The 144,179-nt window shown below is 47.5% G+C and overlaps 1 long non-coding RNA gene across 1 annotated transcript; it reads left to right on the plus strand.

Moving 5' to 3' along the window:
• The first annotated feature begins 25,002 nt into the window (after window positions 1–25,002).
• On the plus strand, window positions 25,003–101,167 carry LOC147113685 (uncharacterized). Its single transcript, XR_015079144.1, has 2 exons — window positions 25,003–25,303; window positions 100,585–101,167. It is a non-coding gene; the product is annotated as an uncharacterized LOC147113685 (long non-coding RNA).
• Window positions 101,168–144,179: the final 43,012 nt, after the last annotated feature.

The following is a 144,179-nucleotide window of genomic DNA, read 5'->3' on the forward strand; positions in this document are numbered from 1 at the left end:
ACAAAACAGGTCTTTACTATTCAGAGGTCTGGGCGATTTCTGCCCTAGTTAACGTATTCCAACCCTTATATACTGGTGTGGTCACTATCGGTATTACAGTATACATGAGCCAATAAATAGTGCCACCCTAAAGTAGTGCTCTTAAAGGCGAACGGTTACATTCTATAGTTCCCTTAAAGGTAAACGGTTACATACACAACAGAAACCATCCCGCTTACACTCTAAGAACTCTTCCTCAAGTCTACCTTTGCCAATTTGCTTTGTCCAATCAATATGAAGATTTAAACTCTCCCATGATTATTGCCATACCTTTCTTACAAGTTTCTTTTATTTCTTGATTTTTACACTGTTCTACAGTGTGGCTACTGTTTTGGGGCCTGTAGACCACTTCCACCAATGACTTCTTACCCTTATTATTTCTTATCTCCACGCAAACTGATTCTACATCTTGATCTTCTGAGCCAATATTATTTCTCACTACTGCACTGATCTGATCTCTTATTAACAGAGCTACCCCACCTCCTTTTCCTTTCTGCCTATCCTTACGAAGTGGCAAATACCCCTGAATATTCAGTTCCCAGCCTTGGATACCTTGCAACCATGTCTCTGTAATGGCTATCAGATCATATCCATTTATTTCTATTTGTGCTGTCAACAAATCTATCTTGTTACGAATGCTGCGTACGTTCAGATATAGAGATTTTAATCTTGTCTTTTTACTATTTTCCCCAGAACCAAAGAGGGTTTCAATCTCTTCCCTACTCACCACCACATCCTCTGGTGGCCAATCTGATCACATAAGCTTCCTGCCGGGAGGGTGAGGTTAAAATTACCTCCTCCTCCCGTATTAGATCACCTGCCGTTAAGAAGGTGCATCTCTTTAAATTTGAGCTGCAACCAACTTTCTCAGATTCTGCATCAACCCAGCTACTGTCACAAACACAGATTGATGTCAGAATCTTATGGTAATTATTGGAATGAGCTGACCATGCAGACTGTGGACAATCAGCTGAATGCCCTTTGTAAGACGTGCGGAATTACCCCTCGCCCCGTCCAACAGGTTATAGAGTTCGGACTTGAGACTTATGAGAAATTACACCAGACACACGGGTTCTGTCTTTAACCTTTTATTGTTCCTAAGACAGATACAAAACCCCAACCACTATTCGAGCAGTACACCGATAATGTTACAGGAAATCATACATACAGCCACCCGCCGATGATCCGTCCTGCTTTGATTGTAGGTCCTCGTAAGAGAAAAGACTGGCCAGGCCCCCCCTTCCAACTGCAGCCTGATCCTCATAGGCGAGATGACTGGCCATACCATCTTCTTCCGACTGCAGCGCCGATATTCTTTAGCCACTGTGCTTTATACAGTTTTCCTTGCCTTTTCAGTAAATCATTCAACAATGGTGAAATGTTCCTTTAATGTTCGGTCTGAGCTGTTTGAGCAGTCAAATGTTCATACTCACACATCCTGTGTGGCTATCCATTAGTTGTCTTTATCACAGCCCAAAACTGTTCATTCACTCCTAAAGTTTACAAAAGTGGCAGAAAACCACTTGGTTGCGGTTCATGGGTTACGCCGTATTCTGTGTTTCAAAATGTCAAAGGTTTGACTTCTCTCCTTTAATCTCTGAAAAGTCGTCAGAGACACGATGTCTGCAAAATCTAAGGAGGTTTGTTTCTCTCTGTTGTCTATGACTCCCCCCTGCAGTCACAACCATGTTTCCTGCCTTCTCAGTGAAAGACTGCTTGTTACATTCAGCAACTTTATTTCACCTTGAAAAACCTTTTTGCCTGGCAAAGCATTTCAAGAAATATTAAAATTAGGTCTGTATATACTTTCTACACTGTCTCGCTCACTGTCTCTCTCTCTCTGTATCTCTCTCTCACTGTCTCTCTCACTGTCTCTCTGTATATACTTTCCACAGTCCCTCCTCAAGTAACTGTCACCAGATTTTTTTTGGGTTACAATTACTTACTCGAAAACATCCTGCGTTTTCTGCAGTAACCTGGCTATTTCTTGTTGCTTGCGCCGTCTCTTGACATGACAGACACGTTAGCGTTAACAGGTACAACACAATTATCAACTGAATAATGACCAAAACGTGGGAAATAACCCTTATCCAAGGATGAACCTTGATATTCATGCCGATATCCCACCAGGACAAATCGTCCCTGACTTTAAGTATTTCCGTCCTTATCTCATGATTCTTCTGGGTCAAAACGTAATCATGTTTCTGAGACTGATTGATGCGCTTCATGAACCCTATCAGGTACTCGGGCAGGGGTGGTGTGTTGTATCCAAATCTAGCAACATATTGGTGCAAACACTCTTTTAACTCATCTTTTCTATTAATAGTCAGTTGGTCATGTGAATATACATATAATATATGTATACGCAGGTCGTACAGGTCGGACCGGAGTAAAACAAAATGTTCCCGTTGCAATAGGACAGATCAGTTTACTGTACTGGTATTCCCGGTGTATGATGCTTCAGTCAGTTGCAGGAATGTTTCAGCGGGTATACCGGCACCGATTATCTGACCTGACACATAGTCAAATTCAGTTGGTAGGTGGACATAGTCCTTAAATGTTGATCAATCACCCACGAGGGAAGCCTCACCTCAGCAATTCGCTGTCGGTTTTCCCTGGTTTGCTCCATCAACCAAGATTATTATAAACACGTCATTTTGCGTGACTTCGTCAAAAAATAAACTTAAATTTAATAATTTCCAATATCTTTACAATACACACAGCAGGTTAAAACATCAAACACCACTAGTAACACCACTACAAACACTATGCGAAATAACTCCACACACAATAATAGCATTCTCTTTCTTTCCCCTGGTCACACATAGTTGAAATTGGTCAGAAATCTTAAAAATACCATTGTTGATGTAATTGCCTCATGTCCGGAACTAGAGGCTTTCACACAATTTACACCAACCAGAATTTCACTGTGGCCACAATAAAAGTCCAGTTTTAATAGGTTAATTAAACTCAATAACTCCAATTTGATCCAGATCAATTTCTTAAACTAACCAGTACTACTTGAAAAAGAAAGGAAGAAGTTACAGCCACATTAACAAAGAAATATTTGCCCATGCCTTGTAAATGTTCAAATTCATTTTCTTCCAGGCACATTGGCAACTGTAACTTCAAGGCTGAAGCTTATCTTTTGTAAAACAATTAACAAACTTAAATTGAAATCAATTAACAAACTTAAAACAGCATACGCTTGTCCATCATTCAAGACAAGGCTACAAAGGGTTAAACAGCTTTTCGCTCTCTGTACAGAAAAGTGGGTGGAGCTAAAAACAAACACAACAGACACTTTCTTTCAAAGAGAGAAAACTTCCACACTTTTAACACATACTTTCACACAAACTGAGATTCCAGCATTCTTTCAAGGTTCCTTTCACTCAGCAAATCCTATGTTTTACTTGTTTTGGACAGAAACTGATAGCATCTGTGTCGATAAAACTAAGTTTCCCTCTATCATTAGCCATTTCGGTTTTTGTTACTAATAAAGTCTAAATCTTAGGGGTGTTATTCTCTTTCTTTTACTACGTTGTGAGGTAGTAAGAATTTGTAGGTCTCGTCTGTGAATAGAAGGTGGCTCCGGACCTAGGGCCGAGGAGGCTTCTACTGCTCCTGCGCCCTGTCCACCTTCACTTGGATCATACTATATCTGGTGAGATGCGCCATTGGGCATTTCCTCCGTATCATCCCAGCAGACCGGCTGCATCCCAATCATGCTCATAATTGTGGCCTGTTGTCTCCTTGACCTGCTTGTGGGCTGAATATGAAACCACTTAACTCTCTTAGGTAGCTGAACTGCATACACCATGGGGCTGGCCTTATCAACGATACTGTATGGTCCCTTGTGCAAGGGTCCGAACACACCCACCCTTGCCTAGTTTTGAACCATCACCTGGCTACCGACCTCCCATTCCTGTGGCTTACTCGGGACTAGAAGTAATCGGTTGCCTTGGTGAGCTCTTCCGATATTGTGGGCAACTCCCAGGTGTAACTCTCTCAGAGTTCCCCACAAGTCATTTAGGAACTTATCCCTGGTTACCTCTTTGATCTGCTTCTCTGTTAATGTAGGAATCAGCAAGTGTGTTGGGGTTCTCATGGGTCTCCTTGTAACCAATTCATGCGGAGAATATCCCGTTCCCTTCAACTCTGTACTGCGTATATTCATCAGGATTAGAGGCAGTACCTCGTCCCACTTGGTGGGGCTTTCATTCAGTTCTTTACGTAAAGCCAGTTTTAGGGTACGGTTCATTCTTTCCACAATTCCCGATGACTGCGGGTTGTGAGCTACATGCCATTTTCCTTCAATCCCCAACAGTTTAAGAGTAGCCTGCATCACCTGACCTGCAAAATAGCTCCCTTGGTCTGACTCCACTACACGAGGGAGTCCCCATCTAGAGAACACCTCTTTTACTAGTGTTTTTGCAGTCCACAATGCCGTGGCTGTTTTACAAGGGAATGCTTCCACCCATTTAATGAAATTGTTCACGAACACCAGACAATATTTATTGCCCTTCTTAGTAGTGGGTAATGGTACAATAAAATCAATCTGGACACGTTGCCATGGCCCTTCAGCCCTTTGCGTATGTCCCAAAGGTGCCTTTTTCCTGTGTGGGTTGGGATTATTGGCAGCACATATCAAGCAGTTTTTACAAAAATCCTCCATATCTCCCCTAAGGTGTGGCCACCATCTTACTTCTTCCACTCTCTTCCAGGTGGTTTCGGGTCCTGGATGTCCCGCCCTTGGACCTCCATATGTTAGTTGAATGAAATCCTCCCGGTATCCATCTGAGACTATCCACTTGTCACCTTTAAATAGCATCCCTTCTCTGATTTCTACATCCCTAGCTCCGTAGGGTCCCTCTATGTCTCTTCCCTCGCCCTTTTCCTTTATAATTGCCCTGATTGCCAATGGGAGGGGTACCATACTCTGAGCAGAGGTGACAGTGACCACCACTCCTGACTGGTAAGGGTCCCATGGGACTCCTCTCTCTGAACCCTGCTGTTTCCAGTGGGGTTCTGCAGGGCTCAGTACTAGGTCCCTTGCTTTTTGTAGTATATATCAATGATCTAGACTTCAATATAGGGGGTATGATAAAGAAGTTTGCAGATGATACTAAAATCGGCTGTGTGGTTGATACTGAAGAAGGAAGCTGTAGACTGCAGGAAGATATCAATAAATTGGTCAGGTGGGCAGAACACTGGCAAATGGAATTCAATCCGGAGAAGTGTGAGGTAATGCATTTGGGGAGGGCTAACAAGGAAAGGGAATACACATTGGCCCAGAAATTCGGGTCTCCATGGGTGAGTACGCACGGGGTACTCACCCGTAAGCCCAATGGAAGTGCCGGTTTCACGCATGCACTGCGCATGCGCGGGAAACCAGCACTTCTGTTCCCCTGAAAGAAGGGGTTCGGAAGTTGAACGCATGCGCAGGAGAGGCAGCGTGTGCGCATCGATCTTACGTTTTTTTTGCAGGTTTTCCCGAGAGGGTAAGTCTCCAGAAGTTAGACATTTAAAAAGCAGTCGCAAGGCCTGCTTTTTACAAGGTAAGTGGTGAATTAATTAAAATTAAAACATTTTTTCCACAGATTTATTATTTTTAAATACTTTAAAGAAAGGTAAGTTTATTTTTAGCCCCGTTAGAAAATGTAATTAATTTTTTCAAAAATTTAAATTATTGTTTAAAATAGTTATTTCATGTAATTTATAGTTTATTTTCAAAATGTGATGTTTTTTTAAAAATTTATTTGAAGATTTAGTGATTTTTGGGGCTTATAGTATTTATAGGTTTGACAGGTCCTGTCAAACTTATGAATGAAGCATTCCCTGCTACCATTGGCTCTCCATGGCCCACGTGATCCCAGGGGAGGCATCGAACTAACTGCACCCCTGGGATACGCAAGCACTGCACGCCGGCAGTTGGAGGAGGCCCAGGATCACAATTCCACGTGGGCCTGCAGCTCAACGGCCGGCGCGCAAGGTAAGTGCAGGTCAGGGGCTTGCACCCGCGGGAAGCCCCCGACCCAAATTTCTGGGCCAATAAATGATAGGACACTGAGTAGTGTAGAGGAACAAAGGGACCTTGGAGTGCATGTCCACAGATCCCTGAAGGTAGCAGGCCAGGTAGATAAGGTGGTTAAGAAGGCATACAGAATGCTTGCCTTTATTAGCCATGGCATAGAATACAAGAGCAGGGGGGTTATGCTTCAACTTATAAAACACTAGTTAGGCCGCAGCTAGAGTACTGCGTGCAGTTCTGGTCACCACATTACAGGAAAGATGTGATTGCACTAGAGAGGGTACAGAGGAGATTTACAATGATGTTGCTGGGAGTAGAGAATCTTAGCTATGAGGAAAGACTGGATAGGCTGGGTTTGTTTTCCTTGGAACAGAGGAGGCTGAGTGGAGATCTTATTGAGGTGTATAAATTTATGAGGGGCATAGATAAAGTGGATAGAAAGGACCTATTTCCCTTAGCAGAGGGGTCAAAAACCAGAATGTGATGTTTTTAAAAAATTTATTTGAAGATTTAGTGATTTTTGGGGCTTATAGTATTTATAGGTTTGACAGGTCCTGTCAAACTTATGAATGAAGCATTCCCTGCTACCATCGGCTCTCCATGGCCCACGTGATCCCAGGGGAGGCATCGAACTAACTGCGCCCCTGGGATACGCAAGCACTGCGCGCTGGCAGTTGGAGGAGGCCCAGGATCACAATTCCACGTGGGCCTGCAGCTCAACGGCCGGCGCGCAAGGTAAGTGCAGGTCAGGGGCTTGCACCCGCGGGAAGCCCCCGACCCGAATTTCTGGGCCAATAAATTGTAAGGGTCACAAGGATCCCAAGGACACAGCAGGGTCCCAGAAAGCTGCGGATTGCCCGAGCTAAGAAGGGGGCATTTCCCCAGAAACCTGTTTAAACTGTGTGATTTTGAATTGTGTGTGCGTGGTAATTTCTAGTTTAAGCTGAGGGGAAGGTGGGGGTCTCCCAGTTGGGGAGAGGCCATACGAGAACCTCTACCCAGAGTTGGAAGGGGTCCCCGGAAAGGAGGAATTTTTGGATCCCATGAAAAACATTTTCTTTAAAAAGGCAACACATCATTCTCAACCGACAGAACATTCCAGAAGGAATGGTGAACTGGGGGCCATTAGCGTCTGAAGGCCCTGGTCACCCCAACCCAAAACACCAGATGCAACACCTCTACAGGGCAAGAGCTCAACCCAAAACAAACCTCACAAAGAGGGAACAGACTGGTCAGAGCCAGGAGCTTCCAAAGCCAAACAAGACAAAGGAAAAGGATTAACGGACAATCTAGTCTACACTTCGCACCTACTCACACTTTGAGCACCGGACCGGACACAAAGGGACAGCCATCACCGGACCATTATTGGTATCTAAAGACAAAGGACTCTCAAGCCCAGATACAGTATAACTGGGGTGAGAATCTCACAGACAGCATGTGCGTGTGGAGGCAGAGTCGAAGGAACGCCCGACGAGAAGGAAGGAAGAAGAAGCCCGCGGACCACGGAGGCATCGGAACCAGAGACCGGAGAGCGAGGGGGGAGAAAAGCGCGCTGTTCCGGACCGAAAGCGTTTTCAAAACCGTACGGAAGGGGACTGTGAGTATGAGCTTTCCTCAATGAGGATCACCCCACTTAGTGATAGGAGGATGGGAGGCTTGTGGTAATAGGAATAGGGTTTAAGGTCATTTTAGTTCGGTTTCACCCTATGTTTTCCCTTCCCAGAACGATTGGTTAAGTTTAAAGTTCTATGTTTAAGGTGCTGTTTTAAGAACTTGTTCAGGTTTAAAGACATCAAGGAACTTTCAGTGGGAAGTGCTGTGTGGAGTTCGGTACTGAGATTATTGCCTTGCTTGTGTTTCACGTGTCCAAATAAAGTGAGTTGTATCTTTTATCCGGTGTCTGCTTCTGGTTACTGCAATTTGAATCTGTCACAAATGTCCAAGCTGTAATTCGCGTTGTAGAACAGTAGTGGGGGAAGTGGGATTCAAAACCTCACGCCAGTAATTTGGGGGATGAGCTGCAATTGGGAATGAGCAGTTAGATTAAGTGGGACAGGCTGAAACTCTGCCTGGGGTTGTATCTGGTATAAACAACCAAGAAGCACTTACTCAGAGAAATTCTCTGAGGACTGTGATTTGCTATAAACAGTCAAAAGCCCCAAACTCCTCAGGGACTGTACATCAGCCTGAGGTACCCAGGACTACCTGGGTGTAAGATAACCCCCCTTACAAAATGATAGGACACTGAGTAGTGTAGAAGAACAAAGGGACCTTGGAGTGCATGTCCACAGATCCCTGAAGGTAGCAGGCCAGGTAGATAAGGTGGTTAAGAAGGCATACGGAATGCTTGCCTTTATTAGCCATGGCATAGAATACAAGAGCAGGGGGGTTATGCTTCAACTTATAAAACACTAGTTAGGCCGCAGCTAGAGTACTGCGTGCAGTTCTGGTCACCACATTACAGGAAAGATGTGATTGCACTAGAGAGGGTACAGAGGAGATTTACAATGATGTTGCCGGGAGTAGAGAATCTTAGCTATGAGGAAAGACTGGATAGGCTGGGTTTGTTCTCCTTGGAACAGAGGAGGCTGAGTGGAGACCTTATTGAGGTGTATAAATTTATGAGGGGCATAGATAAAGTGGATAGAAAGGACCTATTTCCCTTAGCAGAGGGGTCAAAAACCAGGGGGCACAGATTTAAAGTAATTGGTGGAAGGTTTAGAGGGGATTTGAGGGGAAATTTCTTCACCCAGAGGGTTGTGGGGGTCTGGAACTCACTGCCTGAAGGGGTGGTAGAGGCAGGAACCCTAACCACATTTAAAAAGTACTTGGATGTGCACTTGGGATGCTGTAACCTGCAGGGCAACGGACCAAGAGCTGGGAAGTGGGATTAGGCTGGATAGCTCTTTGTTGGCCGGTGCGGACATGATGGGCCGAAATGGCCTCCTTCCGTGCTGTAACTTTCTATGATTCTATGATCTATGATTCTATTTGCAGGTCTCATTTTAACTGGACAAAGGCTTCCTCACATTCCCCGTCCCACTCCCATTCTACACCCTTCTTCAATAATCTCAGTAAGGGACCCACTGTAGCTGCGTAGTTCTCAATGAATTCCCTACAGTAACCTGTCAGACCCAAAAATGATCGGAGAGCAGTTACCGAGCCTGGTCGGGTAACTCCTGCACCGCCTTACGCTTAGCCTCACCTATCGCGCGTTCCCCTGGTCGAATAGTGAGTCCCAAAAACTGAACCTCCTCTGCCCCTATCTGTGCCTTCTTGGGATTAACCTTAAATCCGGCTGTTTTAAGCAATCCCAACAACTCCTCCAACAGTTTCTCATGTTCTCCTTCGCTTTTGGAAAACAACAGTAAATCATCTACATACTGCATCAGTCGATCTGGGTGACTGAATTCCTTTATGCATGCTTCCATGCACTGATGAAAAATAGAGCAGCTGTTATGGAATCCTTGTGGAAGGCAAGTCCATGTATACTGTTGTCCTTTAAAGGTGAAGGCAAATTTGTACTGATCCTTGGGGTGCAACGGGATGGACCAAAACCCATTTGATATGTCTAGGTCCGTAAATACCGTGATGTGCCTAGGGATGTTAGCAATCAGATCTACTACGGCTGCTACTGTAGGGGCACAAGCAGGGATGTTCTTGTTCAACACTCTATAATCGATGGGCATTCGCCAGGAGCCATCCGGCTTCTTAACTGGCCATACAGGAGAGTTCACGTGTGTAGCCAAGGGTCTCACGACTCCTTGTTCCACAAGGGATGTTACAGCCTTTTCCAAGTCCCTCTCTGCTTCTTTGGGGAAGGTATATTGTTTTTGTGGGTGGAGTATGGGCTCTCCTTCTACCCTGACTTCTACCCCTGTCACCCTCCCACAATCATGCTTATGCATGGCAAAAATCTCTTTGTTAGCTTTAACTACAGCTGTGTACCTTTCTGGCACTCTTGCTATTAAAGTTTGTAAATCATAGGGGCCTGTCGGAGTCACTACCCAAGCCTCTCCATGTCTTGGAGGTATTACTACCACTTCATCGCTACTCTCCATTCCTCCCCACAGGCAGTCATTGTGCATGCCTACTATCACATTGTGCTTAACATCCAATCCGAGCCTAGGACTCCCAATCCCGGTTGGTCCCACTTCATTAATATGCATGTCCACTTAGTTTGGAGGGGTCCTACTTTAACATTTAGGTGTTTAGACACCACCCCAGCCATTGAATTGCCCGTGAAACCACCTAACACATATGGTTCCCTACTCGACCAATGTGACGTCATCGGGGAGGAGGAATGTACCACCGTGCTAGATGCTCCAGTGTCAATCAAATAATCTCCCTTCTTCCCCTCAACAATGATGTCTACACAAGGTCTACCATATTTGTCATACCTGAGTGGACACAGGTACTCGGGCTGGGCGTGGCCCCTTCATGCCTGTGTCTCTCCACAGTCTTTACCGTGGGCAGCATGAATTTTCCCCTGAGATTGCCTTTTCTCCCACCCTTCCAAGCATTCCTGCACACATTTAGAAATGAGTCTAACTGTTTTCTCTTCCTCCTCCTCAAGGGGGGAGGGGGGTGGTGGTGGTGCGCGCCAGAACCATTCCTTGATTCAATTTTATTTTTACAGGGCTTCCAGCACTCCCGGATAAAATGGCCCTTCCCTCCACAGTTATAACACATCTTATCCTTCTTTTCAGTGAAACCCTCGTGTTGTCATTTTTTAGGGGTCGTTTCCTTCATTTCACACACCTTGCCCTTTGGTTTGTTAATTGTCCCTGTATTTCTTTTATCAAGCTGTCTTTTTTCAAACACCAAAGTTAGTTTCCTTAAAACCCTTTCCTGAGTGTTATTTGCATCTGTGGGATCAAAGTCCGACATGACAGACTGTAAATATATATGGCAGACTATGAGATATCAGAGCCAGTGATTTCTGGGTTGTCCCAGTAATTCAGCTCGCACTCCTACTCCCACACCCGTTGCTTCCATATATGTGGGCCATAGTCTGGGTGGTTCATTGGGCCCCTGTTCAATCTCTGCCATAGCCTTGAAGGGATCCCCTGTTCCTACCCCTATCGCCTGAGCAACCCTTAATTTTAAATTCTCATACGTCCCATTACCAATCTTCGTGTCAGGTGGGAGGCTGCTAAACACTTCAGGGCTAAGAGTGAATAATAATAATATCTTCTTTTCATCCTTGTTCATTTCACTTACAGCTGCTCTTTGTTCAACTGCAATAAAATGTCCTTGGGGTTCACCTCCCATTTCTAACTTTTTCATCATAATTAACAAAGAATTCCCTGTCCAAGTCACCACTCTCTCCCGGTCGGGCATCCGCTCCCGGGGCGAGATACCTCCGTTGACGTATGGGGTTCATTGGGGAAGGAGGTGGTTTAATCTTTTTCCCAGGTATAGGTCCTAACTACTGTCCTTCTTCAACTTCCTCCCATCTCACTGTCTGATGATGACCACTCAAATACAGGCTGTTCTCCTGGGGTTATAGCACACACAATTCCCCTTTGGACCCGTAGTTTTTTCTAACACTTTAACCTTCCTTTTGCATTCCGCATGGTCCTGCTGCCCACCTCGTTTCACAACCTCTTTCTGCGCCACCCTAATGGCAGCTTTCAAATCCTTATTATCCTTCTCCACTTTCTCTGTCTATTGTTGTTGGCTACAAGCTTCCTCTTTCCAAGCTTTACTCTCATTCCCTTGATTGTAAGATTCGCAAAATGTCTACATTTTCCCGAAGGTTATTAATAAACGGGACCCTGCGTGGACATTTTAAATCAAGAAAGGGTACCCAAAATGGCGTCCGCACCTCGTGGCAGCAAACCTGTGAGATTTTAAAATAGACTCTGTAACGCAGACAGCTTGTGGATTGAAACCAAGGCTGCAGTTTCTGTGAAGAGAGACTTTGTATTTTGAAACCAGACAGGACTTTGAATTATGTATTGGTCGAATTGGAGACAAATCTAAATTCAGTTAGGCCTATAGTTAAGGCCATCAAGCAGTTTACATATATAATCGGAAACAGATTAAGAGAGCCATCGAGGTTGGACAGGCCCATCAAGGAACATTCATGACAAAACAAGTCAATTATCGGGCTGGTAGATGCGATTACCAGCCATCTAAAAACAGTTAGTATGGATTGCTACCATTATTTAAAATAGCCCGCCAAGATTAAGGCAAAAAACTAACCTGATTTGGCGCGCAGATAAGGGTTTTCAAAAAGAGTATAATTGAAGGCCCCGGGTAGCAATCGCTCTCTTCTCTCTCTGCTCTACTCGGCTCTTCCGCCCCTCGCCCTCATGGCTGTTGCTCTTTCCCCGTCCCGCGCTTACCCCCGGCCTTTGCCCGTGCCTTTCCCCACTCCATCTGGAAATTACCCAGGCACTGCATCGGGCGGACACGGACAATTCAGGCCAGGCGAAGTGGGACGTGACGAGGGGAGGAGGGAAGACCGACCGAAGAAGACCAACTGAGGAAGACCAACCGAGGGTAGGCTTCGAATCATCGGGCCTTCAGCCTCAGCCAACCTGCGACTATCTTCACACAAACTCAAACTGTCGGCCGACGACGAAGAATCATCCCTGCAAGGGAAAGTACCCAAACAGAGACTTTAACTTTGGGGTAGTCGAACCTGGACAATGCCCTTACAACACTCGGAAGACCACGTGACGACGGCAGGCTCCAGAGAGCACCAAGAGCGAACCCCGAACCCAACCGCCGTTTTGAGTCCAGCAGACCCCTTTTGATTGGTGAGCACGAAGTTCTGACCCCTCATAGCTTGATCTAGTTAGGTATAGGGGGTGGGATAAGGATAAGGGGATTGTTAAGATAGTTGTTTTCCCTCGATGTGCCATGTGTTCCCCATTCCCTGTATAAGTATAGTCATTCTTTTGTATTTTGCCTGTAGAAGTGTACACTAGTAATTTTCCATAAGATTGTATCAATTTTTCCTCTTCAATAAAATCTTGGTTTTTGATTACATCCAACCACCTGTCTACCCGAGTCTTCTCTGTACCGCCGCCTTGTACCTAAGTCCGGTGTCTAGAACCCAGGGGCGTAGGAGCGATTCGAACCGCTCATAAACAGTCAGCGGCATAACTGACTGGGCGCACGCGCCAGACAACACCACCACACGCCACCCCCTACAGATTCACACACTGACTTTCCAAATATTGCTCTGTATTATACCATCTCGCTTTCTCCTTCTCAAACTCCTCTCTATCTTTCTTACGACCTTCTCGTTCTCCTCTAATTCCTTAATAAGCCGGTTTACCACCACTTCTCTATCACTAGCTTTTCCTGTCATATCCTCTATTCCCCTTCGTGACTTAATCTTTTCATGCTCATCGTTTTTAACCTGCCTTTGATAGGCTAACAACCAGACGGCTTTCATTATCCACTGCCGACGTGTGGACCCTTGTGTCTATTGTTCGGCCTCAGAAACCAGATCATCACTGTTAATAATAACCTGTACCCACCTCTCCCGGAGAGGTAACTTCCCCGCAACATACATTGCTACTAACTCATCCATTGTCTTGCCGGTTTTTCCACCTGTAATGTATACAACATTGAAGTAACTACTTGGTTTTGCGGATGTACATCCTTAGTTGTGAGCGTATATAACAGATGCGTATCGATTTGTATAGTCAGTGCCGAAGTTCCAGTTAACCAGTAAAGATCACTTGAAGTTACTCTCAGTCTCTGCTGCTTTATTATTTTATGTAGTTGTGTATAGCGGTACAAACACAACAAATTGGCGACGAGAATTATGAACCTACGTCTTCCTATTCTGGCATCGCATCCAGAGGACACCGAAATTTGGAAGAAAGGAGCAAGAAGGTAGAGAAAATGGAGTACGCTTGCTAAGCTAGGCAGGGGATACATAAGTCAAGTGAAAAGTGCACAGGACTTGCATGACGCTAGCTAACTAGTAAAGAAAGAAAAACGGGTTTGGAAAAAAAAATGGCGATGATTGGCACGATTGCAGCATTTGATAGCAGCATTGAAGGCTGGGCAACTTACATTGAAAGAGTGGAGTTGTACTGTGAGGCTAACGGAGTGGAGGTAGAAAAGAAAGCCACTGTTTTGCTGAGCGTTATGGGTGCAAAGACATACGGGCTGCTACATAGTTTATTAACCCCTGAAAAGCCAGCAAACAAAACATTCAAACAAATAGTGGACACACTCCAAGACCATTTAAGCCCCAGACCACTGCTCATAGCCGAAAGATTTAAATTCCATAAACGGAACCAGAGCAAAAATGAAAGCATTTCTGAATATTTGGCAAAGTTGCACAAATTATCAGAACATTGCCAATTTGGAGTGGGCTTATCAGACGCATTGAGGGACAGATTTGTGTGTGGCATGCAAAGTGAAAGCACACAAAAGAAGCTCCTGTCTGAAAAAGATCTCACATTGGAGAAGGCTCTAAGTATTGCAATATCAATGGAAGCAGCAGCATGTGGCGCTTTAGAAGTTCAACAAAAATCCCTGGAATATTCAACTAATAAAATGTCACTGAAACAAGAAAAGAAGTGCTATCGCTGTGGCAAAATGTCACATGACCACAATGACTGTTGGTTTAAAGATAAAGATTGCAGACAATGTGGCAGACGAGGGCACATTGAAAGGGTCTGCAAAGCAAATAAGAAGCCGAAAACTGATACAATACAGAGTAACAAAAAGGTACATCAAGTGACTGAAAACAAGAAACCTTTCAAAGATAGATACAAGAAGGTACACCACGTGACTGGAGACAGTTCAGATAAAGAAAAAAGTGACACAGATCAGAGGAAGAGGATCTGGCTTGTGTAAAACTACACAGTGTGAAAGAAACAGAGGATCACAGAATAATATGGATTACTCCAGAAGTGGCAGGAGTTAGGCTGAAAATGGAGTTGGACACAGGCTCAGCTTTAACAGTGATCTCTGTACATGACTACAAACGACTGTTTTCACACATACCGCTAAGGCCAACTAAAGTACTGTTAAAGACATACACAGGACAAAGAGTGTGCCCCAAAGGTAAAATAAAAGTGACCGTGACATACAAAGAAAAAAAAATGCCGCAATTGAACCTCTATGTAGTAGAAAATGGAGGACCACCATTACTGGGATGCGAATGGCTCAGGAAAATACAGTTGGATTGGCACACCATCCAAGCACTGTTTGTGTCAGCAAAGGAGGACAGCAACGCCACTCCTGTGAGACTGTCACAAATACTCTCTGACTCTCAGGAAGTGTTTAAGAAGGGAATAGGAACACTTAAGGGCATGAAAGCGAAAATTAAGGTTGAGGAGAATGCAAATCCAAAGTTCCATAAGGCCAGACCAGTGCCTTATGCAATTCGCCCTTCAGTAGAAGCAGAGCTGGAGAACTTGGAGTAATTAGGGGTCCTGTCCAAGGTGGATTGGAGTGAATGGGCCACACCTATAGTTCCAGTGATGAAGAAAACCTCCAGCAGAAAACCAGGAAAGCCAAGAAAAGTGCGCATCTGTGGAGACTTTAAAGTGACTGTTAACCCAGTCCTCCACACAGTACAGTACCCAGTGCCTCACATTGAGGACATCTTTGCTTCCCTGTCAAGAGGGGAACTCTTCACAAAGATTGACTTGGCCCAGGCCTATCTCCAAATGGAAATTGATGATGCATCAAAGAAGTACCTGACAATAAATACGCACAAAGGCCTTTACCAGTACAATCGGCTGGTATTCGGAATAGCATCAGCTCCTGCAATCTGGCAAAGGGCAATGGACCAAGTCCTGCAGGGGATCCCAGGTACTCAGTGTTATCTTGATGACATCATCATTACTGGCAAGAATGACAACAACCACCTTTCCAACCTCGAACAGGTGCTCATCAGGTTACGGGAGAATGGGCTCCGAGCGAACCGAGACAAGTGTGAGTTTTTCAAAAAGGAAATTCATACTGTGGACATGTGATTGACAAGGACGGTTTACACAAGTCTCCAGACAAGATTGAAGCTGTGATTAATGCACCAACACCTGAAAATGTGTCTCAGTTGAGATCATATCTTGGACTGGTGAACTACTATCACAAGTTCTTGCCCAACCTATCCACAGTGTTACATCCACTAAATGCACTGCTACAGACAGGGTCACAATGGAAGTGGAGTGACAGCTGTGAACAAGCTTTTCAAGAGAGTAAAAGACTCATTACTTCAGAAGAGGTGCTAGCTCACTTTGACCCATCCTTACCTCTTCGACTGGCATGTGATGCTTCACCCCATGGCATTGGTGCTGTGTTGTCACATAAGTTCCCAGACGGCTCAGAAAGACCAGTAGCCTTTGCCTCAAGACCATTGACTACAGCTGAACGCAATTATGCACAGATTGACCGAGAAGCCTTCAGCCTTGTGTGGGGAGTCAATAAATTCAACGACTACTTGTATGGTCAACAGTTTACACTGTTAACTGACCACCAGCCTTTCGTTTCAATCTTCAACCCAAGGAAGGGCGTTCCAGTGATGATGGCACAACGGCTACAGCGATGGTCACTCTTCCTAGGGGCTCACCTGTATGACATTGAATACAAGGGGACAAAGCAACATCGCAACGCCGATGGTTTGTCACGTTTACCACTGCCGACCTCAGAGAGAACTACAACAGTTGACTCAGCAGAGGTATTTCACACAACAATAGTTGAGCAGCTACCAGTGACAAATTCCCTCATTGAAAGGGAAACATGCAATGACCCTACATTGTCAAAAGTTTATGACATCACTGTGAAGGGATGGCCAGCGCATGGTGACTCATTGTTTCCAACATTCTCAGCTAGGAGGGAACAGTTATCAGTGTGTCGGGGAACACTGATGTGCGGCTCACGAGTTGTGATTCCTCCCAAGCTTCTTAACCGAGTGCTAGATGAACTGCATGAAGATCACTTAGGTACAGTAAAGATGAAAAGCCTTGCCCGTGGATATGTGTGGTGGCCGGGAATTGACAAACAGATCGAGGACCTGACAAAGAGCTGCTCAGGATGTCAAAAGGTCCAGAACGCACCACCACAAGCCCCTCTCCATCCATGGGAATGGCCCTCATCACCATGGCAACGTGTGCACATCGACTTTGCTGGACCGTTCATGGACTCCATGTTCTTGATTGCAGTCGATGCACATTCCAAATGGCCCGAGGTCATTAAAATGAAATTAACCACATCTGAAAAGACCATTTCAGTTCTGAGGACCATGTTCGCTAGAAATGGCCTACCAGAACAAATCTGCACAGACAATGGACGACAATTTGTCTCTGACGAATTCCAAGGTTTCATGAGGAAAAATGTAATTAAGCACTACACATCTGCCCCGTACCATCCAGCTACAAATGGCTTGGCAGAATGATTTGTACTGTGGCGTACCAATCACAGAAAGGACACAATCCGCTTTTCGGTCCGTAGACTATAAATCAGGCGTCATGCCTTTAAGAAGGATCACACCTTTAAGAAACTCGATCTGCAACATAGTTAAGCCCAGAGCGGGGGAGGAGCAGTCGAAGCTGTGGACTGATGAAAGGCAGTCGGACTTGGTGTAGGCTCTGACGCCATTTTGTGTTCAACATGCAGCCTCAACAATTAAACCTTTTCTGTTGAACCTCTCCGAGTTCAGTATTTTTTGCTAGGAGTACGTAGACTCCTACAGTACAGACTTTCGAGAAGGTCATCAAAGCAATGTACAGCGAGAATCTACCACTACAACACAAGATAGACAATTTCCTCTTTGCTTATCTAAACGCAGTACACACAGCCACTAATCAGACTCCAGCGATGATGTTTCTGAACAGGAACCTGGGATCTTGCATGGACCTTCTTAAACCGAATGTACGTCGTGATGTAGCGAACAAACAGTTCAAACATTTGAATGCTAAGCCAACAAGAAGCTTCAGTGTGCGACAGTCAGTTCTTGCTCGTGATTTCCGGACGGAAAAGTGGCAACCAGGTACAATATCCACAAGAGAGGGACCACTGATGTATACAGTGGATGTGGGAGAGAACGTTTTGAGACGTCATGTGGACCAAATTCTGGATGTTCAGGTGGAAAACACCCCTATACCTCGTCCAGACTCATCTGACATGGAAACAGACACTCCTGATTCATCAGCATCAGCACCAGCCTCATCCGCAGCTGAGAGCTCTACCTGTGCTGATAGCTCACCTGATGCACCTGTACCTGTACAGTCTCATTCCCCAAAGCAAAAGAGTCTGGAGAGACGTTACCCAGAGAGGCAGAGGAGGCCGCCCCAGAGACTTGACTTGTAAAAGGGCTGTTGACAAAATAAAATGTTATGTTGGAATTTGAATTTTGTTACTTTTAAGAAAACAAAAAGGTTACTGTAGAGACAAGCTCTGTATGTTAATTATAGAAATTTTGCATTAATATACTATTAAACTAAAGGGGGAGGAAGTGTAATGTATACAACATTTAAGGGACTACTTTGTTTTGCAGATGTACATCCTTAGTTGCGAGCGTATATAACAGACGCCTATCGATTTGTATAGTCAGTGCCGAAGTTTCAGTTAACCAGTAAAGATCACTTGAAGTTACTCTCAGTCTCTGCTGCGGTACAAACACAACACCACCCATAGTAATGGTCTGTAAATTTCTTGCTCAATGTCCCTCTGATCACCAAATCTGTAAGATGTGCTGAATTACCCCTCACCCCATCCAACAGGTTATAGAGTTCGGACTTGAGACTTATGAGAAATTACGCCAGACACACGGGTTCTGGTGAGACCACACCTTGAGTATTGTGTGCAGTTTTGGTCACCTTATCTGAGGAAGGATGTTCTTGCCATGGAGGGAGTGCAGCAAAGATTCACCAGACTGATACCTGGGATGGCAGGAATGACGTCTTTCTGCTATCAGCAGCGGTGTAGGATTTAGGTGTTCCTGTAGGATAGCAACAATTTCGTTAAAACTCTTCGCCTTCGGTTTGGCTGGAGTAATCAGGCCCCGCAATAGGCCGTACGTTCTTGCGCCCATTAAGTTTAGCAGTACCGATGCCTTTTTCTCATCGGCTACTTCGTTTGCCTCGCAATATACCTCGACTCTTTCCACATACATGGTCCAGTCTTCTATTGCATTATCGAAGGCAGTGATATTGCCAGTCTTCGGCATCTTGGAAATCTAAGATGGCGCCTCCCGCGCTTTGCCTTCTTCCCCGATTTAACAAAATGGCGCCTCCCGCGCTTTCTGTCTTCTCCGCTGTTGCAAGCGCTGTTGCTGGCGTTTTATGCCTTGATGGCGACGCCCTATGTTCTTCGCGCACTTCCCCCTGCGCTGCTGCTAATGCCGCTCTCCGCGGTTCCCGTGGCAAACTGCAGCTCCTCGCGGCTTTCTGCACGTTTAATTTTTATTATTTCCCCGTCGTCGGAACAACCCTGCGGGACACTTGCCTCCCTCTTCTCGGGTCAGTACGCTGCCCGGCTTCGTAGCACCGGCTGCGCCCTGTGTGCTCCACCCTCTCTCTCTCTCCTCTTCCCGACAACGCTGCTCGGTCCCTTTGCAAAGCCACCCGCTCGAGCTCTAGACCGCCGCAGCCCAGGAAGGATCAGTGTACTACCTGCCACCAGCCCGATTAGCTGAAGCACCATCGACAGGATAACCAAGGCCCGCTCTCGACAGCCTCTCCTGCAAATCTTCAACTCCGCTGACTCAGAGGCAGATGCCCACGGTCGACGGCCGTTTCTTCTGTTTCTTTCTTCCTTCTGGCCTCGACCTCTGATAACTTCGCTTCAGGGATGGATCCCCATGAGGTGGTGCAGACTGTAGGTAAGTTCGTATCTGCTCGTCGCCAGTATTATGTCCGTGTATAATTGAGACACGGACGGCAGGAGTTGGTTATAACAGGTCTTTACTGAATGGAGACAACCTGGAACTATTATGCAGATGTTACTACACAGGCTTATATACAGGGGTGGTCACTACTGGTACTGCAGTATACAGGGGCTGCAGAATATAGTTCCTTCTGCAATGTACATACACTACAGCCCCTTTAGCCAGCTTTGCGCTAACAGCTCACCATTCCCTCCTCCACTTCATCATAAGAACATTAAGATTATAATTGAGTAAACTAGGCCTGTATTCTCTTGAATTCAGACGAATGTGAGGGGATCACATTGAAGCACACAAAATTTTTACAGGGCTTGATAGGGTGGATGCTGGGAGAATGTTTCCCTTGGCTGGGGAGTCTCGAACCAGGGGCCACAGCCTCAGGATAAAGGGTAGACCATTCAGTATTGAGATGAGAAGAAATTTCTTCACACAGAGGGTGGTGAATCTTTGGAATTCTCTACCCCAGAGGGCTGTGGAGGCTCAGTCATTGGGTACATTCAAAACAGAAGTCGATAGATTTCAAAACTGAGTAAGGGCATCAAGGGATATGTCGATAAGGCCGGTGAATGGAATTGAGGCAGAAGATCAGCCATGATCTTATTGAATGGCGGAGCAGGCTCGAAGGGCCGAATGGCCTACTCCTGCTCCTATTTCTCATGTTCTTATGTTCTTATAAGAATTAGGAGCAGGAATAGACCACTTGACCCCTCGAGCCTGCTCCGCCATTCAATAAGATCATGGCTGATCTTGGGCTCAAAGCCACTTCCCTGCCCGCTCCCCATAACCCTTCACTCCCTTATCTTGTAAAAATCTATCTACCTCCACCTTAAATATATTTAATGACCCAGCCTCCACGGCTCTCTGGGGCAGAGAATTCCATAGATTTACGATCCTCTGAGAGAAGAAAGTCCTCCTCATCTCAGTTCTAAAAGGGCAACCCTTTATTCTGAAACTATGCCCCCGAGTTCTAGATTTCCCCACGAGGGAAACATCTTCTCTGCATCTACCTTGTCGAGCCCCCTCAGTATCTTATGTTTCAATAAGATCACCTCTCATTCTTCTAAATTCCAATGAGTATAGGCCCAACCTGCTCAAACTTTCTTCATAAGTCAACCCCCTCATCTCAGGAATCAACCCAGTGAATCATCTCTGAACTGCCTCCAATGGAAGTATATCCTTCCTTAAATAAGGAGACCAAAACTGTATGTAGTGCTCAAGGTGTGGTCTCACCAATACCCTCTACAGTTGTAGCAGGACTTCCCTGCTTTTATACTCCAACCCCCTTGCAATAAAGGCCAACATTCCATTTGCCTCTTTGAGTACCTGCATGCTAACTTTTTGTGTTTCGTGCACAAGGACCCCCAGGTCCCTCTGAACTGTAGCATTTTGCAATCTCTCTCCATTTAAATAATAATTTGCTTTTTTATTTTTCCTGCCAATGTGGATGACCTCGTACTTTCCCACATTATACTCCATCTGCCAAATATTTGCCCACTCACTTTGCAGATTTTTTGAGTCCTCTGCACAACTTGCTTTCCCACCCATCTTTGTATCATCCGCAAACTTGGCTACATTACACTCAGTCCCTTCATCCAAATCATTAATGTAGATTGTAAATAGTTGAGGCCCCAGCACTGGTCCCTGTGGCACCCCACTAGTTACCATTTGCCAACCGGAAAATGACCCATTTATCCTGACTCTCTGCTTTCTGTTAGTTAGCCAATTCTCTATCCATGCTAATATATTACCCCCAACTCTGTGAGCTTCTTATCTTATGCAGTAACCTTTTATGTGGCACCTTATCGAATGCCTTCTGGAAATCAAATAAACCACATCCACTGGCTCACCCTTGTCCACCCTGCTCGTTACATCCTCAAAGAACTCCAGCAAATTTGTTAAATATTATTTCCCTTTCATAAAACCATGCTGACTCTGCTTGACTGCATTATGATTTGCCAAAATGCCTTGCTACTGCTTCCTTAATGAAGGACTCCAGCATTTTCCCAACATACTTTTTCCTTAGTGATAGTGATTGTCTTTAGTTTCCCCCCTCCCTGTGGCCCCTTGATTGTCCATTATTGGGATGTTGTTAGTGTCTTCTACCATGAAGACGGATGCAAAATATTTGTTCAGAGTCTCTGCCATTTCCCCATTCCCCATTATTAATTCCTCATTCTCATCCTCTAAGGGACCAACGTTTACTTTAGCTACTCTCTTGCTTTTTATATACCCGTAGAAGCTCTTACTTTCTGTTTTAATATTTCTTGCCAGTTTACTCTCATAATTCATCTTCTCTTCCTTTATTTTTTTTTAGTCATCCTTTGCTGCTTTTTAAAAATTGCCCAATTCTCTGGCCTCCCACCAATCTTGGCAACATTGTATGCCTTTGTTTTCAATTTGATACCATCCTTTACTTCCTTAGTTAGCCACAGATAATGCTTCCTTCTCTTAAAATCTTTCCTTCTCACTGGAATATATTTTTGTTGAGAGATATGAAATATCTCTTTAAATGTCCGCCACTGCATTTCAACTGTCTTACCTTTTAATTTATTTTTCCAGTCCACTTTAGCCAGTTCTGCCCTCATGCCATTGTAATTGCCTTTGTTTAAGATCAGGACACTGGTGAGATACAACTTTTTCACCCTCCAACTGAATTTGAAATTCAACCATGTTATGATCACTCTTTCCTAGAGGATCGCTAAGAGGGCGCTAATGGGGTGCTAACGGGCTGCAAATCAACTAGCAGCTGGGCACAGTGCCGCTAATAACTCCCGCAAAATTCAGCAGAAGGTCAGTGGTGGCGCTAACCATTAGCGCTTTGCAGCGCTGCGCCACCGGCGATGATGTCATCGCCATGCTCAGCGCCCCGCTCACAACCCGGCTGTAACATTGGGTGGCACCCCCTGACTTACTGCCGGATGCTATGTCTGCTGGCGTCACGGTGGCCTGCCTGCAGCTGGGGCGGCGCTCGTTCAAGGGGAGGTGGCGGGCGGCCATTTTTGTTGCTGGCTGCCTGCCAGCACCTGCCCCCGTTGCTGCCCCCGGCCCTTGTGAAGCCCCCCCCCCGCGGGGTGCCGGCTGCTCTCCGTGAGCATGGCACTCCTCTTGAGTGCTGGGCCCATTTGCCAGCACTCCCGATCCCTGGTGGCCCAGCTGGGCACCGGGGCGCACTGCACCAGGTCCCTCCCCTTTAATAAGGAGAGGAAAGCCTGCAGTACCATGGCACATAGCACAGCGATATTGGCTCGCAGCACCCCAAGAGGGATGCGGGCGCTTTCAGTAGTGCCCCTCGTCCCTCTCGGGGCGCTACCTGGGAAAATCGGCCATGTGGGTGCTAACTTTTTTGGGGTGCTAAAATTAGCACCCCGGTGAAGGTAGCACCCTGGGTGCTACCCAATTTTTACTCCTCTGTCCCTTCCTGTCACACTCTGGTTGTTATTTCCCCCATCTCTATCCTGCTCTATTGTTTTCTCATTTCTCATTGACTTTTTAAATTCCCGCTCACCTGGACCCTCCCACCCCACTATTTAGTTTACAGCTCTAGTTATTCGATTTGCCAGGACTCTAGCCCCAGCATGGTTCAAGTGAAGCCCATCCAAACGGAACAGCTCCCTCTTATCCCTGTACTGGTGCCAGTGCCCCACAAACCCATTTCTCTCACACCAGTCTTTGAGCCACTTGTTCATTTCTCGGATCTTATTTACCCTATGCAATTTTTGCTCGTGGCTCAGGTAGTAATCCAGAGATTATTACCTTTGTGGTTCTGCTTTTTAATTTAGCCCCTAGGTGCTCATACTCACTCAGCAGATCCGCTTTCTTTGTCCTACCTATGTCATTGGTGCCTACGTGGACCATGACAACTGGATCTACCCCCTCCCATTCCAAATTCCTCTCCAGCCCAGAGGAGATGTCCTTAACCCTGGCACTGGACAGGCAACACAGCCTTTGGGACTCACACTCTCGGCTGCAGAGAACAGTATCTATCCCCCTAACTATACTGTCCCCTACCACTACTACATTCTTTTTTACTCCCCCAGCTTGAATGGCTCCCTGTACCACGGTGCTGTGGTCAGATTGCTCATCCTCTCTGCAGTCCCTGCCCTCATCCACACAGGGAGCAAGAATCTCGTACCTGTTAGACAAGGCCAAGGGTTGAGGCTCCTCCATCACTACCTCCTGGATCCCAATACCTGCCTCGCTTGTAGCCACACCCTCCTGTCCCTGACCATGGGCCAAATTAGAAGTAATTACTCTAGTGGGTGTGACTGTCTCCTGGACCGTAGTGTCCAGGTAACACTCCCCCTCCCTAATGTGTTGCAGTGTTCGAAGCTCGGACTCCAGCTCATCAACTTTGAGCCGAAGTTCCTCGAGCAGCCAACATTAGCTGCAGATGTGGTCGCCGTGGACCTCAATGGTGTCCACCAGCTCCCACACGCAACAACAACAACATATTGCCTGGTCTCCCATCTCAATTAATTCATTAATTAGTTTTTAAAATTTGGAACATGTATCTCTTTTAAACTAAACCAAGGCACTTAAATTTAGATGCCCAAGTTTGGAAAAAAGCGAGAAATAGAAAATACTCACCAACCAATCACTACCTGTGTTCTGGTAACGTCACACTTCGATTACTTTTTACTTCTTTACACTCACCAGTTTCAGAAAATGGCCCTCTCCAGAGTCCAGGATATTGGGAAATGAATCAACATTTACATCGAATGAAGTAGAATATACTGCACAGAAACAGGCCATTCGGCCCATCAGTGTTTATGCTCCACAGGATGACTTCAATGGAAAGTGAGATCGGGTGGGGTGTGAAACCAGCATTACACCAGATCCTGTCAGTTTCCCGATGGTCGGCTTAGACTAAAATTGTCCCCAATGTATCTCAGGTCTGTGCTTAACCCCAGCCAGTCTCAAACAGCTTGCAGTCCATATATGGGCTCTCAACCTCAGGCCTGTATCACCCTCCACATTGTGACTGAGGAGGTTATGTCACATGACATCACACTGAAAACCATGGCAACCCAGAGGGAAGTGGGTTTCACCAGTGGCTGAAGTGCAGATGCTGAAAAGCTCTCGACAAGGGGCAAGTTTGTTTAAAGCTCACCAAATTCTTCAGAATCTGTGGAGGTCAAAATTGTTTTTCAACTCAACTCAGTTTTGAAACTCATCAGGACCTATGGAGATCAAAACCATTTCTTTCCAGAATTCAGTTTGTAAATTGATCCAAATCTGTGGAGTTCGAAAACTGTTCATTTACAGAATTCAGTTCTTAAATTCATCAAATTATAACGAAGAGATAATTCTTCATCACAACATCAGGGAATAGTCATCGAGTGGACAAAAAGCGAGTTCAGGCTGTGAGTAAACAAATGATGGAATCCTTACTTGAGAATTGAAATAGTTCAACAGTGAGATTTCCCTTCAGATTGAAGAGGAATAGTTACAGCAAATAAAACAAGGCCAGTGAAATTGGGCTAAAGAGCAAGCAATTCCTCCCTGCTGCCTCATTCCCATGGGAATGCTAGGAGGTTGAGGACCAGGCCCAGGTTCACCTCTTTGGGAAAGACCCAGGTAATCCTGGAGTGATGTAAGTGGGTCATTGACCAAGTGTTATTCGTCTCCCCACTTACTTCCTATCATTCGCAGCCGGGGAGAATCAACCCCATAATCTCCATGTGTCAAAAGGCTTTTATAAGCCTTGGTTTAAAGGAGCCAGAGAGGAGGTGTACAGGGCAGCGGGTACAGTAATGGAGGCTTCGTATAAAATGAACACTTATTAAAGGCTGAAAGAGGGAAGGAATTGGATTAAAGACTAGGGGGGAAAAATTCGGTATCGGCCCATTTGGGGCGCCATTATCGGCCGTGCGCAAAGTTTAGCGCCTGGCGCTAATTATCGCCTCAGACAGCAAACTTGGCTTTTATCGCCCCTGGAGGTGATTGGAGTGCTAAATCAGGTGCTTCACTTCTGTCTTAAGGCGCAAAGGCCGAGAAGCGAGGTGCTACCTCAGAGCGCTGGCGAAGCAAGGAAGGGCAAATCAAAATAAACCTGCAAAGTGCTGCTCAGTGCTCAAAACTCCTTCACACAGCGTTAAATCTCTCCAGAAGTCTCTCTCTCTCTCTCTCTCAGAATGCGTGGTGCAAAAATGTCACCGACAAAAATAGGCAGGAAGCGGTCGCCTTTAAATAGGGCTCCCCTAGTCCCTTTCTGACAGCATAACGCTCCCCTCAACCTGTCGTTGCTAGCGGCAGGCGGTAAGGCAGGGGGCGCCACTCAATATCCGGTCCGGGGCGCTAACGGGGCGTTGCGCACTCAACTGACGTCACTGTTATGTCCGTGTATCTTGATGTTGTGTCCTTCAAGAATTAGACAGCAAGACTGCAGGGAACGATTCAACAGGTGTTTACTGAATGAGGGTTACTCTAGAACTAACTATACAGATCACTACTCAGGGTTTATATACAGGTGTGGTCACTGCCGGTACTACAGTATACAGGAGCTGTAAAAGTAGTTCTCTCCCTTAAAGGTACATACATTACAATTCCTCCCCTTTTAGATTAACAGTACCATAACACTCATTTAACAATTAAATATCAAACTAATTACAATTAACACTTTTAACATGCAACATTAGCTGAAAATAGTCTATTTATAAGTTCAGTCTTTGGGGAGGCTTCCTGATTCTTTCTGGATAATGCCTTTCCCGAGTGTCTTGCTCTTGGTGCGGAGGCGATTCTAGCACCCTGTCGTCAGTTGATTCATCAGCTTCCAATGCTATTGTTTCTGAGGTGGATGCGACCTGTACGTCGGGTTCCTCACCAGGTACGTATGGCCGAGACATGGGGTTGACTCGTTCCTGTGACTCTAGGATCTGGTCAGCATGGCATCTCACAATGTTCTCCCCAACATCCACTGTGTACATTAGTGGCCCCTGCCGTGTGCATATCGTTCCTGGTTGCCATTTCTCTGTTCGGTAGTCGCGGGCCAAGACTGGTTGCCCTACATTGAAGCTCCTTGTCGGCTTCTCATTGATGTGCTGGAATTGCTTACTCTCAACATCTCTTCATACATTTGGTCTGAGCAAATCCAGACGAGATCTCAACCTTCGGTTAAAGAACATCATGGCCGGGGCCTGGTTGGTGACTGCATGTGTCGCATTTCTGTAGGCTAACAGGAAATTGTCCACCTTATGCTGCAGTGGAACGTCGTCATCGCACATGGCCTTTACTGATTTTTTAAAGGTTTGTACGAACCTCTCAGCCAATCCATTTGTGGCTGGATGATACGGGGCGGATGTGTAATGCCTTACCCCATTCCTTTTCATAAATCTTCGAAACTCTTCGGACACAAACTGTGGTCCGTTATCAGAGTAAATCTGCTCTGGCAAGCCGTTCCTGGCAAAAATGGTCCGTAGGACTGCAATAGTTTTCTCCGTGGTGGTGGAGGACATTTTGATCACCTCAGGCCATTTCGAGTGCGCATCCACGGCTATTAAAAACATTGAGTCCATGAATGGACCAGCAAAATCAATATGCACCCGTTGCCATGGAGATGAGGGCCATGTGGTGGTGCATTTTGGACCTTCTGGCATCCTGAGCAGCTCTTTGTCAGGTCCTCAATTTGCTGATCAATCCCTGGCCACCACACATAAGCCCTAGCAAGGCTTTTCATTTTCACCCCTCCCAGATGGCCTTCGTGAAGCTTATTGAGCACTCTCTCCCTTAACTTGGGTGGAATTACCACTCGGGATCCACACGTCAAGGTCCCCTGGCATACTGACAGCTGTTCTCTTCTGGATGAGAATGCTGGCAACAGTGAGTCGCCATGTGCTGGCCATCCCTTCACCGTCAAATCATATACCCGAGACAGTGTCGGGTCATTTCGGGTCTCCTTCTCTATACCAGCGTTAGTTACTGGCAAGCATTCAATTATAGTCGAATGAAATATTTTGACAGGATCCACTGCTGGTGCTTCCTCCGCAGTAGGCAGTGGCAGGCGTAATAGCCCATCAGCGTTTCAATGCTGTTTCGTGCCCTTATACTCGATTTCATATTGGTGCGCCCCTAGAAAAAGGGACCATCTTTGTAGCCGTTGCGCAGTCATCACCGGAACGCCCTTCTTTGGATTAAAGATGGAGACAAGTGGTTGGTGGTCAGTCAGCAAGGTGAACTTCTGCCCATGCAGATAGTGATTGAACTTTTTCACTCCCCACACTAGGCTGAGGGCCTCCCTGTCAATCTGGGCGTAGTTACGCTCGGCTGAGGTTAGTAACCGAGACGCAAAGGCTACTGGCCTCTCCGAGCCGTCCGGGAATTTGTGCGACAGCACCGCTCCAATGCCATAGGGTGATGCATCACACGCCAACCGAATTGGTAGTGCTGGGTTGAAATGAGCCAACACCTCTTTTGATGTGATCAATGCTTTGCTCTTCTGGAAAGCTCGTTTACATTCGTCACTCCACTTCTATGGTACCCCCATTTGCAGTAGGGTGTTCAGTGGGTGTAGTACTGTCGACAAATTCGGCAAGAACTTATGGTAGTAGTTCACCAGCCCGAGGAACGACCTCAGTTGTGACACATTTTCCAGTACTGGAGCCTTGACTACTGCCTCAATCTTTTCAGGGCACTTATGTAAACCCTCTTTATCAATTACGTGGCCACAATACGAGATCTGCTTCTGGAAAAACTCGCATTTGGGACGATTAGCTCGGAGCCCGTATTCCTTCAATCTAGTGAGCACCTGCTCCAGGTTGGCAAGGTGATCACTGTCATTTTCGCCCGTGACCAAGATGTCGTCCAAATAACACTGGGTCCCTGGAACCCCTTGCAGGACTTGTTCCATTGCCCTTTGCCAAATAGCCGAAGCTGATGCTACCCCGAACACCAACCGGTTGTATTGGTAGAGACCTTTATGAGTGTTGATCGTGGGGTACTGTATCGAGGCTTCTTCTACCTCCATTTGCAGGTACGCCTGGGCCAGATCAATCTTAGTGAAGCGTTTCCCTCCAGCTAGCGAGGCAAAAATATCTTCAATCCGCGGAAGTGGATATTGTACAGTGTGAAGGACTGGGTTCACTGTCACCTTAAAGTCCCCACAGATGCGAACCTTCTTTGGTTCCCCAGGCATATTACTCAACGACCTCTTCATTACAGGAATGATGGTTGTAGCCCACTCGCTCCAGTCCACTTTGGACAGTACTCCTGAATGTTCCAAACCTTCCAGCTCTGCTTCGACGGCTGGGCAGATCCCATAAGGTCTGGCCTTAAAAAACTTTGGGCTTGCATTTTCCTCTATTTTGATCATCGCTGTTATGCCTTTTAGTGTTCCGAGTCCCTGCTGGAACACTTCTTGTGCGTCAGTTAGCATTTTTGACAGTCGCCCAGGTGTGACGTCGTCATCCTTTTTGGCATCTACAGTCAGTGCTTGTATGGAATGCCAATCTAGCTGTATCTTCCAGATCCATTCACATCCTAGTAGCGGTGGTCCTCCATCTGGCAATACATATAGGTCCATTTTGGTGTTTCCTTGCCGTTATATATAACGTTCACCCTTATTTTTCCCTTGTGGTAGACTTTTGCCCTGTGTACGTCTTCAAGCCAATCTTTGTATCTCTCAAGGGTAAATGTGAGAACAGCCGCTTGTAGTCCCTTCGGTTTATAAATGTTAGGGCTGATCCTGTGTCCAATTCCATTTTCACTTGGACTCCTGCTATCTTGAGCGTGACCCAGATAGTTTGGTGATCTGCCGTTTTGATCACATTATGTGGTTTCAGACAACCCAGCTCCTTGCTTCCGGAGTCTGTATCACTTTTCTGTTCGTCTGAACTACTCTCCGTCACCTTATGTACCTTCTTGTACTTCTCCTGTGGAGATTTCTTGCTGCTGGTTTTCTTTCCCGACCTGCAGACTCTTGCTATGTGTCCTACTTTTCCACACTGTCTGCACACTTTGTCCTTGAACCAGCAATCATTATGGTCGTGTGTTGTTCTGCCGCAGCGATAGCACTTCATTGTTCCGTATGACATTTCATTTGTGCCATATTCTTGCGGTCTCCGTTGTATCTCTGCAGCGCCCCGTGCTGCTGCTTCGTGTGATACTGCAATGCTGAAAGCCTTGTCCAACATAAGATCCTTTTCTGATAGAGGCCGTTTCTGGGTTCCTTCACTTTGAAGCCCACACACAAACTTACCCCTTAAAGTATCTGCTAGTCCCGTTCCAAACTGGCAGTGTTTCGATAGCTTGCGCAGTTCCGTTAAATACTCAGCATTACTTTCATCGTTATGCTGGTTCCTTTTGTGAAACTTAAATCTTTCTGCGATCAGCAGCGGTGTGGGGTTTAAGTGGTTCTGTAGGATTGACACTATGTTTTCAAAATCCTTTTCTACTGGCTTCTCTGGGGTTACTAGGTTTCGTAGTAAGCCATATGTTTTTGCACCCATTGAATTCAACAATACCAGCGCTTTCTTGTCATCTGGCACTTCATTCGCCTTGCAGTATACTTCTATGCGTTCGACATATGTCGTCCAATCTTCGACTTCATTGTCGAACGCTGTGATACTGCCACTCTTCGGCGTTTTTGGGTGTGGTTAGACTGGCTTAAAATGGCGTCTCCCGCACTTTCCTTTCTTCCCCGCTGCGGCTTAAAATGGCGTCTCCCGCGCTGCTGCCAACGCCGCTCTCGGCGGTCCTCGTGGCAAATGGCGACACCCTGTGGGTTTCATGCGCTGCTCCTGCGCTGCTGCCAATGCCGCTCTCTGCGGTCCTCGTGGGAATGGCAGGGCCTTGCAGTTTCCTGCGTGCCTCTCTCCCCCGTTGACGCTGCTCGGCCCTTGAACACCGGCTGCGCTCTGCGCGTTTTCCTGCGCGCCTCTCTCCCCCGGTGACGCTGCTCAGCCCTTGAACACTGGCTGTGCTCTGCTCTCTCTCATCTCTCTCCCCCGTTGACGCCGCTTGGTCCTGAACACCGGCTGTGCCCTGTGCGCTCTGCCCTCTCTCTCTCCCCTGTCAATGCTGCTCGGCCTTTTTCTGTGCCGCCCGGTCGGCTCTAGTCACTGCTGTCCGGGAAGGGTCTGTGCAGTACCTGTTGCCAGCCCGTTTCGCTGGACAACCATGACTGGAAAGCCAAGCCTGGCTCTTGACAGCCTCCCCTGCGATGCTCAAATCTCCGCTGGATGACTGCCCGGTTGCCCGTGGTGGACACCCGTGGTTCTGGACTCGACCTCCTTCCACTGTTCTCCAGGAGCGAATCCCTGGGAGGTGCTGCAGAGTTGCAGGTAGGTTCGAATCTGCTCGTCGCCAATGTTATGGCCGTGTACCTTGATGTTGTATCCTTCAATAATTAGACAACAAGACTGCAGGGAATGATTCAACAGGTGCTTACTGAATGAGGGTCACTCTAGAACTAACTATACAGATCACTACTCAGGGTTTATATACAGGTGTGGTCACTGCCGGTACTACAGTATACAGGAGCTGTAAAAGTAGTTCTCTCCCTTAATGGTACATACATTACAGTCACAATCTGCCGGAGCAGGAGATCGTGGCAGTAGTGTTTAGCACCGCCGCAAAACATCTAGCTAATTTCGCGAGCAGCGCAAACATTGCCGTGCCCGGGCGCTAGTTGCTTTACGCCCTATTAGCGCCCTCTTAAGGCGCTAACGGGAGTTGAAAACAACTGAATTTTCCCCCCTAGAAAGCAAATGGCATTTATGACAGGTTTGGTGGAGGCGGGCCTGGTGGGTTCTACTTTGGGAGACACCGGGCTCTGGTGAGGCCTCACGTATACCAGTGGAACAAACCTCTGGGGTCAGAAATGCAGGGTGGTTAGGAGGCAGTGTGGGTGGAGCAGCAGCGAGAGCGGCCCTGGGTGGAGACTGAGTGCGGAGACCGAGGAGTTAGAGAGCGGGGAGAGAGAGAGTGGCCCAGACTCACCGGCGGCAGCAGCGAGAGTGGCCCTGGGCGCAGACTGAGCATGGAGACCGAGGAGTTAAAGAGCGGAGAGAGAGAGAGAGCGGCCCAGACTCACTGGCGGCAGCAGTGAGAGCGGCCCTGGGTGGAGACTGAGCACGGAGACCGAGGGGTTAAAGAGCGGGGAGAGAAAGAGTGGCCCAGACTCACCGGCGGCAGCAGCGAGAGCGGCTCTGGGTGGAGACTGAGCGTGGAGACCGAGGAGTTAAAGAGCGGGGAGAGAGAGAATGGCCCAGACTCACCGGCGGCAGCAGCGAGAGCAGCCCTGGGTGGAGACTGAGCGCGGAGACTGAGGAGTTAAGGAGCCGGGAGAGAGAGCGGCTCAGACTTACCGGCGGCAGCAGCGAGAGCGGCCCTGGGTCGAGACTGAGCATGGAGACCGAGGAGTTAAAGTGAGGGGAGAGAGAGAGCGGCCCAGACTCACCGGCGGCAGCAGAGTGAAGTAAAAAGTAATCGAAGTGTGACGTCACCAGAAAGCAGGTAAGTGATTGGTTGGTGAGTATTTCGCTCTTTCTCGCTTTTTTCCAAACTTAATTTTTGTGGTTTATAGTTTCTAGGGTCTCTGTTGTGTAGCGGGGAGTGCTAGTAAATGAGGGCCCTTGAGTATATCATTTAACTGTAGTGTAATTAGTGGTATTGATTTGATTTAATTTAATTTGAATTAATTAAAGGGTAAGTCATGCAGCACAGCTCGGCCCCATGGTATGCGCCTCCTGCACTATGTGGGAAATCAGGGACACTTCCTGTGTCCCTGATGACCATGTGTGCGGGAAGTGTATCCAGCTGCAGCTACTGACAGACTGCATTGTGGCGCTGGAGCTGCGAATGGATTCATACTGGAGCATTACAATGCTGAGGACATCGTGGATAGCACGTTTATGGAGTTGGTCACACCGCAGGTAAAGGCTGCACAGGTAGGAAGGGAATGGGTGACCACCAGGCAGAGTAGTAGGCGCAGGCAAGTAGTGCAGGGGTCCCCTGTGGCCATCCCCCTTTCAAACATTGTATATTATTGAGGGAGATGGCTTATCAGGGGAAGGCAGCAGCAGCCAACTTCCTGGCACCGTGGGTGGTCCTGTTGCACAGGATGGGAGGAAAAAGAGCAGGAGAGCTATAATGATAGGGGGTTCTATTGTAAGGGGAATAGATAGGTGTTTCTGCGGCCGCAAACGAGACTCCAGGATGGTATGTTGCCTCCCTGGTGCAAGGGTCAAGGATGTCTCGGGGCGGCTGCAGGCATTCTGGAGGGGGAGGGTGAACAGCCAGTTGTCATGGTGCATATAGGTACCAACGATATAGGTAAAAAACGGGATGAGGTCCTAAAAGCTGAATATAGGGAGTTAGGAGGTAAATTTAAAAATAGGACCTCAAAGGTAGTAATCTCAGGATTGCTACCAGTGCCACGTGCTAGTCAGAGTAGAAATAGAAGGATATTTCAGATGAATACGTGGCTAGAGGAATCCTGCAAAGGGGAGGGATTCAAATTCCTGGGACATTGGAACCAGTTCTGGGGGAGGTGAGACCAGTACAAACTGAACGGTTTGCACCTGGGCGGGACTGGAACCAATGTCCTAGGGGGTGTATTTACTAGCGCTGTTGGGGAGGGTTTAAACCAAAATGGCAGGGGATTAGGAACCTGTGCAGGGAGACAGAGGAAAGGGAAGCAAGGATAGAAACAAAAGACAGGAAGGAGAAAAGCAAAAGTGGCAGGCAGAGAAATCAAGGATGTAAATCAAACAGGACCACTGTAAGTAATAATTCTAAAAGGACTAAGAGTGTTAAAAAATCAAGCCTGAAGGCTTTGTGTCTTAATGCAAGGAGCATTCGTAATAAGGCAAATAGATGTAAACGGATATGATATAATTGGGATTACGGAGACATGGCTCCAGGGTGACCAAGACTGGGAATTCAACATTCAGGGTTATTCAATATTCAGGAAGGACAGGAAAAAAGGAAAAGGAGGTGGGGTGGCATTGCTGGTTAAAGAGGAGATTAACACAATAGTAAGGAAGGATATTAGCTCTGATGATGTGGAATCTGTATGGGCAGAGCTGAGAAATACCAAGGGGCAGAAAACGTTAGTGGGAGTTGTATACAGACCCCCAAACAGTAATGCTGAGGTTGGGGATGGCATTAAATGGGAAATTAGAGATCTGTGCAATAAGGGCACAGCAGTTATCATGGGTGACTTTAATCTACATATAGATTGGGCTAACCAAATTAGTAACAATACTGTGGAGGAGGAATTACTAGAGTGCATACGGGATGGTTTCCTGGACCAATATGTCGAGGAACCAACTAGAGATCAGGCCATCTTAGACTGGGTATTATGTAAAGAGAAAGTATTAATTAGCAATCTTGTTGTGCGAGGCCCCTTGGGGAGGAGCGATCATAATATGATAGAATTCTTCATTAAGATGGAGAGTGAAGTAGTTGACTCAGAGACTAGTGTACTGAATTTAAATAAAGGAAACTATGATGGTATGAGGCGCGAGTTGGCTAGGGTGGATTGGAGAATGTTAATTAAAGTGTTGATGGTGGATAGGCAAAGGCAAACATTTAAAGATCGCATGGATGAACTACAGAATTTGTTTATCCCTGTTTGGCATAAAAATAAAATAAAAAAGGTTACTCAACCATGGCTAACAAGGGAAATTAGTGATAGCATAAGATCCAAGCAGAGGACATATAATTTGGCCAGAAAAAGCAGTAAACCTGAGGATTGGGAGCAGTTTAGGATTCAGCAAAGGAGGACAAAGGGATTAATTAAGAGGGGGAAGATAGATTATGAGAGTAAGCTTTCAGGGAACATAAAAACTGACTGTAAAAGCTTCTATAGGTATGTGAAGAGAAAAAGATTGGTGAAGTCAATCGTAGGTCCCTTGCAGTCAGAATTAGGGGAATTTATAATAGGTAACAAAGAAATGGCAGACCAGTTAAAAACATACTTTGGTTCTGTCTTCACAAAGGAGGACACAAATAACCTCCCAGAGATGTTGGGGAGCATAGGGTCTAATGAGAGGGAGGAATTGAATGAAATCAGTATTTGTAGGGAAATGGTTGTAGGGAAATTGACGGGATTGAAGGCCGATAAATCCCCAGGGCCTGATAATCTACATCCTAGGGTACTTAAGGAAGTGGCCCCAAAAATAATAGATGCATTGCTGGTCATCTTCCTAAATTCTATAGACCCTGGAACATTTCCCATGGATTGGAGGATAGCTAATGTAACCCCACTATTTAAAAAAGGTGGTAGAGAGAAAACGGGGAATTATAGCCTGACATCAGTAGTGGGGAAAATGCTAGAGTCCATTATAAAAGATGTACTAGCAGAGCACTTGGAAAACAGTGGCAGGATCGGACAAAGTCAACATGGATTTACAAAAGGTAAATCATGTTTGACTAATCTACTGGAATTTTTTGAGGATGTAACTGGTAGAATAGATAAGGGAGAACCAGTGGATGTGGTGTATTTGGACTTTCAGAAGGCTTTCGATAAGGTCCCGCATAAGAGATTAGCATGCAAATTTAAAGCACATGGGATTGGGGGTAAGGAACTGGTTGGCAGACAGGAAGCAAAGAGTTGGAATGAACGGGTCTTTTTCCGAGTGGGAGGCAGTGACTAGTGGGGTACCACAGGGATCGGTCCTTGGACCCCAGCTATTCACAATATATATAAATGATCTAGACGAGGGAACTAGATGTAATATCTCCAAGTTTGCAGATGACACAAAGCTGGGTGGGCGTGTGTGCTGTGAGGAGGATGCAGAGAAACTCCAGTATGATTTGGACATGTTGGGTGATTGGGCAAAAGCATGGCAAATGCAGTATAATGTGGATAAATGCGAGGTTATCCACTTTGGTGGCAAAAACAGGAAGACCGATTATTATCTGAACGGCAATAGATAGGGAAAAGGGAAGTGCAACGAGACTTGGGTGTCCTTGTGCACCAATCGCTGAAGGTAAGCATTCAGGTGCAGCAGACGGTTAAGAAGGCAAATGGTATGTTGGCCTTCATAACGAGAGGATTCGAGTACAGGAGCAAGAATGTCTTGCTGCAGTTGTACAGGGCCTTGGTGAGACCACACCTTGCGAATTGTTCTGTTTTGGTCACCTTATCTGAGGAAGGAACTTCTTGCCATGGAGAGAGTGCAGCAAAGATTCACCATACTGATACCTGGGATGGCAGGAATGACGTATGAGAAGAGATTGGGTCGATTAGGCTTATATTCTCTGGAGTTTAGAAGAATGAGAGGGGATCTCATTGAAACTTATAAAATTCTAACAGGACTAGACAGACTAGATGCAGGAAGGATGTTACCGATGGCAGGGGAGTCCAGAACCAGGGGTCACAGTCTAAGGATAAGGGGTAAGCCATTTAGGACTGAGATGAGGAGGAATTTCTTCACCCAGAGAGTGGTGAACCTGTGGAATTCTCTACCACAGAAGGCAGTTGAGGCCAATTCATTAAATATATTCAAGAAGGAGTTAGATATATTTTTTAAGGCTAAAGGGATCAAGGGATATGGGGAGAAAGCAAGGACGGTACTGAATTTGGATGATCAGCCATGATCTCATTAAATGGCAGAACAGGCTCAAGGGGCCAAATGGCCTACTCCTGCTCCTATCTTCTATGTTTCTATGAGAGACAAGTGGGGTTGATAAGTTTGCAGCTTCTGCGGGTCGATGGGTGGGTGAATAGTTGGGACAGAAAGCAACTCTGCAAAGGCAGACGGGAAAGCTGGAAAGCACTTAGGATGGGAGAGCAACGGTGCAGGAAACACTTCTTCACACAATGGGTAGTGGAAATCTGGAACTCTCTCACCCAGAAAGCTGTTGAGGCTGGGGGTGAATTACAGATTTCAAAACTGAGATTGATAGTTTTATGTTGGGCAAGGGTATTAAGGTATATAGAACCAAAGAGGGTTGAACGAGTTGAGAAACAGAGCAGCCATGTAAGGCCTCACTCCTGAGATCTACAGGTTACTGATTCGTACTTGAGATTTATGAGACACACGAGTTCCGTCTTTAAGATTTTATTGCCCTTAAGACAGATTCAAAACCCCTATCATTATTGATATGAATTCGAGCAGTACACCAATAATGTTACAAGAGATCACACATACAACCACCTGCAGATGATCAGTCCAGCATTGATTGCAGGTCCTCGTAGGCAAGATGACTGGCCAGGCCACCTCCTTCCGACTGCAGTGCTGATATCTTTTCGTCACTGCCTTTTGTACAGTTCTTGTTCTTCTCCGTAAATTTCCATCATGCAGGGGCTGTGAGGAGCGTTCCTCCAATGTTCAGCTTAAGTTGTCTGAGCTGTCAATCTGTCAAACATATGCATCCTTTGTCTACCGACCGTTGTTATTTGCAGATGTGGTCGGCCGACCATTTGCTCATAATACACATTGTACAAAACTCATAAACTTGTGTCCTGTTTTGCAGAATTTCCAAGGTCTGTCTCCTCCCTTCAGCTACAGATGTCTCGTTTCATGACCCTGGGGCCCCAAGGCCATTCACACCATTTGCCTGTAGATGTTCCTGTCTTTGTAATGCCCAACAGTTTGTTCCTGCTCAGGGTCTGTCGCTTCCTTATCTGATTAACAGCTTTCAGCTTTCACAGCTCACAGTCGCAGCAGTTTATTTTACATTTGTTCAGCAGAAAGCCTCTTAGCCTCTCAAGGAATGCTGGTACATTAAATTTGGTCAACTTTTAAGTTTGGTCAAAGTTACAGCAAACATTTACAGCAACAGATTACAGCACATGCTTATAATTTTACAGTTAACCCTCAAGTGGCTGTGCACCCAGATTCTAAAGCACCCTGCATTTTCTGCAGCAGCCTGACTGTTCCTTGTTGTTTGTGCCGTCTCTTGTCACGGCAAGTTATTGTTAACAGGTATAACACAATTACCGGCTGAACGATGACCAAAACATGGGAGATCATTCTTACCCATGGATGGATGTCGATGTTTCACCAAGATGAATCATCCCTGACCTTAAGTATTTCTTTCCTTATTTGATGATTCTTCTGGGTCAGAATGTAATACTGTTTTTGCGACTGATTAATACGCTTCAGTAACTCTGTCAGGTGCTCGGACAGGGGTGGTATGTTGTATCCAAATCTAGCAACATATTGGTGCAACTGCTCTTTTAACTCATCTTCTACAATAATAGTTAATTGGTCCTGTGAATATATATTTACTAACACCCGCACTCCAATCCTTACAGGTCGGACCCGAGTAAAACAAAATGTTCCCGTTGCAATAGGACAGGTCAGATTACTGTACTGGTATTCCTGATGCATGGTGGTGACACAATATTCCCCTTTTGCCTGATATGATGATCTCACGGGGAAATGCCCCCTCAGAGTCACCTTCATGGTGCAATTCCATGCCACGTGATCCCATTTAAACCCGCATGCTCCGCTATGTTGTATCCCGGTCTTGGGTGCACCCAATAAGGCCTGGGACCACCCATGTGATCCTTTCCACCCGGGCCACTATACTCTACTAAATGGCCCTCCCTGGCGTACCCCTATGTCTTCTACATGGAACAGAGGACTTGGGGTAATTCTCTCCTGCAGGACAGGATAATACAATACCAAACCCAATAGAGTAACATCCCTCTACTCCAGCCAGTCACAGGAATGTTTCACTGGGTATACCTGCACCAATTTCCTGACCTGACACATAGTCAAATTAAGTTGGTAGGTGTACATAGCCCTCAAATGTCGATTAGTCACCCACCAGGGAAGCTTCCCCTCAGCAATGCGCTGTATGTTTTCCCTGGCTTGTTCCACCAACCAAGATCCATACATTAAACACACGTCATTTCGTGTGGCCTTGTCGAAGGCATCATAGTTTTCTCATAAAATTTTATTAATTGTTTTAGCATAGGACTTGAGATATTTGACTATATCTTGCAGGCGTTTAGTCATGACTCCATCCTCCTTCAATTCTCCCTGTTCCAAAGTGTTCATTTCGTTCAGAAAGTTCCTCAGGCGGTTTCTAACTGCTTTTACCGAGCCTCCTAGAGTGGCTAAATCAAGGATTTTGACAAATGAGGTACCGGTGTTAAAGGTGGTTGCAACATCATTCATTAGGCTCCGGTGCCTTCTGGCATGCCATGTATCATTATTGCCCTTCTCGGTTCCCTTAATAGTCTCGGTCTCAGTCGCTTCCGAGGTAACATTCAACCCAGGATAATTTGGAAATTTGCTGGGGTACAACGTCTCTAAATCCTCCTCTGCCAGTGTGTCACTGGTCCTTTCCCCAAATTCCTCTATTAATTTATGCATTAATCACTCATACAGTTGTATAGTTTTAGATTTGCACCACTCCGGCATCCCTAACCCCGTTAAATTCAATATTACCGGCGTGACTTCGTAATGGACATCATGGTATAGGACCTTTCGGGCTGGGATTATTGCCAGTCCATTGGTTGGTCCTGGTGTGTGCCTAGGATGCTTCTCCTGGAGGTTGTGCATCACATTCATAGGAAGATGGGGCGTTTGGGATGGGCCTTTAATTCAACTGCCTGTATGACCCCCCCCCCCCCACCACATTCACTCACATGGTAAGTGTGGGCACAGTCATTCGGTAAGAGGATGAACAGGGGCTTGGTTCATACCACTGATAGGGGAGTTGGGTATCCTTGTTAGTTGCCAGTACCGAATAAACTTGCTGACACCACCCCCCCCACCCCGGTTGCCATTCAAGTGGTATGTCCCATAGATTTACGCAGACAGATATTCTCACATGCTCTTGCCACCATCAACACTCATCTGGGCCCCTGCTTAAAAGAAAAAACAGACAATCCACTGTGGCTTTCCTGCCAGCCCAATGGGTTAATTCGTCAGTTCCTGATTCCCTTCTGTCAATGTGGGAAAACATCCACTCAAATTAAAAACCTTAAAAATTTAACAATGCCCAAAATGCTTACAAAACACACAGTTGCTTGTGAAGTTAAAAACAGAGTTCATAGCTGCTTGTGAAAAGAGTTAACTTTTTTTTTGCATTTCAAAAGAAGACAAACACAAACATCATCAATTATTGTCAGCTTGTGTCACATAGCTTCTTGCAGCTTTCAAGTGAACTTCAAAAACTCATCAATAAAAAAAACTTAGTTTTGCAAAATCTTTGTGCCTTTATAATTTGCAAAGATCCTGATCAATTCAATTCAGCAGGTAAAAACATCAGACATCATTAATAACATCACTACAAACATTTTGTGAAAAAACTCCACACACAACAATAGCATTTCCCTTCTTTCCCCCTGGTCACACATACTTGAAACTGGCCAGAATTTTTTTTTTAAATGCCAATTGTTGATGTGATTGCCTCATGTCCGGAACTAGAGGCTTTCACATAATTTATACCAACCAGAATTTCACCGTGGCCATAATAAAAGTCTGGTTTTAATAGGTTAATTAACCTCAATAACTCCAATTTAATTCAGACCAATATTGTAAACTAACCAGTACCACTTGAAAAAGAGGGAGGAGCCACACTAACAAAGAAACATTCACACTGAAAACAAAAACCTGTAGAACAGCAGAAAAGAGACATAATCTTCCCTTTTCTCCTTTATTCCATCACAACTATGTTATCTGTTTCCCCTTAAACCAATTTTCAATTTCTGATGTTTTCTATTGAATCCTATTCTGAACTGATTCAAAACCTTAAACTCACAGTTCGTATTATATGGGACCTCAAATTCCCGATCTAATGCATCCCAATCTCCTCTTCCTTCATCAGGTGCCAAGTACTGCCTTTGGCACATCGGGTTCATGGGTGGAGGCTGAATTCTCTCTGGTGGGTCATTCCCTGGCCCCGGGTCTACCTCCACCGTAGCTTTGAAAGGATCCCCTTTTCCTGCCCCCATCGCCTGGTTAACCCTTAATTTTAGATTCTCATATGTCCCATTACTGATCTTCGTGCCAGGTGGGAGGCTGCTAAATACTTCCTGGCTAAGAGTGAATAATAATAGTTCTTTCTTTTCATCCTCATCCATTTCTAACTTTTTAATGGCCCAGAACGTGGTGTCGGGGGCTTGCCGCGCGTGCAAGCCCCCGATGTGCACTTACCCGGTGCGCCGACATCTGAAACCTGGCCCGCAGTGGATTTCCTGTCAGTGGCCCGGTTCTGACGTCGGCGCGCTGTGCTAACCTGACCCAGCGGCGTAGTTAGTGCGATGTGCCGGCTGGGATCAGGTGAGCACTGTTCAGCCAATCAGGGGAGGGGAAACTTCATTCATAAGTTTGAGAGTAAGAACTGTCAAACTCATGAGAAGTACTGCACCCCAAAACACTACTTAAACTTTAAATAAAATTTTAAAAAACATCCCAATCATTAAATTAAGTATAAATAAGTTTAAAAAAATAATTTAAACAATTTTTTTTTTGAAAAAAATAAATTTTTAATAAAAAGGGTCTAAAACTAAACTTACCTTATTGTAGATTCTTTAAAATAAAAACTTGTGGAAAAAAAATTCTAAATTGCACTAAAACACCACTTACCTGTAAAAATAAATACTTACGTGTGCTTTTTACAAGCGTAAAGACCGGAGGCGCAAATCCCCCAAAACAGAGGACATCCAAGACGCACGCGCTGCCCCCTACAGCGCACGCGCTAGCCTCTTCACCTCTTGGGTTAGAGGAGAGGAAATGCCGGTTTTCAGCGCATGCGCTGTGCATGCTGAAAACCGGCATTTCCTCCGGCCAGACGCGTGAGTACCCCTTCCGTACTCACGCGTTTGGGGAGGAATTACTGCCCCAATGTCAGAATTGACAAAGAATTCTCTGTCCATTTCACCTCTCTCGCCCGGTTGGGCATCCGCTCCCGGGGCGAGATACCTCCATTGACGTATGGGGTTCATTGGGGAAGGCACGGTAAGGGGGTGGTCTAGCCTTTTTCCCAGGTATTGGTCCTAATTTCCCTTCTTCTTCAACTCCTCACCCTCACTGTCTGATGATGGCCACCCAAGTACAGGCTGTTCTCCTGGGATTATCGCGCACACCTTTCCACTCATAGTTTTTCTTCTAACTCTTTGACCTTCCTTTTGTATTCCATGTGGTCCTGCTGACCACGTCATTCCACAACTTGCTTCTGCGCCACCCGAATGGCAGCTTTCAAATCCTCATTATCCTTCTCTGCCTTTTCTGCCTGTTGTTGCTGGCTACATATTTCCTCTTTCCAAGCTTTACTCTCGTTCCCTTGATTCACATACTGACTTTCCAAATATTGCTCTGTATTACACCATCTCACTTTCTCCTTCTCAAACTCCTCTCTATCTTTCTTATGACTGTCTCGTTCTTCCTCTAATTCCTTGAGTAACCGGTTGACAGCTGCCTCCCTGATTTTTAGAAATAGGGTGAAATGGACAGAGAATTCTTTGTCAATTCTGACATTTAGAAATCAGCAATGGGGGACCAAGAAATTGATAAAGAAAGGGAAAATGGAATATGAGCACAAACGCAAAAAATATAAAAATGGATTGTAAAAGCTTCTATAGGTATGTGAAAAGGAAAAGACTGGCAAAGGTAAATGTAGGTCCTTTACAGTCAGAGACGGGAGAATTTATAATGGGGAATGAGGAAATGGAAGAGAAATTAAATAAATACTTTGTTTCTGTCTTCATGGAGGAAGACACAAAAAACCTCCCAAAAATACGAGAAAACCAAGGGTGTGGTGAGAATGAGGAACTTAAATTATTATTAGTATAAAAACAGTACTAGCAAAATTAATGGGACTAAAAGTCGATTAATCCCAAGGACCGGATGACCTACGTTCTAGGGTTATGAAAGAGGTGGCCATTGGGATAGTGAACGCATTGGTTGTCATCTTCCAAAATTCTATAGATTCTGGAATGGTTCCTGCAGATTGGAGGATAGCAAATGTAACCCCACTATTTAAGAAAGGAGAGAGGGAGAAAACGGGGAACTACAGACCTGTTAGCCTCACATCAGTAGTTGGAAAAATGCTGGAATCTATTATAAAGGATGCAATAACTGGGCACTTAGAAACTAGTAGTAAGATTGGGCAGAGTCAACATGGATTTATGAAAGGGAAATCCTGTTTGACAAACCTATTGGCGTTCTTTGAGGATGTAACTAGCGGAGTAAACAAAGGGGAACCAGTAGATGTGGTGTATTTGGATTTTCAGAAGGCCTTCAATAAGGTCCCACCCAAGAGGTTGGTGAACAAAGTTAGGGCACATGGAATTGGGGGTAATATACTAGCATGGATTGAGAATTGGTTAAAAGATAGAAAGCAAAGAGGAGGAATAAACGGGTCTTTTTCAGGATGGCAGGCTGTGACTAGTGGGGTACCGCAAGGATCGGTGCTTGGGCCCCAGCTATTCACAATCTATATCAATGATTTGGATAAGGAGACTAAAGTAACATTTCCAAATATGCTGATGATACAAAGCTAGGTAGCAGTGTCAGTTGTGAAGAGGATGTGAAGAGGCTTCAAGGGGATCTCGACAGGCTCAATGAGTGGGCGAGAACATGGCAGATGGAATATAATGTGGATAAATGTGAAGTTATCCACTTTGGTAGAAAAAACAGAAAGGCAGAGCATTTCCTAAATGGTGAAAGATTGGGGAATGCAGATGTTCAAAGGGACCTGGGTGTCCTTGTACATGAGTCACTGAAAGTGAATGTGCAGGTGCAGCAAGCCATTAGGAAGGCAAATGGTATGCTGGCCTTCATTACAAGAGGATTTGAGTACAGGAGTAAAGAAGTCTTACTTCAATTATATAGGGCCTTGGTGAGACCACACCTGGAGTACTGTGTATAATTTTGGTCTCCTTACCTAAGGAAGGATATACTTGCCATATAGGGAGTGCAACGAAGGTTCACAAGATTAATTCCTGGGATGGCGGGACTGTCATATGAGAAGAGATTGCATAAACTAGGCCTGTATTTCCTTGAATTCAGAAGAATGAGAGGGGAGCTCATTGAAGCATACAAAATTATTACAGGGCTTGATAGGGTGGATGCTGGGAGAATGTTTCCATTGGCTGGGGAGTCTAGATCCAGGTGCCACAGCCTCAGGGTAAAAGGTAGGCCATTCAGGACTGAGATGAGAAGAAATTTCTTCACACAAAGGGTGGTGAATCTTTGGAATTCTCTACCCCAAAGGGCTGTGGAGGCTCAGTCATTGGGTATATTCAAAACAGAAGTCGATAGATTTCTGACTAGTAAGGGCATCAAGGGATATGGCGATAGGGCCGGTGAATGGAGTTGAGGCAGAAGATCAGCCATGATCTCATTGAATGGCGGAGCAGGCTCGAAGGGCCAAATGGCCTACTCCTGCTCCTATTTTTTATGTTCTTATGTTCCCGATCACTCGCTTTACTACCCTTATTTTCAATTTCCTGTCTTAATCTGATCTTTTCGCACTCATCATCCTTAACTTGCCATTGGTTCAGTAGTAACCAAACTGCTTTCATTATTCCACGGCGACAGGTTGTCCCTTGAGTCCACTGTTCCGCCTCATAGATGGGTCATCCCTGTCTATGATTACCCGAATCCACCTCTCTTTCAGAGGCAGCTTTCCCACAACATATTTAGTGACTAACTCATCCATCGTTTTGGTGGTTTTTCCACCCATTTTAATGGTCTGTAAATTTCTCACTCAGGTCCCTTCATGGTCACCAAAATCTGTAATACCTCACTTCTGAGATCTACAGGTTACTGATTCGTACTTGATATTTACGAGAAATTACATGAGACACACGAGTTCCATCTTTAAGACTTTATTGTCCTTAAGACAGATTCAAAACCCCTATCACTATTGATATGAATTCGAGCAGTACACCAATAATGTTACAAGAGATCACACATACAACCACCCGCAGATGATCAGTCCAGCATTGATTGCAGGTCCTCCTAGGCAAGATGACTGGCCAGGCCACCACCTTCTGACTGCAGTGCTGATATCTTTTAGTCACTGTCTTTAATACAGTTCTTGTTCCTCTCCATAAATTTCCATCATGCAGGGGCTGTGAGGGGCGTTCCTCCAATGTTCGGCTTAAGTTGTCTGAGCTGTCAATCTGTCAAACATACAGATCCTATGTCTACCGATCGTTGTTATTTGCAGATGTGGTCGGCCGACCATTTGCTCACAATACACATTGTACAAAACTCATTAACTTGTGTCCTGTTTTGTAGAACTACCAAGGTCTGCCTCCTCCCTTCAGCTACAGATATCTCATTTCATGACCCTGGGGCCCCATGGCCATTCACACCATTTGCCTGAAGATGTTCCCGTCTTTGTTAAGCACAACAGCTTGTTCCTGCTTAGGGTCTGTCGCTTCCTTTTCTGATTAACAGCTTTCAGCCTTCACAGTTCACAGTCGCAGCAGTTTATTTTACATTTGTTCAGCAGAAAGCCTCTTGGCCTCTCAAGGAATGCTGGTACATTAAATTTGGTCAACTTTTAAGTTTGGTCAAGTTACAGCAAACTTTTGCAGCAAAAGATTACAGCACATGCTTATAATCTTACAGCCATGATCTAATTGAATGGTGGTACAGGCTCGAGGGGTTGAATGGCCTACTCCTGTTCCTATGTTTCTTTCTAATATGTAATATGAAATTAGTTGACTAAATGATCAGGATCAGCCATTCCCATTTTGTAGCTGTCCTTTTACTGCATACACTCGAGGTCAGTGAATGGCTCAGAGCTCATCCAATTGCAGAGTACCAAAGCAGCCGCTGCCTAAACTTCCTGCACTTAACCCTGAGGGTACATTTTATGTTCTGGATGCTCAATGGCAGTGGAAGGCACAAGGCAAACCAAAATTGGGAGATGGCCAGTCAGGCGGGATCTGGATGTGATTAGTTTCATTTAATTTTCCTGACCTACTTTTTCCCTCACTATTCTCTTCTGTGTATCTGTTCTAAGTCTCTCTCTTCCTTACTCAAAGCTCATCCCACTAGCTTTGTCTGTGCTCCCCACCCACCAAATTCTGAAGATTCCACCCCACCACACAACCTTTAAGTTTTGAGTCTTTTCACAACTTCATAGAGTTTTCACCACCCACTCACGAACACAACCCCTTCCCACTCACCAAAATCCATTCCCCACGCACCACAGCCCCTTCCCCACTCAACACAACCCTTTCCCCACTCACCACAACCCCTTCCCCACTCAACACAACCCCTTCCCCACTCACCACAACCCCTTCCCCACTCACCACAACCCCTTCCCCACTCACCACAACCCCTTTCCCACTCAACACAACTCCTTCCCCACTCACCACAACACCTTCCCCACTCACCCCAACCCCTTCCCCACTCACCACAACCCCTTCCCCACTCACCACAACCCCTTCCCCACGCACCACAACCCCTTCCCCACTCACCACAACCCCTTCCCCACGCACTACAGCCCCTTCCCCACTCACCACAACCCCTTCCCCACTCACCACACCCCTTCCCCACTCAAGACAACCCCTTCCCCACTCACCACAACCCCTTCCCCACTCACCACAACGCTTTCCCCACTCAACACAACCGTTTTCCCACTCACCACAACCCCTTCCCCACTCAACACAACCCCTTCCCCACTCACCACAACCCCTTCCCCACTCACCACAACCCCTTCCCCACTCAACACAACCCTTTCCCCACTCACCAAAACCTAATTCTGACTCACCACCAACCTCATGCCCTTTCACTATCAATCTCTTTCGTACTCACTACCACATCCTTTGGTGACCAATCTGATTTCATCAGTTTACCACCAGGAGGGTGAGGTTAAAGTTATAACCCCACTTCTCGTATAAGACCACCTGCCATTAAGGAGGTGCATCCCTATCAATTTGAGCTGCATCCAACTTTCTTGCATTCTGCATTACGCTAGTGACAGAGAGTGAGATCGGGCAGGGTGCGGAACCAGCATTGCACCAAATCCTGTCAGTTTCCCGACGGGCGACTTAGATTAAAATTGCCCCCAATGTATCTCAGGTCTGTTCTTAACCCCAGCCAGTATCAAACACCTCGCAGACCATATATGGGCCCTCAACTTCGGGCCTGCATCACTCTCCACATTGTAACTGAGGAGATTATGTCACATGACATCATAGTGCAAATCATGGCAACCCAGAGGGAAGTGGGTTCACCAACAGCTGAAGTGCAGATGCTGAAAAGCTCTCGACAAGTAAGTGGCAATTCTCTATAAAGCTTACCAAAGTCTTCAGAATCTGTGGAGATCAAAATTGCTTGTTGACCCACACTCTCAGACACACATCACATTCCCCATCACTCACCATCTCAGATTTCACACACACTCTCAGACAAACCACTTACACCATCACTCACCATCTGCAATCTCTCACTTACCTCAGAAACTACTTGCTGCACCACATCAACACCTTCAGTCACAGCACCCCACCACCACCATTGCCCCACCTCACCCAACATGTTGTCTTGTGATAGGTCTACCACTATACAGAAAGAAACCTTGGGTCTAGCACACGTTCGTCACACACCAGACTCCACACTTTGTAATCGATGCAAAATCGATGATAGAAAGAAAGCCAATCATTGGCACAGAGAAGGTGAACCCATAGTATTACACTAAGTCCTGTCATGCCAAGTGAAGAAAAAGAGACATAATTTAAATGAATGAAAAGTGCATTTCTAACTCAAAGGGTGATCAATATTTGGAATGATCCACCCGGTAAGGAATGAATTGGATATTGGAGGAGTTCACCATACAGTTGGTTGCTAGGCTAGGGAAGCTGGTTTTCTAGAGCTGAAGTCAATGGGTCAAATGGTCTTTTCTGTCCTTATGCCTCTGCTATAGTGATATTACAAATTGCAGACCAATCCACCGAAACCCCCAAAATGTCGCATGAACCAAGTAGAAGAATTGACGCTTTCTTGATGGCTCCTTTAAAGAGACTGGTCGATGATGATGACAGCACTCATCGAGAAATATCTCAGACTATGTATAGACTGAGCAATCAGTGGCCAGAATAAGTCCTCCTCACTTGCCATCACTTGGCAATGTGTCTGGCTCCTGGATGAACAGAGCACTGTCATTCTGAACACCATGGGGATGATCATCAAAGACAATCACAGCCTCATTAGACAACATGTGGCTGAGCCTGTCATCATTATGGCTTCCCTTAGAGCACATAAATAAAGCCATGTAACCTCCTGATTGCAATTGGCTTAGGGTTTTTACAAGAAGTGTTGGCGGTTACATTGGAAGATATGAAGAAAGTGTATCCATCCCATGTCTCTATTGTAGGGGGGCATCTTTTTCGGGGTTTACGGTAATTTACCTTCCTTTACCTGGTTTACGGAAATTTACCTGGTCAAGCAGCTTTTTGCCACTGCACCTCTGACCAATCCCAAACAGCGGTTTCGAATTGCTAAACTCCACCTTCCAGTTCTGACTGAAGGACTTATAATTAATGATATATCAAAAACGGACAACTGGTCTGGATGTGAGAAAATCAGCTTTTATTAAACTAAAGAAAACTATACCGCACGATTTTTGTAATCACTGTACAATTGCTTAAATGGGGGAAGACAGATGGCAAAAATGAGGGATAAATGGCTACAATGTTAATTAAACAATTTTAGCAATTTCCCTTAAATTACCACCCCCCTTTAACTCCTTACTAGATTGCCTTGCTGAGGAGTCAGAAACCTGCTCACCTGTGGTCCAAGGAAGTAAGAGAGAGATAGCTTCTCAGGAGCTATCTTTATATCCTGCCAGCTCCTGCTGTTTTGCGCTGAAAGGGTCTGTATGCAAAATTCGCGCCCATAGTTCGAATACACAAGAGAAAGGCTGTGATTGGCTGATTGAAATAAAGCTTGGAGTGGTTTGAATGTGTCTACATTCTGGGGCCAAAGTGTTCCCACCTGCATCCGGAGTTTCTGGGCTAACCAAAGGGGACACACCTTAATAATGGGTGATTCAAAACCCATTCATTCCAAACTGTTCTCTTTCAAAAGTCCTTTTCTGGAGTTTTGATGTGTCTCATTATGTGTAAGTGGTGTTGAATGGGGTTGGATTTCTGTGTAAACAGAAGCCCTTTGTCCTGCGGTCAGTCTCAAGTGGTTCAATCCCTTATGTCAACATCCTGCAGTTTCAATAAATAAACATCGATTGTCGGCAGGGAAGGGAAACTCCCACTTTGATTGACAGGTCTGACTGCCACTGCTTGATCCTCCCACTTACACAGACACTTTGAGCTGCTTCTCTTGTCCTTTTTGGCCATGCTTTTCTGACGGCCATTTTCAAACCTCTTTGCAATATACACAGTTCGAAACTCAGAGGTATCATTTTAATCTTAAAGTCCTGATGTTGTCCAAGAGTTCTGGGTATGCATTTAAAACATTGACCAACCCAGAGACAATTCAAATCACACAATTCTTCATCCACGATGTGGACCAATATTTTCCGATCTTCAGGGATTTAGGGGATTTTTGCGAACCCCTACAGTCCTTCCTTTGGATACTTCCAACTTGATTGTAGTATCCACTCAAAGGAGTGAGCAAAATTTTCTGACCCCCGACAAACAACCATCCCCTGTATTTACCTAATAGCTACCTACCACTGATCCCCCGACCCGTCTATTCCCCTCAAATTCGAGAAAAAACCGTGGTACGGTAGGCATCTTACAGATACATCAGTTTACAATAAGGGTCTCATACCCCTGCATCACTTGTTACATTATACAATGCAATCAAAATTTACAATCACTTGTTACATTACAACTTATTACAAAATGTTGCAATCTTAGTTATACAATGTAATCAAAATGATCCCAAGCACAGAGAGGGTCCTACACCTCTGCTCAACTTGGGACTTTAACACAAAATACAAAAAAAATCTTGAACAACATGCTTAAACAAACCCCGACCATCACGTGCCAATGATGGGTCACGAAATTCGGGTGGGTATTTCTCCTTCCACCCGGGCAGTAAATGTTCCTTCCACCCCCCCCCTTGAATGGTCTTAAACTTTTAAAACATGCAGAATGGATTTTACAGAACAGTCTGCTCCGCCAGCCCCGAGCTGTTCCCTTGTCCCTTTGTGGAGGCGGGGTACCCCTCATGTTTAAATTTACCTTGGCACAGACTGAGACCGCGGAGTATGGGATCGTGACTCCCAGTCCCTCCCCCTCCCGTCTTCCCTCGACTGGCTGGAGAGAATGATGGGTGCCTGTGTGGCGGCTCTCCCTGGTCCCACACTCAAACTTGGATCCCAGATCCGGCCACCCACTCATCCTCCCCAGCCACACTTACACTCTAACTTATCCTGTGGGCCCCGGGTGAGTTCCTCCCTTCCCCGAACACACCCACGTGACTCTTTACAATCTTTCCCAGGCCATCACCACCCACTCCCAGGGAACGCGTCCCTCTCTGACAAGGCTCCCGCGCTTCCCCACCATGACTCCTCAACAGCGAGGTCTCCCGCAAGTGAACTTCGGTCAGGATAGTGCTGGGTTGGGGGCCGTGCCCCACCCAGTTGGGGCCATCTCTTCCGCGTAGGAGGAGTAGGCAAGTTCCTCCGGACCCTGTCCGGTTTCTCCCGAAGGTCGCTGCGGGGTTTCCCTCTGGATTTGTCCAGTGGCGAGGTGATCCCCAACATTCTGTATCCATATCTTCCTTCGATGCCCAGCTCGGGCTGGGCAAAAAGGGCTGCTCCTTGGTCCTGCAAAAACTTAAAAGGACATGCAGCCAGGTCTCTCACTGACCTGCTGCCTTAGGTGGAGACATGGTCGGGTCCCTCGGCCTCAGACCAAAATACAAACATTTGGCACACTTATAAACTCAAACTTGAAACTTAAAACTACAAAACTAGTTATATCAAAATGACCATCTTTTCTTGGGCTTGCGGACCTGCTGAGACTTTCTGAGGGGCGTCTCTGTGGGGGAAACGTTGGCTGGTGGACCCTGAGCCTGAGTCGCAGCCCTAGCTGGCTGGGAACCTTCTCCCCCTGATGCAAACAGCCCGGACTGTATAATATACCTGGCAGCCTGCCAGTACTCCGGGTTTGTCTCCCTTTCCCTACCCACTCCTGTGCTGGGGGCAGGTATTCCCTCACCACCCGCTGCTGGTGGCCGGAAATCTTCCTCTCCATGTCCAAAACCTGTTACCAGCTCCCCTGTAAGAGGAATTGCTATCCCTGCCTCCCCAGGGTCCCACATCATGGGGGGGACCACTCTAGAAGCGGGCTGGGAAGCTTGTTCCTTTAAACAGGCGACTGTGTCTGCACGAATCTCCTCCCTGGAGTCCCACGGCAGAGGCTGTGAAGCCTCTGGCTTCAAACAGGCGATTGCGCCTACGCGGGAAAACTGATGAGGAGCCGCTGGGGTCCCGCAGGCAACTGCGCCTGCGCGTTTGATTTCATTGAAAAAGAACCGCTGGGTCTTCCAAGCAGGCTACTGCACTTGCGTATATAGATTGGGAAGCGGGGACCTTTAAACGGCCGACTGCACCTGCGCACTCGGCCTTACAGTGGACAGGAGCCGCTGGGGGTTCCAAGTTCGCGACTGCGCCTGCGCGAACCTGGTGTTGGCAAACCCCTCCCCTCAGGTGCGCGACTGCACCTGCGTGGGAAAACTGTAGAGGAGCTGCTGAGGGTACGGGCTGGGGAACTGCGCTTGCGCGAGCAGTCTCTGTGAATGGATTGGCAGCAGCCTGCAGATTTCTAGTCTCAGGTTGCTGTTTCTCTGTTTCTGAGCCACATAACTTGTTCAAATTTAAACTTTGGCCAAAACTTAAGTTCCACTGGGGCAGGGAAGTGTTTCAATTTGTGGGCTGGACAACTTTTCCCTGGAAACAAGCCACAGCGCCTGTCTTTACAGGGTGTGAACTTGAACTTGTCTTGTCAGATTTATACAATTTTCCTGATTTTCCCTGTGTCCCATCCCTGCCTGTAATTGCTGCCACTGGCCCGGACTCATATGGGTCCCAGAAAGTGCCTGCACGTGCACCCTCCTTGGCCAGCCTACCGGCCAGTCATTGTGGGGGGGCAGAGGTGGGCGAGGTGGCTGCAGCACCACTGATGTCTGCTACCTTTCCCTGATTGGCCCTGAGGAAAGATCTTATTGACTCCAGGATGGACTCGACTGTATCGGGAGGAGTTTCTGTCTCTGCCTTCTGAGTTGGGGCTGCGGGGGTCCTGGCTTTATCGTCTCTCCCAGGCTTTTTACAATCCCTGCACCAGTGGCCCTCCTCCCCGCACTTGTTACAAGTGACCTTGTTCTGGGAGGGACGGCTCCCCTCCTGACGCCACTCTTTCTTATATTGAGCCCCAGGTTTAACCTCGTGGACTTTAACCTTTTGCTGGGGGGTCTCACTATTCCTCCCGTTCCTATAAGCTACCGTGAGCTGCCGGATTACAGTCTCTTCGGTTGCTAGGGAGACTCGGGGGTCAAACCAAGTATCAGCTTTTACTTTTATCTGGGGTAGGCAATTGGACACCAGGCAACGAAGCCATTGGGTCGGCTGCCTCTCGTTCAGGTGTGCCCTATTTTGTCCCCATGTACACGCGCTGTTGTAGACTGGCCACAGCCTGTCTGCAAATGCCTGTGGGGTCTCCCCTTCCTTCTGCAGGGTTTTCCCTACGTGATCGAACGGATTGCCGTCGTTCGCACCCATGGCTTCCAGTATTTCCTCCTTCAGGTCCTCAAAACCCTTCTGCCCTCTCTTAGCCTCATCTGAAAGGGTCTGATAGAGCTTGCTATCCACAGAGAAAAGCAACATTCTGGCTTTCTCTTCATCATCACAGCCGTTAACACTGGCTGCCTGGTCTACTTGTTGGAAGTGCATTGAGGGGTCCCCCTTTTCAGAGAGCATGGGAATATGTTTCACCATGCCTCTGAGCTGTTGGGTATTATAGGGTACCAGATAGGTAAGCTGAACAGCCCCTGGGTTATTATCGCTCACAGGCGGACCATACCTCTGTAAGGGGTTTTCCTTGAGAGATGTCTCTGAGGTTTCTCTCTCTAGAGGCCTCTCTCTCTTGCACAGTAAAACCTTGAGTGGTTCGACCCACTCGCCCCTTAGATTCTATACTCTGGACTTTGGGGCAGGAACTACAATGTAGAGAAAACTCTTGTAGACCAAATTTGATGAAACAAAATGAAATTTTATTGCATAAGGAAAAATATCAAATCAAATGCAAGCAGATAAGAGAGTACATGGGAGGGAAAAACACAAACAAATCATAACGACACAGTACTAACTAAGGCAAATACAGGCATCTTATACTCTACAAAGATCATCATGAAATAAGGAAACGCACGGAACATCGAGGGATAACAACTCATGTTAATTGTACCCTTAAATCCACCCCCTTATTAAACCTATCTAGATCTGATTGTGAAGGGCCAGAAACATGCTCACCAATCCCACTAGGAAGTGCAAGGTTTTGAAATCAAGTCTGTGTTTTGATCCGTTCAGGCGCTCTGTCTCCTCGTGGATCGTGGAACCCCTGCGAGCTGCACCACACCTCTCTCCTGAGATGGGGGTCGGGGCGGCTGGGCACCGGCGGGTTCTGGTTGTCGGCAGGGTCGGGGATCGTCGGCTCGACCCCGGTCAGAGGAGCCTTGGGCTGGCTCCCATCATTTCTTCAGTTAGTTTTTGTCTCTTCTCCCGAGTTGGGTCAATGGCCTCTCATTTCGGCAACGGCCCAGGGATGGTCGATGATCTCCCGATGTGTTTCCCTGGGGCGGGATGCCGGCTCGAGCGGCCTTCTTGATGTTGGCATAATCCTTCTTCCTCTTCCGGTGGTGGAGAGGAGTTTGCTGATCTTCTCCCGAAGCGACTCCTCTTCACCCACCGCTGTCTCCGCAACTACAACTCCGGTGTCTCCTTCAGAGTTTCCCGAGTATCTGTACAACTCCAACTCCTCCAGTTATACTTTTCCCCCAGAAGCTTCCACTTCCTGCCCAAAATCAGGTTAGTCTTTGTTTAACTTTTGGCGGGCTGGGAGCACAGCGGGGTAGTTATTATATTTTAAAATGTTTTCGATGGCTGGTAAAGGCCCATCTCTGGTCTGGAATGACCTTCATTGTTTTTAATGTCCTGCTGATCTCGTTATCTAGCTCTTGGTGCTGTTCTCATGAATATGAAATTGCCCCCTTTTGTCTGGGTCAACATTTAGATGGCCTCTGTCTCCAGGCCGATCTTGACTGGATCTGCATCTAATCCATATGTATATGTGTGGGTCTGGTTTTGTTCTCTCAGAAACGGCTTCCAGAACTTGCTGTGGGTTGAATCCACAAAGCTGTCTGAGGATTCGCAGGAACCATTTTAAAGTGTCCCGATGAGCGGTCACATGGTATGGTGGCCATTTTGTATGCCCCTTCTTCAGGGCTTCTTTAAAACAGTCTTTAAAATCACGGCCTCTTCTGCCATTTGACCCTTATTAATACAAAGTCCAATTTTGCGAATCCTACACTCCCCCCTGATGATACTGTAACTTGCTTGAAGTATCATAATTCTGGGTGAGCAAAATTTTCTGACTTTCCACAATCTAACCATCCCCAGTATTTACCTATCCATGATCCCACGACACATGCATTTCCCATTTCAGAAAAATCTAGTGTACATTAAGCATCTATAGATGGCAATACCTTGGAGTTAAAAATCTAACAATTTACTTCCAGGCATGGAGGGGGTCCTTATACCCCTACATCACCTAGTGCATACACATTACCTTCTAATAATAACATCACATCTTATAAGACTTCAATAATAAAATAAAATACACACGAAAAATTAAAAAACGCACATGAATACATATCAAAAATATTACAGAGGAGGGAGGGAAAACTTTAACTTTATACAAAACAGCAAAAATCTAAACAGGTGTCTCTTCTTCTACCCGCACATAATGCTCCCTCCATTCCCCTCTATTCTCGTACCTTTGCGAATGTTTGACCTTTTTACAGTGTACAAACAGCAAATAAACCACAATGATAACCTGGCACACTACAAGAGTGTGGGAGGCTATCCTAATCCAGGAAGGGACTTCTGTATTAGTGAACAGGTCCCACCACGGTGGGGTCACTATGTCCAATATGTCTGCCCCTATCTCTAAAGTCTTCTGCTCCAGTGTGTAGAAGTGTTTCTGTGAAACAACAACGGCTTTTAATATCTTGGTGAGGTGTTCAGGGAGAGGGGGAATGATAGATCCAAAATGTGCAACGAATCGCTGAAAATCAGTGAAATTCCATTGGGTGACTTTAATTTACATATTGATTGGACTACCCAAATTAGTAAAAATTCTGAGGAGGAGGAATTCCTGGAATGTTTTCGGGACGGTTATCTGGACCAATATGTCGAGGAGCCGACTCGAGATCAGGCCATTTTAGACTGGGTATTGTGCAATGAGAAGGGACTTATCAGCAATCTTCTTGTACGAGGCCCCTTGGGTCAGAGCGATCATAATATGATCGAGCTCTCAGTCGAGATGGAGAGTGAGGAAATTGAATCAGAGACTAAGGTCCAGAACTTAAATAAAGGGAATTACGAGGGTATGAGACGGGAATTGGGTAAGATTGATTGGGTGGTGTTTCTGGGGGGATTGACAGTGGATAGACAATGGCAAGCATTCAAAGATAGAATGGAAGAATTCCAGAACATGTTTATACCGGTTTGGCATAAAAATAAACCTAAAAAGGTGACTCAACCGTGGATAATGAGGGAAATTAGGGACAGCATAAAATCAAAAAAAAGGGCATATCAACTGGCAAAAAAAAGCACCAGACCGGAAGATTGGGGGCAGTACAGGATACAGCAAAAGAGGACAAAGGGATTAATCAGGAAGGGGAAAATAGAATACGAAAGTAAACTTGCAGCAAACATAAAGACAGACTGCAAAAGCTTTTATCGGTATATCAGGAGGAAAAGACTGGTAAAATCCCAAGTCGGTCCCTTGCAGTCCGATTCGGGAGAATATATAATGGAGAATAAGGAAATGGCAGACCAATTAAACTCATACTTTGGTTCTGTATTCACAAAGGAGGACACAAATAACCTCCCAGGAATATCGGCAAACATAGGGACTAATGAGAGGGAGGAGCTGACAGAAATTAGTATCTCTAGGGATATGGTGTTGGGTAAGTTGAGGGGACTGAAGGCCGACAAATCCCCGGGGCCTGATAAACTACATCCTAGGGTACTTAAGGAGGTGGCCCTGGAGATAGCAGATGCTCTAAGGATCATCTTCCGGAACTCCATTGACTCGGGAACAGTACCCGTGGATTGGAGGGTAGCTAATGTTACCCCAATATTTAAAAAGGGGGGTAGAGAGAAAGCAGGGAATTATAGACCAGTAAGCCTTACATCGGTTGTGGGCAAAATGCTAGAGTCCATTATTAAGGATAAAATAGCGGAGCACTTGACAAATGGGGAAAGGATCGGACAGAGTCAACATGGATTTACAAAGGGTAAATCGTGTTTGACTAATCTGCTGGAATTTTTTGAGGAAGTAACTGGTAAAATAGATGGGGGAGAGCCAGTGGATGTGGTGTACCTTGACTTCCAGAAAGCCTTCGATAAGGTTCCACACAAAAGATTATCATGCAAAATTAAGGCTCATGGGATTGGGGGCAAAGTATTAACGTGGATAGAGAACTGGCTGGCGGATAGAAAACAGAGAGTTGGAATAAACGGCTCGTTTTCGGAGTGGCAGGCAGTGACCAGCGGGGTGCCGCAAGGATCTGTCCTGGGACCCCAGCTGTTCACAATATATATAAATGATCTTGATCAGGGAATTGGATGCAATATTTCCAAATTCGCTGACGACACTAAACTAGGAGGAGGGGTGGGCTCTGATGAGGATGTCAGGAGGCTACAGTGCGATTTGGACAGGTTGGGGGAATGGGCGGATACGTGGCAGATGCACTATAATGTGGATAAATGCGAGGTTATCCACTTTGGGGGTAAAAACAGGAGGGTAGATTATTATCTAAATGGCAATAGATTGGGAGATGGGGAAATGCAGAGGGACCTGGGTGTTCTTGTGCACCAGTCACTGAAGGAGAGCATGCAGGTGCAACAGGCGATTAAGAAGGCAAATGGTATGTTGGCCTTCATATCAAGGGGGTTCGAGTATAGGAATAGGGATACCTTACTACAGCTGTACAAGGTGCTGGTGAGACCGCATCTGGAGTATTGTGTACAGTTTTGGTCGCCCCATCTGCGGAAGGATGTTCTTGCCATGGAAAGAGTGCAACGGCGATTCACCAGGCTGATACCTGGAATGGCGGGAATGACCTACGAAGAGAGATTAAATAGTTTGGGCTTGTACTCACTGGAGTTTAGAAGATTGAGAGGGGATCTCATCGAAACATATAAAATTATGGCAGGCCTGGACAGGCTGAATTCAGAGAGAATGTTTCCAATGGCCGGGGAGCACAGAACCAGGGGCCACAGTCTAAAAATAGCAGGCAAATCATTTAAAACAGAGATGAGGAAGAATTTCTTCACTCAAAGAGTGGTGAGCCTGTGGAATTCCCTGCTACAGAGGGCTGTGAAGGCTAATTCAATAAATATTTTCAAGAGAGAATTGGATATATTTCTGAAGGCTAAGGGGATTAAGGGTTACGGAGAAAAGGCGGGGACGGGGTACTGAACTGGTAAGATCAGCTATGATCTCAGACGAAGATCAGCCATGATCTCATTGAATGGCGGAGCAGGCTCGAAGGGCCGAGTGGCCTACTTCTGTTCCTATCTCTATGTTTCTATGTTTCTATGAACAGTGGAAGGTTCAGGAATGGGGATAATTCGCTCTTGGGCCACTTGAACTTCTGCCCTGGGCTTGAAACAGAAGCTGCTGTCACTAACCGGACACCAACCTGCTGCCCATGCTGGTAGTGGGGCGCTGCAGTGGTGACACAGTATGTCCTACCTCCTATATATGCCACCTGTGGGGGCACATGGCCTTGTGCCATTGCCTCCATGGTGCAATTTATAGGCTTCGCGCCAGCAGTTCTGAACCCGCACTGTGGTTTTGAATGGGCATTCAAGTGCTGGGGACACAGGATGATGTGTGCTCCCCGGCTCTGGCACCCCGAGAGGTCGGTACCCATCATTGCATGCTCCCATCGAATGACGTAAGGTGGGACCCCTGTGTAGCGAATGTGCGCACCTCCCTGAATGACTCCAATATTCTCCACCCTGTATACCGGGGCGGGTTTTGCTGTCTTTCCCATCACCGGCATTCTTACCACTATACCCATAATGGTGTGATTAGACCGTCCATAGTCCATTGGGACTGGGTAGGCCTCTGAAGCTAGTCTGAGCTGGCATGGACTCAATGCATTCTCAAAAGGGTGGAGGGCTGCGAGGTGCTTGTTGCTGATCCAGGAGGGGACTAAACCTTGCTTTAAATCCTCCAGATTACTGCGGCTCTCGCCCAGTAACCACGCCCCGTATAGCACACAAGCTTCGTTCTGCGCAGCCTGATCGGACACATTCCGATCCTCCCTGATGAGAGCATTTACCGTTCTGGCATGTTTCTCCAGCTCAGCTATAATCTCTTTTAAGTGTAGTGTCATGGCCTGGTCCTCATGTAACTCAGAACCCACTACCTTATTCTCATCAGTCAGTATCTTTCTTAACTGTGTTTTTAAACCATTAATTTGGGTTTGCAGCTCCACGTCATCCAATGTGTTGATGATGGAAGTTCCTGTGTTACAAGCTGTGAAAATATCATTTACTGCACCCCTTTGCCTCCCTATTTTGTTCAAGACCTCATGTGGTGTGGTGTACAATTCGGCTCTGTCGACATCGGCAAAGTCGAATTTGTAAAACTGCATAAACATGTTTGTTAACAGGACCTGGTATAATTGCTCCATTTCCCTGGGGCACCACTCTGGCAATCGTACCTCGGTGAGGTTTAAAATCACCGGAGCCACCGCGTAGTGGACCCCTTGGTACAGTACCTGACCTGTGGGTACCAAGACCAATCCGTTCCCGGGTCCCTTTGTCGTGGTGGGGCACCCTTCCTTGAGGGCTTTAGCTACTGGAACTGTGGGCAGGGGCTTGCGGGGTCGGGTGATGAGCTCTGTGGCGTTTACTGGGATCTGAGAGTATGGGACTCCACACGCCCGTGTACTGACGTCCCACCTCATTCCTTGTCCAGCATCCTGCCACTGTCTTTGGAAAAAGATGGAGACGCCTGTGGGGCAAGTGCGTTCTGAACCCCACATACAGATGTAGATCCCCTCATCTGGTTCCCACCATTTGTCCCAACAGACACTCAAGCCCCCGTGAGTTCCCGTTATAGTCCGATGGGTGTTGTTACCCAGTCTCTCCCACTCCACAGTGGTGTTCTTCATGGTGCTGCTCAACTTGCGCAGCCACCACCAATGATCCAAAGGTACATGTCCCAGACAGTTCAAGCAAATCTTCTTGCCCACGTTGACGCTGATCCTGGGTGCAATGATCTGCACCCTGGGGCACATCAGAGACGTTTCTCTGTACGCAAACCCCGTCTGGCTGGAGTATTCAGTAGAGTTCGACCCCAGCCAGCCTGGCCATCTTCCTTCATGGAAGTAGGCAGCAGTCTCTTCAGCGTCCCGTGAGCCGGTTCCGTCAGTCGCGATGGGGCCTCTGTTGCCAGAGCACCCATAGATGGTAGAGTCCTTAGTGCGGCCCCGATGGGCCCAGCTCCACCCGATCATCATGAACGCGACGAGGATCCCTCTCATCTTGACTGGCTTCTGTAATAAATCAAACAATATAGCCAGGCTCCCGAGAGATTCTGGCTTAGGTGACGGCATGATCGGGTCTTTCGACCTCGATCCAAAAAACACACATACATACTGGGCAGATTTAAAACTACTTAAACTCTAATCATTTTAATATTTACACACCTTAAACTTAAACCTAAACTTATGTACAGCGCCGCCCGTCCCCGGGCGGCTTGCCTAATCCCTGATTGGACTGCAGCTCGCCGCTCCCTGTGGCGGGGCTGCAGTGGCCTGTGGCTTGGGTTCCCCGCAGCCTTTTGCTGTTAATCGGGGACTGCGTTTTGTCAAGGATTTCTCAAGTCGGCGTTTACTGGGAGCGGGGAACTCGGGCCAAGGTTTTACTGGCTGAGGCATTCGAGTCGACCTGCGAAAAGGTACTTTGGGCATGGCTCCCTTAGCGAGTGGACCTTCGGGTGGGACTTTAGCTCTCACAGCCTGTGGCTCTTCCACGACTGTGGGCTTCGGCTCCCTTCCCTCAGGCTCCGCCCCTTTGGGATTCGGGCAGGCTCCCTTGGCGAGTCGACCTTCGGGTGGGACTTTAGCTCTCACAGCCCGTGGCTCTACCACGACTGTGGGCTTCGGTTCCTCCCCTCAGGCTCCGCCCCTTCGGGAATTGGGTCTGTGGCAGACGGCTCCTCCTCACCTGTCCCTACAGGTGGAGGTTCTCTGCCCCCAATTTCTACCTCCCCCACGCTCGAGTCGAGGGCGGGATCTCCGTCCTCCGACTCCACCTCCTCCAGAATCGTGTCGAGGGTGGGACCTTGTTGTTCGGGCTCCTCCTCGTCCGAGTCCCAGGCCACAGGGGAAGCCTCCCCCCCAGGTGGGCGGGGCAGCTTCTCCTTCCAAGCAGGCTACAACGCCAGCTTGTGTGGTCTGTGGCTCATCGCATGCCTCAGGCTGAGGATCTTTACCCTCAGACCTAGCTTCGGTTGCTGATACTCTTGCACCCGGTTTAAACAGTCTGCACTGATTGATGTGAAACCATTTACAAGCCTTTAGCTGACCCTCTAAACTGCCAGCCCTCGCTGTTAACCTAGCGTTCTCCTCCCTTAAAGCCTGCTCAACTAACTTAGCCTCCGCAACCTGACACCGCAGTTATTCCAACATTTTACAGGAGGTCTCTTCCTGTGTATGTCTTTCTAGAGGACACAGGTCGACAGGCTGCGCTGGCTCTAGTCATGTGGGCACAACGGTCGGAGTCTCGGGAGCGACAAGACCAGTGGTGACGGCTATTTTCCCTTGTGAAGTCATCAGAGACCGCATTGTCTCTATGATTGATTCAATCGGTGCGGGATCCATAACTGCACCAGCTCCTTGTGCTGGGGCAGGAGCTACGGCTTGGGTTTGGGCTGGTGCTGGGGTGGCGGTTTGGGCTTGGGCTTGGGCTGCGGGAAATTTCCCTTTATTATCCTTCCACAGATTTCTACAGTCCTTGCGCCAATGTCCATCCTTCCCGCACCCGTAGCAATTGAGCTTGGCTTGGACAGGGCGATTCCCCTCCTGATGCCACTCCTTCTTGCTTGGGGCTGCGGGTTTTGCCTCATGCACCTTTCCCTTCTGGGGAGGTGTTTCCTGACCTCTACAATTCTTGTACGCCACATTGAGCTGACGGAGCACCGTCTCCTCCGTGACACCGGGACCTTGGGGATCAAACCAAGATCTGGCTAGGGCCCGTATCTCTGGCAAACTGTTGGTAACCAAGCAACGGAGCCAATGAACCCGCTGTTCGTCATTCATTGCAACCCATTCAGGCGTGCCCGGACAGCTGCGTCGATACACTGGCCACAGCCTTTCTGCGAAAACCCGTGGGGGTTCTCCAGATAGCTGCACGGTCCCTTCCACATGGCCAAACGGACTACCGTCGTCCACTCCCATTAATTCTAAAACTTCCTTCCTGAGATCCGCATACCCTTTCCGTCCCCTCTTACTATCCTCTGAGAGGCACTGAAGGATTGTGCAATCCAGGGAGAAAAGCAACAGTTTCACCTGTTCCTGATCATCACAGTCATTAATGGCTGCTGTTTCCTCTATCTCCCTGAAATGAAGCGAGGGATCTCCCTTTACTGTGAGTCGTGCGAGGTGGCTCACCATGGACCTTAATTGCGGGCCAGCATTGGGCACCACAAGCTGGTTCTGGTGGGGTCCAATACTGCCATCGGCAGCGTTGGGACCGAACCTGTGGTGCCAAGCAGGACACATTGGTGCCGGTCCCGGCTTTGCTACCAGTGGGTCTTCCTCACACTCCACCTCGGCTACCTCCTCTTTCGCTACCCCCTCCTTTTCCGGCCAAGTCTCACTATAGCTCAGCGGTGCTGAGGGCTCGGTGGCTAGTACCACAATTACCTCAGCTGGAATCGGCTGTTTTGATTCCTTCAAAAAGTCCATGTGACCGGCTTTCGGGCTGACGAGACACACCATGCCTTTTGGCTTAACCAGGGCCGTTCTTAGGTCCTCTATGGTCTTTTGGCAGGGGCCGTGGTCTGTGCTCTCAAACCCGTGCTCGAGGGCTAGCTTGTAAGCTGCCTTAACCTCCACTACTCTCTCCTCCTGCGCTCTTAGCTGTTGTGTGAGGCGGGCGTTTCTCTCCTGTATCCTCGTTTCATTAATCTTTGCCTCAGTAACCTGGCACTCCAGGTACTCTATCCTAGCCTGATGTTGACTAGCTACCACTTGGCGTTCCTGATTCAGCGCGTGAAGCGCTGTGATTAATTTTTCCCCACCCATGGCCTTTTCCTCTATCTCTGCTGCCTGGGTTGTGATCCTGGCTGCCTGTGCTGCAACGACCCGGTCCAAGATCTGGACCTGTTTCTTGTAACACATCAGCCACACTGCCTTCTCCACTGACTTCTTATGCTCTTTGCTCTCTGTCCACCTGATAGCTGTGTCCACTGGACGCCCATCCAGCAAGAGATCGGAAATCCACTGTTTAGTGAGATTTACCTTGCCAAAGACATAATCCGCTATCCTCTCATCCATTACATTTCGACCATTCAAACTTGGATCTACTATATTGCAATCCTGCTGCCAGAGTCCGGCCGCGGTCGCCATTTTCTGTAAGGGGTTTTCCTTGAGAGATGTCTCTGAGGTTTCTCTCTCTAGAGGCCTCTCTCTCTTGCACAGTAAAACCTTGAGTGGTTCGACCCACTCGCCCCTTAGATTCTATACTCTGGACCTTGGGGCAGGAACTACAATGTAGAGAAAACTCTTGTAGACCAAATTTGATGAAACAAAATGAAATTTTATTGCATAAGGAAAAATATCAAATCAAATGCAAGCAGATAAGAGAGTACATGGGAGGGAAAAACACAAACAAATCATAATGACACCGTACTAACTAAGGCAAATACAGACATCTTATACACTACAAAGATCATCATGAAATAAGGAAACACACAGAACATCAAGGGACAACAACTCATGTTAATTGTACCCTTAAATCCACCCCCTTATTAAACCTATCTAGATCTGATTGTGAAGGGCCAGAAACATGCTCACCAATCCCAGTAGGAAGTGCAAGGTTTTGAAATCAAGTCTGTGTTTTGATCCCTTCAGGCGCTCCGTCTCCTCGTGGATCGTGGAACCCCTGCGAGCTGCGCCACACCTCTCTCCTGAGGTGGGGGTCGGGGCGGCTGGGCACCGGCGGGTTCTGGCTGTCGGCGGGATTGGGGATCGTCGGCTCGACCCTGGTCAGAGGAGCCTTGGGCTGGCTCCCATCGTTTCTTCAGTTAGTTTTTGTCTCTTCTCCCGAGTTGGGTCAATGGCCTCTCGTTTCGCCAACGGCCCAGGGATGGTTGATGATCTCTCGATGTGTTTCCCTGGGGCGGGACGCCGGCTCGAGCAGCCTTCTTGATGTTGGCTTAATTCTTCTTCCTCCTCCGGTGGTGGAGAGGAGTTTGCTGATCTTCTCCCGAAGCGACTCCTCTCCACCCACCGCTGTCTCCGCAACTACAACTCTGGTGTCTCCTTCAGAGTTTCCCGAGTATCTGTACAACTCCAACTCCTCCAGTTATACTTTTCCCCCAGAAGCTTCCACTTCCCGCCCAAAATCAGGTTAGTCTTTGTTTAACTTTTGGCGGGCTGGGAGCACAGCGGGGTAGTTATTATATTTTAAAATGTTTTCGATGGCTGGTAAAGGCCCATCTCTGGTCTGGAATGACCTTCATTGTTTTTAATGTCCTGCTGATCTCGTTACCTAGTCCTTGGTGCTGTTCTCATGAATATGAAATTGTCCCCTTTTGTCTGGGTCAACATTTAGATGGCCTCTGTCTCCAGGCTGATCTTGACTGGATCTGCATCTAATCCATATGTATATGTGTGAGTCTGGTTTCGTTCTCTCAGAAACGGCTTCCAGAACTTGCTGTGTGTTGAATCCACAAAGCTGTCTGAGGATTCGCAGGAACCATTTTAAAGTGTCCCAATAAGCCGGTCACATGGTATGGTGGCCATTTTGTATGCCCCTTTTTCTGGGCTTCTTTTAAAACAGTCTTTAAAATCACGGCCTCTTCTGCCATTTGACCCTTATTAATACAAAGTCCAATTTTGCGAATCCTACACCTACATTGTCAGAGGGGGTACACTGGTCCTGGTCACCAACTGCCTAGTGGGACCTGCTGGAATTCTCCTACCACCCCATTGTCCACCCCTTCTTGCTGCCAGAGCTCCTCAAAACCCGGAGCTGTGGGCTGCTGTCTTGTGATCATTAATTCCCTAGCCAGCCTTTTCCTGGGTGTTGCCTGTGGGGCGGTTTGATTTGGGCTGCTGGTAAAATCCGGCTGACCTGCCTTCGGGCCGATCAGGCAAATCATCCCCCTTGCTCCTTTTAAAGCCATGTTATGGCTTTCTATCTCTGCCCTACAGGGGCCATGATCTGCTTCACTAAACCTTTGGTCGCAGGCCAGCTTATAAGCTGCTGTGACTTCTGAGATGAGGCGGACATTCTCTTCCCGCAGTCTCATCTCGCTATCTCTGGCCTCAGTGGCTTCCTGCACAAGGCACTCTATCTCTGCCTGGCATTTTCCCAACTCTGACTCCCAATTCTTAGCCTCTGTCACCTGCTCCTGCTTCCTCATCTTACCCTTCTTAACCCAGCCACCTATACTATAATAGGTCAGCTTACACGCTGCCGCTAACATCTGCAGGGCTACCACAGACTAAAAGCAAGAGCTGATGCTTTCTCCAGATCCAGACCACTTATCGTATCAAGAACTGCCTCCAGTCCTGCCGCGATCGCCAATTTGTAGGGGGGCATCTTTTTTGGGGTTTACGGTAATTTACCTTCCTTTACCTGGTTTACGGTAATTCACCTGGTCAGGCAGCCTTTTTGCCACTGCACCTCTGACCAATCCCAAACAGCAGTTTTGAATCGCTAAACCCCACCTTCCAGTTCTGACTGAAGGACTTATAATTAATGATATATTAAAAACAGACAACTGGTCTGGATGTGAGAAAATCAACTTTTATTCCACTAAAGAAAACTACACCACATGATTTTAGTAATCACTGTACAATTGCTTAAATGGGGGAAGACAGACAGCAAAAATGAGGAATAAATGGCTACAATGTTAATTAAACAATCTTAGCAATTTCCCTTAAATTACCACCCCCCTTTAACTCCTTACTAGATTGCCTTGCTGAGGAGTCAGAATCCTGCTCACCTGTGGTCCAAGGAAGTAAGAGAGAGATAGCTTCTCAGGAGCTATCTTTATATCCTGCCAGCCCCTGCTGTTTGGCGCTGAAAGGGTCTGTGTGCAAATTGGCGCCCAAAAGTTTGAATACACAAGAGAAAGTCTGTGATTGGCTGATTCAAATAAAGCTTGGAGTGGTTTGAATGTGTCTACATTCTGAGGCTGAAGTGTTCCTGCCTACATCCGGAGTTTCTGGGCTAACCAAAGGGGACACACCTGAATAATGGGTGATTCAAAACCCATTCATTCCAAACTGTTCTCTTTCAAAAGTCCTTTTCCGGAGTTTTGATGTGTCTCATTATGTGTAAGTGGTGTTGAATGGGGTTGGATTTCTGTGTATAAACAGAAGCCCTTTGTCCTGCAGTCAGTCTCAAGTGGTTTACTCCCTTATGTCAACATCCTGCAGGTTCAATAAATAAACATTGCCTCTGTAGAGAAGGGAAACTCCCTGGTTTGATTGACAGGTCTGACTGCCACTACTTGATCCTGCCACTTACACAGACACTTCGAGCTGCTTCTCTTGTCCTTTTTGGCCATGCTTTTCTGACAGCCATTTTCAGACCCCTCTGCAATTTACACAGTTCGAAACTCAGAGTTACCATTTTAATCTTAAAGTCCTGATGCTGTCCAAGAGTTCTGGGTATGCTTTTAAAACATTGTCCAACCCAGAGACAATTCAAATCACACAATTCTTCGTCCACGATGTGGACCAATAATTTCCGATCTTCAGGGATTTAGGGAATTTTTGCGAGCCCCTACAGTGTTTATATGGTGTGAGCTATGGGGGCGGCTTGTGGTAGATGGACGGTATGTAGCCACCAGATGGAGACAAAGTCCCTCTCTCACTCCAATTCAGGTGAAGGCCACACCCACCTCCAGCACACCTGAGGCAAATCTACCCATTAGCTCAGGAGTTCAAAAGGCAAACTAGTGCATCCCTTCAGGGCCAGTGCCTGAGGAGAGGGCCAGGACAGGGCCAGTACCTGAGGTAAAAGCCAAGACAAAGCCAAGACTGCTGTTGAAAACCAGCTTGCGGCTGCCACAGAGAGGTTTACCATTGAACCCGGGTGGAATACTGTTTAGTTCTGAGAGCCTGATATGATCCCTGGACCGGCTGAGAAAGATCCAGTGGTAAAGCAACCCTGGCTTATTGTTTTTTGGAGGAAATTGATTTAAGGGCTGCCTTCCTAACCACTCGGGGCAGGTGATGGTTTTGTTCTTCATTTTTTTTTGAACGTCGTATGTTTTTTGGATTTTGACAGACGTGAACCTTTTTCCCCGTTTTCTAAAAATAAAACACAGCTAACTGCTGTATTTCATTTAACAATCTTGTGACTGTGCTTGTGTCCTCCACCCCCCGCATCAACACACCCTTCGGTCTAGGTGGTGGTTGATTACAATGGTAAAAACATTGATAAGGTTGTCATCAGCCCATGTCTATGAGATGGTACCTTTAATAAAGCCCGTCCTAGGGATTATGATTCCAGTACTGATGGATGTCTTGCTAGACTACCATAAATCAGTGTTTGCCACAGCACTGGGTGCTTTTAGCAAGAACATCCTACTCTACATGGATGATGTAGAGAAGTGCCCACAACCAACAGTGACTAAAGAATCCTTCGCCAGTGAGACAAACATTGCCTATGATTTTCTCTTCAATAAGTGGCTTGAGAAGGAGGAGTCTTCATTTAATATCACAATAGTGGAAGCTCTGGGTTACTCCACCTCCTTGATGCCCAAAGACAGCCTAGAGGTAGAAATGAGCAATGAAATAAACCAACAGATCACAATCTCCCACAGTTATCCCCAACAGAAAGGGTTTCTATACAAATGTCTTGGGATGGTGCTACATCACTCAGATAGCACAGACATGGAGAATAAGATTCAACAAATGCTACAGAGTGCTCAGCAGAAGGAGACCATTGAGAGAGAGGGTGTGGCTATTGGAATTGGTTTCTGTTCTGTCACTAACTTTGAAGCCACCTTTAGCAGCCTAGTTGATTATAGTAATTTAAATCTCTTGAAGAAGTCCAGAAGTTTCCTCCGTGTTAGTAAGGATGAGTCTGATCTTGAGGTGGACAATGCTAAGAGCACATTGGTTCTTTGCTATGGATATCTGGCACTCAGTGCTCCTCCGGATCTTGTTTTATCCTGAATAGAGAACCACATTCTACCACTTTTAAGTGACCAATTCAGCCAGCTTGGACAGGGGGTAAAGGAAGAATCCAAGGACTTGACTTTGACGTTGAGCCTGATAAAGACCGTGACTCTGATCGCCAGAGCAGTACAGTCCAGTTATCGAACATTCTCCTTGAATTTCTGCAGGAAAAGCAAACTAATGAAGTACGTCCAACAACTTACCGAGGCTGAGCCAGCAGAGCTGCTGCAGACTCCGATTCGACTGTTGGCAATAAATGCCTGCTTGCACCTTGTCCAGCTGAACCCACTGTTCAATGAAGCTGATAACTGCCAGTTAAATAAAAGCTGCTTGAGGAGTATTTTCAGTTTGGTTCCTGTGGACCCCAACCAGGACCAGGATGGAACACCTGTTAACCCAAAAGGAGAAGAGGTTCTTTACACTGAAAATATGGCGGATTCTCAAACACATTTTGCTTCAGAACCTGCCCCCTGAGGGTCTCCAGAAAAACATGTAGGGAAATGGATAAGATCACCGAGAGATTATGAAAGAGAGCGAGCAGTAGACGTGACCTCTAAGCTGCTGCTATTCTACTGGCTGGAGCGTGATGTTGAAAATATAATGGCACCGATTGACTTGGGGGCTGTGGTTGGTCAGCTGCTGCCACGATGTGTCGACCCATTGCTTTCCATACAGCAGAGGGCCATGGACAGTGTGCACATCCTACTAAAGGTCCAGGCATGTTATAAAGGTTTGAATCCAGATGAGCAAAATGAGCAGGAAGAGATTCTGAGAAGAATCGGCCAATGATTGGTGAGCTCGGACACCATAGTCCTCTTTCAAGGATGCTCTGAGCTCGTACAACTCATTTCCAAGCACTTGCCCTGGGACCAGCTGGTCAATCTGCTCATTATGCTCTTCAAACGCCTGGTTGACCACCAACCCAGCTCTTCCAATACAGCTGCTATTATCATGAAAGCAGTTGTTACTAAACATGGCCTTGAGCTGGAGGATCAGCACTCAGAGACCCTCGAGGTGCTGCACCTTCAAATGCCAGCAATCACACAAAAGGAAGTGACACTTACACTTCTAGAAAGCTTCACCCTCCTCACTTCCCAGCATCGTTGTGTGTTGTCTCCTCAGGTTCCCTGTGGACGAGTGCACCAGTGCCATCTGGAGGTCAGTAGCAAAGAAGACCCAACTGGCTATTACTACATTGAAACAACTGATGCAATACAATAATAGAGTGGTGAACCTGTGGAATTCTCTACCACAGAAGGCGGTTGAGGCCAAGTCTTTAAATATATTCAAGAAGGAGTTAGATATATTTCTTAGAGCTAAAGGTATCAAGGGATATGGGGAGAAGGCAGGTACGGGGTACTGAGTTTGGATGATCAGCCATGATCTCATCGAATGGCGGAGCAGGCTCGAGGGGCCGAATGGCCTACTCCTGCTCCTATTTTCTATGTTTCTATGTTTCTATGAACATCTAGATCAGTGCCATTGAATGAAAGGAGCCATTCAGTGACAGAGGATGAGAGCCCTGATCTTCTGGCTGTTGCAAGCGCACTGTACGAGATGGTCTCAGAGCCAAAGTCTGCAGAGGCTGTTAACTCCTTGTATTCTGACTTATTTGGTACTCTGCTAATTCATCTGAGTTCCTGTATCTATGAAAATTTGCCTTATGACTTTATTCTTTGCTGTGAATTACAGCAGACAGAAAACTGATCACCGACACCAGCGATCAAAAGCCGTGAGCTTTGCCTGTCCTCAGTGAAGACTCTGAGGGGGCTAAGTTCGGTTGATTTGCGCCTCCCATTAGTGCCCTAAGAGGGTGTTAATGGGGCGCAAATCAACTAGTGCCTGGGCACAGCGCCGCTAACGCCTCCCGCGAAATTCAGCGGGAGGTTAGCGGTGTTCTAATCGTTAGCGCCGTGGGTGCTGCGCCGCTGGTGATGATATCATCGCCGTGCGCTGCTCCCCGCTCGCGCCCCGGCTGTAATATTGGGTGGTGCCCCACGACTTACTGCAGGACGCTATGTCCGCTGGGGTCATGGGGGCCTACCTACGGCCGGGGCAGCGCTAGTTAAAGGGGAGGTGGCGGGCGGCCATTTTTGTTGCTGGCCGCCTGCCAGCACCTGCCCCCATTGCTGCCCCTGGCCCTTGTGAAGCCCCCCCCCAGCGGGGTGCTGGTTGCTCTCCGTGAGCCCGACACTGCTCGTTTGCTGGCACTCCCGATCCCTGGTGGCCCAGCTGGGCACCGGGACGTGCTGCGCCAAGCCCCTCCCCTTTAATAATGAAGGAAGGCCTGCAGTATCGCAGCACGTAGTGCCGCGATATTGTCTCACAGCGCCCCAAGAGGGACGTGGGGCACTTCCAGTAGCGCCCCTCCTCCCTCTCGGGGCGCTACCTGGGAAAATCGGCAGCGGGGGTGCTAACTTTTTCGGGGCGCTAAGATTAGCAAAGGCAAAGGTGCTACCCAATTTCCCCCTGAGGGCCATGCTGAATCAAATGCATTATGAAGTGGTTGTAAATTTTGCCCAGGACAAGGGAGGCTGGGATTTGATGTTGGACCCACTCACCTACCACAAGTGGATTGCTCTGCTCGCTCGAGCAATGTGCATACTCAAGAGCACCAGCTGATGGGGATTGTGCTGGATCTTGCACCTGTCCTGTCAACTACACAGAAGAGCCAGAAAGCCAGTGTGGCTGCCTTCTTCACTAAACTTTTAAAATGTTCATTCATCTCCCACATATGGCTCACTAACATCCTGTTGAATAGTTTGCTCACGGGCCTATTTCATTCAACCCTGGCTGTCAGGTTGCTCTGTGTTAGAGGCCTGGGGAATATTCCAATTGGAGTACCTGGAGTGATGGAGAGACACTCTCCAGACCTGTTGGCTGCAGTGAGTAACGTACTGCAGAGCAAGGAGTGCCATGAGGAGGACCTCATGATTGAAGTGACATCAACCTTCTTGAAGCTCTTGGACCAGCTGAGTGTCAATGTTATCGGACCTTTTTGTATTGATCTAGCAAAAGGAATTCAACGTTTCTTTGAGTTCAAATCCACTCAGGTTCATGCTGCCGCATTTACCGTGTTTGCCACTTTGGCACATTCGAGGTCTTCCTTTATGGGAGAGATCCACCTGAACCTGGTCAGTTTGTTGCTGCACCTGGATGAGCAGAGTGAGGAGTTCCAGAAGGCCTGTCTTTTAACATTGTGCTTGGTCGCTCACAGAGGGTTTGTGCAATAGTTCAGGAGCATTCACAGAAAGGCAGGTTGAAGTATGAGGAATTTTTGAACGTCCTTTCCTTACAGCTCAACAAAGATTTCCCCAGGAGGATCGACTCATATATAAAGCGCTGCAGGTCCTTCCAACACATGGGGCCTCGTCTCCGAGGGGATGCTGTCTTCTTATCAGTTGTCCTTTCTCAGACTTCACAGGAACCTGCCCGGAGGAGGACATGGATAGAGAAACTCTGCTGTTTAAAGATTCAGCGCGGACGATCCAAGTCAACTTGACAGACTCATCGATCCTTCTCCACGTGTTTCAGATTGTGTTGAGAAAGAGTTTCTTGCTGTAAATATGTTTATTCATAATTTGATCTAATTTATTATGAAACAAATAGCAATCCTGTTCTGACCCATGGAGTTCCCAGTGGACAGATTCAATGCTGGACATGAGACCGGGCAGGACCTCCTGCATCAGTTACCATTGCATTCAGTCTCATTTGTTTATTGTGCTCGGGGTTCCATTAGGAGATCAACATGAGGTGTTGAAGGAGGGGAAGCAAGAAATTGTAACCTGCTGCTGCATTTAAAGTGCTGCAGCAACATAAAAGGGCAGGTCCCAAAATTGTAAAAGGGTCCTTGTTGATGCAATGGAGGGGAATAAGCTTCATAACAGGTAATTAATTACCGGTGAGTTAACCCCTTTCCTTCACTTCCAACATCACCTTCCCTCATAACCTTCCATGACCGAATGCACTGCAAGTCTCCCATGATTTGTACCATTAATCTCAGCCCATTAATAGCTTGCTTGCTGGTGGGTACATGTCAGATGACGTCATGGCAGCAAGCTACCCATCATTCTAGTTTACTTTCTTGTACCAGAAAGTGGCTCTTAAAAAAAGGCAGAGGAATTTCTCTATGTGCTTCTGAGAAAGTAGCCCTCACAATTCTGGGCGGGCAGATGGCAGAGGCAGTGCGAGATGTGAAACTGGGAGGACAGGTTGGTTCATTTCCTCCTCCCACTTATACTCATGCAGCATACATTAGAGAGTCAGCAGATACCAGGCTCTCCACCCATGCAGTATGCTGAGCAATTTAACTGACCATACAATCCCCGAGTGTCCTTGCCTCCATCATCCTGCTCGCTGCGTGGACATGCACCATATTCCATTAAAAGGTGGTGCAACCAGTTGGATGTGCAGAGTTTGAGGTTACTCCTCCCACAGCCCATTCCTGGAAGACAACCGAGCCCTGGATACATGAGCCTGTGCTCAAATCCAGCTCTGTGCACCAGACGTACTCATCAAATGCTTGACTCCGTTCCTTACGGAGAGGTGTTGGCAGACTAATCTGACTCCCCCATAGACGGTCCACCCTCCCTACCCATAGTTGCTTCACTTTTCAGCTACAAATCCATGCCAGCACAGATCATCTCTTAATCTTCCATATTCAAGGGAATACAAGCCTAGTCTATGTAATGTGTCAGCCATGGCTCTGTTAGTAGCACGCTCACCTCTAAGGCAGAAGGTTATGTGTTCATAGTCCCACTCCAGGGATTTGAGCACAAAAATCTTGGCTGACACTCCAGGGCAGTACTGAGGGGGTGCTGCACTGTCGGAGGTGCTGTCTTTTGGATGAGACATTAAACCTAAGTCCCATCTGCTCTCTCAGGTGGTTATAAAAGATCCTATGGCATTATTCAAAGAAGAGCAGGTGAGTTCTCCCCAGTGTCCTGGCCAATATCTATTACTAAACCAGATTATCTGGTCATTATCATGTCGCTGTTTGTGGGAGCTTGCTGTGTGTAAATTGGCTGCTGCGTTTCCTACATTACAACAGTGACTACACTTCAAAAAGTACAACATTGGCTGTAAAGTACTTTGGGACGTCTGGTGGTCGAGACAGGCGCTATATAAATGGAAATCTTTTTTGTTCTTTCTAACCAGTTCTCATAATTTAACCCTTTTAGCCCAGGTATCATCCTGGTGAATCTGCATTGCTCCCTCTCCAAGGCCAATATATCCTTCCGGAGATGCGGTACCCAGAACTGGATGCAGCACTCCAGATGTGGCCTGGCCAGAACTCTGTACAGCTGGAATGTAACTCCCACCCCTTTGTATTCCAGCCCCTTTGAGGTAAGTGCCAACATTCCATTAGCCTTTGAAATTACTTTTTAGTATTGGGTTACTAAATCTGCCAAAGAGAGTTCAATTGCTTCTGAACTTCCATCAACAGGCATGACATATCTTGTAGGTACTTTGACCCCAAATAAACCCCACTTATTTCTCCTCTGAGGAGTATATAAATTAGTTGATAGTTAGATGTCTGATAGGCATGAGATTGGAGTGCCGTTGTTCATGGGACTAGGGACAGGGTCACTGGACAAGGCTTGGAAGCTAAGCTAGAGCCAGGCCTGGTTAGTATCTGGAGGAGTAACCATCAGGGAAGACCAGGTGCAGAAGGTCATGGAAGGAGCCCCGAGGAGGGGCGGTTGGTGAGAAGGTCACGGAAGGAGGGGCGGCTGGTGAGCAGGCCCGGGCGTTGGGCTGAAGATTGTCGGACAGGAGGAACGGTGGAAATGGAATGGCGGCGCGCACAGACACAGCGGCTTTGCTTCTCCCAGGACGGTGCTATTTACATTTAATGTTAATGTTATTTGTACTGGACTCATAGGAGTTTGCAAGATCACATTTCGTTGTTCATGTACTTGTGCAATGACAATAAAAGTTGAATTATTATTATTATTATTGATCACAGTGTGGACAAACATTACATTGCATCTATCGGTGGTCCCACTGCCGCACACTCTCCGACCATAAACCTGTATCTCCCTCTGCTTCATATCTTTATCCACTTATCCAGCACGAGTGCAAAAGACAAGGCTGAAGCATTTGCAACCATCTTCAGCCAGAATTGCCGAGTGGATGATCCATCTCGACCTCTTCCTGAGGTCTCCACCATCACTGAAACCAGTCTTCAGCCAATTCGATTCACTCCATGTGATATCAAGAAATGGCTGAGATCACTGGATACAGCATAGGCTATGGAACCCGACAACATCCCAGCTGCAGTGCTGAAGACTTGTGCTCCAGACAACAAGCTGTTCCAATACAGCTACAACACTCGCATCTACCCGAAAAAGTGGAAAATTGCCCAGGTATGTCCTGTCCACAAAAAGGACAAATCCAATCTGGCCAATTACCGCCCTATCAGCTTACTCTCAGTCATCAACAAAGCAATGGAAGGGGTCATCGACTGTGCTTTTAACTGTCACTTACTCATAAATAACCTGCTCACTGATGCTCAGTTTGGGTTCTGCTAGGACTTCATTGCAGTCTTGGTCCAAACATGGACAAAAGAGCTGAATTCCAGAGGTGAGGTGAGAGTGACAGCCCTTGACATCAAGGCAGCATTTGACCGAGTGCTGCATCACGGAGCCCTAGTAAAACTGAAGTCAATGGGAATCGGGAAAACTGTCCACTGGCACAAAGGAAGATGGTTGTGATTGTTGGAGCCCAATCATCTCATCCCCAGGACATCGCTGCAGGAATTCCTCAGGGCAGTGTCCTAGGCCCAAGCATCTTCAGCTGCTTTATCAATGATCTTCCCTCCATCATAAGGACAGAAGTGGGGATGTTCACTAATGATTGCACAATGTTCAGTTCCATTCACAACTCCTCAGATAATGAAGCAGTCCATGCCCGCATGTAGCAAGACCTGGACGATATTTAGGCTTGGGCTGATAAGTGGCAAGTAACATTTGTGCCATGCAAGTGCCAAGCACTGACTATCTCAAACAAGCGAGAGTCTAACCATTGCCCCCCTGACATTCAATGGCATTACTATCACCGAATCCCCCATCATCAACATCCTGGGGATCACCTGTTGTTTCTTAATTTCTGGAGGAAAGGTCGAATGATTCAAAACTGATACCAATATGGTTTATAGTAGCTATTTTATTCTCAACAAGTAAAAGATCAATACATGCAATTATTTAAGCAGTAGTTAGCAGAATAGTGCAAGAATTGATATTACCCACTCTTATCTTGGGTGGGGCCCAACATCCCATCGTCAGTCGCCCGTCAGGCTGTGCCTTCCTCTTTTGCCGTGACTCCACACTCCTTCGGCGTGACTTCTAGTTTTGAACCTAAAACTTGAACTGCAGACTGGCTTCTGCTTTTAAAACCCAAGGAACAGGAAAGCTGCAGACTGCATTCTTGTCCTCTGGAGCGTCAATTGCATCTATCAATGCCTCTATCCCATTTCCTGAACCATCACAACTTTAGTTAGCATCTCTGTCTAACAGATAATGGCCATCCTGTTTGTTTGGCAATTGCTCAACCAAAACTGTAATTTTGTGCCTGGCATTTCAAAAGAACATGAAATCACATTGAAACCATCCCAGATGATTAATGTGATTTTGCAGCTAGTCTATGCAGTAGCTTTGGTGTCTCCATTGTTCTGGCCAATCTGATATTAACATCTCACCCGGGATGCCTTCCATACAATCTGGGATGTTGCTGGCTCGTCTGCTTGTTTCTGCTTCCCCTTTGTCCCAACCAATCTCCAATATTAGCATACCCTAATCAGGGCAATGACCCCATGATCTGATCAGCTTCTGACCTGTGTCAGCAGTCCATGGTATTAAACGATATCACTTTAGCTGATTTGCAATGCAGGAAAAAGAATATTGCCAAGCAAAAGATGTTCGTTTTGCTTCTATGTCCAATATTCTTACAGTCCCCACCTTGAGAGTGCGGCACTGTAAGTGCCAATCTCTCATAATTATTGCCTCTCAACTAGCCTCATTTTGTTAGGGTAGCGGATGCAGCATGATGTGTCCAATTTGAGTTTGTTCTACCAGGGTGAATCAAAAGGTGGGCTTCATAATGTTACAAGTATGCCAGATCACTTATGGACAACAGGACTTCTTTCAGTTGTTCATTGTTCCCCCAACCACCTGCTGTTTTTTTTTCAGCACTTCCTTCAACAGGACAACTAATCATTGGCCCAGTAATTCCATTCCAAACGCGTGAGTACGGTCGGGGTACTCACGCGTCTGGCCGGAGGAAATGCCGGTTTTCAGCATGCACAGCGCATGCGGGGAAAACTGGCATTTCCTGTTCTCTGAACGAAGGGGTTCAGAGGCAGAACGCGTGCGACTGCACAGGCAGCGCATGCGCAGTAAAATTCGCTGGTTTCATTCATGCTTTCAGTGAGGTTAAGTCCTTACAACTTACACATGAAAAAAGCATGAGTACAGTTGCTCCAGAGGCTGCGGAGGAAGATATATTTTATCGTGGAGCTTCTGAAAGGCAATATTTTTGTTTGGGAAATATTGCGTGTTGATTTCAGCACACCATCACGAGATAATCTCAGACTTGTACCAATTGCCATTACACTGCATTTCCACATAATACTCAATTGAGCTCTAATTGGATACCACATCGTGAATCATTGAGATTATTAGGAGATAGATCTCATCTTAAAGACACAGATTGCAATTTGGGACGGGTCAGACATGTATTTTGAAGCCTTGCCGCAATCGGCTTTAATATTTCCAATTGTATTACACCAGCACTTGCTCACAAATATCCAGAGAACCATTGATATTTGCAGCACAGAAGAGCCCATTTGGCCATCGTGTCTGTGCCAGCTCATTGCTAGAGCAATTCAAAACAAATCTCACTGCCCTACTCTCTCCCCATGCTTTGCATTTTCCTGCACTTCAAATATTCACCCAATTTTCCGTCAAAAGATGCAATGGCCTCTGCCTCAACCATTCCCTGTGGCAAAGCATTCCATCCCTTCTTCCTTAGGGTGATGCCAAGTCCAGAGAACTTCTAGATTTGCTGGGCTGGCCATTTCAGCTCATACGCTGTGGTGGTGAAGCATGCAGAAATATTACAATAATAAAACTATTCCGTAGAACAGTACCTGATGGGTTTTAAAGCATCTACTGCTGGATGTGTAATCGCACTTGTGCCACTGCGGAGCTGGCTGAGATAAATCATGTGTAGTATACACTGAAGGTTAATATCAAATTATCAATCCTCTTTGGCAGTACTGTGATGAGGCCTGCAGCGGTTAAACAAACAAGGAATAAAAAGCCAGATTACTTGTATCTAACATGGTACTCCTCATTGTAAGATTATCAGAAAGGCAAATTTGTAAGTTATGTAGAGGATATTAGTTGAAGGGTATCAGGCAAGCCGGTTCCCCCTTTCGAACATGTGCGCATCCCAGAATTCAGTTGGAATTTATGATTCCTATCTAAGGTTTGTAAGATGCCTAATTTGGCTTGCCTTTGATTGGTATTACATTTCCCAGTCCAAAGTATATTAATAGTTACACACGCCAAATCATTCACTACAGGGACACAGTACATATTTCCAGAGTCATCTATCAGACACGGAGATGCATTAATTAACACTACTTTATTTATCAATGTCTATGATGACACAATTAACGCCATTATTAAGTTAAATATTGAGGAGTGCACAAGTACATAGGTATATATATAAAACAAAGGGGGAAAAGTTCATCCCCTTAGTGCCTCCCGTTAGTGCCAATAAATGGTGCTAATGGGGCACTAGACCAGTATTGCTGGGGCGAGGCAAATGCAGCGCTATACGCCAAATCACTGGGAACGTCAACGCCAGGTAGATCATGACATCAGTGAGTGTGCAATGCTCACTGACCACTTGATTTGCAAAATTGATTCTCGCCACTTACCTCACTGCCTGTAGTAAACACTGATAGGGAGAGCTGGCGTGCAGCACCAGGAAGCTGGCTCCAGGGATGATATTTAAAGGGATCATCAGTAATGACTTGCAGCTGTCAGGTTAGTGCAGTTTCAGTGTTTTTTTTTAGTTTCACCCACTGCAAAAGTTTCATTCAGTAATTTCAAGGTTCTTTTGTATGAGGAGTCTTCTGGCAACTAAAAAGTAGCTACATTTATTCTTCAAAGATTCAAACTGCCACACTTGGTAACATTAATGGGGGCTGTACTGGTGCCACCTCGCCCTCCAGGATCTACAGTGGGGGGAGCGTAGGCAGCAAGAAATATGGGAACATGTGTACAGAGACATGAGGAGGGCCATCAGGGCTCTCACCAGGAAGCCTTACCCTCTAAGGGTATTCCAAGAGCACTTCTCCTAATTAAGCGAGGAGCAGCGTATTAGAAAGCTCCCCATCACCAAGGTGGTGGTCACAGAACTCTGCCACGTCCAAACAGATCGCCAGCATCACGCCAGGATGACTTAAACCCCAGATCTCCTTTGCTCACCACATCCCCATCATTCCATCCCTCACGCAGGCCATATCACACCGCAAAGCTGAAATGAGAGACACCACAAAAGAATGGTAAGTGAATTAATAAATTTATCAATAAGTAGGGGACACATATTTACACCAAAAATATTTACTTTTCACCCTTGTGCAATCCCTTAGTGCCTGTCGTTACTGTGCCTTTTCCTGCTCTAGAGCTCCCATGAAGTGTTAGCTCAATGGCTGCAGTACAGCTGGTGGAAGGATGCTGAGTGCCCGTGCGGGAGACTTCAGATGGCTTTGCAGGATGTCTCAGCCAGCTCTGGACCTGGAAGGCCTGGCTGTAGACTGCACCACCTCAACATGGGCAGCAGCAGTCTGGGCTGGCTGGATGACAGACAGCGACAAGGGCAATGGTGGAGTGGCAGTGGTGGGAGCAGGAATGCTGTCATCCTCAGAGATGACAGCAGGTTCCTGCTCCACTGCCACTCCCCTGGGGTAGCACCTCAGCATCCCTAGCAATCTGCTGCAGCACAGATTGCTGGCCTACTGCAACACTGTGAAAGCCCTGGTCGACAGTGGTAGACCCAGTCATGAAGGTAGTAGTCAGAGCTTGCATGGGATCAAGCTGAGACTGCATGAGAGCTGTCTGAGATTGGGTGCCACCAAGCATAGACTCCATTACAGAACTAAGACATTGGCCTCGATTTTCATTGGGCCGTGAGGCGGGCTTTGAGGCGGACGGGGGGTTAAAATCGCAAAACCTGGGGCTCAGGACCCCCCACTCCCCCCGCCTGGTTCCCGCCTCCATGCCATTTTAACCTAGGTGTGTCTGATTGACCCGAATCAGTCCCGCCTGCAACAGGTGGGACTGGTCTTTAGGGCCCTTAAACAGTACTAATTGGCCTTCATAATCCCATTTTAACAGGCCCTTGCCTGTTTAACCCTTTTCCCACATAAAACATGCCTGGTGGGGATGACGCCTGTGAAACCTGACGTGAACACTATTGGCTTGTTGACTATCAGCTGCAGGTCCAACATTAAAGAGGATATTTGATCAGTCATCATTTGCAGGTGGCAGGACTTTGTTGTCTCAGGTCTGGGACAACTTTTACCAGGCCTAGCCACACCTGTGGAAGGTTGGAGCCTCACACACATCTCCAGTGTGACCTCCTGGGAAACTCCTCTCGCCACCCTCACTCAGCGCTTCCTCAACGGAGTCATACAGCAGAAGCATGGGAGCCATTTATTTCCTTCAATTCTGGGCATCAGATGAGCTCAAACACCAGCCGCGGCACCAGCAGAACCAGGAACAACAGCAGCAGCAGCAGGAGCACCAGGCTGCTGCTCACCCACCTGAAGCTGCACAGGCCAGAAGGGGCCAGCGCTTGGAAGTGGCTTGAGAGCACCTTGCTGCACATCAGGGGGCCATGGGGACCCGTATCTGCACTGGCAGTCCTACTTAGAAGGACTTCCATGAAGGTTTGGTTTCTCTGTTCAATAGATGCCCATCGCTCCTCAAGAGATATCATTCTATTATGAGCACTCACCATGTTTTCCATACCCTGGCGACTTATCTCCTCCATGGAGGTTGCCATCCTTTCCATGGTGATGCATTCATGCGCCAATGACTCCACAAAGGCTCTGCTCATGTTTGCTATGGACTCCTCCATTCGCTCCACACTCACATCGACCCTGGACACGAAATCTGCCAGAGACTCCTGCATCTGTTCCTGGAGTTCCAGCCCCGCTGATCTTATGGATGGACCCAGAGGCAGAGGGTCGACATGCAGCTGAGCCGAGCTGGCAGAGTCCTGCGCCCTCCGACTAGCACTCTCCACTACTGTCCCTGTCTCCACAATCTGCTGATGCTCACTTGTGAGCTGTGATACACCAGGTGACAACACTACTCTCTGTCCCGAAGGTCCCACCGAGGTGTGAGTGTCTGCGCTGGTGCTGGGTGCGCTGAATTCTGCTGACGCTGCGCCCTCAGAGGTTGCAGATTCCTCTGAGGAGTCTGGAAGCTCAGGCTCTTCCTCCTGGACAGTGGGGATGGGGGCTCTCGATGGTCCTGTGGAGGAGTGAAGGAAAGAGAGATGTGAGGTCAAGGTTACATGCACATTGCATATTGCAGATGATCATAGGTCCATCTGTTATAGCTTCAGAATCATTATCAGCGACTCATGCAGTGTCAGTGAGTGAGATGGAAAACTATTCTTTCACCAGCTTGCTGTGATGCACCCGTCTGTCTGTCCCCCACTTGCGCCTCATCCTCCAGTCCTACGATCTCCAGGATCGCCTCCCCCCAGGGGGTGAGGTGGGCTACTGATGGTGGCTGTCCTCCTGTCCTCGCTTGTTCTCTTTTATTGTGAGCTCTCTTTTCCTGCACTGCAACCATGATCTTCGTGTGAGCCCCAAGGAGTTGACTTGACCTGCCACCTGTAGCCACACAGCCTTGGTCTGACTGGGAGGCCTCTTCCTCCCTGAAGAAGGGAACAGGACCTCCCGGTGGGCCCTAGTACCATCCAGTAATGCCTGGAGTGAAGCCTCATCAAATTTGGGGGCAGATCTGGCCCTCCCGCTGACCGTTGCTCCTGTAGGCTCCTGTGCCATCTTAATGGTGAAGTTTGGGAGCCTGCAGAGGAAGCAAGGCTTGCTGTGGACCTTAGAAGTAGCAGCAATGATGACATCATATTCTGCGACTTTCTGACTGGAAATACTCAATTGCCAAGGCTTCCCACATGCTGGAAATCAATTGGCTAATTGAGTTAAAATTGCATCAGTCTCACAGACCCAATTAGAATCGTGTCGCAATCACTAAATTCGGGGAAACCGCCAATTCCCCGCACCTGAGTTAAAATTGACCCCATTGCGTCTGTGCTGCAATGGAAGCTGCCAGATCATGCATCACATGTGGCATCAAATTTGGGTCACCACGGTCTCTCTGGGAGTCTATCATCCTTTGCAGACTGGAAATGATGGTCTCCATGGTGTGCGCAGAGCCTTGTGCAATGTTGGAGGCAGACTCCTCCGTGCTCCTTACCATTGCCGAGAGACTCTCGGGCACTCTTGCCATTGCACCTATCATCTCCATGTGTATGCCCATCACCCTTCTTTTAACTGCCTCCCCATCGAAGTCCTCCTCTGAATCAGCAGAAGTCGCGTGCAAACTCACCCTCCGGGGAGCTGGCCCCTGAGCTACCCTTTCCCCCTGGCCTTGCTGCAGCCCGCTCGTCCCCGGTGCACCACCCTGTGCAGATCCCACTACTACACTAGGCTCTAAAGAACACGGAGTGTCAGTATCTGAGCTGGTGTCTGCGAGTGACTGATGCAGTGACGCGGTATCTTCTTCCTCCTCCTCTTCTCCTGCCTCGCTCTCTGCGGTGCCCTCAGGGACAGGCTGCTCAGGGGCTTGCTGATTATCTGAAAGCATAAAGGCACAAGAGTTGGGTTAAGGTGAGGGGAGGGGGCAGGAAGGGAGAAATGCATGCAAACAGCATGATTAGCAATGCGGACATAGACTGACAACCTCCTTTCTGGGGTCTGTTGTGTTGGTGTCACATGGTTCTGCGTCCCTCTGGGACATTCAGATTCACCTTTAGGGATGTCTGTTGCCAGTCCCTTTCAAAGGTCATTGTCTTCTTTCATCAGTCATTGGCTTCTCATCCTAGCTTCACTTACCTCCTGTGTACATTATCTCTCTGTGTTGTTAGAGTGTTATATTACTCTCCATGCTTGGAAAGTTGAGTCAATTTTCAGTTGTGGCACGCTTTCAGAATAAAAGCTCTGCCCTTCCTCAGCCCACCCATGATTTCCACCCACTCGCTTTAATGGATGGAACCTCTCAAGCTTTTGAGTGCCGGAGCAGAGATTTCACCTTTAACCTTCCGAGCCTTTCGACTTTCACTCTGAGCACTTTCTCTGTAGAGGCCTACTTCCAAAGCTCTTCACAAATTCCTTTAGTTGTTGACCTCTGGAACAAGTTGCTGGCGTGTGTGGTGAGTGGTGATTCACTGCAAGCATTCAAAAGGAAACTGGCCAGATTCCTCAGAGAGGCTAACCTATCTACATAGAGAAGGTAGATGGGTCGTCGGGGGATGTGTCACCCAGTCACCGTGGCCTTTTGGAACTTGGTTGATCACCTTCAGGAGTTGAAGAGGAATTTCCTAGAGTTTTTTTTCCTAAACTGGACTCGGTTTTTCCACTTTTCTGCCTCTCCCAGGAGATTGAAAGAAAGAAAGACTTGCATTTATATAGCGCCTTTCACGACCACTGGACATCGTAAAGCGCTTTACCACCAATGAAGTACTTTTTGAAGTGTAGTCACTGTTGTGATGTGATGTAGGAAACACAGCAGCCAATTTGCACACAGCAAGTTCCCACAAACTGAAATGTGATAATGACCAGATAATCTGTTTTAGTTATGTTGATTGAGGGATAAATATTGGCCAGGACACCAGGGATAACTCCCCTGCTCTTCTTCGAAATAGTGCGATAGTGTGGCAGAACCACTGAATGACTCTGGCTAACTGTATATAATTCTCTTTAACGATGTTCTAACACCAGCCTAAACCTGTACCATTGTGTTAGGCATTACTGTGTTTTGTATATAGAGTTTGCATGTATGGGGCGTGGCCCCTTTAAGAGCACGGGAAAACGCGGGCAAACGCGATGACGTCACGTCGCAAACCACGGGGCTGCCCAGGCAGTCCTCGTGGCATCTCCGTTGAGTAAAGACCTGTTTAGTTGTTCTCTTGTGTCGATCTCCGTTATTCGTTGGAATTCGTTAATTCCTACATTGGTGACCCCGCTTTTGTGAACGTTTTCACAAAAGAAGAGCACAGCATGGAAGCAAACGCCATTTCGCTAAAGCTACCACAGTTCTGGGAGCAGCAAGCGCCCTCATGGTTTATTCAGGCCGAGGCTCAGTTCGCCCTGAGGAACATCGATGCGGATCAGACCAAGTACCTTTATGTGGTCTCCGCACTCGACAGCTCTACCGCCTCTCGGATCGTCAGCCTCCTCGAAAACCCCCCAACGGAGCGCAAGTATGAAACCCTCAAAGCGCGGTTATTGCAGGTTTTCGGGCTCACAAAATCGGAGCGCGTCCGTCGATTACTCGCTATGCCCGGGCTCGGGGACTCCAAGCCTTCAGAGTTGATGAGCCAAATGCTCACACTCCTGGGCTCAGAACGGGAATGTTTCCTATTCCGTGAGATTTTCCTCAGCCAACTGCCTGAACAAGTACAAGCTGCCCTGGCCAGACCTGAAATTGAAGACTGCGCAACACTCGCTGTGGAGGCTGACAAAATTTTCGCTGTAACTCAGCAGTACTGCGCCACCACGAGGCACCCATCCCACACAGACGCCGCCCCAGCTCATCAGCCTGCTGGGCTGTGTTTCTACCACGCGCAGTTCGGCACGAAGGTGAAGCGTTGCCGCCCTCCCTGCAGTTTCCCCCCAAAAAACAAACAACAACTGACACTGCGACCACAGAGGAATGGATCTAACGGGCACCCCGCGGCCGCGATGGTGATCAGCAATGCAGGAAAATTGCTGTTCATCATTGATACTCTCTCCGGTCATCGTTTTCTGTGCGACACCGGGGCGCAGTGCAGCATTTTACCCGCGTCCGCCCTCGATGTGCAGACGGGGAATCACAGCCCCATCCTTGAAGCGGCCAATGGCGGAACAATTCAGACATTTGGCAGACGGCGAGTGGAGGTATGCCTCGGGGGGCAATGTTTTCATTGGGAGTTTGTTACGGCCAGAGTTTCCCAGCCCCTCCTCACCGCGGATTTCCTCTGCGCCAACAGCCTCCTGGTCGACGTTAGGAACCGACGGCTGATCAACGCAGCAACTTTTAATTCTCTTCCGTGTTACCGCAGTAACACTACGTCACGCATCGTCTCCTGTGCGTTCCCGACTCCTGATGAGTTCGCTCGCCTGCTCGGTGAATTCCCCGACCTGACAAGACCCACGTTCTCCTCCACAGCCACGAAACATGGTGTGGAACACCACATCACCACCAACAGCCCCCCGGTCAATGCGCGGGCCCGGCGCCTGGAACCTGGCAAGCTGGCGGTCGCAAAGGCAGAGTTCGCAACCATGGAACGGTTAGGGAGTATCCGCCGGTTGAATAGTCCCTGGTCTTCACCCCTCCATATCGTCCCGAAGCCTGCCGGCGGATGGCGGCCATGCGGCGACTATTGACGCCTCAACGACGCCACCACTCCTGATCGGTATCCGATCCCCCACATTCAGGATTTCTCTGCCCATTTGGCAGGGAACACCGTGTTCTCAAAAGTCGACCTCGTCCGGGGCTACCACCAGGTCCCAGTTCATCCACAAGACGTCCAGAAGACCGCAGTCATCACCCCATTCGGCCTCTTCGAGTTTTTACGAATGCCTTTTGGGTTAAAGAACGCCGCCCAGGCTTTCCAACGCCTGATGGACTCCGTGCTGCGGGGCCTCGAGTTCCTCTTCGTCTACCTGGATGATATTCTAATTGCCAGTCCTACTAAGGAAGAACATACCTGTGACCTACGCACCCTTTTTCGACGCCTCAGCCAACATGGCCTGATTATCAACCCGGCCAAGTGTCAGTTTGGCCTGCGCCAAATTGACTTCCTGGGGCATCGCATCACCTCAGAGGGAGTGGTTCCTTTACCTTCGAAAGTAGAGACGGTGACATCCTTTCCACGCCCGCAGAACATAAAGGCCCTGCAGGAATTCCTAGGCATGGTAAACTTTTACCACCGTTTCGTGCCTAAGGCTGCACTACTCATGCAGCTCCTGTACGAGGCCCTCAAGGGCAAGACTGGCAAGAACCCGGTAGGCTGGATGGATGACATGGCCTGAGCATTCGCCAACACCAAAAGCGCCTTAGCCAATGCGACTATGCTGGCGCACCCGCTGCCAGGAGCCACCATCGCCCTCACCACCGACGCGTCGGACTACGCAGTTGGTGCTGTGCAACAGCAGTGGGTGAACGGGACGTGGCAGCCGTTGGCATTCTTCAGCCGTCAACTACGGCAGAACGAGAGAGCATACAGCACGTTCGACTGGGAGTTGCTCGCCCTTTTTCTGGCCATCCGCCATTTTCGGTTCCTACTGGAAGGATGTCCTTTCACCGCCTTTGTGGACCATAAGCCGCTAACCTTTGCAATGGCCAAGACCGCCGAACTGTGGTCAGCCCGACAGCAGCGTCAACTGACCTACATATCCGAATTCACCACGGATATACAGCACGTGGCCGGTAAGGACAACCTGGTGGCAGACTGCCTATCCCGCGCGATCGTCAATACGGTTCATTTGGGCATCGACTACGTCCTCATGGCAGCAGACCAAGCCTCAGACCCGGAAGTCCAAGCTTACAGAACGGCCATCACTGGCCTACAGTTGGCCGATGTCAAGTTCCATTCGGCAGGTACCACGCTGTTGTGTGACGCCTCCATACAGGATCCTCGCCCTGTCGTGCCGGTTGTCTGGCGCCACAAAGTGTTCGACGCCATACATGGGTTATCACACCCAGGAATGAAGGCCTCTCAGAAACTGATGTCAGCGAAATTTGTATGGCATGGCATGCATAAAGATGTCCGCGACTGGGCCAACACCTGCGTGGTCTGCCAAAAGGCCAAGGTACAGTGCCACATCAAAGCTCCGTTGGCCACCTTCACAGTTCCAGAGCGACGTTTTGACCATGTCAACGTGGACCTGGCAGGACCACTCCCACCCTCCCATGGTTTTTCACACATCCTGACCATGGTTGACCGCACCACCAGATGGCCGGAGGTGGTCCCCCTGTCATCCACTACTTTGGCGGACGTGGCCAGGGCGTTCATTTCCTCCTGGATCGCCCGTTTTGGAGTGCCCGCAGATATTTCATCAGACAGGGGACCGTAGTTTTCCTCTGAACTCTGGAATGCAGTGGCCAAAGGACTCGGTGTCAAATTACACCGCACCACAGCCTACCACCCACAGGCGAATGGCCTCTGCAAATGCTTCCATTGGTCAATGAAAGCCGCCCTGAGGGCCAGCCTCCAGGATGCTGGATGGGCAGACAAGGTACCGTGGGTCCTGTTGGGCCTTCGCATGGCCCCCAAAGAAGACCTTCACTCTTCATCAGCGCAGCTTGTGTATGGTCAGCCGCTGCGAGTCCCAGGGGACTTCCTACCAACATCGACGGAGCCATGGTCCATGTCTGCCCAGCTTGCTAGTCACCAAGAGGCGGCCAGATGTTTCAGACCGGTGCCCACTTCGCACCACGGGCTGCAGAGGTCACACGTTCCCACGGAGCTTCACAAGGCTGAATACGTTTTTATTCGCCATGACGCACATAGGGATCTGCTCAAGGCCCCATATACTGGTCCCTTCCGCGTGTTGGAAGCAGGGGACAAAACCTTCACAGTAGATGTCGGTGGTAAACCGGACCACATTTCGGTCGACCGCTTAAAGCCAGCACATTTAGACCTCGACCGCCCCGTCGAGACAGCACAACCGCCGAGACGGGGTCGGCCACCCATCGTCGTTACGGCAGACCGAGTGCGACCGCCCGCGAGACCGCCAGCCAACCAGCAGCCTTCGTCTCGAGAGTACAGGAGTCGTTCTGACAGGCTCGTCAGACCCCCTCACCGTTTGACTTTGTCCGTTAAAGTGAATTCTGGGGGGGCGCATGTGGCAGAACCACTGAATGACTCTGGCTAACTGTATATAATTCTCTTTAACGATGTTCTAACACCAGCCTAAACCTGTACCATTGTGTTAGGCATTACTGTGTTTTGTATGTAGAGTTTGCATGTACGGGGCGTGGCCCCTTTAAGAGCACGGGAAAACACGGGCAAACGCGATGACGTCACATCGCAAACCACGGGGTTGCCCAGGCAGTCCTTGTGGCATCTCCGTTGAGTAATGACCTGTTTAGTTGTTCTCTTGTGTCGATCTCCGTTATTCGTTGGAATTCGTTAATTCCTACAATAGGATGTTTTATGTCCACCCGCGAGGGCAGACAAGACCTTGTTTAACATCTCACCCAAAAGGCAGTACCTCCGACAGTGCAGCGCTCCCTCAGCACTGCACTGGAGCGTCAGCCTAGATTTTTGTGCTCAAGTCTCTGGAGTGGGACTGGAAGCCACAACTTTCTGACTCAGAGGCGACAACTGAGCCACAGCCGACACAGCTAGCTGCATAGTTGCGTGGGTGGTAGGTGGGGATGATGGTGTGCAAGATTTTTAAATTCTCATTCTTGTGCTCAAATCCCTCCATGGCCTCTCCCCTCCCTATCTCAATAACCTTCTCTAGACCTACATCCCTTCGAGATCTCTGTGTTCCCCCAATTCAGGCCTCTTGTTCATCCCTGATTTCTTTTGCTCCACCATTGGCAGCCATGCCTTCAGCTGCCAAGGCCCTAATCACTGGAATTCCTTCCAGAAACCTCTCCGTCTCTCTACCTCTCCTCCTTTAAGATGCTCCTTAAAACCTATCTCTTTGACCAAGCTTTTGGTCACCTATCTCTTTATGTGCCTTGGTGTCAAATTTTGTCCGATAACTCTCCTGTGAAGCGCCTTCGGACGTTTTACTGTGTTAAAGGTGTTATATAAATGCAAGTTGTCGTTGAGTTACACTGTACCTGTCCTTTTCTTTTGTATGTTCCTAAAACATTCTTCCACCTTCCCAAAACCTTCTGATTTTGAGTCCAGAGCATGATTTTTCATACTTTAAATTAACAAAGTAAATCCCTTTTAGAAGTATTTCATGACTGGTGGCCAGCCAAGGTGATTCATTCTGTTAGATAGATAGATCCTTTCTAAGACAGGCGCATGTCAGATTTAAATTGGTTTGGCAAAGGCCAAGCTTCTCATTAGGTACTAAGCTCCCTTGCTTTTCCCAGTAGCTAAATCAAGACAAAGAGACACCTTAGTCTGATATCAATAGTCTTTACGGACTCATCATTATTCTCTTATCTACTTAGTGTGACCTATTGATAGCCTGTAGGCTTGGAACCTTGACAAGTCTGTGTTCATCCAGCACTAGTACTTTAATTACTTTAATTAGGAACATTGGTGATTCCCTTTGAGTCCTTTGTTAGTATCTGCTCTCAATGAGTCTTTGGGCAGCTTTCTCAAAATTCCAGTATTAACCCTTTTGGTTTTCCCAAAACTCAGTGGTATGGTGTCGAAGGGTCATTTTTCCTACATCATTCTTTAACTGTAGTTTATGCTCTTCATGCGTCACTGCCACTCTTCTCTCTCACTGGGGGGTGGGAATTTTAACATCAAAGAGTGAGTGGGTTTGTGAGCGGGTGGGTGGGTAGTAAAACATGTTGAAATTGACAACACATTGGGAAGTTGGCTCTAACCCGCCGACTTCCGCATTTCACTGCAGCGCGTTCGGCAGTGGGCGAGATACTCCCTCGAGAGAGACGGGTTACCAATTGAAAGCAATTAAGAGGTCGTTAACAGTTTTTTTAACAGGGGTTTTCAAATTTTGCTGTGGGTTCATGGGTTTCCCGAGCTTCCTGGACCTCGCCAGTGAAAGCAAGGCAAGAGCACAGTGGCAATTGAGGGGCTGAACAAATGACAGGCAAAAAATACCATAATTACTGACACCTCACACCTGCCCAAGTGAGGCTCAAGAGCCCTACAATCAAAGCCATATGACGATGAGATGTGTCACTGAGCACGAAATCGGGATGCTAAAGATGTGCTTCAGGTGCCTCGACAGATCTGGAGGCACCTTTCAGTACGCCAGGGTCTCCAGAATGATCGTGGTTTGCTTCGCTCTGCACAACATAGCGCAGCAGCAAGGATTGGAACTGCAGGAGGAGCAAGGCATAGAGCCCATTGCCTCTTCAGAGGAGGAAAATGAGGAAGTGGAGGAGGAGGAGGAATGTCATGTGGCCATGGCACCAGCAGCGGCACACATTGCTGCCCGGAGTGCCCGGGATGGACTCGTCATGGCAAGATTTAGTTAGGTTGCACCACAGTTCCCATCTGGCAGTCACATGCCCCCCCAGCCGCCCACCCCCCAGCACAAAGTAGTCCTGCAACAAGCATCCCCTTCACAGACACCCATTGGTCAGATTTAAGCCATGTCTTACCACCATTCATCAGAACTCAGAAGGCCAGTTGCCAGGCTGCAGGCAAAAATACACAAGATCAGAAAGTGGTTCAAAGAAATAATTTTATATGCAGATCAAAACTTATACATTAACTAATCATTGGGACATGTCTAACACACCCATGTGGATACCTTTGTGCAACTACTAATCTTTCATCTTCCTTTTCTTACAATCCCTACAACGTGCAACCTCTGTGGCTTCAGCAGAGGTAGAGGCAGGCTGCTCACACCCCTGCTCTGATTGCTCAGATGCTCTTGGCCGACATTCTCCGGGTTTTGGAGCCTAGATGGGGATGTGAGGAAGTGCATCGACAGAGAAGGATGGGTGCACCTGCAAGGTACGTTGGTGTGAGGAGTGATGTGCAGGAGAAGGCTTGGGAAGGCTGAGTGATGGGGTTGTGGTGACAGACACATCAGGATTTAGTTCAATGTGACATTGTACTCACCTTTCCTGCCCTCATGAGGTCATTAATTCACTTCCTGCACTATATCTAAGAGCGCGGCACCACACTCCTGCTGCTCACCTCCTCTGCAATCTCCAGCCATGCCTTCTTCATCAGTGAGGCTGGCTCCTTCCTCCCGAATGCAGGGAATAAAATCTCCCTGCAGGCCCTTACACCGCGCAGCATGAGGTCCAGGAAGGCATCACTAAAGCAAGGGGCAGCTTTGGAACATTGAGACTCCATTGTGTACAGCTAGCTATCTCTCTCCCACCTCCACAATCCTTCACCTGTCGTCTTTGCTGTGTTCTTTTAAATCCCTCAGCTGAAATAGACCCATGCGTGTTGTCAACACGCCCTTTCACATTAATTGGTTGGGAAACCCCAAAGTTAGATGCAAATGCAGTGGCTGGGTTAAAAAGCCACTGACAGACGCGCTGCTGCTACTTCTGGGTTTCCCGGGCGCTACCCGACCCCCCACCCCCTGCTCCCAGCGTGTCAGCAGGTAAATATTCCAGCCACTGCTTCTTATTTTGAAGTGTGGTGTTTGGACAATATCAGTTATTTTCGTTCGCTAATCTACAGTGTATCGGGCTCTGTCAAAGATAGCGGAAGACTGACCCATGGTAGGGAGCTTTATGCAGTATAGATCTGAGGACAAGCATATGACATCAGCTAGATGATGTGCCTAGCCTAAAGAGGATAAACTACATTCAAGAAGCAACAATACTGTATCAAAGTCCTATTGAATTCAAACTTTAACTCTGCTTATTATCTCACATTTATTAGAATACAGATACAAGATGACAATGAATTTTACATGTGTTAATAGGCTCTGCAATGTCACTGTCATCTATCCAGTTACAACTGTCTATAATATTTGTATACAATTACATAGAATGTACAGCACAGAAACAGGCCATTCGGCCCAACTGTTCTATGCCGGTGTTTATGCTCCACACGAGCCTCCTCCCACCCTATTTCATCCAAACTTATCAGCAAACCCTTCTATTCCTTTCTCCCTCATGTACTTATCTAGCTTCCCCTTAAATGTAACTATGCTATTCGCCTCAACTACTCCCTGTGGTAGCAATGAATGACATTATGATATATGTTTTGCAAATTAATTTAGCAGATCCATTGGAGCCTGTTGGTTTGGTCTCCACCCTCAGAGTTTGGATGCTGAGGAGTCCTTTTCTTTCTGGTTATATTATTTTTTTAGATGTATCACAGCTCTGCCCTTTGCTGATTCTCCTGCTTCTTGCTGAATGTCATCTTGAGGATTGCTATCCTTTTTTAGTTCATTGCCTTACTGCGGATAGCTCTCGATGGGCATGGGTGGGCAGTCAGTGGTGGGTGTTGTATCCCAAACCAGCGACTCCTGATACTGGAAAATTCAGACTTTCTCTAGGCGATCTCACAAAATATCTTTATTTTGAATTGTGAATGTTTTTGGAGCCCTTTCTTTACACTGTTGACTATTTCAACACAGGCATTATAGTTCTGGTACTTTCCCCGGGTACTTGCTGAATTCCTCACAGTGCCAGCTGTGGCTCAGTGGGCAGCACTCTCGCCTCTGAGTCAGAAGGTTGTGGCTTCATAGTCCCACTCCAGAGACTTGAGCACAAAAATCTAGGCTGACGATTCAGTGCAGTGCTGAGGGAGCGCTGCACTGTCAGAGGTGCCGTCTTTCGGATGAGACGTTAAACCGAGCCCCTGTCTGCTCTCTCAGGTGGACATAAAAGATCCCTTGTCACTATTTCGAAGAAAAGCATGGGAGTTATCCCCAGTGTCCTGGCCAATATTTATCCCTCAATCAACATCATTAAAACAGATTATCTCGTCATTATCACATTGCTGTTTGTGGGAGCTTGCTGTGCGCTAATTGGCAGCCGCGTTTTCTACATTACAACAATGACTCCACTTCAGAAGTATTCCATTGGCTGTAAAACACTTTGGGACGTCCAGTGATTGTGAAAGGTGATATGTAAATGCAAGTCTATCTATCTTCAATAAAAGCCAGATTCGGTCCAGTTTGCATTAGATTCTCCCAGCTTAATACTATTTAAAATATTGATCATGGACACATCTCATTATGAGTGGGGATTGGGTAAGAGCTGAGGTATGAGATGCTGACACAGACCCTCTGCCATTCAGTTCTAACACAAATAGCCTTGCACAATCACTAAATAGGATATTAAAAAAATTATGGGCCAGTATACACCAAAAATATTGGGGCAAAATCTGCCCCAATATTTTTGCACTTGGCAAAGTTCATCCTATTTTTAGCCTTTTTTATAACACAAATGATGCCTACTGAATTGCTCCTGTTGTCTTAATAAAGAAAGAAAAAACTTGCATTTATTTTGCACCTTACACAACCTCAGGACGTCCCAAAGCATTTTACAGTCAATGAAGTCCTTTTGAAGTGCAGCCACTGTTGTAATGTATGGAAATGCAGCAGCCAATTTGCACACAGCAAGCTCCCACAAACAGCAATGAGATAAATGACCAGATAATGGGGTGGGATTATGTCCTGGCGGAGAGCACAATTAGGGGGGTGTCACATTGACTGCCCGTTATTCAGTTCCATTGACAGCAATAGGGCTGAATATTGGGCGGGGCGTATAACAGGCGGCTGATGGAATACCGCCTGTTTTGGGCTAACGACCAGGATGAATTTCTACCCCAATCTGTTTTAGTAATGTTGCCTGACTCCAGGCTGCGCTCTGAAGATTCTGTGTGCTGAGTCAAGTTAATATTCTAGTGGTGTGCTTTTCTGCTGGGCTGTTGAACAGTACACACTCCCAGGTCGTTTTAGTTCTCAGCGCAGCATTGATATTCCCTTTATTATTAAGTCTCCAGTGTTGTATCCGTGTGTTAATAGAGACACGGAATGCAGGAGTTGGTTTAACAGGTGTTTACTGAACAAAGTCTGGAGGTGAACTAAAAGATACAAGACGCTATACAGGCTTATATACCCGAGTGGTCACTACCGGTATTACAGTACACAGGGGCTCTTAAAGGTACATACACTACAATTCCTCCCCTTTTAGATAATTAGTACATAACATTTTAAGTAATCATTAATTAACATGTTTACAAGAACAATAATCTACACATTTGCTGCAGTTAATCAATTATAAGTCAGTCTCTCTGGAGGCTTCCTGACTCGGTCCGGATAATGCCTCGGTGGTGTAGTAGTTTTTGGTGGTGTAGTAGGTTCTTTTGGCAAGGTCGATTCGGCTTCAATGCCAGTGTCGGGTTCATCTGGTTCCAGTATCACCGGATTGGAGGTAGATACTATGGGTATCTCTGCTTCATCATTAGGCGTATAGAGTTGTGGTGTAGGTTGTCCCTTTTCGGATGACTCTATGATCTGGTCAGCATGGTGCCTTATTATGCTTTCACCAATGTCCACGGTATACATCAGCGGTCCTAGTCATGTGCAAATAGTTCCAGGCTGCCATTTCTCGGTACGGTAGCCCCGGGCCAAAACTTGTTGACCTATCTGGAAGGTTCTAGTTGGCCTTTCATTCATGCCTTGAAATTGCCGGTTCTCTACGTCCCTTCTGATGTTTGGCTTGATCAAATCCAGCCGGCATCTTAGTCTTCCATTGAAAAACATCATGGCGGGAGTTTGGTTTGTAACCACATGTGTTGCATTCCTGTATGCAAACAAGAAGTTATCTACCTTATGTTGTAGATTTATGTCTTCATTACCCATGGCCTTTATGGCCTTCTTGAAGGTCTGGACAAACCTTTCAGCTAATCCATTGGTGGCGGGATGGTATGGGGCAGACGTGTAGTGCTTAACCCCATTGTTTTTTAAGAACTTCCTGAATTCTTCGGACCACCATCTTGCAGAACGTATAAATACAACTTCTGTATTTCCTTGCCGTTGTATACAACAGGCACCCTTATTTTCCCTCTGGGGTATACTTTCTGCCCCGTATATGTCTTCAAGATAATGGATGCGTCTTTCAAAGGTATATGCGGAAATAGCCGCTCGTAATCCCGTCGACTTATGACGGTCAGAGCTGATCCTGTATCTAGCTCCATTTTAACTGGGGACCCCGCTATCATGAGGGTAACCCAAATGGTCTGGTAATCTTCTTTGACAATTACATTATGTAATTTGAGACAGCTTAGTCTCTTGTTTCCGGAGTTGCTATCGCTCTTCTGGTCTTCGGAGCTACTGTCCGTCATCATTTGTACCTTTCTGTACTTTTCCTTATTGATTTTTTTTCTGTCAGTGGATTTTTTGTTTCCAGATCGGCATACACGTGCAATGTGTCCCATCTTTCCACATTGCCTGCATGCTTTGTCCTTGAACCAGCAGTCCCTCTGGTCATGGGTGGATCTGCCGCAGCGATAACATCTCTCGAAACCCCGTGTCATTTCATGGGTGCCGAAGTCCTGTGGCTTTTGCTGTATCTCTGCAGCTCCTCTTGCTGCTGCTTCATATGATACAGCCACACTGAAAGCCTTGTCCAGTGTCAAATCTTTCTCAGAAAGTAGCCTTTTCTGTGTTCCTTCACTGAGGAGACCGCAGACGAATTTGTCTCATAGAGAATCTGCCAGTCCTGCCCCGAATTGGCAGTGCTTTGACAGCTTTCTTAATTCGGTGAGGTAATCAGCGTTACTTTCATTCTTGTGCTGATTCTTCCTGAAGAATTTGAATCATTCCGCTATCAGCAGCGGTGTTGGGTTTAAGTGCTCCTGCAGGGTATCAACAATTTCCTTAAAATTCTTGTCCATCGGTTTGGCTGGAGTGATTAAGTTTCATAACAGCCCGTATGTCCTTGTGCCCATCAGATTTAGAAGTACCGATGCCTTTTTATCATCCTCTACTTCATTCGCTGTGCAATATACCTCCACTCTTTCCACATATGTGGTCCAATCCTCTATATCACTATCGAAAGCAATAATATTGCCAGTCTTAGGCATCCTGAAAATCAAATATGGCACCTCCCGCGCTTTTCTTTCTTCCCTGCCGAGAAAAAATGGCGCCTCCCGCGCTTTCCCACCGCTGCCGCTGCTGACAACGCTGTTCTCCGCGGTTTTTATTTACACAGATATTTTTAATAGTTGGAGGCTCGTTCCCGCCGGACTCTCTGGGACTTTTCCCTCCCTCTGCTTGGTCCGAATGCCGACCTGCTTTGCGGCGCCGGCCGTCTCCCGAGTGCTCCACCCTCCGTCTCTGTTTGCCTCCGCCTTCCGACTCGCTGCTCGGCCCCGCTGCAGAGCCACCCGTTCGAGCCCCAGCCCGCCGCCCAGGAAGGATTAGTGCAGTACCTGTCACCAGCCCGGCTAGCTGGTGAAACCACAGTTTTTTTTTCTTCGACCTTCATCTGAGGAATCGATCTCCTTGAGGTGCTGCCGAATTGCAGGTAAGTCCGTTTCCAATTCATCACCACTGTTGTATCCGTGTGTTAATGGAGACACGGAATGCAGGAGTTGGTTTAACAGGTGTTTACTGAACAAAGGCTGGAGGTGAACTAAAAGATACAAGACGCTATACAGGCTTATATACCCGAGTGGTCACTACCGGTATTACAGTACACAGGGGCTCTTAAAGGTACATACACTACATCCAGGGGCTGTGTTTGCTTTAATGTAAAAAAGTAGAAATATATTCTTGTGATTGTGTGGCTGTGCTCTAGGTGTCAGCCTTGGTTCAGCTGGTAACACTCACTCCTGCCTCTGAGTTAGGAAGGTTGTGGGTTCAGATCCCACCTGAGCACATAATCTAGGCTCACACTCCAAGGGAAAGCTGTCGGAGGTGCTGTTGTTCAGATCAGGTATTAAACTGAGGTTCCGTCTGCCCTCTCAGGTGGGGGTAATAAGATCCCATGTCACTATTTCGAAGAGGAGCAGGGGAGTTATATTTATCCTGCAACCAACATCACTAAAAACAGATTATCTGCTCATTTATGTCATTGCTGTTCGTAGGACCTTGCTGTGTGCAAATTGGCTGCCGCATTTCCTACATTATAACAGTGACTACAGTTCAAAAGTACTACATTGGCTGTGAAGCGCTTTGGGATGTCATGAGAGGGTCTATATAAATGGTTCTTTTTTTCCCTTAACATTAAGAAGTCCTACAGTAATCATGCAGTGATGAAGGGAGGACTGTCAAGTCACATCATGTCAGTGTTAGGGCATTCCCTGTGGCTTGAGGAGAATTAGTGGGAAACAAAAGCAGACCTCAGTGTCTCTCGGGGTGAGCTATGCAATCGTAGCAGTGTGAAAAACATGGTGGGAGTAACACGGGATGGTGAAACTCGACTGGGGATTTTTGTGACAAGTTTTACTCCAGAGTTGAATCAGCACCGGATTTACGCTGGAATAAAGTTTACAGAGTAGACACGTGTGTGTGTGTGTGTGTGTGTTGGGGGGACATTGGAAACAAATGTTCTGACAACACTGGACTCGGTTTAGCCTATTATTATTTAATTAATTGAGTTCAGTTTGTAAAGGTTCAAATCATGAGCTACACCTGTTTCAACTGGGATGTGGATTCCCCGATTTTCCATAAACATTTTCCCTAAGGTTGGTCGGATGTCAGTGAGAGCAGGGATTATGTTTTATATATTTGCAACTTTAGCTTTCTTTCTCTTTTAACTTCATAATCTGTCCATCATGTTTTATGTAGCAAGCTGATATAAGTTAATAGAATTGAACTCAATGTAATTAGAATTGATTTTGCTTACTACGGTGTCTCTTTTGGGACATTCAAAAGCTTCTTGCATCATATAACAGTTTTTTCCTTTTTCTTCGGCTTTTCTTCCTGCCGTTTTCCTCTCGTGGAGTTGTTGACACAGGCGCTGGGTGTCCACTGGTGCCTTGTTCAAGGGCCCATGCTGCTTACAGGAGTTGAGCCACTCAACATTGGCTGCAAATTCACCACTGCTGAGCCTCATCCTGTTTCACACAGCAGGAGTCACTGGATAACAACCGGGTGTGCAAACTCTGGCAAATTACACCATATGGCGCGTTCATTATGTGGCGGCAGTGCACCACCCGCTATATTGATAAAGGCAAAAAAAGAGGCCCCTCCCTCCTGATCGCTTCCCCCCTTTCTCCCAATCGCTCCCTCCCTCTGATCGCCCCTCCCTCCTGATCGCTTTCCCCTTTCTCCCACTCGCCCCTCCCTCTGATCGCCCCCTCCCTCCTGATCCCTTCCCCCTTTCTCCCAATCGCCCCCCTCTGATCGCCTCTGATCTACCCTCCCTCTGATCTCCCCCTCCCTCCGATCGCCCCTCCCTCTGATCTCCCCCTCCCTCTGATTGCCCCCTCCCTCTGAACTCACCCTCCCACTGATCTCCCCCTCCCTCTGATTGCCCCCTCCCTCTGAACTCACCCTCCCACTGATCTCCCCCTCCCTCTGATTGCCCCCTCCCTCATGATCGCTTCCCCCTTTCTCCCAATCGCTCCCTCCCTCTGATCGCCCCCTCCCTCCTGATCACTTTCCCCTTTCTCCCAATCGCTCCCTCCCTCTGATCGCCCCCTCCCTCCTGATCGCTTCCCCCTTTCTCCCAATCGCCACCTGCCTCCAAATTACTTCCCCTTTCCCTCAATCGCCCCTCCCTTTGACCGCCGCTCCTTCTGACCGCCCCTCCCTCTGATCTCCCCCTCACTCTGATCTCCCCCTCCCTCTGATCGCCCCCTCCCTCTGATCTCCCCCTCCCTCTGATCGCCCCCTCCCTCTGATCTCCCCCTCCCTCTGATCGCCCCCTCCCTCTGCTCGCCCCTCCCTCATATCCCCCTTCCTCCTGATTGCCCCCTCCCTCTGATCGCCCCTCCCTCTGATCGCCCCTCCCTCTGATCTACCCTCCCTCCTGATCGCCTCCTCCCTCTGATCTCCCCCTACCTCTGATCGCCCCCTCCCTCCTGATCTACCCTCCCTCTGATCTCCCCCTCCCTCTGATCTCCCCCTCCCTCTGATCTCCCCCTCCCTCTGATTGCCCCCTCCCTCTGATCTCCCCCTCCCTCTGATCTCCCCCTGCCTCTGATCGCCCCCTCCCTCTGATTGCCCCCTCCCTCTGATCTCCCCCTCCCTCTGATCGCCCCCTCCCTCTGATCTCCCCTCCCCCCTTTCTCTCAATTGCCCCCTCCCTCTGATCGCCCCCTCCCTCTGATCGCCCCCTCCCTCTGATCTCCCCTCCCCCCTTTCTCTCAATTGCCCCCTCCCTCTGATCACCCCCTCCCTACCAATCGCTGCACCCCTTAGTCCCAATCGCCCCCTCCCTCTGATCACCCCCCCTTTCTCTCAATTGCCCCCTCCCTCTGATCGCCCCCTCCCTACCAATCGTTGCACCCCTTAGTCCCAATCGCCCCCTCCCTCTGATCACCCCCTCCCTACCAATCACTGCCCCCCTTTCTCTCAATCGCTGCCAGTGATACAGTGGCCTGAAATTGAAATCCCCTTTGCCGACGAGCTGCCTGGTGATGGCCAGCAGGCGCCTGCAGCTTGCTGGTCTGAAGTAAATGAGGCTTGAGGCCCACCCGTTCCGGTGCAGGGGTCGTTCCCAACGCGAAGCAATGTCTAGGCCAAGGAATACACACAATGGATGAAATTAGCACTTTGTCTGAATGTTATCTCCCACACACTAATGATGAACTCTGATATCGCAGCTGACAATCACACAATTTGCGCGTACAATATGGATTATAAAAAAGCAGTTCCTCTGGGACTGGCTGTAAGACTGAAGTTCAGTGAGACGTCGGCCTGAGGCAACGAGGGTGACAATAAAAGAGGAATTTAGCACTGGTAATCCTCAGTGAGGCCTAAAACGAGCTTTCAGCTTGCTCTGTATATATGGCAGATACAGACAGAGACAACAATCAGACAAGTTGTTCATTAAAAGAAAATCCCAAAGCAATAGATCTACAACTAGAAAGTTATAAGAAACCTTTTGCATAAATTGTTTTGAATTACTTAGAGTACACGTAGGGTAGGTTTAATTTTTCATTACCAAATGATTAAGTATTAGGTTTCTGGATAGTGATGTATTGCTTGGGGCTTGTCTTTTAAATAGTTATGTGTTCATTCTCTTTCTTTCTTCAGTTTCTGTTTATATATCTGTATCTCAATGATCTCCCTCCATCGAGCCCCTCTGTTCACCTATTTTTACAGATATTGGGGTACATTTTTGTTTTCATCGTGTAGGGAGTAATCTGAGGGAGCGGACCACGGACCCACTAAAATTCGGGTGGGTCCTAAAACAGATGGGTGATCCACTTCATTATATTACTCCCCACGCGGCAAAGTCAAAAATTTACCCCAGCAAGTTCAATTTCCACTCAATCCTCTGTTCTTTGGATTCTGAAGATGACATTGTGCATTATTTAGTGCCTCTATGTGCTCATGGTGTCAGCTGTGGCTCAGTTGTTAGTACTCTTGCCTCTGAATCAGAAGGTTGTGGGTTCAAGTCCCACTCCAGAGACTTGAGCACAATAATCTAGGCTGACACTCCAGTGCAGTATTGAAGGAGTGCTGCATTGTCGGAGGTGTCGTCTTTTGGAGGAGACGTTAAACCGAGACCCCGTCTGCTCTCTCAGGTGGATGTGAAAGATCCCATGGCATCTATTTGAAAGAAGAGCAGGGGAATTCTCTCCAATGTCCTGGCCAATATTTACCCCTCAATAAACATCATTAAAAAAGATTATTGGTCATTATCACATTACAGCTGTGGGATCTTGCTGTGCGCAATTTGGCTGTGACGTTTCCCTACAATACAGCAGTGACTACACTTCAATAGTACTTGATTGGCTGTAAAGCACTTTGGGATGTCTTGAGGTTGTGAATGGTGCTGTATAAATGCAAGCCTTGCTTGATTTTACCGTCTCCTCCAATGCTAAAGTTGTCTCCAAGTAGCTCAGTTTCCTCTTCTGTGTCAAACACTTCTTTGTCCTCAACAGCTCAATGTTTTATAAAACCCAAGTCCATTCGACTGGAATACTGCTCCCGTATCTGGGGAGGCCCTTACTACACCTCTCTTGAGCTCCTGGGCAGTATACAGGGAAAACAACTGTTAGACAATTCCTCTCTCACCTCCAGCCTGCAATGTTTTTCTCTCCTTTGCGACCTTTATCAATTCTATGGATATGCTGCAGTCCATCATCCTGTGAACTTTTCCCCTTTGACTTAGCTCCATGTATGTCACCCTACTGTAGGGAAAATGTCCAGCAAATTGCCTGAGAAGTGCCCTTAAGGTGGAGTTCAGCTTAAAGAGGTCCACACAAAATGGAGTTAGTAGTTAAACTGAATGCTGGGAAATCAAAACTAATTAAGACCATGAAGATATTTATTTAAACAAACATTCCTTGCCAGTAATAAGAGGACTGAACTCAGGAATAGCTCGTAAGTGGGACATAGGAACATAGAAACAGGAGTAGGGCAATTCAATTACATCATGGCTAATCTGCACTTCAACTCCATTTACCCGCCTTTGCTCCATATCCCTTGACACCCTTACCCCTAAAAAAACGATCAATCTCAGTCTTGAAAGCTCCAATGGTCCCCCAGCAACCACAGCCTTTGGGGGAGAGAGTTCCAGAATTATACTACCCTTTGTGTGAAAAAGTGCTTCCTGATTTCCTCCTAAATGGTCTAGCTTTAATCTTAAGATTATATCTCCTTGTTCTTGATTTCCCCACCACAGGAGATAATATAATGACGTAAATATGTCATGCCTTTTCTGGTCCTACATAGGACCCTTTGTTAAAGGAAGATTGAAAAGTTAGGGGAGTAAAAGTAGAACTTGGTATTCCTAGGTATCCAGGCCTTATTAACTTTGACATCTTCCAGAACCGTTATGTGACTGTTAGAAATGATTGAACCCAAAAGAGGTGAACCCTTTGGACACAAGTGTCGCCAAATTGGTCAATTGAATGGAAAGCGGGATTTTCTTTGAATTTAGAGCACACCTCTCATTAGATTCTCTTTGCCATTGTTAGATATAATTTCTCTTTGTTAGTTATAACAGTCAAATTATCTGGCTTTTGTCACTTAACTGTATTTGTTGTCTGAGATCAAGGAAGGTGAAAGTTAAGCCAACGAGCTCAGAGACTGTCACTCACGTGTAAGGTGGAGTCAGCTGGAACAGAGGATCCGAGTGGAGCAGATAACTCACTCCACCAAAGGGGCTCATCAACTTGACGTTCCAGCAATTAAAGTTACCGTCCCAGGGAGGAAGATCAACTCAGCTTTGCCGCTCATAAGGACAAGGTCATATGAGCTCTGGAAACACTACTAACCATCAGTACATAGACTCTATTCTAATCAAAGACTAGCCATGTAATTCTGTTAACTTGTCAGCTATCTAAGGAGTTTACTCCTAGATTAATCTCCCCAATTTTCAGTAATCTCAGACACCGATCTCAATTATAATTTAACAGCAAGCAATTCAGTAATGCTGAAGTCCAGTGATACAGTGACCTACCTTTACAACTTCTGTTACTCATCTTGTTAATAACCCTATATATTAATTATTTGTTATTCAAATTGCTAGGTAACTGTCTATGACTATTTATGTCTATTATTTATTTGCATATGCAATGTTTGAATTTAAGTAGTGATAATTATGATCTTGTAATCAATAAATAGTTGTTGGTGCATGACTTCTTGCCTGACTTCTTTCTTGATGACCTGGCAAGAAAGGGTTGTTAATTCATTCACTCAGTAGTTTTTGGGCATATCCCTTGAGGTTTAGTGCATTAAATTCATATTCAATCCAAACTGGGTGATCTAAGACAGTTCAGCGAGCCGCATTTAAGCATCATTCACTGCTAGACCTAAGCTTGGCGGTAAACCCCAGATGATTCCTTAGTTAGGAGTTATGTGAGAGGGTTAAGAATTTACCTGGTTCCTTGACATAGATTTGCTGGGATACCAAAATCAGTGTTCTTGCACTGCACTCTCCCTACATCGCTGCTGTACTGCAATCAAGATTCATTGCAGAGTCTCCTACTCTAACTCCTCTTTTCCTAGGATTTCAAATCTGTGGAACTCCTTCCTCCCTAAATTTTGTCTTCCTCTTACAACCTTCAGGCTTTTAAACCCCAACTAGCATCACTTAACTACAACCTCCTGATTTATCTCACAATGTTTTTAAAATTCTTTTAGACCTTAGTGGTGTTTGAGCTATGGCCTCGGCCCTTCAACTTAACTTCTCTAGAAAAGATAAATAAAAGAAGCTTGCTCAAGTTCTCATCTAATTTTGTTGAATTCTCTTCTGTGCATTTTCAAGTACTTGGTCCTTAAGTTAGCTACATTGTTCCATCTTTACTATTACACTGATAATTGGTATTCATGTTAATCTCCTGAGACCATTATCTTCTTTACTTGCAAAGAATTGAGTGAAGAGGGGCAAAGAGAAGAAGTCAGTGAAGGGGAAGGGAGAGAATATGAAAGAACTGGACCAAAGGGAGAGATGAAATTGTTTCAGTGGTGTATTGATTAAATAACTCAAGAGGAAAGATCATTGAATTTATGGAGAAACAGACACAGTGTCATAGTTTAATGGTTCCGTTCTTGCTGCTGCTCTCTGGTCATTCTCATGGTATTTTATGACATGCCTGCTTATATGTTTACTGGGAAGGGGGATGGGGTTGTGAGCTATGAGCTACTTTCCCTAACAGATTTAATTTAAAGGATGGTTGAGTGAATGCCTTGCCACCTTCCTCTCCTCCTTTAAGACCCTCCTTACAACCTATCTCTTTGACCAAGCTTTTGGCCACCTGCCCTAATGTCTCCTTCTTTGGATCAATGTCAATTTCTTTCATCTGATTATGCTTGTGTGAAGTTTGGGATGTTTTGCTACGTTAAAGGTGCTACAGAAATGCCAGTTGTGGTTTGGGTTGCCGATCCTCCAGGATTGGCCTGGAGCCGCCAGGAATTGAAGATTAATCTCCAGCACACTGCTGCAAGCAAACCCAGGAGAGAAATCACAGGGGCGTTAAATAACAATGATTTATTTTCATAATCTTTGAGCGTTTTGTTTATTAGTTACAAAAATACTGCAGATTGGGGGGCGGGGAAAGGGTGTTTGATTGACAGTCAAGAATCAGCCAATCAGGTAACGATAAGTCTGTTTGCTTTCCAATTGGTGTGGGGAGGCGGTGCTCCGCGAGGATGGACGTGTCGGGCAACCAATGATGGGAGCGTGGGGGCGGGGCGGTTGACGATCAAGTGATGAAATCTCCTGGAATACTTCCAAACAGAGTTGGCAACCCTAGTTGTCATAATAGTAGTGCTTTTCCTGCTCGGCCTCCGTTGTAAAGTCATCAAAATTGCCCACTAGAACAAAACAAAGCTGAACTTAACTACTGCCACAGCAGAGGTTGACCTTGCTGCGTGCTGGGTTGTCAATATCAAAAGATGAATGAGATTACACCCAAGTAATGGTTCAGCAAACGCCTGCATATATAATGTATTTGCATAGGACATTTGTTAGGTCAGTGACATGCAGGCACATACATAAAGATCTAAACACCCTAGTGACACAATACATTATTGAAAGCTTCTATCAGCACTTTAATGGTTTACTCTTAGAATAGAATACTGCTGAGGCTCAACAGTATTCCACATGAAAGGGCTTTAAAATCATGCTGTAATTTATAGACCTTTGCTGACCCTTATAAAAAGATTGTTTGTATAGTGCTTACTCTTCCTAAAAGCCAATAACACAGCTTTCTTGACCCAGTCTTTTAATAAAATCAGCAGGAACCACATTCATAATCAACCAGCTGCTGACATAGCATCGCACCAATGTGTGCAGGGAAGGGCGTTGGGACAATACTGCATTATGTTGCCAAGTCTGTTAGCTGCTTTGACACTGGGATACATATCTATTCATCAGCGGTGTCTTACATAATTATGAAGACCAGGTTAATCATCTGAGTTTATACATCAACCACGACTTGCATTTATATAGTGCTTTTAATGTAGTAAAATGTCCCAAGGCGCTTCACAGGAGCATTAACAAACAAAATTTGACACTGAGCCACATAAGGAGGTATTAGGACAGGTGACCAAAAAACTTGGTCAAGGAAGTAGGTTTTAAGGAGCGTCTTAAAGGAGGAGGAAGCAGTAGAGATGTGGAGAGGTTTAGGGAGGGAATTTCAGAGCTCAGAGCCTAGACGGCTGAAGGCACGGCCACCAATGGTGGAGCGATTAAAATTGTGGATGCGCAAGAGGCCAGAATTGGAGGAACGCAGATATATCGGACTAATCCTATAGCTTGATTCCTTTTAAAAGCCCATTCTGTTCAGGGCTGAGCCAGATATTGAACTCTTACACCTTATGAAGTTCTGATGTGCCTTTTGAAGCTCCCCAGTGCATGCATATTTTATGCTCATGTCCAAAATTATGTTTGTCACTATATATGTACACTCCAGGACTGTTAAATTGAACACTACTGTATAAATCTGTCAGCAATTTGGCCGAGGTAATGAATAAATGTCTGTATTATAATATAGTAAGGAACAAGAAACTCCCATGGCTGATCCCTTGCGAGAAGCTGACAGTCTATCCTGACCTGAACCAATCCGTTTTGATTTTCATGCTATCATTCTCTAGGACATGGGAGGGTTTTTTTAGATTAAAGGAGTTGTTTAAAAATGCATAGGCCACAAAATTTAGCTCCGTAGTGCCTGTTCTTTGGGCGCTAAGGGTGCTGATTTGGGTCCAAAATGGCATCCACGGCGTGCATGCACACTTCTGGTGTGGGCCGCACCAGATGCCATATTGGGCAGATCGTTAGCGTGGGCGCAGGGAGCATGCACCGGAAGTATGCAGAGTAGGCGGATCGTGACATCAATCAGCGTGCAACGCTGATTTGACGCCAGCGCTGCCATTTTGGAGCTCAACGCTCCAGCTAACGTTCTCTCTTAAACTCGCACAGCTGGACATGCATTCAGCAGCAGGAAGGACGGCCACCAGTACTATTTAAAGGGATCATCACCAACTTACAGGTTAGTTGCTGATTGATTTCTACTGGCTGTTGCTGAGTTTGTAGAAGTGTTTGTTGGTTTGTACAGTTATTTCAAATAGTTAAAGTTTACAGGGAGGGTATGGCAGGTGCTGAAGGACTTTGTCCTGGCTTCAAGGATTCTGCTCAGACCACTTGCTCCCAGACTAATGTGCAGTAGTAGGCATTCCCCTTGGATTACAGCATGACAGGGAGAATGAGCAGAGGCGACAGAGAGCAGGACAAGCTGCTGGAAGAGGGAGGAGGAGGAGAGGGAGAAGGGCTCTCAGCAGGAGGCCAAATCTGCCCAGGGTGTTCAGGGAGTAATTCTCCTACCTGAACCTCAGGTGAGGAACAATGTGTGAGACGTCTGTGCTTCAGTCAGGATGACCTTGCTGAAATCTGCCACCTGCTGCAGCCACAACTGCAACCTCAGAGCAGGGCATGGACCACATTGCCAGTGGCTGTGAAGGTGACAGTGGCCATGAACTTTTATGCGCAGACTCCTTCCAGGCTGGAGAAGGTGATATTTGCAACATCTCCCAGTTTGCCATCTACTGCTGTATAAGGGAGGTCACTGAGACTCTGTATTCCAAGAGAGCTGAAAACATTTCATTCTCTCTTGCCAGAGAGCAGCAGGCGGAGCGAGCATATCATCACGAAGACTGTAGGCTTCCCCATGGTGAAGGGTGCCTGAGGCTGCAGGCTCGTCGAGTTGTGTTGATGGGAGGGGGTGGGAAAGCAAGAGGTGCATGTTTACACCATCTGCAGCTTGTGAATCAGAAGAAATTGTAGGATGAGGGGGGAGTGGGATGTGAGAATGAGGATTAGGTATGAGGATGAGAATGGTGAACTAATAATGGGGAATGGGGAAATGGCAGAGACTCTGACCAAATATTTTGTATCTGTCTTCACGGTAGAAGACACTAACAGCATCCCAATAATGGACAATCAAGGGGCCACAGGGAGGAGGGAACTAAAGACAATCACTATCACTAAGGAAAAAATACTTGGTAAAATAATGGGACTAAAAGATGACAAGTCCCCTGGACCAGATGGCCTGCATCCCAGGGTCTTAAAAGAAGTGGCTGTAGAGACAATGGTTGCAATATACCAAAATTCCCTGGACTCTGGAGAGGTCCCAGCGGATTGGAAAACTGCAAATGTAACACCCCTACTTAAGAAAGGAGGGAGACAGAAAGCAGGAAACTATAGACCAGTTAGCCTAAAATCTGTCGTTGGGAAAATGCTGGAGTCCTTCATTAAGGAAGCAGTAGCAGGGCATTTGGAAAATTATAATGCAGTCAAGCAGAGTCAGCATGGTTTTATGAAAGGGAAATCATGTTTAACAAATTTGCTGGAGTTCTTTGAGGATGTAACCAGTCGCTGAAGGTAAGCAGGCAGGTGCAGCAGGCGGTTAAGAAGGCAAATGGTACGTTGGCTGGACCTGCTGTGATTTCCAGCAAAAAAATAGTTTTTTTTGTTTTTTGTTTTTCATACAGACCCCAGCATCTGCAACATTTGACCCCTTGTGACCCCACCTCATTGTTCTTTGATGTAATGTTTTCCGGACTGACCTGTTTGTACACCATTCACACCTGTGATTGCTGTGATTATCTCTCTGCTGAGGTGTGATAAAGGGCAGTTAGAAAGATTACCTGTAATCATCTGGCAGTACACTCTGACTATATATGCTGTGCTTATATGCAACTCTTCACTTCACCTGACGAAGGAGCAGCGCTCCGAAAGCTTGTGATTTCAAATAAAGCTGTTGGACTATAACCTGGTGTTGTGTGACTTCTTACATTTGGCCTTCATAGTGAGAGGATTCGAGTACAGGAGCAAGGATGTCTTGCTGCAGTTGTACATGGCCTTGGTGAGACCACACCTTGAGTATTGTGTACAGTTTTGGTCGCCTTATCTGAGGAAGGATGTTCTTGCCATGGAGGGAGTGCAGCGAAGATTCACCAGACTGATACCTGGGATGGCAGGAATGACGTATGAAGAGAGATTGGGTCAAATGGGCTTGTATTCGCTAGAGTTTAGAAGAATGAGAGGGGATCTCATTGAAACTTATAAAATTCTAACAGGACTAGACAGACTAGATGCAGGAAGGATGTTCCTGATGGCGGGGGAGTCCAGAACCAAGGGTCACAGTCTAAAGATAAGGGGTAAGCCATTTAGGACTGAGATGAGGAGGAATTTCTTCACCCAGAGAGTGGAGAACCTGCGGAATTCTCTACCACAGAAGGCCGTTGAGGCCAATTCATTAAATATATTCAAGAAGGAGTTAGATATATTTCTTCAAGCTAAAGGGATTAAGGGATATGGGAAGAAAGCAGGGACATTTGGATGATCAGCCATGATCTCATTAAATGGCGGAACAGGCTCGAGGGGCCAAATGGCCTACTCCTGCTCCTATCTTCTATGTTTCTATGCAATGAGCAGGGTGGATAAGGGTGAGCAGTGGATGTGGTGTATTTGGATTTCCAGAAGGCATTCGATAAGGTGCCACATAAAAGGTTACTGCATAAGATAAGAGCTCACGGAGTTGGGGGTAATATGTTAGCATGGATAGCGAATTGGCTAACTAACAGAAAGCAGAGAGTTGGGATAAATGGGTCATTTTCCGGTTGGCAAACGGTAACTAGTGGGGTGCCATAGGGATCGGTGCTGGGGCCTCAACTATTTACAATCTACATTAATGACTTGGATGAAGGGACCGAGTGTAATGTAGCCAAGTTTGCGGATGATACAAAGATGGGTGGGAGAGTAAGTTGTGCAGAGGACTCAAAGAATCTGCAAAGGGATATAGACAGGCTAAGTGAATGGGCAAACATGTGGCAGTTGGAGTATAATGTGGGAAAGTGCGAGGTTATCCACTTTGGCAGGAAAAATAAAAAAGCAAATTATGATTTAAATGGAGATTACAAAATGCTACAGTTCAGAGGGACCTGGGGTCCTTGTGCATGAAACACAAAAAGTTAGCATGCAGGTGCAGCAAGTAATCAAAAAGGCAAATGGAATGTTGGCCTTTATTGCAAGGGGTTTAGAGTATAAAAGCAGGGAAGTCCTGCTACAACTGTACAGGGTATTGGTGAGGCCACACCTTGAGTACTGCGTACAGTTTTAGTCTCCTTATTTAAGGAAGGATATACTTGCATTGGAGGCAGGTCAGAGACGATTCACTGGGTTAATTCCAGAGATGAGAGGGTTGACTTATGAAGAAAGGTTGAGCAGGTTGGGCCTATACTCATTGGAATTTAGAAGAATGAGAGGTGATCTTATTGAAGCATAAGATACCGAGGGGGCTCAACAAGGTAGATGCAGAGAGGATGTTTCCCTCGTGGGGAAATCTAGAACTCGGGGGCATAGTTTCAGAATAAAGGGTCGTCCTTTTAGAACTGAGATGAGGAGGAATTTCTTCTCTCGGAGGGTCGTAAATCTGTGGAATTCTTTGCCCCAGAGAGCCGTGGAGGCTGGGTCATTAAATACATTTAAGGTGGAGAGAGACAGATTTTTACAAGATAAGGGAGTGAAGGGGAGTGGCTTTGAGCCCAAGATCAGCCATGATCTTATTGAATGGCGGAGCAGACTCGAGGGGCCAAGTGGCCTATTCCTGCTCCTATTTCTTATTCTTATGATACCGTCATCTTCAATGGTTTCAGCCCCACCACTGGTCACGGCTTCAGTGATGGCCGCTCCAATGATGGCGACCACCTTCTCCTCCATCGGGCCCCCTGCTGCGGCGCTGAGCCACTGAACAGTACGTTTAGCACTTCCTCACCACTGCAATCATTTTCATTAGCAGGCAGCACAAAGTTTTGTGCTGGTTGCATCGGACTCAACGGGCGCGGGCTAACACACATCACAGTCCCCACGCCCGTTTATGGGGGCTATCAAATTTAGCCCATTAAACTCCTACTGTTGTCTATATGCTGAAGACTCAAATGATTGAGTTTGTTGAAGAAAGAGATGAGGCATCACAATCAGATTACCTTTCGGGATTGTGAGCAGTGACCTTGGTTTGACTTGGAGGTTTTGCTGTGTTTTTTTAATGGATGTGTTTGTAGAAACAGCAACAGGGTTGTTTTCCTTGGAGCAGAGAAGGTTGAGGGGGGACCTGATTGAGGTATACAAAATTATGAGGGGCATAGATAGGGTGGATAGAAAGGAACTTTTCCCCTTAGTAGAGGGGTCAATAACAAGGGGGCATAGATTCAAGGTAAGGGGCAGGAGGTTTAGAGGGGATTTGAGGAAAAACTTTTTCACCCAGAGGGTGGTTGGAATCTGGAACTCACTGCCTGAAAGGGTGGTAGAGGCAGGAACCCTCACAACATTCAAGAAGCATTTGGATGAGCACTTGAAATGCCATACCATACAAGGCTACGGACCAAATGCTGGAAAATGGGATTAGATTAGACAGGGCTTGATGGCCGGCGCGGACGCGATGGGCCGAAGGGCCTCTTTCTGTGCTGTATGACTCTATGACTCTATAATGCAGCAGGAACCCTGGGAAATGAATCAGACCCAGCGGTGAGGAGAACAAGTGAAGTTAAGAGGAAAAGGCAATCAAAAGGCCGATTTTAACTTTAGTTCCTAGTTGAAAATAGGCGTTAGGAGATCGATCACCCGTTATACACCCTGCACAATCTTCTGTTCCACTGAACTCAATGGATGGAACTGGCATCATTGCGGGATCCCAGTGTTATCACGCTGTGTCCTGCACATGCCCAGTAAGATATTATGCTGTAAGTGAGACTGAACGCGCCTGGGATTGTTCCAAGCATCAAATATCTGCCCAAATCCGGTGATGGAGCTTTCAAGAGTTTACCAAATCAACGTTTTGAACAAAATTAGTTAAAGATGAAATATGAAAACATTGCATCTAGGAAGCACTTTGTCCATCATCTCACTCTTCCAGTGTCGCTCTTTGGTGTCACATTTCTTAAAGCCGATTGGCTTAAATTCTTATTTGGTAAGACTGCAGTAAATCGGAACTGAAGATGGAAAGAATGTACGAATCAAACACAAGGAAAATAGCTAAGAAAAATCACCAATACGGAACTATTAAAACATTGGGGGAGGCTTTCAACTCACAGACGCTTGCTTCTTGCCTGAAATACAGGGGACCGGCAGTTAAGAATCAGGCTGGGAGTGGGGGGTCGGGGTGGGGGTGAAGCACCTCAGCTGCTCCATTGATGCCCAAGGCCCACCCGGTGCAGTTTTCGGGGTGGGCTTGTAAATGGGTGCAGCCCCCCACCTCAAACAGGTGTATGGATGGCTGCTTCAAGATGCAAATGGTGGTTCTATGCTGGTTGCACGCTCTGCCTGGTTGTCCCAGGTGTTCTGCATTCTAGCCAGTGGTCCTGACAGGGTCCGTTTGAAGGCCACTCAAAAAAAGCAGCCCAGGAAATGTTTATTTTTTATGTTTGTGGGGCCAGGAGGAGCAGGCGTACGTCTCCCGGGCCCAGAAAAGACTGCAGCCCGCTGCCGGCTCATTGTAACTCCACCCCAGCATCGCCAACTCCCCCCCACCCCATCCAAGGCTCGATCAGCGTGAGAGCCGCCCGAATTGCCGCCATCCCACAACTGGCGAGCTGTAGCGGAGAGCCCGTTTGGTGGCTACAACTTGCCGGTGCCATTTATTATTCGGGTCCGGGCCGCCTGACGCAGCCGTGTGTGGGCCTTGCAGCCACTCCCGTTTCAGCCGGTAGTCAAATTTCTCCCCCTATGAATCAAGAAAGTGCAGTCAGCGAGCACAGCCAATTAAATGGAGGAGAAGGTGACCCAAGGAAATCACTCCAAATATTTTTGAAAACCCTGTTTACCATCATCTTGCCTCTCCACTAAGCTGAACAATTATGACTGGAAATAACATTTTTAACATAATAAAGAGATAATGAATCATAAAATGTTCAAATCTAATTATTAAAATTTACTATAAAATAGCATTTTCTCTGCTTGTAACGCTATTTCAATTGGAGGCCCACACCTCTGTGAGAAGCCTGAGCCTCAAGTTCACACAGGTCCCTGGAGCCGTCCCTGTCAGCTGGAGTTAACTTAAGTTAGAAGGCTACACATCCAAGCATATGATTTCCAGCAGTTTTCATGATTGACAGCAGGACTGGCCATTCATGGAGCATACCAGGAATTGCTGTTTGTAATAAAAACAGAGAATGCTGGAAATGCTCAGCAGGTCAGGCAGCAGCTGTGGAGAGAGAGACAGAATTAACGTTTCAGGTCTGTAGTGTATGTACCTTTAAGGGGAGAACTACTTTTTACAGCTCCTGTATACTGTAGTACCGGCAGTGACCACACCTGTATATAAACCCTGAGTAGGGATCTGTACGGTTAGTTTTAGAGTAACCCTCATCCAGTAAACACTTGTTGATTGTTCCCTGCAGTCTCTTGTCTAATTATTGAAGGACACACAACATCAAGATACACGGATCTAACATTGGCGACGAGAAGATTCAAACCTACCTGCAACTCTGCATCACCTCCCAGGGATTCGCTCCTGGAGAACAGTGAAAGAAGAAGGCCGAGTCCAGAAGCACGGGCGTTGACCATCCAGCGGAGACTTGAGCATCGCAGGGGAGGCTGTTGAGAGCTGGGCTTGGTTCTCCAGTCACAGTGGCCCAGCGAAACGGGCTGGCAACAGGTACGGCGCAGACCCTTCCCGGACAGCGGCGGCTAGAGCCGACCGACGGCACAGAAAAAGGCCGAGCAGCGTCGATGGGAGAAGAGAGAGGGTAGAGCGCACAGGGTGCAGCCGGTGTTCAGGACCGAGCGGCGTCGACGGGAGAAAAGAGAGGGTAGAGCGCACAGGGCGCAGCCGGTGTTCAGGACCGAGCGGCGTCAATGAGAGAGAGCAGAGCGTAGCCGGTGTTCAAGGGCCGAGCAGTGTCAACGAGAGAGAGAGGCGCGCAGGAAAATGCGCAGAGCGCAGCCGGTGTTCAAGGGCCGAGCAGCGTCAGCGGGGAAGAAAGGAAAGCGCGGGAGACGCCATTTTGAGCCGCAGTGGAGAAGAAGGGAGAGTGCGGGAGATGCCATTTTAAGCCAGTCTAACCACACCCAGGGATGCCGAAGAGTGGCAGTGTCACAGCGTTCGACAATGAAGTCGAAGATTGGATGACATATGTCGAACGCATAGAAGTGTACTGCAAGGCGAATGAAGTGCCAGATGACAGGAAAGTGCTAGTATTGTTGAATTCAATGGGTGCAAAAACGTATGGCTTACTGCGAAACCTAGTAACCCCAGAGAAGCCAGTGGAAAAGGATTTTGAAAACATAGTGTCAATCCTACAGGACCACTTAGACCCCACACCGCTGCTGATAGCAGAAAGATTTAAGTCTCACAAAAGGAACCAGCATAAAGATGAAAGTAATGCTGAGTTTTCAACGGAACTACGCAAGCTATCGAAACACTGCCAGTTTGGAACGGGACTAGCATATACTTTAAGGGACAAGTTTGTGTGTGGGCTTCAAAGTGAAGGAACCCAGAAACGGCTTCTATCAGAAAAGGATCTTACGCTGGACAAGGCTTTTAGCATGGCAGTATCACATGAAGCAGCAGTACGGGGCGTGGCAGAGATACAATGGAGACCGCAACAATATGGCACAAATGAAATGTCATACGGAATAGTGAAGTGCTATCGCTGCGGCAGAACAACACACGACCATAAGGATTGCTGGTTCAAGGACCAAGTGTGCAGACAGTGTGGAAAAGTAGGACACATAGCAAGAGTCTGCAGGTCGGAAAAGAAAACCAGCAGCAAGAAATCTCCACAGGAGAAGTACAAGAAGGTACATAAGGTGACGGAGAGTAGAGCAGACGAACCGAAAAGTGATACAGACTCTGGAAGCAAGGAGCTGAGTTGTCTGAAACTACATAATGTGATCAAAACGGAGGATCACCAAACTATCTGGGTCACGCTCAAGATAGCCGGAGTCCAAGTGAAAATGGAATTGGACACAGGATCAGCCCTAACAATCATAAACCGAAGGGACTACAAGCGGCTATTCTCACATATACCCTTGAGAGATACAGAGATTGTCTTGAAGACGTACATGGGGCAAAAAGTCTACCCCAAAGGAAAAATAAGGGTGAACGTTATATATAACGGCAAGGAAACACCAAAAATGGACCTATATGTATTGCCAGATGGAGGACCACCGCTACGAGGACGTGAATGGATCCGGAAGATACAGCTAGATTGGCATTCCATACAAGCACTGACTGTAGATGCCAAAAAGGATGACGACGTCACACCTGGACAACAGTCAAAAATGCCAACTGACGCACAAGAAGTGTTCCAGGAGGGACTCGGAACACTAAAAGGCATAACAGCGACGATCAAAATAGAGGAAAATGCAAGCCCAAAGTTTTTATGGCCAGACCGGTACCTTATGCGATCCGCCCAGCCGTCGAAGCAGAGCTGGAAGGTTTGGAACATTCAGGAGTACTGTCCAAAGTGGACTGGAGTGAGTGGGCTACACCCATCGTTCCTGTAATGAAGAGGTCATTGAGTAATACGCCTGGGGAACCAAAGAAGGTTCGCATCTGTGGGGACTTTAAGGTGACAGCGAACCCAGTCCTTCACACTGTACAATATCCACTTCCGCGGATTGAAGATATTTTCGCCTCGCTATCTGGAGGGAAACGCTTCACTAAGATTGATCTGGCCCAGGCGTACCTGCAAATGGAGGTAGAAGAAGCCTCGAAACAGTACCTCACGATCAACACTCATAAAGGTCTCTACCAATACAACCGGCTGGTGTTCGGGGTAGCATCAGCTCCGGCTATTTGGCAAAGGGCAATGGATCAAGTCCTGCAAGGGATTCCAGGGACCCAGTGTTATTTGGACAGCATCCTGGTCACGGGCGAAAATGACAGTGATCACCTCGCCAACCTGGAGCAGGTGCTCACTAGATTGAAGGAATATGGGCTCCGAGCTAATCGCCACAAATGCGAGTTTTTCCAGAAGCAGATCTCGTATTGTGGCCACGTTATTGATGAAGAGTCATAGAGTCATAGAGTTTTACAGCACAGAAAGAGGCCCTTCGGCCCATCGTGTCTGCGCCGCCCATCCATCCCTGTCCAGTCTAATCCCATTTTCCAGCATTTGGTCCATAGCCTTGTATGCAATGGCATTTCAAGTGCTCATCCAAATGCTTCTTGAATGTTGTGAGGGTTCCTGCCTCTACCACCCTTTAAGGCATTGAGTTCCACATTCCAACCACCCTCTGGGTGAAAAAGTTCCTCCTCAAATCCCCTCTAAATCTCCTGCCCCTTACCCTGAATCTATGCCCCCTTGTTATTGACCCCCCTACTAAGGGGAAAAGTTACTCTTTATCTACCCTATCTATGCCCCTCATCATTTTGTACACCTCAATCAGGTCCCCCCTCAGCCTTCTTTGCTCCAAGGAAAACAACCCCAGCCTGTTTAGTCTTTCTTCATAGCTGAGGCACTCCATCCCAGGTAACATCCTGGTGAATCTTCTCTGCACCCTCTCCAAAGCAATCACATCCTTCCTATAGTGAGGCGACCAGAACTGCACACAGTACTCCAGCCGTGGCCTCACGAGCGTTTTGTACAGCTCCATCATAACCTCCCTGCCCTTATATTCTATGCCTCGGCTAATGAAGGCAAGTATCCCATATGCCTTTTTAACCACCTTATCTACCTGTTCTGCTGCCTTCAGGGATCTATGTACATGTACACCAAGGTCCCTCTGACCCTCTGTACATCCTAGGGTCCTACCACTCATTGTGTATTCCCTTGCATTATTTGTCCGTCCAAAATGCATCACCTCGCACTTTTCAGGGTTAAATTCCATTTGCCACTTTTCCGCCCATCTGACCAACCCGTTTATATCGTCCTGTAGCCTGAGGCTTTCCTCCTCGCAATTTACCACCCCACCAATTTTTGTGTCATCTGCGAACTTACTGATCATACCTTTTACATTCTCATCCAAATCATTTATGTAGATCACAAACAACAAGGGACCCAGCACCGATCCCTGAGGTACCCCACTGGACACAGGCTTCCAGTCACAAAAGCAACCTTCGACCATCACCCTCTGCCTCCTGCCACTCAGCCAGTTTAGGATCCAATGCACCAAGGCACCCTGGATCCCATGGGCTCTTACCTTCTTGACCAGTCTCCTATGCGGGACTTTGTCAAAAGCTTTACTGAAGTCCATGTAAACCACATCCACAGCATTTCCCTCATCCACCCCCCTAGTCACCCCCTCGAAAAATTCAATCAGATTTGTCAGACATGATTTACCCTTGACAAAGCCATGCTGACTATCCCCGATTAATTCTTGCCTCTCCAAGTGGAGACTAATTTTGTCCCTCAGAATTTTTTCCAATAATTTCCCTACCACAGATGTTAGGCTCACTGGCCTGTAATTCCCTGGTTTATCCCTGCTACCCTTCTTGTATAATGGTACTACATTAGCTGGTCTCCAGTCCTCTGGTACATCCCCTGTGGCCAGGGAGGTTCTGAAAATTTGTGTCAGAGCCCCTGCAATCTCCTCCTTTGCCTCCCACAGCAGCCTGGGATACATCTCGTCCGGGCCTGGGGATTTATCCACTTTTTGGCCTGCTAAAACCGCTAGCACCTCCTCCCTCTCGATGCTAATATGTTCAAGTATGTCACAGTCCCCTTGCCCGATTTCTATGTCTGCATCGTCTTTCTCCATAGTGAACACAGATGCAAAAAATTCATTTAAAACCCCGCCTACATCATCTGGCTCTGCACACAGATTGCCACTTTGGTCCCTAATGGGCCCTACCCTTTCCCTGGTTACCCTCTTGCCCTTAATATACTTATAAAACATCTTAGGATTTTCCTTTATTTTGCTCGCCAGTGTTATTTCATGGCCCCTCCTCGCCCTCCTAATTTCTTTTTTAAGTATGCCCCTGCACTTTTTATACTCCTCTAGGGCTTCTTCCGTCTTTAGTCTTTTGTAACTGCCAAAAGCCCCCCTTTTATTTCTAATGCATTTTTGTATATCCCTTGTCATCCAAGGTTCCCTTTGCTTGTTGGTCCCACCCTTGACCTTTACAGGAACATGTTGGCGTTGTACTCTCTCTATTTCCCTTCTGAAAGTCTCCCACTGTCTTGATGTGGATTTTCCTATAAGTAGCTGCTCCCAGTCCACTTTGGCCAGATCCTTCCCTATCATATTAAAATCGGCCTTCCCCCAATTTAGAACCCTTATTTCCGGGCCGTCTTTGTCTTTTTCCATGAGCACCTTAAATCTCACCGAATTATGGTCACCGTCGCCAAAATGCTCTCCTACTGACACTTCCACCACTTGCCCGGCTACATTCCCCAGAATTAGGTCCAGTACCGCCCCCTCTCTTGTAGGACTTTCTACATGTTGGCTCAAAAAGCTCTCCTGGATGCACTTTAAGAATTCTGCACCCTCTAAGCCTTTCACACTCTGACTATCCCAATTAATATTGGGGAAGTTGAAATCCCCCACTATTATTACCCTATTATTTTCGCACTTTTCTGAGATTTGCCTACATATCTGTTCTTCTATCTCCCCCTGACTGTTTGGGGGCCTATAGTACACTCCCAGCTAAGTGCTTGCCCCCTTGTTGTTTTTAAGTTCTACCCATATGGCCTCATTAGAGGAACCCGCTAATATATCATCCCTCCTTACAGCAGTAATTGACTCCTTAATTAATATTGCAACACCCCCTCCCCTTTTACACCCCCCTCTGTCTCGCCTGAAGATTCTATACCCCGGAATATTGAGCTGCCAGTCCTGACCCTCCCTCAACCATGTCTCCGTGATAGCAACAATATCGTACTCCCATGTGTTCAACAACAACTTCAGTTCATCCACCTTATTTGCAAGACTCCTTGCATTAAAATAAATGCCCTCCAGTCCTGCCATACTCCCTTTTGCCTTCACATATTTGCTCTGCCTTCCCAGCTGACTTGTTTTTTCCTCTGTATTTGGCTGTAAATCACCCCCTACTATAGCTCCACTCTGTAACCCATCCCCCTGCCAAGCTAGTTTAAACCCCCCCCAGCAGTGCTAGCAAACCTCCCCGCAAGGATATTGGTTCCCCTCTGGTTCAGGTGTAAACCGTCTGACTTGTACAAGTCCCACCTTTCCCAGAAGCAGACCCAGTGATCCAGGAAACTAAAGCCCTCCCCCCTGCACCATCCCTTTAGCCACGCATTCATCTGTTCTATCTTCCTATTCCTATACTCACTAGCACGTGGCACCGGGAGTAATCCAGAGATTACAACCCTTGAGGTCCTGCTCTTTAATCCTTCACCTAGCTCCCTAAATTCTTGCTGCAGGACCTCATCCCTCTTTTTACCTACGTCGTTGGTACCAATGTGCACCACGACCTCTGGCTGTTCACCCTCCCCCTCCAGAATGCCCTGCAGCCGCTCAGTGATATCCTTGACCCTGGCACCAGGGAGGCAACAAACCATCCTGGATTCACGTCTACGGCCACAGAAACGCTTATCTGTTCCCCTTACTATAGAATCCCCTACCACTATTGCTCTCCCACTCTTTTTCCCCCCTTCCTGGGCAGCAGGAGCACCCCCAGTGCCAGGAAGTTGGCTGCTGCTGCCTTCCCCTGGTGAGTCATCCCCCTCAACAGTATCCAAAGCGGTATACCTGTTTGAGAGGGGAATGGTCACAGGGGTCTTCTGCACTACCTGCCTGCTTCTATTGCTACGCCTGGTGGTCACCCATTTCCTATCTTCCTGTGCAGCCCTTCCCTGCGGTGTGACCAACTCACTAAACGTGTTATCCACGACCCTCTCAACATCGTGAATGCTCAACAACCCATCCACCCGCAGCTCCAGCGCCTCAATGCGGTCTGCTAGTAGCTGCAGATGGATGCATCTCTGGCACACGTGGTCATCAGGGGCACCGGGGTCCCTGAATTCCCACATAGAGCAAGAGGAGCATATCACGGGGCTGGGCTCTCCTGGCATGACCTTCCCTTTAATTACTTTAAATTAATTTACTATCACCAATTAAAGATATCTCTAAGGCGCTTGTATAGTCTACCAACAGTCCCTGCTATACCAGAAAAGACCCTAGTAACTAGAAAATACAGAGTTTAAGTTTAAAATAGAGAAATACTCACCAACCAATCACTTACCTGCTCCCTGGTGATGTCACACACTGATTACTTTTTACCTCTCTCCCCGCTGCTGAGTTGGTGTGCCTCGCCTCTCTCCGGTTTTTATACCGGGCTCCGACTCACTGCTCCCGCTGGTCCGAACTGGTCTCGGGCCTCGCCTCTCTCCGGTTTTTATACCGGGCTCCGACTCACTGCTCCCGCTGGTCCGAACTGGTCTCGGGCCTCGCCTCTCTCCGGTTTTTATACCGGGCTCCGACTCACTGCTCCCGCTGGTCCGAACTGGTCTCGGGCCTCGCCTCTCTCCGGTTTTTATACCGGGCTCCGACTCACTGCTCCCGCTGGTCCGAACTGGTCTCGGGCCTCTCCTCTCTCCGGTTTTTATACCGGGCTCCGACTCACTGCTCCCGCTGCTCCGAACTGGTCTCGGGCCTCGCCTCTCTCCGGTTTTTATACCGGGCTCCGACTCACTGTTCCCGCTAGTCCGAACTGGTCTCGGGCCTCGCCTCTCTCCGGTTTTTATACCGGGCTCCGACTCACTGCTCCCGCTGGTCCGAACTGGGGTTACATAAGTCCCCTGAAAAGATTCAGGCAGTAGTCAAGGCTCCAGCACCAGGAAATGTGTCACCACTGAGGTCGTTCCTCGGGCTGGTGAACTACTATCATAAGTTCTTGCCGAATTCGTCTACAGTACTACACCCACTGAACACCCTAATGCAAACGGGGGTACCATGGAAGTGGAATGACGAATGTAAACGAGCTTTCCAGAAGTGCAAAGAATTGATCACATCAAAAGAGGTGTTGGCTCATTTCAACCCAGCACTACCAATTCGGTTGGCGTGTGATGCATCACCCTGTGGCATTGGAGCGGTGCTGTCGCACAAATTCCCGGACGGCTCGGAGAGGCCAGTATCCTTTGTGTCTCGGTCACTAACCTCAGCCGAGCATAACTACGCCCAGATTGACAGGGAGGCCCTCAGCCTAGTGTGGGGAATGAAAAAGTTCAACCACTATCTGCACGGGCAGAAGTTCACCTTGCTGACTGACCACCAACCACTTGTCTCCATCTTTAATCCAAAGAAGGGCGTTCCGGTGATGACTGCGCAACGGCTACAAAGATGGTCCCTTTTTCTAGGGGCGAACCAATATGAAATCCAGTATAAGGGCACGAAACAGCATGGAAACGCTGATGGGCTATCACGCCTGCCACTGCCTACTGCGGAGGAAGCACCAGCAGTGGACCCTATCGAAATATTTTATTCGACTATAAATTGAACGCTTGCCAGTAACTAACGCTGATATAGAGAAGGAGACCCGAAATGACCCGACACTGTCTCGGGTATATGACTTGACGGTGAAGGGATGGTCAACACATGGCGACTCACTGTTGCCAGCATTCTCATCCAGAAGAGAACAGCTGTCAGTATGCCAGGGGACCTTGATGTGTGGATCCCGAGTGGTAATTCCACCCAAGTTAAGGGAGAGAGTTCTCAATGAGTTTCACGAAGGTCATCTGGGAGGGGTGAAAATGAAAAGCCTTGCTAGGGCTTATGTGTGGTGGCCGGGGATCGATCAGCAAATCGAGGACCTGACAAAGAGCTGCTCAGGATGCCAGAAGGTCCAAAATGCACCACCACATGCCCCTCTACACCCATGGGAGTGGGCCTCATAGAGTCATAGAGTCATAGAGTTATACAGCACAGAAAGAGGCCCTTCGACCCATCGTGTCTGCGCCGTCCATCAATCCCTGTCCAGTCTAATCCCATTTTCCAGCATTTGGTCCATAGCCTTGTATGCAATGGCATTTCAAGTGCTCATCCAAATGCTTCTTGAATGTTATGAGGGTTCCTGCCTCTACCACCCTTTCAGGCAGTGAGTTCCAGATTCCAACCACCCTCTGGGTGAAAAAGTTCCTCCTCAAATCCCCTCTAAACCTCCTGTCCCTTACCTTGAATCTATGCCCCCTTGTTATTGACCCCCCTACTAAGGGGAAAAGTTCCTCTTTATCTACCCTATCTATGCCCCTCTTCATTTTGTACAGCTCAATCAGGTCCCCCCTCAGCCTTCTTTGCTCCAAGGAAAACAACCCCAGCCTGTTTAGTCTTTCTTCATAGCTGAGGCGCTCCATCCCAGGTAACATCCTGGTGAATCTTCTCTGCACCCTCTCCAAAGCAATCACATCCTTCCTATAGTGAGGCGACCAGAACTGCACACAGTACTCCAGCTGTGGCCTCACCAGCATTTTGTACAGCTCCATCATAACCTCCCTGCTCTTATATTCTATGCCTCGGCTAATGAAGGCAAGTATCCCATATGCCTTTTTAACCACCTTATCTACCTGTTCTGCTGCCTTCAGGGATCTATGTACATGTACACCAAGGTCCCTCTGACCCTCTGTACTTCCTAGGGTCCTACCACTCATTGTGTATTCCCTTGCATTATTTGTCCGTCCAAAATGCATCACCTCGCACTTTTCAGGGTTAAATTCCATTTGCCACTTTTCCGCCTATCTGACCAACCCGTTTATATCGTTCTGTAGCCTGAGGCTTTCCTCCTCGCAATTTACCACCCCACCAATTTTCGTGTCATCTGCGAACTTACTGATCATACCTTTTACATTCTCATCCAAATCATTTATGTAGATCACAAACAGCAAGGGACCCAGCACCGATCCCTGAGGTACCCCACTGGACACAGGCTTCCAGTCACAAAAGCAACCTTCGACCATCACCCTCTGCCTCCTGCCACTCAGCCAGTTTAGGATCCAATGCGCCAAGGCACCCTGGATCCCATGGGCTCTTACCTTCTTGACCAGTCTCCTATGCGGGACTTTGTCAAAAGCTTTACTGAAATCCATGTAAACCACATCCACAGCATTTCCCTCATCCACACACCTAGTCACCCGCTTGAAAAATTCAATCAGATTGGTCAGACATGATTTACCCTTGACAAAGCCATGCTGGCTATCCCCGATTAATCCTTGCCTCTCCAAGTGGAGACTAATTTTGTCCCTCAGAATTTTTTCCAATAATTTCCCTACCACAGATATTAGGCTCACTGGCCTGTAATTCCCTGGTTTATCCCTGCTACCCTTCTTGTATAATGGTACTACGTTAGCTGTTCTCCAGTCCTCTGATATATCCCCTGTGGCCAGAGAGGTTCTGAAAATTTGTGTCAGAGCCCCTGCAATCTCCTCCTTTGCCTCACACAACAGCCTGGGATACATCTCGTCCGGGCCTGGGGATTTATCCACTTTTTGGCCTGCTAAAACCGCTAGTACCTCCTCCCTCTCGATGCTAATATGTTCAAGTATGTCACAGTCCCCTTGCCCGATTTCTATGTCTACATCGTCTTTCTCCATAGTGAACACAGATGCAAAAAATTCATTTAAAACCCCGCCTACATCATCTGGCTCTACACACAGATTGCCACTTTGGTCCCTAATGGGCCCTACCCTTTCCCTGGTTATCCTCTTGCCCTTAATATACTTATAAAACATCTTAGGATTTTCCTTTATTTTGCTCGCCAGTGTTATTTCATGGCCCCTCCTCGCCCTCCTAATTTCTTTTTAAAGCATGCCCCTGCACTTTTTATACTCCTCTAGGGCTTCCTCCGTCTTTAGTCTTTTGTAACTGCCAAAAGTCCCCCTTTTTTTCCTAATGCATTTTTGTATATCCCTTGCCATCCAAGGTTCCCTTTGCTTGTTGGTCCCACCCTTGACCTTTACAGGAACATGTTGGCGTTGTACTCTCTCTATTTCCCTTCTGAAAGTCTCCCACTGCTTTGATGTGGATTTTCCTATAAGTAGCTGCTCCCAGTCCACTTTGGCCAGATCCTGCCTTATCATATTAAAATCGTCCTTCCCCCAATTTAGAACCCTTATTTCCGGGCTGTCTTTGTCTTTTTCCATGACCTCCTTAAATCTCACCGAATTATGGTCACTGTCGCCAAAATGCTCTCCTACTGACACTTCCACCACTTGCCCGGCTACATTCCCAAGAATTAGGTCCAGTACCGCCCCCTCTCTTGTAGGACTTTCTACATGTTGGCTCAAAAAGCTCTCCTGGATGCACTTTAAGAATTCTGCACCCTCTAAGCCTTTCACACTCTGACTATCCCAATTAATATTGGGGAAGTTGAAATCCCCCACTACTATTACCCTATTATTTTCGCACTTCTGTGAGATTTGCCTACATATCTGTTCCTCTATCTCCCCCTGACTGTTTGGGGGCCTATAGTACACTTCCAGCAAAGTACTTGCCCCCTTTTTGTTTTTAAGTTCTACCCATATGGCCTCATTAGAGGAACCCGCTAATATATCATCCCTCCTTACAGCAGTAATTGATTCCTTAATTAATATTGCAACACCCCTCCCCTTTTACACCCCCCTATGTCTCGCCTGAAGATTCTATACCCCGGAATATTGAGCTGCCAGTCCTGACCCTCCCTCAACCATGTCTCCGTGATAGCAACAATATCGTACTCCCATGTGTTCAACAACAACTTCAGTTCATCCACCTTATTTGCAAGACTCCTTGCATTAAAATAAATGCTTTCCAGCCTTGCCATATTCCCTTTTGCCTTCACATATTTGCTCTGCCTTCCGAGCTGACTTGTTTTTTCCTCCGTATTTGGCTGTAAATCACCCCCTACTATAGTTCCACTCTGTACCCCATCCCCCTGCCAAGTTAGTTTAAACCCCCCCCAGCAGTGCTAGCAAACCTCCCCGCAAGGATATTGGTCCCCCTCCGGTTCAGGTGTAAACCGTCCGACTTGTACAAGTCCCACCTTTCCCAGAAGCAGACCCAGTGATCCAGGAAACTAAAGCCCTCCCTCCTGCACCATCCCTTTAGCCACGCATTCATCTGTTCTATCTTCCTATTCCTATACTCACTAGCACGTGGCACCGGGAGTAATCCAGAGATTACAACCTTTGAGGTCCTGCTCTTTAATCTTCCACCTAGCTCCCTAAATTCTTGCTGCAGGACCTCATCCCTCTTTTTACCTATGTCGTTGGTACCGATGTGGACCACGACCTCTGGCTGTTCACCCTACCCCTCCAGAATGCCCTGCAGCCGCTCAGTGACATCCTTGACCCTGGCACCAGGGAGACAACAAACCATCCTGGATTCACGTCTACGGCCACAGAAACGCCTATCTGTTCCCCTTACTATAGAATCCCCTACCACTATTGCTCTCCCACTCTTTTTCCTCCCTTCCTGGGCAGCAGGAGCACCCCCAGTGCCAGGAAGTTGGCTGCTGCTGCCTTCCCCTGGTGAGTCATCCCCCTCAACAGTATCCAAATCAGTATACCTGTTTGAGAGGGGAATGGTCACAGGGGTCTCCTGCACTACCTGCCTGCTTCTATTGCTCCGCCTGGTGGTCACCCATTTCCTTTCTTCCTGTGCAGCCCTTACCTGCGGTGTGACCAACTCACTAAACGTGTTATCCACGACCCTCTCAGCATCGTGAATGCTCCACAACCCATCCACCCGCAGCTCCAGTGCCTCAATGCGGTCTGCTAGTAGCCGCAGCTGGATGCATTTCCGGCACACGTGGTCATCAGGGGCACCTGCAGTGCCCCTTAATTCCCACATAGAGCAAGAGTAGCATAGCACGGGGCTGGTCTCTCCTGGCATGACATACCCTTTAATTAATTTAAATTAATTCACTATCACCAATTTAAAGATATCTCTAACACGCTTGTATAGTCTACCAACAGTCCCTGCTACACCAGAAAAGACCCTAGTAACTATAAACTACAGAGTAAAAGTTTAAAAAAGAAAAATACTCACCAACCAATCACTGACCTGCTCCCTGGTGACGTCACACTCTGATTACTTTTGACCTCTCCCCGCTGCTGAGTTGGTAAGCCTCGCTGCTTGCGCCGGTTTTTATACCGGGATCACCTCGCTGCTCCCTGCTCCGAACTGGTCGGGCCTCGCTGCTTGCGCCGGTTTTTATACCGGGCTCACCTCACTGCTCCCTGGAACTGCTCCATGGCAACGGGTGCATATTAATTTTGCTGGTCCATTCATGGACTCAATGTTTTTAATAGCCGTGGATGCGCACTCGAAATGGCCTGAGGTGATCAAAATATCCTCCACCACCACGGAGAAAACTATTGCAGTCCTACGGACCATATTTGCCAGGAACGGCTTGCTAGAGCAGATTTGCTCTGATAACGGACCACAGTTTGTGTCCGAAGACTTTCGAAGATTTATGAAAAGGAATGGGGTAAGGCATTACAAATCCGCCCTGTATCATCCAGCCACAAATGGATTGGCTGAGAGGTTCGTACAAACCTTTAAAAAAGCAGTAAGGGCCATGTGCGATGACGACATTCCACTGCAGCATAAGGTGGATAATTTCCTGTTAGCCTACAGAAATGCGACACATGCAGTCACCAACCAGACCCCGGCCATGATGTTCTTTAACCGAAGGTTGAGATCTCGTCTGGATTTGCTCAGACCAAATGTACGAAGAGATGTTGAGAATAAGCAATTCCAGCACATCAATGAGAAGCTGACAAGAAGCTTCAATGTAGGGCAACCAGTCTTGGCCCGCAACTACCGAACAGAGAAATGGCAACCAGGAACGATATGCACATAGCAGGGGCCACTAATGTACACAGATGATGTTGAGGAGAACATTGTGAGACGCCATGTTGACCAGATCCTAGAGTCACAGGAACGAGTCAACCCCATGTCTCGCGTACCTGGTGATGAACCCAACATACTGGTAAGCATCTACCCCAGAAACAGTAGCATCGGAAGCTGATGAACCAACTGACGACAGGGGGCCAGAATCGCCTCCGCACCAAGAGCAAGACACTCAGGAAAGGTGCTATCCAGAAAGGATCAGGAAGCCGCCCCAAAGACTGAATTTATAAATAGACTATTTTCAGTTAATGTTGCATGTTAAAAGTGTTAATTGTAATTAGTTGATATTTAATTGTTAAATGAATGTTATGGTACTGTTAATCTAAAAGGGGAGGAATTGTAGTGTATGTACCTTTAAGGGGAGAACTACTTTTTACAGCTCCTGTATAATGTAGTATCCGGCAGTGACCACACCTGTATATAAACCCTGAGTAGGGATCTGTATAGTTAGTTTTAGAGTAACCCTCATCCAGTAAACACCTGTTGATTGTTCCCTGCAGTCTCTTGTCTAATTATTGAAGGACACACAACATCAAGATACACGGATCTAACAAGGTCGATGACCTTTCGTCAGAACTGGAAAAAGTTAGAGATTTAACAGACTTTAAGCAGGTGCAGGAGCAGGGGAAGGGGGGAGGGGAGGAAAGAATAAAAGGGAAGGTCTGTGATCGGATGGAAGACAGGAAAGATTAAAAGACAAAAGGATGACTCCCACAGCTACCTGGACTACACTTCCTCCCACCCCACTTCCTGTAAGGACTCTATTCCATTCTCCCAGTTTCTCCATCTCCGTCCCTTCTGCTCTGATGATGCCACCTTCCATACCAGTGCTTCAGATATGTCTCCATTTTTCCTCAACCAAGGATTCCCTTGACCATGTCCGTTCTATTTCCTGCAGTTCTGCTCTCATCCCTTCCCCTCCCTCCCAGAACCACGATAGGGTTTGTAAGATTTGCAAAATTTCTACATTTCCCCGAAGGTTGTTATTAATAAATGGGACCCTGCGTGGACATTTTAAATCAAAAAGGGTACCCAAGATGGCGTCCGTGCCTCGTGGCAGAAAGCCTGTGAGATTTTAAAATGGACTCTGCAACGCAGACAGCTTGTGGATCGAAACCAAAGCTGCAGCTTCTGTGAAGAGAGACTTTGTATTTTGAAACCAGACAGGACTTTGAATTATGTATTAGACCGAATTGGAGACAAATCTAAATTCAGTTAGGCCTATAGTTAAGGCCATCAAGCAGTTTACATATATAATCGGCAATAGATTAAAAGAGCCATTGAGGCTGGACAGGCCCATCAAGGAACGTTCATGACAAAACAAGTCATTATCGGGCCGGTAGATGCGATTACCGGCCATCTAAAAACAGTTAGTATGGATTGCTACAATTATGTAAAATAGTCCGCCAAGATTAAGACAAAGAACTAACCTGATTTGGCGTGCAGATAAGGGTTTTTCAAAAAGAGTATAATTGAAGGCCTCGGGTAGCAATCGCTCTCTTCTCTTCTCTTCTCCTTCTGCTCGCCCTCATGGCTGTCACTCTTTCCCCGTCCCACGCTTACCCCCTGGCCTTTGCCCGTGCCTTTTGCCACTCCATCTGGAAATCGCCCAGGCACTGCATCGGGCGGACACGGACAATTCAGGCCAGGCGAGGCGGGACGCGACGAGGGGAGGGGGGGGGGAAGACTAACTGAGGAAGACCAACTGAGGAAGACCAATTGAGGAAGACCAACTGAGGAAGACCAACTGAGGAAGACCAATTGAGGAAGACCAACTGAGGAAGACCAACTGAGGAGACCAACTGAGGGTAGGCTTCGAATCATCGGGCCTTCAGCCTCAGCCAACCTGCAACTATCTTCATGCAAACTTAAGCTGTCAGCTGAAGAAGAAGAATCATCCCTGCTGTGATAAATTCATGTAGTGGAACAAGAACTCGAAGAGGCAATATCGTAGAATTAGCGCGAGTACTTTATTAACAAACAGAGTAACAAACATCATGCCTGCATCCTGGCATTTCACTCTTTGCTGACCTTGACAGGATGCAATCCTCTGACCTTAACAGGAAGCAAACCTCTGACCTTAGCAGCAGCATTGGCTACAGCACCACCTGGTGGATAACGTTAATCATAACATCCCAGATTACTATATCCCTCCCCCCTTAAGATTTCAGTATGAATTTCTTAACAAACAACCATTCCTGAGGGTCACATAAGGAGTCTCCATTCATCATGTTCCATACTTGATGAATCTAACAGTTCAGTGTCAATCTCTCTAGAGGCTTGCGAGCCCTTTGTGAACGCCTAACAGTAAAGTCCCTGCTTGTTTGTGGCGAAGCCACCAGCTGCTCCTGAGCAGTGCTCAGAGTACCTGACTCTGCAACGATGGTTTCCTCTTGACAAATAGGTTCCTGTGGAATTGTCTCTGTCCTTGGTGGTGGCACCACAGATGCACTTGGATAACTGGGGGCAACCCTGTCTTCAGTCATTGCATCTGGAACCTTCATTTCAATTTCCCCTTGTCTGGTAAGTATCTGATCTACATGTCTGCGTACTACCCTACCATCTCCCAACATGACCTTGTATGATACTGGACCTGTCATTGAGTCTATGAAGCCAGCAATCCACTTTGGTCCATAACTGAAATTCCTGGTAAGGACCGCATCTCCTTCTCCAAAACTTCGGCTCTTTGTTCTTTTGTCATGGTTCTCTTTTTGTTTGTTTTGTCTGTTTTCCATTTTCCTTTTTAGGTCTGGGTGGACAAGGTCAAGAGTGGAGCGTAGTCTACGACCTAATAACATCTCAGCAGGAGAGAGCCCTGTGGTGGATTGGGGTGTTATTCTGTCGCTGAACAGAACCTGTGACACTTTGGCTGCTAAACTCCCTTCTGCACTTTTCTTCATCATCTCCTTAAATGTTTGTATGGCTCTCTCCGCAAGTCCATTCGAGGACGGATGATATGGAGCCGAGGTCACCTGCACTATGCCATTTTTTTCTCAAGAACTCTTTTGTCTCTGTACTCACAAAACAAGTGGCATTGTCACTCACCACGATCTCCGGTAGCCCTTGAGTACTGAAGCTCCGACGCAGGCAGTCTATAGTAGTAGTGGCGGAAGCAGAATTTACAGGATAAACATCCACCCATTTGGAATGTGCATCAATGATTATGAGGAACATCTTCCCCATGAATGGACCCGCATAATCTAAGTGCAATCTTCTCCATGGTTTATCCGGCCACTCCCAGGGGTGGCGAGGAGCTGCTGCTGGTGCCTTCCGGTGTTCCTGACAAGTGCTGCATGTCTTGACTAGATTTTCTATCTCCTCATCTAGCTTTGGCCACCACAAGTAACTCCTAGCCAAGGCTTTCATACGTGAGACCCCTGGATGACACTGATGTAGTTGCTCTAGGATAGACTGTCGTGCTGACTGTGGAATAATCACTCGTGCTCCCCACAACAAGCAACCATCCTGCACACTCAGCTCTGTTTTGCTGACACTGTAGGGTGTGAAGTCAGCCCCTTCCAGATGCTGTGGCCATCCCCTCACCACATATTCTCAAACTCTAGACAGTACTGGATCTTTACCTGTCCATGTTCTTACTTGCTCTGCAGTCACAAGTGCTGTGTCAGTGTCCTCCAACATCAAAACTCTGTCCTCTGGAGCTGCATGGATAGGTGTGCCTGGCAGTGGAAGACGGCTCAAGACATCTGCATTCCCATGGTAATTGCCCACCTTGTAGATGATGACATACTCATATGCCCTCAACGTCACTGCCGACCTCTGGATCTGGGGTGACAGCATCTGTGGAACTGCTTTCATTTCATTGAAAAGAGAGAGAAGAGGTTTATGATTGGTGCATATGGTGAAATTCCTGCCATATATGTACTTGTGGGACCTCTGTAACCCAAACATTACTGCTAACCCCTCTTTGTCTAACTGGGAATAGTTTTTTCCGCTGGTTTTAGAGTTCGGGACATAAACCCTATTGGTCTTTCAGTTCCATCTTCCATGCAGTGTGAAAGAACTGCCCCCGGCCCGTAAGGTGAAGCATCACAAGAGAGAATGATGTCTTTCTCTGCATTGTAGTGAACTAGCACATCCGACGACAGCATCAGTTTCTTGGACTGTTCAAATGAAACACCCTGCTCCTCTCCCCAATGCCACTGTGTCTCCTTGCACAGTAGTTTGTGAAGAGGTGCTAACACAGTTGACAAGTTTGGTAAAAACCTGTTATAATAGTTCAGCAGTCCCAGGTAAGCTTTTAACTCAGCCACATTTGTAGGAGCAGGGGCGTCCTGCAGTGCTTGTACCTTCTCCTTGAGTGGATGGAGCCTGGTGGCATCCACTCTGTGTCCCAGGAACACTGCCTCATTCCCCAGGAAAGTGCATTACTCCTCTTGAGCCGGAACCCTGCCCTCTCCAATCTCTGTAGTACCTCTCTCAGAGTACTCAGATGCTCCTGGTCGGTTCTTCCCGTCACCAGAATGTCATCCAGATAGATGGAAACATGTGGAATCCCTTGCAGTACACCTTCGATTGTCCTCTGGAAGATAGCTGGACTAGATGAGACACCAAACGGTAAGCGGTTATATGTAAACAAGCCCTTGTGTGTATTTATGGTGACATACTTCTTTGATTCATCGTCCAGTGTAATCTGCAAGTAGGCATGACTCATATCCAACTTTGTGAACTTCTTTCCAACCAGCCAGGTTTGCAAAGAAATCCTCTGTTTTGGGAATCAGATACTGCTCTAGTTTGGACACCCGATTGACTGTCAATTTATAGTCTCCACAGAGTCTTACCGAATTGTCCAGTTTTAAAACAGGTACTATGGGAGCTGCCCATTCCGAACATTTCACTGGCTCCAGTATGTTCTCTCTCAATAGATGGTCAAGCTCAGCCTCTACCTTTGGCTTCATGGCATAAGGCACAGGTCGTTGTTTAAAAAACCTTGGCGGTGCCTCCTTGTCTACATAAATCTTAGCTGGGGGGCCATTAAATGTGCCAAGTTCCTCCTTGAACACATTCTCATGTTCACTCAACACTTCTTGCAAAGTCAACTGTTTGCCCGCATCTATTTGATGTACTACTCCCCAGTCTAATTTAAGTTCTTTTATCCAGCCCCGACCTAACAGGTTTGGTCCGGTACCCGATACTATAACTACAGGTAGCTGTTCCACTGTTTCACAGTTACATTAGCTGTACCTAATGTCGCTACTCATTCACCTGTATATGTTTTAAGATGCAGGGAGCAAGGCTTTAACTCTGGAACTTTTGCACGGTTCCACAATTTTGAGTACTCTGCCTTGTTCATTATGGTCACGCCGCACCCTGTATCCACTTCAAAGTTCACCTTAGAGTCATTTACTGTCAGTTGCAATGTGATAGGAGCCACTTTTGGAATGGTCTTTAACATGCTATACATTATGAACATGTCCTCCTCTTCCTCAGCTTCCCCGCTGATGTGGTGTGCTCTATGTTTTTTCACTTCTCTCCCTTGGTTTTGCTGTCCTCCCGCTTTTAGTTTGGATTCCTCCACAGGTGATTTCGCCCTGCAAGCTCATTTTATGTGTCCTTGTTTCCCACACTTGTAGCACTTTTCCTCCAGAAACCAGCATTCACTTGCCAGGTGATCACCCTTGCATCTATAACATGCCTTCACATGCTCACGTTGTGGTTTCTGATGCATGTTCAACTTGTGCACAATAACCTGACCTGCAACTTGCATAGCATTAGCCCTGTCTGAACCCTGTATTTCTTTTACATCTCGGTTCGCTGTCTCTATGGCTTGAGCAAGTTCCAATGTTTTTTCATAAGTAAGCCCAGTCTAGGGTAATAATCTACGCTGCATTCGGTCGCCCATAATTCCGCAAACTAGCCTATCTCGCAGCATTTCCTTCAGGTTGTTCCCATAATTGCAATCTTGTGCTAATTTACACAACACCGCTACATAGTCCATTACGCTCTCTTCCTCTTTCCTGTTCCTTGAATTAAACTTGAACTGCTGTACAATCTCACTAGGCTAAGGGTTGAAATGTTCTTTTAGCAAAGCCACTAATTCAACAAATGATTTGTCTCCAGGCTTTTCAGGATGGAGCAGATTCTTCATCAAACTGTAGGTTTGGCTTCCCACTGAACTAAGCAGAATGGCTTTCCTTTTTCCGGCATCATTTATTTCATTTGCTTTGAAAAGATAACCCAACACTTCACAGTATTCCACCCAGATTTGTGCTTGACTATCAAAAGCGGAAACCGTTCCTACCATGGCAGCCATGCTCCCTTCCAGCTGGTAGCTAACCGTAGCTCGTAATTTTGTTGTTTAAACGTCCTGGCAGACTTTTCTTCTTTATTCAGGGTCCTTTAGTTACTTCGTCGCCAAATGTGATAAATCCATGTAGTGGAACAAGAACTCGAAGAGGCAATATCATAGAATTAGCGCGAGTACTTTATTAACAAACAGAGTAACAAACATCATGCCTGCATCCTGGCATTTCACTCTTTGCTGACCTTGACAGGAAGCAAACCTCTGACCTTAGCAGGAAGAAAACCTCTGACCTTAGCAGCAGCATTGGCTACAGCACCACCTGGTGGATAACCTTAATCATAACATCCCAGATTACTATACCTGCAAGGTAAAGCACCCAAACAGAGATTTTAACTTTGGGGTATTCAAACCTGGACAGCACCCTTGCAGCACCCGGAGACCACATGATGACGGCAGGCTCCAGAGAGCACCAAGAGCGAACCCCGAACCCCACTGCTGTTTTGAGTTCAGCAAACCCTTTTGATTGGTGAGCATAAATTCTGGCCCCTCATAGCTTAATCTAGTTAGGTATAGGGGGTGGGATAAGGATAAGGGGATTGTTAAGATAGTTGTTTTCCCTCGATGTGCCGTGTGTTCCCCATTCCCTGTATAAGTATAGTTATTTGTATTTGCCTGTAATTTTTATATACTGGTAACTTCTCTTAAGACTGTATTCATTTTTCCTGTTTAATAAAATCCTGAGTTTTGCTTACATCCAAACCACCTGTCTACTCGAGTCTTTTCTGTATCGCTACCTGTACCTAAGTCCGGTGTCGAGAATCTCAGGGGCCTGGGAGCGATTCGACCCACTCACGGGCAGTCAGAGGCATAACTGACTGGGCTCACGTGCCACCCCCTACAGAATGGCGACCGCGGCAGGACACCGGCAACAGGGTTGCGATACAGTAGACAATGGTTCGGATGAGCGAACCGTGATGGAAGAAAGGATTTCTGATTATGTGTTTAGCAAGGTGACTATCACTAAGAAGTGGATCACCACTCTGTTAAAGGCTGGGCGTCCGGCAGATGCAGCAGCTAAATGGACAGAGGGAAAGGAACACAAGAAGTCCTTAGAGAAGGCAGTTTGGCTAATGTGCTTTAAAAATCAGGTCCAGCTTTTGGACAGGCTCGCTGCAGCACAGGCAGTCGAGATAAGGGAGTCAGCCCTGGAGATCCAGGATAAGGCTCTCGCAAGGGAGAAGTTATTAGTAGCTTTGCAGGCTTTGAACCAAGAAAGAATGCATTTAGTGGGAGAACACAAGGCCCAGTTGGAATACCTATGGTGCCAAGTCACCGAGGCCAAGGGAAATGAGTTAAGGTTGCGGGAGAAAAACGCCCGTTTGGCAAGGCAGATTAGAGAACAGGAAGAGAGATTGCAGGAGGTAAAAGCCACTTACAAGCTAGCAAGTGAACAGGGGTTTGAGGAGGCAGACCACGGCCCCTGTAGAGAGAGGATAGAAAATCTGAGCTGGGCCCTCCGGAAGGCAAAAGGCATGGTATGCCTCATAAGCCCAAAGGCAGGCCAGGCAGATTTTCTGGGGAACGAGGGGAGGACAGTTCCAACATCACCGGTAGTGCTTAGGGATGACCCGGTTGAGAGAGAGGAGACCTCACGGCCACCACCCATAGCGCCAAGTTTCAGCGAGGTTTGGCAGCAAGGGGGGGTGGAACCGGGGGTGGAACCCGAAGTGGAGCCAGAGGTGGAGGCAGAGGTAGAGCAAACCCCACCCGAGAGGCCGGAGCTGGGACCGATGCGCCCAGCGCAGCATCGGAGGTTCGGCCCACCCACCAACGGCGACAATGAGGGACCCCTCCAAAACCAATTCATGTTACCCTTTAATACCCAACAGCTCAGGGTTATGGTCAACCATATCCCGAAGCTTTCCGCAAAGGGAGTCCCCTCGATCCACTTCAGGGAAATAGAGCAGACTGCCAGCATCAACGACTGCGATGACGCTGAAAAGGCCAAGATGCGGCTATTCTCCCTGGAGAGTAATCTTCTCCAATCCCTCTCTGACAAGTGTAAAAGAGGGCAGAGCGGGTACAAGGAGCTTAGAGATGCGGCTCTAGAGGCCATGGGGATGGATGAGGGAAGTCCCTTCTCCCGCATGGAGAAGACGATCTAGCTTTCTGGGGTTCTGGGGAAACCCCGCAGGCTTTTGCGGACCGTCTGTGGCCAGTGTACCGGAAGGCTTGCCCGGGGATGCCGGGCCGGGCGTCCCTGAACGGGGATTCCCTCACGCATTGGCTCTGTTGTCTGGTGGTGAACAGCTTGCCACAGGTCCGGGCCAAGGCAGAAGCCTGGTTTGACCCCAAAGATCCCCAGACCACAGAACTCACAGTAATCAGGCAGCTAACCCTAGCCTACAAAAACGGCAGGGGAACCGATGCACACCCACCAAAAGGGAAGGTGCATGAGGTAAAACCAGGAGTGCAGAGTAGAAAGGAATGGCATCAGGAAGGGAATCACCCTCCCCACGCAAACACCAATTGTTACGGGTGTGGGAAGGATGGTCACTGGCGGAAGGAGTGCAAAAACCCTTGGAAGGATAACAAGGGAAAGCAGCCCACAGCCGCAGCCCAAAAGGCGGGGGTAGGGACCCCTTCCGCAGAGGTCGAGTCACTTTTGGACGCCATGAGGTCCTTACTGACTGGCCAGGGGAGAGTAGCAGCCGCCACTGGTGCTCTCACCCCGTCAGCCCCATCCAACCCACAGCCGTGACTAGAGCCAGCGCAGCCTGTTTACCTGTGTTCGCTCTGATATGATGAGTGGAAAAGACCCCTTTTGGAGATGGAGGTGGAAAAGGTGACAAGGACCTATCTGTTAGACACAGGGGCATCATGCACCGTGGTCTACTCAGCTAACCCAATCGCTTCACCTCTCTCCAGCGCGGTCCCATACAGTCTATCGGGGTTCACGGGTAGGGAACAGGCCGGCTCGTTTTCCATCCTGCTCGCCATTCGGATAGGATCACTCCGCTCCAAGTGGACGTGTGTCCTGATGAAATGGGACGTGGAGGGTGGAAGAGGGGTCCTGTGGGCCGACTTTATTGTGGGTCGCGGGATCCTAGTGAATTTGAGGAATCATTGCCTTTGGGGGGCAGGTAGAGTAAAGAACGGAGAGGTCATAGTAATCCCGGGTAAGGAAGGGAAGGGAACCCTCTACACCATGAAGCCCAAAGAGGATTATAACCTCGGGCTCATGGTCAGCAACACCCCACCAGAGTTCCAGGCATTTGTGCAGGCCCACCTGGCCACATTTACCACTCACAAGCACTGCGGGAGGGTCACAGGGTTTGAGGTAAGTGTAGACGGGGATCCCATGGCCCAACCACAGAAACAGTGGGCTAGAAATTCAGTAAGGCCCCGCCAGCTTTGCGCCCAGTTACCGCCCAAAGAGGGCTTCTGTGCCAATAGAGGAGTTTGCGCTGATATTCAGCGCAGCGGTAATGGCGGCGGTAGCCGGTAGCGCTGCGCCGGCACCGATGATGTCATCGGTGTGCGCAGTGCCCCGGTTCTGCCCCGATACCGGCCCGACCCCCATATTTAGTTGCGGCCGCCTCTTCCGTAGCGGCCGCAAACAACGTTCTGCAACCGTGGCCGTCCTGCAGCCTTAGTGGCGCTAGTTAAGGCGGAGGTGCGGCCGGCCGCTTTTTTGGCGGCCGCCTGCCCGCACCTCCTTCCCCGGCCTCCTCCATCGCCCCCCCGCGGCATTGCCGGCTGCTTTCCGCGAGCCCGACACTTCTCCGTGGTGCCGGGCTCATTTGCCGGCACTATCAAGCGGCGATCTCCCCGTTGCAGGCACCTCCCCCTTAAGAGAAGGAGGAGGCCTGCAGTACCGCAGCCTGCCGCTCCGCAGCGGGTGGCGCAGCGGCACCTACAGCGCTGAAATTCAGTTTCAGCGCCCCAAGCGGGGGCGGGCATACCCTGGAATAGCGCCCGGTTCTGACTTGGGGCGCAAAAACTGAATTTCTGATAGTCGCAACTGGCTCCGCGCGCAGCGCTAACTTTTGGGCACAAACGAGCTGGCGGGGCCTTACTGAATTTCTAGGCCAGTATAACTTCCCCAGGGAAGCAGAACCGGACATGGAAGCAGCCATGTCCTCGTTAGTGCAGCAGGAGTTCTGAGACCGATAGCTACCCACGTGAATTCTCCGTTATGGACGGTCAGAAAGCCGGACAATTCCTGGAGGGCCACGATGGACTATCGGGTGCTCAATAGCAACATCCCAGCCTGTGCATCCACAGTAGCAGCAGTTGCCGACCTCATCTGGCGTATTCCAGCATCCGCGACCACTTTCATGGTGCTGGATATTTCAAATGGGTTTTGGTCCATCCCTGTAAGGAGGGAGGATCAGTACAAGTTTGCCTTTACGTTTAAAGGGCAACAGTACACGTGGAACTGCTTGCCACAGGGCTTCCACAACAGCCCCAACATTTTTCATCAGTGTATGGCCGACAGTTTGAAGGATTTTAGCCAGCCCAGACAGTTGGTTCAATATGTGGATGACCTGCTCCTGTTCACTGATTCGAAAGAGGAGCATGGCCCGCTATTGGCCGAACTGCTGGAGCTGTTAGGACAGAAGGGTTTCAAGGTAAATCCCAAGAAAGCGCAGATCGGCCAGCATGAGGTGAAATTCCTCGGTCTGACCGTGTGCGCTGGAGAAAGGGCCATAGATAAGGCTAGGAGGGAGGTGGTACAAGAACTACCGGTCCCTAACACAGTAACGGGTGTGAGGTCGTTCCTAGGGCTGACCGGGTACTGTAGAGACTTCATTGAGGACTATGCAGCCACCGCAGCCCCTCTGCTCCGATTCCTACACAAGGGAGTGGAGTGGCTTTGGGATGAGGGTTGCCAGGCAGCATTTGTCAGGCTCAAGAAAGACTTGCAGACCGCGCCAGCTTTAGGGGCCATAGATGGGGGAAAAAGTTTTTCCTGGAGGTAGCAGCCAGCGGGGACAGCCTGAGTGCTGTGCTGCTCCAAGAGCAGCACGGCCGGCTGCGGCCGGTGGTCTACTCTTCCAGGATACTCACAGATGTGGAAAGGAGCTATTCCAATTGTGAGCGGCATCTTTTGGCCACACATTGGGCTGTGAAAAGATCATTGATCTTCACAGGCACCTCTCCCATCACCCTCCTCACCCATCACACACCCACCCAGATGCTTCTGGACGGGAGGATCAAGGATGGGACAGTGAGCAGTGCCCGCATTGCCCACTGGACCTTGCTCCTCTCACAGATGGATCTGATGGTGAAGGGTCTCTGTGAGCCAAAGCTCGCAGCCAACATGGTATATCCTGGAACAGCCCATCGGTGTTCCATTGAAGGGGTTTGGGAAGTAAACATAGGTTTACGGGCCAGGATACATCCCACAGGCAGCGAAACCTATGTAGACGGTTCCAGCACGGTATCTGCTGGCAAGCGTCTCATGGGGTGTGGAGTTTACGACCCAGCGGCAAACATTGCCCTGGCGATTAAGCTCCCCAGCACCATGAGCGCCCAGCAGGCTGAGCTGTCCGCTGTGGCGTACGCCGTTACACACCCCGAAATCTTCCCCACCCCCTACATGATTTGCTCGGACAGCATGTTTACGTGCAATTCGTGTACGGAGTACCTGGCCATCTGGTCCTGCCACTGATATACCTCCGCTGACGGGAGACCCCTCACAGTAAAGCCCCTGCTGGAAAAGATCCTGGCAGCAGTGGGGGAGGAAGGGAAGGTTTTCATCCACAAGGTGAAGGCCCATTCCTCCACAGAACCCCGCGGTCAAGGCAACCAGCAGGCTGACTTGCTCGCCAAGAAGGGTGCCCGCACAGGCACTTTCTGGGACCCATTCGGGTCCAGACCCATGGCGGCGGTCAGAGGTAGGGACGGGACCCAAGGGAGTGCAGGGGTAGCGTTAGCCCCAGACCTTAAGATGGTCCAAGCCCAAGACCCCATCCTCAAAGCAGTCCTCAGCGCTGTAGCTGAGGGAAAGGGAGTTGAAGGTCCGTACGGCACAGCGACCCTCTCTGTTAAAGAAGGCATGCTGTTCTGGGGGGAACAGTGGGTTGTGCCGCAGCAGCACTGGAGGGAATTCCTTCAACTGGCCCATGAGGGTACAGGAGCGGGACACCCCGGGCCTGAGACCACCTGGCAACGGGTGGAACAGGCGGGATGGTGGCCGGGACTCAGGGACAATGTCCGCGAGTTCTGTGCAGGCTGTCTTGTGTGCGCTGCGAACAACCCTGACCCCCACAAAAGGAAGGTCCCTATGGGACACGTCAGGAGGGTAGAGGGACCATGGCAGTCGATACAAGTCGACTACATCGGGCCCCTGCCCACCACCCAGGAAGGCTATAAGTACTGCCTAGTCCTGGTGAACGTGTTTACCAAGTGGGTAGAGGCCTTTCCCTGTAGAACTGCATCAGCTCTGGGTACTGCCAGGATCCTGGTCCAGGAAGTGTTCTCGAGGTGGGGACTACCACTGTTTGTGGAGTCTGACCAAGGGAGCCACTTCACCGGACAGGTGATGCAGAACACCCTGATGCTGCTAGGCATTGAGGGGAAATGGCACGTGGCCCACAACCCCGTCATCCAGGATTGTAGAACGCATTAATCGGACCCTGAAAGAAAGGTTAAGAAAGGAAACGGTGGACTCGCCCCGTAAATGGGCCGAAGTCCTCCCGTTGGTTTTGATGGGGATCCAGGCCAGCCAGTCTAAAAGCACGGGGTATTCCCCGTACGAGCTAATGACTGGCAGGGTTATGCGGACCCCCACCCATGTACTAGCCCCGGTGCTCACAGAGGGTCAGTTCAGGGAGGTGAACCGGGACAGGTTTGCCCGAAACCTCTTTGAGCACCTGAAGCAGGTCCATGAGCAGACGGCTGGGAACATGGGAAGGCAGCATCGGAGTAACCGATTGCTGCTCGAACCGAGAAAGCACCACGAGTGGGAGGTAGGAGATCAGGTTATGGTAAGAAATTACGCCCGAGTGGGTAGTTTGGAGCCATTGTACATGGGGCCCTACAGTATTGTAGATAAAGCCAGCCCCATGGTATACGCCGTGAAGATGCCCCGGCGTACAAAATGGTTCCATATCAACCAGTGTAAGCTGTTTACACCTGAAAGGGGAAAGCAGCCAGTTGGGGAAAGGTCTGAGGATAAAGATCCTCAGCCTGAAGCAGGAGCAAGTCCACAGACCGCACAGGCAGGTGCTGTGGCTTGCTTGAAGGGAGGGGCCATCTGTCTTGTTTTGCACACTTTGTACAAAAATAATAACTTGCAGGACAACGGAGTATTACAGTTTAAACTCTTTTATGAAGCATCAGGTCTGTGATTTTAATCATACAGCACAGTGGAGACAAGATGGAGTCAGGACCCCTTACAGATGCCTGCAGGCCAATGGCAACTCAGCATGTGATCACATGTGAATGTAATAGGTATTCCTTACAGATGCCTGCGGGCCAATGATAATTCAATATGCAAATGTTACATCCCCTTTCTTTTAAAAGAAAAATGTTGTGCATTACTTTTAAACCTTTCTTCTACATAATGTTCTCGGTAGCATAAACATATAAGTAAACTCAGCACTTAACTAGCACTGAAAACATCTCAACATTTCAATGATGATGTACAGTTTTTTTTTAGGGCAGCGATCCGCCTACACCCTTTGACAGTTCACAAGTCAAGGATAACTCTAGGCTTGACCTCTCGTCCCGACCTTGTGTGGTATGGAACTGAGCATGCTCCTGAATCGGTCAACAAATCAGGTTCAGATTTAGGTTCAGGTAAGTATGATGTATTTTGTGTATTGCTCTGTTCATCACACTCTGTTGAACTGATCCACTCGTCGGAATAATGGTGTTGTTCCTTGGTGTTCAGGAGGTGCCTGTGATTGCGGCGGTACACCTGTCCTTCTGGGGTGCGGACGTGATGCGATCGCTCAGTGTCAGCTGGCTGGATGATGACTGCTGGCTTCCAGTTAGTCTTGCTCCTGGATTCTGACGGAATCTCCATTGTGCAACGGCGGCAGTAGTCTAGCTGACCTGTCATAGTATCTCTTTTGGTGTTGCTGTCTCTGTACACGTTTTGCATGCACTTGCTTGCAGCTGACGACCTCTGGCTGCAGCTGTTGGTTGGTACTTGGAAGGATTGAGCGAAGTCTGCGGCTCATCAACAGCTGTGCTGGTGACTTGAAGTTGTCAACCGGAGTGTTGCGGTACTCAAGGAGACTGACGTAGGGGTCTCTTTTGTCCGCTTTGGCTTTGTCCATGAGTGTTTTTGCAATCTGGACAGTTTTTTCAGCAAGGCCATTACTTTGAGGGTAATGTGGGCTTGATGTGACATGTGTGAAATCCCATGCCTTGGCAAACGACTCGAACTCTTTTGATTTGTATTGGGGGCCATTGTCTGAGACTAAAGTCTCTACCATGCCATGCCTGGCAAAGGCTGCCTTTAGCTTGTGGATCACAGCTGCAGATGTGGTGCTGTGAAGCTTGTCCAGTTCAAAAAATCTGCTGTAGTAATCAACAGTCACTATGTAGTCCTCGTTGTTCCATGTGAACCGATCCGTTGCCGTGACCTGCCAGGGCCTGTCTGGGATACGGTGAGGTATCATGGACTCTTTGACATTTGATGGGTGGTGTTCTAGACAAATGGAACATTTTCCGACAATGTCCTCAATGTGTTTGCACATTCCGGGCCAAAACATAATGTCACGTGCTCTTTGTTTGCATTTTTCCATGCCCATATGTCCAGCATGAATTTTTGTCAACATCTCTTCTCTGAGACTGGTAGGAATGATGATTTTCTCCCCTTTGAAGACGATTCCGTTGATTTGTGACAGTTCATCTCTGTGGTTCCAGAATTCAGATATGCTCGGAGGGCATTTCCTCCTTTCCTCAGGCCATCCTTTGTGTATGAGTGTGAGTTGTGCATCTTTCTCTGTTCCTGCTCGGATCTCCTTCAGTTTTGAGTCACTCACAGGTAAGCTGTTGTACACCATGTGCACCTGCACATCCATGCCTTCACTGAGGCTGCTGTCCTGGTAGCTAAGAGACTTTCTGGAGAGCGTGTCTGCGACAGGAATGTCTTTGCCTGGACGGTGATGATTCTGAAGTCGTACTTCTGTAGCTGAAGGATCATTCTCTGTAGCCTTGGTGGGGCTGCGGCTAGTGGTTTCCTCATGATTGACTCGAGGGGCTTGTGGTCGGATTCCACAATGACTTGTTGGCCATAGACATACTGGTGGAAACGCTTACATCCAAACAGAATTGCATATAACTCTTTCTCGGTTTGAGCATAGTTGATTTCACTGTCTGTGAGAGATCTGGAAGCGTAGCTGATGGGCTTTCCTTCTTGCAGTAATACTTTGACGCGTCCACTTGTAGGCCGAGCTCTTTGTTGTGGTCGAAGTAGGCAAGAACTGGTCCTGGTTCTCTGGTGATTAGGTCTTTCATTTTCTGAAATGCTGTGTCATGTTGTTTGTCCCACAGGAACTCATTGGATTGTTTGAGCAACTGACGCATGGGTGCATTGATTTCGGAGAGGCTCGGAGCAAACTTGGCTAAGTAGTTAACCATGCCTAGTACTGTCTCTAGCTCTGCGCAGTTCTTCAGCGGCTCCATCTTCTTGATGGCAGAGATTTTCTCTGGATCCGGCTTAATGCCATCAGTTGAGAGGCGATGCCCGAAATAACTGATCTCGGTGGATCCGATTATGTTTTTCTCGGGGTTGAGCCAGATACCTTTCTTCCGTGATCTTTGTAGCATTGCACGGAGGTTCCTGTCATGTTCCTCTCTATTCCTGCCATGGATGAGGATGTCGTCTACGATTGCGACTACTCCGTCGAGGCCTTCATAGGTTTCGTTGATCTTCCGCTGGAATTCATCCTGAGCTGAGATAAGACCAAATGGTAAACGCAGAAATTGGTAGTGTCCAAATAGTGTGTTGAACGTTGTTAGCTTAGATGACTCTTCCGTGAGCTTGCTAGTCCAGTATCCTGATCGTGCGTCCATTACACTGAAGTAACGTGCTCCCACTAGCTTGGGTGTGATGTCATCTAGCATTGGTAAAGGGTAGTGAGGGTGTTTGATAGCCTTGTTCAAATCTCTGGGATCGAGACAGACTCTGAGCTTGCCTGTACGTGGTTTCTCAACCACGACTAACGCGTTGACCCACTCTGTCGGTTCTGTTTCCCGGACGATGATTTCTGTATTCTCTATGCTCTGCAGCTCCTCCTTCAGGCAACTATGTAGAGCAAGGAGTATTCATCTCGGTGGGCAAACCACAGGGGTTGCTGCTGGGTCAAGGTGAATAGTGCATTTACCTGGGAATGGTCCGATTCCTTTGAAAACATCAGCAAACTCCTCCATGACTGTCTGCTTAGCAACTGGTGCTGTCAATGATAGCACTAGCTTGACGAGGTCCATGTCTAAGCATGCCTTTAGACCTAGCACTGGAGGTGCTCGAGTGTCAACAATGTAAAAGTCCAACATCATGTCACTTTCATTGTACTTGCATTTCATCACGCATGTGCCTTTTACAATGAGCTGCTCACCCCCATAGCTGGTCAGTCCACGTGAGGTGGGCTGTAGCTCACACTCATCTTTCAAGCTGTGATACTCACTCAGAGGAATTACATTAACCTGAGCTCCAGTGTCTAGTTTAAACCTAAGCTCTGTGCCCTGATTTCCTATCTCAATATCAGCAAAAGCTTGCTCAGTCTTTGAAATCTGTTTTTTCTGTGACACAGGATCAATAAACAGTTTCTCTGCATTTGGCTCTCTATCTGGCATTTGGCTGTCACTCACTGTGTGTACTGTTTTTCTGAAAACAGTCCTGCAGACTTTAGCAAAGTGGTTCCATTTACCACATTTAGCACAATGTCTTCCTTTGACAGGGCAGTACTCCTTTTCTCCATGCCAGTTGTTTCTACAATATCCACAGTTTTTGAAGCGTTTTATGTCTGTGTCGCCCATTTTTAGAACTCTCTCTGTTCTTTCTGTTCTGAAACATGCTCTCTGGGCGGTGTTCTTTGGTGTGTGTCTATTAACTGCGTGTACTGTCTGTTCATGCAAACTGCCCGTGGCGCCGGTTATGGTTTTCAACTGTGCTTGGGCTTACTCGTGTGATCTAGCTATGTCCATAGCTTTGTCCAGCGTTAGCCCGGACCCAACATTCAAAAGTTTCTCTCTCACTTTAGCTGAATGTATTCCAAACACGATGCGGTCTCTGACCATCTCATCTTTATCTTCTGCATATTCACAGTCTTTTACCAGTAGTTTTAACTCAGTCATGAACTGTTCAAATGACTCACTAGCTCCTTGTACTTTCTCCTGAAACTTGTACCTAGCGAATATCGTATTTGTCTTGGGCATCACATATGCTTCAAAACGGTCAAAATAACTTTTCAGTACCTTTGCTTCATCCGCGGTGAGAGATCATGTGTTAAAAAGGTTTCTCCCTTTTTCTCCGATCCACAGGAGTAGGTAGCTGCATCTTTCTTCCTCCCCTTTGCTTTTCAACGGCCCCAAGAACATTAACTCCACATGTTGCTTGAACTTGCGCCATTCTCTATGTAAGTTCAAAGGTCCCCAATCCATTCGAGGCAAGGGAGCTCCAATGATGTCCATTTTCAATCCCTGTTCTGACACCATGTCTTGTTTTGCACACTTTGTACAAAAATAATAACTTGCAGGACAATGGAGTATTACAGTTTAACTCTTTTATGAAGCATTAGGTCTGATCTTACTCACATCAGCACACTGGGGACAAGATGGAGTCAGGACCCCTTACAGATGCCTGCAGGCCAATGACAACTCAGCATGTGATCACATGTGAATATTATAGGTATTCCTTACAGATACCTGCAGGCCAATGATAATTCAATATGCAAATGTTACACCATCCCGCCCATCGATTGGGACACTCCCCCACTCTTCTGGGATCCAGATGAGGGGGAGGGACCTGAGGGCAAAAACCCCGCCCCTAACCCAGGTGTAGAGAGGGAGGGACCTGAGGTTGAAAACCCCACCCCGGACCCAGCCATGGGACCTGGGGGCGGAGGCTCTCAGCTCGCAGCAGCAGGCTGTGAAAAGTTACCTGCCCCTAGCCCGGGTTCGGGAGAGGTCAAGCCGGGGGGAGCAGCGGTTTGGGTAAAAGGCCCATCAGCCAAGAAAGCCCCACCTGTCAAAGCCCCTAGAAGGTCCCCACGGACGCCCCAGCCGAGAAAGCCATGGTCACCAGCCCTCCAGTTACCAAGGGCCGCCCCTCAAGTCAGGGAGAGGTCCAGGGACACAGGTCCTCAGCCAGCAGCCACGGGCTGCGAGGGACCAACGGCGAAGGATGGTGCAGTCGTGCCGGGGGTAGCGGCAAGCTGCAGTCCGACCAGGGATTAGCCTGGCCACCCGGAGATGGGCGGCGCATGTATATAGCTTAGTTTAAGTTTAAGTTTTAAGTAAGTGTGATTATTTAGCTTAAATAATAATTCTAATAGGCCTAAGAGTGTTAAAAAAACAAGCCTGAAGGCTTTGTGTCTTAATGCGAGGAGCATTTGTAATAAGGTATTATGTAACGAGAAAGGATGAATTGGCTGCGCAAATAGAGGTAAATGAATACGATTTGGTTGGGATTACGGAAACGTGGCTCAAGGATGGCCAAGACTGGGAACTCAACATCCAAGGGTATTCGAAATTCAGGAAAGATAGGCAAAAAGGAAAGGGAGGTGGGGTAGCATTACTGGTTAAAGAAGGGATTAACACAATTGTAATGAAGGATATTAGCTCTGATGATGTGGAATCTGTATGGGTAGAATTGAGAAATACTAAGGGGGAAAAAACGTTAGTGGGCGTGGTATATAGACCTCCAAACAGTAAGGCGGAGGTTGGGGATGGCATTAAATGGGAAATTAAAGAAGCGTGCAATAAGGGCACAGCAGTCATCATGGGTGACTTTAATCTACACATAGATTGGGCCAACCAAATTAGTAACAATACTGTGGAGGAGGAATTCCTGGAGTGTTTACAGGATGGTTTCCTGGACCAATATGTCGAGGAACCAACCAGAGATCAGGCCATCTTAGACTGGGTATTATGTAATGAGAAAGGATTCATTAGCAATCTTGTTGTACGAGGCCCCTTGGGTCGGAGCGATCATAATATGATCAAATTCTTCATTAAGATGGAGAATGAAGTAGTTGACTCAGAAACTAGGGTCCTCAATTTAAATAAAGGAAACTACGATGGTCTGAGGAGCGAGTTGGGTAGGATTGATTGGGGAATAGCACTCAAAGGGTTGACGGTGGATAGGCAATGGCAAACATTCAAAGACCGAATGAATGAACTACAGAATTTGTTCATCCCAGTTTGGCATAAAAATAAAACAAAAAAGGTGACTCAACTGTGGCTAACAAGGGAAATTAGGGATAGCATAAGATCCAAGGAGAGGACATATAAATTGGCCAGAAAAAGCAATAATCCTGAGGATTGGGAGCAGTTTAGGACTCAACAAAGGAGGACAAAGGGATTAATTAAGAAAGGGAAAATAGAATATGAGAGTAAGCTAGCAAAGAACATAAAA

Source organism: Somniosus microcephalus, chromosome 8 (genome assembly GCF_052327205.1).
Source record: "Somniosus microcephalus isolate GS21.2 chromosome 8, FLI_Smic_1.0, whole genome shotgun sequence".
NCBI classification, from domain to species: Eukaryota; Metazoa; Chordata; class Chondrichthyes; order Squaliformes; family Somniosidae; genus Somniosus; species Somniosus microcephalus.